This window comes from Zootoca vivipara, chromosome 1, assembly GCF_963506605.1.
Source record: "Zootoca vivipara chromosome 1, rZooViv1.1, whole genome shotgun sequence".
NCBI lineage: Eukaryota > Metazoa > Chordata > Lepidosauria > Squamata > Lacertidae > Zootoca > Zootoca vivipara.
In genome coordinates this window covers 89631173-89775351 of record NC_083276.1, presented here as the reverse complement: position 1 = coordinate 89775351, position 144179 = coordinate 89631173, and the positions used below count along the sequence as shown (strand labels likewise).

General features: G+C 43.2%; 4 protein-coding genes across 8 annotated transcripts; 1 reads left to right on the top strand and 3 right to left on the bottom strand.

Annotated features, from left to right (window-relative positions):
* Positions 1 to 17859: 17859 nt before the first annotated feature.
* Positions 17860 to 25580, bottom strand: INHBB (inhibin subunit beta B). The gene is made up of 2 exons (XM_035129578.2): positions 24742 to 25580; positions 17860 to 19818 (listed from the first exon to the last, which is right to left on the bottom strand). The coding sequence occupies exons 1-2, from the start codon at positions 25154 to 25156 to the stop codon at positions 19043 to 19045; spliced, it is 1191 nt and encodes a 396-aa protein (XP_034985469.1). The 5' UTR covers positions 25157 to 25580; the 3' UTR covers positions 17860 to 19042.
* Positions 25581 to 57585: 32005 nt separating this feature from the next.
* RALB (RAS like proto-oncogene B) lies at positions 57586 to 88737 on the bottom strand. Of its 2 annotated transcripts, none has more exons than XM_035128723.2 (5): positions 88569 to 88737; positions 62490 to 62646; positions 60975 to 61183; positions 59712 to 59889; positions 57586 to 59171 (listed from the first exon to the last, which is right to left on the bottom strand). In XM_035128723.2, exons 2-5 carry the CDS (start codon positions 62601 to 62603, stop codon positions 59052 to 59054), a joined length of 621 nt encoding a protein of 206 aa, XP_034984614.1. In that variant the 5' UTR covers positions 62604 to 62646; positions 88569 to 88737; the 3' UTR covers positions 57586 to 59051. The 2 variants fall into 2 exon arrangements, with proteins under 2 accessions (XP_034984614.1, XP_034984623.1); XM_035128732.2 differs by lacking the exon at positions 88569 to 88737 and adding an exon at positions 72034 to 72310.
* Positions 88738 to 103931: 15194 nt separating this feature from the next.
* LOC118091588 (ras guanine nucleotide exchange factor F) lies at positions 103932 to 122112 on the top strand. 4 transcript variants are annotated; one of them, XM_035128712.2, is made up of 8 exons: positions 103932 to 104107; positions 109708 to 109934; positions 111409 to 111488; positions 113716 to 113794; positions 115658 to 115704; positions 118215 to 118335; positions 119514 to 119694; positions 120756 to 122112. In XM_035128712.2, exons 2-8 carry the CDS (start codon positions 109772 to 109774, stop codon positions 121465 to 121467), a joined length of 1383 nt encoding a protein of 460 aa, XP_034984603.1. In that variant the 5' UTR covers positions 103932 to 104107; positions 109708 to 109771; the 3' UTR covers positions 121468 to 122112. The 4 variants fall into 4 exon arrangements, with proteins under 4 accessions (XP_034984603.1, XP_034984604.1, XP_034984598.1 ...); XM_035128713.2 differs by having other exon boundaries at positions 103932 to 104116; XM_035128707.2 differs by lacking the exon at positions 103932 to 104107 and adding an exon at positions 105829 to 106095.
* Positions 122113 to 126181: 4069 nt separating this feature from the next.
* Positions 126182 to 143444, bottom strand: LOC118091615 (band 4.1-like protein 5). Its single transcript, XM_035128714.2, has 11 exons — positions 143431 to 143444; positions 141446 to 141618; positions 140970 to 141058; positions 137034 to 137162; positions 135501 to 135562; positions 133878 to 133991; positions 132181 to 132274; positions 131039 to 131116; positions 130119 to 130160; positions 129207 to 129340; positions 126182 to 128283 (listed from the first exon to the last, which is right to left on the bottom strand). Exons 1-11 carry the CDS (start codon positions 143442 to 143444, stop codon positions 128226 to 128228), a joined length of 987 nt encoding a protein of 328 aa, XP_034984605.2. The 3' UTR covers positions 126182 to 128225.
* Between the last annotated feature and the right edge of the window lie 735 nt (positions 143445 to 144179).

The following is a 144179-nucleotide window of genomic DNA, read 5'->3' as shown; positions in this document are numbered from 1 at the left end:
TCCATTTTATGATGACTCCTTTAGCTACTGTACAGGTGTGTGTGTGTGTGTGTGTGTGTGTGTGCCCACCATTTATGCTTCTTTGTTGATCCCTGACTGCTATCAACAGGGCATAAGCATGTGCACCTGGTAATCCCTGAAGAAAATATGTACAGTATGCAATGTTATTCATTCCCACCCCACCCCCGGGGGGAGTGGGGAGCTGCGTCGAGCTCTTGCGGCAGACACAATCAAAGATTCTTATGGAATCTTAAAGACTAACTAATTTATTGTGTCATAAGCTTTCATTCACTTAAGTCCACTTCATTAGATGCATGAAGTGAACTATTTAGTTTGCAAGCATATAGAAGAGGAAATTAAAGAACCTTTTATAGTGAGGAGGAATTAAAGAACCTTTTAATGAGGGTGAAAGAGGAGAGCGCAAAATATGGTCTGAAGCTGAACATAAAAAAAAAACCAAGATCATGGCCACTGGTCCCATCACCTCCTGGCAAATAGAAGGGGGGAAAATGGAGGCAGTGAGAGATTTTACTTTCTTGGGTTCCATGATCACTGCAGATGGTGACAGCAGTCACAAAATTAAAAGACGCCTGCTTCTTGGGAGAAAAGCAATGACAAACCTAGACAGCATCTTAAAAAGCAGAGACATCACCTTGCCAACAAAGGTCCGTATAGTTAAAGCTATGGTTTTCCCAGTAGTGATGTATGGAAGTGAGAGCTGGACAATAAAGAAGGCTGATCGCCGAAGAGTTGAGGCTTTCAAATTATGGTGCTGGGGGAGACTCTTGAGAGTCCCATGGACTGCAAGAAGATCAAACCTATCCATTCTTAAGGAATTCAGCCCTGAGTGCTCACTGGAAGGACAGATCCTGAAGCGGAGGCTCCAATACTTTCGCCACCTCATGAGAAGAGAAGACTCCCTGGAAATGTCCCTGATGCTAGGAAAGATGGAGGGCACAAGGAGAAGGGGATGACAGAGGATGAGATGGTTGGACAGTGTTCTCGAAGCCACCAACATGAGTCTGACCAAACTGCGGGAGGCAGTGGAAGACAGGAGTGCCTGGCATGCTCTGGTCCGTGGGGTCACGAAGAGTCGGACACGATTAAGCGACTAAACTACAAAGAAGAGGAAATTATAATGTAGGAGCTAAATGGCAACGAGATATGGAAATCACAGTCAGTGATAACTGGAGCCGAGATCTATGGGTATAGGATGGCAAACAATTTTAATAAAAAATAATAAAGGCACACCTTTAACATTTAACAGTAACAGACAGGTGATGTATTCACAGCTGCAGAAGAGCTGGGAACTATTCACAAGAAACAGAGAGCACAGGTATCCTGCCATTGGTAACACTTGCAGTGTGATTTTAAAAATCTGTTTTGTTGCTGTTGCTGCTGCTGTTCTTGCTGTGGTATACAGATCTTAGGAAGCCTGTGTTCCACAGTGAAATGAGCATTCAGCTGTACCTCACAAGTGCCTGCATACATGCATAAAACAATCCCCTGTGAAAGGTTACAGTCTAAAAGAAAACCTAAGCAGCTATGAGCAGAAAACCCCATCAAGAAAATAAAATCCAGCCCACTAGTGATGTTACTGAAACACCAGATGGTACTTTGCCACCCACTTTGGCACATGTTAAACGCAGATGCCTGAAAATGCTCTTACTAAATTCAGTTCGTCTGCAGCACCAATCCTACCAGGCACCAGAAAGCATAAAGCAGGTCTACAAATAGCAAAGAGAATGGATGGGATCAGGGACAGAGCCACTCTAAGCCACCCACGATGGTGGCCATTGAATTTAACAGAAACAGCCTGTGGAATTGTTCAGCACCTCTGCTCTGGTGTCATTTCAGGGGCTACTTCCGCCTTCTGTCCTTGACTGGGTCAGAGCTGAGGAGGTGGAGAGGCTACAAGCAGGCACTTGGATAGACAGCTCCCTCTTCCTCCAAGGCTTAATGTGGCTTCAGTACTGTAGCTGGAGGAAGAGGAAGGAATTGTATTTGCAATTGCTTGCCCCTCTCAGCTCTCCTGAGTCAAGCAACTTTTTGCATTACTGGTGCAACTCTGCTCTGTGCAGCATTCCCGTATGGTTTTTCATCCACTGAACATAAGTAGGATGACTTTAGGTTTCCCTAAAAATCAATGGGATAGCATCTCACTCCCTTTTATGATGAAGATGTTGCCAGGTGCTTTGCAGAAGCAAGAACAGAAGACCTTGAAATCCGCCTTACCAGCCATGCATGTGATTTATCATAGCCAATGTCACAGGACAGCAACAAATTCAATCATTTCCAATGCCCCAGACATTTCAGGAAGCTTTAAATTTGAGCCAGCTGTTTCATTTGTGCTACACCATTCTGCAAAATCTTGCAGTCAGGCTCCCTGCGTACGGCAATGGCCTTTCTCCAGAACCCGTGTGTTGTAAAGAGTCTGTAGAATAAAATGATAAAGTGGTTCCAGGATTGCATCACTTCAGGCTGTGTGAGCAGGAATAAAATGCTGGAATGTTCCCCATAGGAAAACCCCTCTGTGTGTGCATAGAAAACTTAGTACATAAGGAAGAAAGCTAGGCAAAATTGCGCCGATTCAAGGCAGCTGAGAGGGTAGCAGTGCCAGGAGCTGGTGATACCAGAACGAAGGAACAAATTGTACTCTTGTGTCGGTACAAATCCAATGAACTCTGGAGGTTGAACACCAATATACAGAGTCAGGTTTTAAGATGGATAAGACATTAGGTCATGTAAGTTCATTGTCTTGTTAGTGCTGGTCTGTGTACATTCCTGTTTTCCCAAACTAATACCCCTGATAAAATAATGGAAGCTGGGGGGGGGGGGAGATGACACAAACCATCCCTCTGCCGAGCACACTCTGAGGAGTGGTTTTCAAAGTCAGTTTATGACATGTCCATGAGCCTTTCAAATCCCCTCCAAGAAGTATGTCCTCCACCCATCCTGTCATGTACCCAATGCTAATTCCCGTTTCAGAGCTATTTGGCTTAGCAGAGGCAAGTAGATAAGAGGAATTAGAGGCACACGGAGGGGGCGGGGAATAATAATTTAAAAGGCCTCCTGTCCAGTTGGTACCAGGGATGGAATTGTTCCAGTGGAGGTCCAGCTAATCCACCCAGAAAACACCCTGTAGGCCTGCTCAGAATCAGACTGAAACCCATAAAATCCAGGGAATTCAGAGATAAGCTTGGTTATCTGGACAAATGTCCTGCCCTCAGTTAACCTAATTGTCCTGCAAGCAGCAATTAGGCATACACCCAGGCATCTTCCCTGGATGAGCTATCTCCTTTGGCCAGCAATGGTCGCAATCTGCCATGACATTCTCCATCCAAATGAAGAGAAGCCTCGCAAGAGAACTTTCCCATAGGCTGCCTGCCTTCCATTAAACACATCCACACATACATTTCAAGCACCCATCAGCTGTCATGGCTTCCCTCAACAACAACAAAATGCTGGAAATGTAGTTCGTTAAGGGTTCTGGGAGTTGTTAGGAGACCCCACAGAGAACTCCAGTTCCCAGCACCCTTAATAAATGATAGCTCCCAGTATTCTTGGGAGGGGGGGAGCCAAGACTGTTAAAGTATTATAAAAGTCTTCTAAATGTATGGTAGTGATGTGACTGACTTGGTACACCAAGCTTAGCTGTATGTCCATCTCCTGTCATCTGAAACACAGTTCGGAAGTCAGTTTCAAGGTCGGATCTCATTTTGATGGGAAGCAGAAAAATATGTCAAAATGTGGTTACATTTATAATACCTCTTTTTATCAATTTGGGGGATTTTTGGGGGGAGGAGCAAGGAGTGAGATATGTGTATTTGGAATTTCAACCACGACAGTACTTTAAAAGCTCGTAAGAGAAAACTCAGTGGTCTTCCCTGATTATTGGCCATTATGCACCCAAACACTAGAACTGGGAAATGGAGTGGACAGGCTCATGTACTATTTGACCAGGTGGTGGTGGTGGTATCCCCAATCTAGAAAAGCACAGAAAAGGCGAGATTTCAAGCTGCACCATATCAGAAACTGCTATAGGAGAGCTACACTTCATTACATCCAACCCACCCTTGTATCAAAGAAACAGATATTGTGTTGAGGAATGAACAGCATCAAATTTTATCTTCAGTTCTATCTTAACCAACACAAAATACTTCAGAAAAAAATCACTATATTTAGGTACCATGATATCACTATGTTGACATTTTCATAACCTCTAATTATCTTCTTGCCCACCCCCACCCCCCACCCCGCAAGCTGTGTAGCACCAAGTTGGATAAATATATAATTAGAGAGTGTCTCAACATGTAGGCTGGCTCATGACACTTCTCTATCAGCTCTTTCTCACCTTCCCAAACTGCATTGCTATTTTATTTAATAAATCTTGGCAAATGAGTTTTAATCAAGCACCTTTATTGTGGCCTCTTGGCTTCTTGGAGGATTTATCTAGGAACCATCTCACTTCGTATCATGTGCCAGGGGTACCCATTACAGCACAGCAGGTAGGGTGTTTGCCACAGTCTGAGTATATCTAGCAAATGAAATTGTCTTTTATATGGTCTTCTCAAATGGTTGTTGCTTTCACAATGGCCTGGTTCAGACATAAAGATAAACTATAGTTCAGCAGGATGTGCTCAAGTCTTGGGCTTCTGTCTTCTCCCTTCTGACTCCTCCGATGCCGGAAGGGAAAAGGAAGAGATTGGAAGCTTTCATTTCCCTTTTCACTTAACTGCAGGTTTAGTGTTTACATCCAGTCACCTGAACCTTGAAGTGTGGTTAATCATAACTAAGGTTTAAGGAAACAAGCCAGCTTCATAAACCATGGTTTGAAATTGGCTTGGTTCAATGAACCATAGTTAAGACTAACCACAGTTTGTTCTTATTCAAACATTACCATAATGTTTAGTTAGTTGAAAGTGGAGGTGAAAGCTTTCAATCTTCTCACAGGTGTGCCAGAGGTGGGGGGGGGGATTCTGATGAGCCTGAGAGTCTCATTCAAATAATTCTAAACCATAATAACACTAAACCGTTCTATTTTCATAATCTGTGATGCTGAACTGAAACCCCTGAACTCCCTTCAGACACACACACACCACGTCCAGGGATGGTTCAGAGCTGGGAGTGAGTTGAAAGAGAATCAGCTGTCTCTTCCAAGATGAAGGAGTTTTGACTCACCAAGTTTTCATCTCAAGGTTGCCATTTCTGGTGAATCTTTGCTGCCTTCAAGAGAAAAGACCAATGAATGAGTCAAAGTAGTCAGCAAGGATGTGTGGCTGAAACACCCTAGGACTCTTTGCTCATGTCGACAGCAGTTGTGATCTCAACTCTAGGAAAGCAGTATCCAGTGCTTTCGGGATGGGTGAAAAATGAAGCACTGGTACTCCTATCTTGATAAAAGGACCATGGTTATCCCTACAATATGGCTGCCATGAGAAACAAAACAAAAAAAAAGTGACAGTACTCCATGCTGGTGAGTATTAGCACCAAAAATAGCACTAAAGCACTGGCAGTATCTGAATCTTAATTATATAAAATCACTGAGGCACTCCAGAAATGAGGGTGATGACAAGTCCCATATATCCTGCCAAACCACTCTCATCACAGAATGTGTATGTGTGTGCATATGTATGCATATGCTTGTGTGTACACACAGGTATATGTACATACAAACCAAAAAGCAACAGTACATAAGATATAGCCCACTTTATGAGGACCAGAATGACTGCAATCCTGTGCATAGTTTACTGGGAAAAGACTCATTGAGCTCAGTGATGAATACTTCTGACCACATTGGGTTCAACCTGTAAAAAACACTAAGCCTTAGCTAGTTGAAATGCAACATTTAGCTTTTAATTTGAAACGCTAAGAAGCGTTACCATTTAAAGTACTAATGTGAAGTAGGAACACCATCAAAGAAAAGACTAACCTCTACTTGATTATTTTCTTATCCTCTGACTTCTGTGCTAATCTGTCCCCAACAACAATAACATGTGAAAGCCTTGTTAAAACCTAATTCACTTGCCAGATCAGGGACAGTCCATTAACTGTTTGGGCGTATGACATCACTCCTGCCCTGAATAAATCCTGGAGCCATGCTCTCTTCATCACGTTTCCTCATCAGTTCCACCAACCCAAAGTCGCTTTTACTTGCTCTATGCCAGCTCCTCCCAATGTAGATTATCCTGTCAACCTGGATTCCGAAATGAAATCTCCATGATCAAATGCAGTATATCTCTCAATACAGATGCAGGGAACAAGGGAGCATTTTTCCCACATGGATAGCCCAACATTAATTCCCCCCCCCCCAAAAAAAACCTCTTCCATTTCCCCTTTCCTCAAAATGTTTATTTCCCTCCAGACCCAGTCACGCCCAAAGAAAGGACAAACCTCCTTCTCATTTAAATCCGCCAGGCCACCTCTCCTTCAATCATGATGGTTTGTGGGGCCACAAGTAAGCTAGGAGAGGGAGCCAGGAGTGCCAGTGTGTGTGTGTGTGTGTGCGCGCGCACGCTACAACTGCGGCGAGGACTTTATTAGCCCAAAAATGGAAATTACAAGAGATACCAACGATTGAGGAGTGGCAGACGAAAATGATGGACTATGCAGAACTGGCAAAGTTGACCTGTAGGATCCGAAACCAGGGAGAGACAAAGTTCCAGAAGGAATGGAGTAAATTCATTGACTATATGGAGAAAAACTGTAGAAGTTTAAGGACACTGGCGGGACTGAAATAAATCCTACGAACTTAATCTATAAACGATTGTAAAAAGGAACTGCGGGACAAGAGTGAGAAATAAAGCCGAATGACGGGAGGGAGGGAAGTCACAGCTCGGCAGAGCGTAAGGAACTGAGATAGGGAATCTAAGATGGAATGTAATTGGTTTTTGTTTGGTTGTTTTTTGTCTATTTGGAAAATCTAATAAAAATCATCTTTAATTTTTTTTTTGGAAAAAAATATATTGGGGGGGGCAGGTAAGCCCCACCCCACATAACCGATCACAAGACACACACACCATTTGAATGGCAATGCCCATCAACTTGGGGGGGGGGCATTCCCCTCAAATTTTTTGTTGAGGTGACCAAAGGGACCTTGGCTCTTAGAGTTGGCTCTTATGGAAGGAGCTATGTGCATGGTAAGTCCTATCTGCTCTGAGCACACCACAAGCCCAAAGCTTATCCACCACTCTCCACAGAGGCAAGTCTCAGAATATAAAGATGCACCAATCAACTAGTGCTGCCCAGTCAGCAAGCCAACCTGCTTCCCTCTCTCTCCTCAAGGAAGAATAGTACAGGGCCTATCTATAAGGTACTCCTGTCGGATTTCACAGCAAACCCTGTGAATTCAATTTGTGCAGCTCTACCAATGCACTGGCCCTGGCGAGAGCTTCAAACTTCCTTATTAGAGCTGAAGAGAAGAGCAGAGGTAGTAAGCAAGTCCTTGGAGAATGCATTTATGCAGCCAGATCACGCCAGTGTATCTGACTCTGTAAACATGGTCACCTTATTTATTTTGGTTTACCAGACAATCTACACAGGTTACGCAGTCACTCAGGTCTACTTCCTTTCCCAATGACCCACATTACCTGAGCCAAAATATGTGCAAATGAAGTAATTTCACATTCTTGCCCTCTTCTGTGCTGAACCCCTGGCCTACCTGGCAGCAAGTCAGTATGTCAAGTCCAAAGTTCAAAGTCCGGGGGGGGGGGGGAGTGCCAATCCTCACAAGCAAAGTCCAAAGGTCAGGGAACACAATCCAGGGTCTATCCAAGTAGCCAAGTCTGACATCCAACAGTCAGGAAACAGTCCAGAGTCAAACCCAAAGCACAGCACTTTAGCGGTCCAAGAGCACCAAGGTCCATCAACATGGGCACTTCAGCAGACACGGCCCTTCAGCTCTGCTTCCCTTTTGTACTTTGCCTGCTGATTGCAGCACCTGGGCTTGATGAGACATGTGACCCTCACCTGTTCCAAGCCTGCTCCAGCTGAGGAACCACACGTCTCCTCCCAGAGCTGGGCTGTGGGCCCTTGCCTGCCCATTTTGGCAAACAACTTCCCCTCATATAATGCACCTTTGTATATTATGAATATTATATCAATATGTTCATTTTTTTATGCACACTTTTTGGTCCATGAAACTGCCTCACAAATTGCAGGGAAGTGCAAATTTTGAAGGATGGTTGTGTTTCAGCTTGCGTGTTGTTTTGGATTAGGCAGGTTCACATGCAAATCCACACCAAACCTAATTACTCCCCCCCCCCAATCAAATTGAATAAAATATGGGGGCAGGTAAGCCTCGCCCCACATAATCAATCACAAGATGCGGCGCACAAACACCATTTGAATGGCAATGCCCATCAACTTTGACAGGGCTCAGCACCATCAAATATTTTTATTGGGAGAGGGAAAGGGACCTCAGCCCCTAGGAATTGGCTTCTATGTCACATTAAGCAATGACTTATTATCATTATTTCCTGAAACAGTCTTCCCGTCATGAAAGATTTTAAGAACACTGAAGGCAGAAAGTTAGACAAAAACTTTATTGTAACTCTCCAACAAGAACATAACGTGTGTGGCCCAAACACATTATATTGGTTGAATATTAAATTGTCTTTGTGCTCTGTATTACCTCATAAATCACAAAGCTGCTTGGTGAGAAGCAGGGACTCTGGGCAGTGTGGAAGCAGTTTATATCACTGCCCTTCAGTGGTGCCAACTTGAATAAAATATTGGGGGGGGGCAATATTTCACAACCTACCATAAGCCATTTTTTCCTCTAGTAATCCATTTCCTCCTGTTCAAAGGAACAGCCAAAGCAAAACCTATCAGATAATCAGATGGCAATGGTTGCACACAGATTGTGATATTTTCTTATTTTGGGGAAGGTGGAGGGGAATGTAGGATAATTTTGAAAGTGAGCAGCAGATCTCAGGATACATGCTTGCTTGGCAAGTAGAAAGTTCTCTGCCATGGCGTATTACACACTGTGGTTACGTGATCCCAAATAATTGCCCCAATTATGTAATTTGAGTAATTATACTAATTACATAAACAAAGAATCATTTACTAAGTTATTCCCAAATCTATGCTGGAATGACATTAAAGAAATGGATTGTTGTTGGTGGGTGTGTTTTTTTTGTTTTTTTACTCCTATCTACACTGCTACAAGTCAGGAATGCTGCCATTAAAAACAATGGAATTATCCTAACGTTAAACTGGGACAAAAAGGCAGCCTGTATGAATGGCATCCCCTCTTTACCCAGAAATCTTAGCCATTAAGATAGAATTAAATATCCCATGGTGCTTTGCAGGAAAGAATGGTGCCCACTGTTGAGTAAATGCCTATGTGTAGAAAACAGTGCTGCTCTTCTAAACAGCCAATGCATGTCCGTCCCAATACAGGAAGCATGATTCAAATCATGTACTCAGACATAAAGATTCAATTGCCAGCTTTGCAGCCAGAGCAATTTGTATGTGCTTGTGTTATGTCTGAAAGGGGGGTTGTTGAATCTTGCAGTAGGTGCCCCCCTCCTTTGATACAATACACTTTGTCTTTCTCCTACTGAAATCTGAAATGAGGCCCCTGACCCAAAGCAAGAAAGAAGAAGAAGAAGAAGAAGAAGAAGAAGAAGAAGAAGAAGAAGAAGAAGAAGAAGAAGAAGAAGAAGAAGAAGAAGAAGAGGAAGAAGAGGAAGAAGAAGAGGAAGAAGAAGAGCATTGCTTTCAGCATGTGCCAGACATTTCAGACATTTCGCCCCTTCGATATATTGATTTGAACCTCTCAAAAATAAAATGTCCTATGTTCAAATATTGGTTCTGTGGGAGCAAAGCACGGCTTGAAACAGCATGTTTCTCTCTCCCCACCCCACCCCCCCCCCCACCCCTCCACAAGTCAAGGGCTCAGGCTCACATCAGCCATGCCACCCATTCCACAGCCCAGGGCATGGGAAAAAACCGCCTGCTTTGGTTTGCTTTGGGCTCAGTCATCACATTTAGTTACATTCTTGTTAAAATTCTTTTTAGGAAGTCACAGCCTGACTGACGTTAATGTGAGTTTTCCCATTGATCTCATAAGGGACAAGTATCTTTCTGGCTAGGCTGTATTGCAACAGTGCTGAAACAGAAAGCACTGAAGAAAGGAGAGGCTTCACTGGGTGTTGCTGGGAAGACTGACAACAAATCAGATACACTCCTCAACCCCATTAGCTCTGGAGCTGGGGTGGGGAATCCAGATATTGCTCAACTCCAACTCCCATCTTCTCTGGACCATTGGACTGGGGTTAGGGTGGCAGCCATATCTTTAAGATGCCATAAGACTCTTTGTTGTACTGTATAAGTCTTAGGTATTGTGACACCATTTGTATGTGTTATAGATCTGCCACCTTCAGAAGTGCAGTTAAGAGCTTTGTTTGCTCATGAAATGCCCTTAGGGCAGGGAGAAAGGAGTACTGTATTTTCCTGCGTAAAAGACTACTTTTTAACCCAGGAAAATCTTCTCAAAAGTCGGGGGTCGTCTTATACGCCGGGTCGTATTTCTTCTACGGTGAGCATATCCCAAACTCTATATTTTAACTGGAAAAGTTGGGGGTTGTCTTATACGCCCAGTCGTCTTATACGCCGGAAAATACGGGGCTTTAGGTTCTGCCACTGCCCTGTGCAAGTACCAAGGCCAATAAGCCATGTGCATACAACCAGCCTTGTACACATATTAACTGAATGCACAGAGCCCCAGTTGTACACTTCTGAGAGGGGCTTGACTAGAATCAGATAGATGGCTACTGGCTTTAAATACAGTCATACCTCAGTTTAAGTACGCTTCAGTCTGAGTACTTTCAGTTTAAGTACTCCACGGACCCGGAAGTGTTTACTTCTGGGTTCTGCAGCTCGCGCATGCACAGAAGTGATCTGCACATGTGCAGAAGCGCTCTATCGGTCCTTTGCGAATGTGCACTATCACCGCTTTGATTAAGTACTTTTCAGGGTGTGAATGGCACCCTAGAACCAATTAAGTACTTAACCCAAGGTACCACTGTAATAATTTTATTTTTTATCGTCTACAATATTGTATTATTTTATAGTACAGTACATTGGTTATTACCTTCATTTTATGGAACAATGGTTGACAGTAAAATTTGTGTTAAATTGCTGTTTTAGGGGGTGTTTTTCATTGTCCGGAACAGATTAATCCACTTTCCATTACTTTCAATGGGAAAATTCGCTTCAGTTTAAGTACGCTTCAGTTTAAGTACGGACTTCGGGAACCAATTGAGTACTTAACCCGAGGTCCCACTGTACAGTATATGGATTTATTGAGTTGGGCAAATGGAGGCAAGTGTGAGAACTATTGAAGAAAGTGATGTACGTAGGCAATTTGATGCGTATGCTCCACTTTAATTCCAAACTCTCTCTTTTTAAAAAACAATCTCACATTGTGAATGAAATGGCTCTGGTATGCAGGCATGTCCAACAGGTAGATCGTGATCTACTGGTAGATCATTGGCTCCCCGCCCCCCCAAAAGCTGAACAACTGTGGCTCCCCTAAGAAAAGCTCAACATTTCACCTCCTCCCTGAAAAAACTTAACAACTTTGACCTGAACCCCGCCAAAAATGGGCCTTCCTCCTTCCTAATAAAAGCTCAACAACTTTGACCTGAACCCCAAAAAGGGGGGTAGATCACTGCCAGTTTTTAACTCTGTGAGCAGATCGCAGTCTCTTGGGAGTTGGCCAGCCTGTGGTATAGAATTCATTGTAAGTTATCTGCTGAATTGACTTGGAGAAGCAGTAATATAAATGATGAAAGATAAATAGTGTGTGCCTGGGGCGAAGTGGGGCTGATTTTTTTCTGTGATGGAGACAACAGTATCACCACTTTCCAATTCCATCTGGTATCAAATGGAAAGTAGCTCAGGAGGGGACATGGGCGTAGCCAAGGGAGAGGCAGGGAGGGGCAGCTGCCCCCCCCCAAATAAAGATCAATAAAAATACATAGCAAACTGAGGTTCTTCCCCTCCTCCAACAAAAGGCCTGCTCTCCCTCACAAAAAACCTGGCTACCCCCATGGGAAGGAGCATATCACAGCTCAACCAGACAGTACATCTACATACCCCGAGTTTTATCCCTGGCACCTCTACAAACACCTACAAAATACTCACTCCTGAAACCCTGGGGAGTAGCTGCCAGTCAGTGTAGGCAATACTGAGCTAGATGGCCCAACAGCCTGACTGTGTATAAGGCAGCTTTCCATGTTCCTAACACTACTGGGTCAATCAAAACTTTGGATAGATATTATAACTGTTCTTGTCTGCTGTGCTATCTAATGTTGATCTAAACCAGTGAAAGAAGTGTGACCTGCCAATTTGACTTTTATTTGGCCTTTGACTCGTTTTTGTGTGTGTATGTCTTCCTCTCCCTTCTGTTGCCCCTTCCTCACTTTTAAGGGACCCAAACATGTGCTGAAGCCAGTCTCCTCCTTCACCCAGTCAGGTCTCTTCACTTCCTTTGCCAGGTGCAGGTCAACAGCACAGAAGCCACGTAGTCCAGCCTTCTGTTTGCAACAATGGCCAGTCAGAAGTGTCTGGTAAGCTTATAAGCAGGTCATGAAGATAGCAGCCCTTTACTACTGTTTGTCCCAGCAACTCATATTTAATGAAAATCTCCATGCCCTAAGGCAGTATGTCTTCATGTTGATAGAAATGCACAGAGAGCATTTGAGCAAATTAAAATGCTGGCATGTCTTAGGGAGGTTTCCATGACTGCATGAGCAAGAAACCAGAGTTACTTAAGGTAGCTTCATAAAACAAAAACAATGTGTTTAAATTAAAATATAAGCATTCTATGGAGCATGAGTAGAAGAATTTGCATGACTTTGCATCTCTTTGTTAATTTTTTGAATGGCTATTACAAATGTGTATGCGGGTAGCTCAATTCTGTTATCATTCATTGCTTGTATGCTTTGTACTGTATTTTATTTTCAGCTGATGAAGATGATCACAAAACAGTAATCATTCTGGAAACACTGTCTTCAAGACTTTTGGGACGTCTTCCGTTTGAAAAACGACTGAGAAAACTTTACTTTTGAGACTTTTGAGACATCTTCTGTTGAAACCTTTGAATAACCATTGTGAGACTGACCTTTGACGCCTATCTTGAACACATAGCTTGCCGTTCTGTGTCACTAGTCTGTTACATTGTATATATGAACTCTAATAGATTTATTTCTACTTTTTGAATGATATCGTTATTCTATTATATATGCTTTAAGAGTTATTAGCCTACGTGTTGTGTCTATATTTCTGTGATTGGTTCTCATTGCAACACAGGGGTTTGTTTTTTTTATTACAAATGGGAGGCAAGACCATTCTGATTTCCCCAACCCTCCATGTATCGAGGAGCAGAGGGCTCAGTGTAGAGGGAAAAGTAGCAGAGGAGAAGGAAGGAAAGAAAAAAAAGATTTACCATGAAAACAAAACCTCTCTGCTAGGAACTCAACAGCATATAAGAACGTAAGAAGAGCTGTGGATCAGGCCAATGGCCGGTCTAGACCAGCATCCTATTCTCACAGTGGATAAACAGATGCATGCAGCAAGCAGGATTTGAACAGAACAGCAACTCTCCCCTCCTGTTGTTTTCTGCAACTGGTATTCAGAAGCATTGCTGCCTCCAGCTGTGGAGGCAGAGCATAGCCATCATAGCTAGTAGGCATTGATAGTCCTCTCCTCCGTGAATTTGTCCAATCCCCTTTTAAAGCCGTCTAGGTCAGTGCATCCTGGAGCAGCAACTTCTGTGGTTTAACAATGTGATGCATGAAGTAGTACTTTCTTTTATGTTTCCTGAAAATTCCAACCATGCATCATTTGATGATTTCTATCACAGGCTTCCTCAACCTCGGCCCTCCAGATGTTTTGAGACTACAATTCCCATCATCCCTGACCACTGCACTGGTCCTGCTAGCTAGGGATCATGGGAGTTGTAGGCCAAAAACATCTGGAGGGCCGAGTTTGAGGAAGCCTGCTCTATCATGCCACCTCTTAATTATCCCTTTCCTAATGATCCCTAGCATGGAATTTGATTTATTTATTTTTTCATCGAGCTATTTACTATTACTCCAAGATCTTGTTCTGGGTCCATCACCACCATTTCAGACCCCTTGAATGTATATGTGAAATTAAGATTATTGTTTTTGTCCTCTTCGTGTCCTTAACACTAATTGCCTGTGAATCCCTGCAATATCATATTCTTAAGTTAGAATTCCATCCCTGGGTAACATTGTTGTGCAAGGTCTCAGATCTGAATGCGTGGGCACATCCTATCCCTTGCACATATTCATGTACATTCATGCACATGAACACTAAGGCATCATGCAGTGCTCTTCCTGGCATTTCACACACTGCAGCTGCCAATGTATATTTTGCTAATACACTGCTAATACACTGTAGGACCAGTACGTTTCCTGCTATATTGTCATGGATTGGCCAGATGCAGAGGAGTGGTGGGAGGCAGACCTGCCTTAACTCAATATCTGCCTGCACTAAAAGAGAGTCAGTGTGGTCCAGTGGTCAGACTATGGGACTAGGATCCAGGAGACCAGGGTTCAAATCCCCACTCAGCCATCATGAAGCTCACTGGGTCAATTTGGGCCAGTCTCTGTCCCTCAGCCTAGCCTACCTCACAGGATTGTTGTGGGATTAAATGAGATGGGGAGAATCATTTGTGCCACCTTGAGCAATAAATAAATGGAAATGGAAATTAATAAATAAATAAATGGAAATGGAAATTAAAGGTAGCGGTGCCATCAGGGCAAGATTTGTGGGTTAGAAATCCACAAGTAAGAAGTGAACAAAGTACTATTTCTGACCATCTAAAAATGGGGAGAGGATCCCAAGATCATTAAGTTCAGAGCCTAAAATGGCCTTACTGCACCACTGATTAAAGGGCCTGACGGCACAAACAGTAATATTTAACAATACCACGTACAGTAATAAAACTGCCAGCACATTTGCAAAGCTAAGGAGGCTCTGGGATGGTTTCAAATTGGATGGGGGACCACATGTTGAGATAGGAGATTGGACTAGATGACCCTCAAGTTCTATGATTTTATAATTTTAATGGCCTAAGTAGATGGGACAACAGAGATCTGTCATTGAACTTCCTATCTCTTTAAATTTTAGGAAACAGCTGTTTGGTGGGGTCAAGGAGAGCAGATTCAGCTCCAGGGTAAGTTATTTCCCCAATGAAACTCTCCTACCTCAAGGCTGTTCTTTGTCCCACCAGGAGAAACTCTCAAATACAGTGTAATAGGGATGAAGAATCACTTAGACAAACTGGGGAAGCAATTTTCATTGGGAAAATAGCACTGAAGGGAAGGAATTCCCCCCCCAAAAAAATTGTGATCCCATATACAAATTGAGGGTTTGACTTCTGTAGCTGTTTCCTAAACTGTAAAGAACGGAGAGGTTCGGATTAAGTCCCCATTACCTTGTCCAGTTAGGTCCTAACTCTGCATAGCACCAACAGAATGACCTAGATACTCTGCATCAGAATCAGTTGTTACAATGCAAAACAGGAAAGAACTGCAAGATTACACCCTATTCTGAAGGCCAGACTTCCATGGCTATTGGTATAGTCTGAGGAGAAGCCAAGGGGTCCCACTATCTACACTGTGCAGTGCAGACAGAAACACAGGTCGCATTTTGCTCAGTGATCAAGCCCTAAGTAATAGCGTTCATGTGACTAAGGAGAAAACCCCCAATGCCCTGCATTGGATTGCACCACAGCTACCGGTAGTACTGTACTAGTCTGGAAATGGACACTGTACCTTTCAGCTCTCCCTCTCTCTGTAAGACATGACATGTCTGAACAAATCCTAGCTGCTGTCTCAAGGCTAGGAATTGCATAGGCCACTGATTTTCCAGGGGACCCCAGGCTTGACCTGAATGTGTTCAGGACTAACTCAGGAAGAATAACTGCAATATCACACAACCACCCCTAGAAGACAGTGTGTCCAGTCTTACCAACCTTGACTTGCATCATGGCAGGAGTCTTGGGTGGCCTTGCGTCCCACTTAACAGAATGCTAGCTGGTCTGAGTCAAGCTTCATGGTGAAGAACTGTAAGAAGAGGAGAGCAGATGCCCTAAGGCTGCCCATTGGCAGGTGGGTATCACATTAGGCAGGCATAAAGGTAACCTGGACACAGCCTTCCCTGCTATGGTGAGATGTGCTGCATTTCTGCTCAAATTAGCATAGTTATTTCTATATTTGCAGCTATTGAATTTGGATTTATTTATTTATTTGCAAATCTGGGTGGTGACGATGGTTGTTTTGTCCTCTTTTGAGGGGGGATTCATTTCCCCTTTTTCATCTGTAAGTGACCACCCTAGTCAGGTCACAAAGCATTCACTCAGGCTACACAAGGTGATTGGGAGACCAGTATGCTGAGCTACTGACTGTGCTTTCTAAAACTACACATACACCATCCTCTGGGTGGCACTCATGGGTCCCACAGCAAACAAGCCAAGGTGGAACACATTCCCTTTTCGTAACCAGCTTGAAAACCACCAGCCCAGCTCATATGGGCTGTTCCACCCCCTGCAGGAAAAAAAAAGGAAATCCATTGTCTTGGTACAAGATGCATTTGTAGGAATATTCTGAAAGGGAGGGTGAGAGCAAAAAAGCAAACTCCTTCCCAGTTAATCTTGGTCCCACCTGCCCCCAGATTGTGTGTGCCTAACCTTAATCATGTGTGCAATTGAACAAGGCTTGCACCTGCACTCCTTGGCTTATCCAACCAACAGTTACGCATGCGTGGTCCCATTCAATGGCATGTAAGCATCTTCAGCGATGAGGCTTTGGTCCTCTCCAGCTCTGGATATACTTTGTAACAAAGGTTTCTCAAACAGGCCATGAAAACTGCAAGAAGCTGCCGCAGCTCTCAGACTTTTTCTCTCTCTCTCACTCCATTTTATTTACTTAAACTGTACACAAACTGTAAAATACTCTGACAGCAAAATCTAAGTGAAAGTTGTTTTGTATTTAAATTAATATGGAACAGAACCTATTAGGGACTTTATTAAATAAACAACAATTGGGGTTTTCTTTCTTTCTTCTTCTTCTTTTTTAAAGGATGTACATCTCGTCTGCTATGTGTTGTTGGTATAGAAAAGACACTGACCCAAATGTCACAATCAATTTTGTACCCTGAAAAAAATTGGTAGGCCTCACAGCAGAGTATTCAGTATCATTACATGATATATAGATATATGATGAGCTTGCCATCTGATAAAAATTACAATTAATATGTTGGCCTCTTTGGTTCCAAAATCTTATGTATAATACATTTCACTGTGTTCATCATCATCATCATCATTATTGCTGCTATAAAAATAACCTTTTTTCTTCTTCTTCAAATGGCAGTTTTCTCTTGACTAAGTCGTGCAACTACATCAGTGCAAACATGAAAAGCAATCATTCGCTTTTTAAAAAAAGAAGCAAAAGATTTAATTTCAAGTATAAAAAAAAATATTTAAAAGTCATCTCATTTCAGTCCAGTTTCGTCTAGTATGGGTCAACACTTTTTTAAAAATTGCATAGCTCATGCGGCACTTGTTTTTAACCTAGAGATAAGTGAGCAAAGAGAAGTGCACCATCAAGTCCCAACCATTCAAGGCATTGAAATCTGCAAGTGCTATAATAATGTGCATTCAAGCGGTTTGCAAGTGCTATGCTGTAGCACGGGGTGGGGGTGGGGTTTGAGCTCTGCAGCCATCCTTGACATATTCTGGGAATGGTTTTTCTTTCTAATTTTTTTAAAAAAAACACCTCTCCCCACTCTCGTTCCCCCGCCCGCCCACCCGCAAGTCTTTTCCAATGTTCCTCAACCTTTACAAAACGCCTTGCATTTCCACACCCGCATACACTCCCTCGAAATGTATCCACTGTGTGGCTATAATTCATCACTACTATACATTTCCTCTTCTCCCTGTTACTCCTCCCCAGCCGCTCCAAGCGTGCTCTTGCCGATTCCCCTGACGCGGGACACAAGCTGCAACTTTTGATGTCTCCGATGTTCTGAGAAGGTGAAGACTGTCGAGATGAACAGCGAACAAAAAAATGGGGATAGGGTGGACCCAAGCCCTTTTTGAGATGATGCGGCCAGGATACCGATCCCACATGGGGTGAGGATGTGAGTATCTCATAGCCCATTAAAAGCATGAAATCATGCCAACATACCATTCAGAAGAATACAGCAACTGTGATTATATTAAGCTCATGTACTTGCTTGCTTAAGTATATTTCTCTCGTAGCAATATTCTACTCTGGAAGTGCTATAGGCCATTTGTGATTTCTTTAAAAATATATATATATACACATTATGTTTAACCTCAAGAGGAAGGGCTCGTCATGCTGTAAATCAGGTAGCCTGCTACTCCTTCCCCTTTTTTAGACCTTAGAGGTGAAGATTGGTCATTTGGTCACTTAAATACCTGCGTATGCGAATATATTAGACTGCTTTCTCTTTTTGTGCTTCCCAGTGGTTTCATTCTAAACACATGGCTGGCTGGCTGGCTGGCTGACAGATGAAATGACTATTGGCCCACTGTATTGTGTTTTTAATCACTGGCAGACATTTAACTCCCTTTCTTTTCTTTGTTTAAACTTGCTTCTGTCCTCCAATCTGCATCATGCAACCGTGTGTGTTTGTGTGTATCGCTCTCTCTCTCTCTGTGTGCTTTGTGTCCTTGGGTGTGTGGGTGGGATTAAGGTACTTCATAGCATTAGTCTATAAGTGGTAGCATATTTTAGTGTCCGAGAACCACGAACTGCCACGGCCCTGACAACAGAGTGAAACAAAACACATATCTTTGCTGCTGTTGAAATCTCTGCTCCTTGCTGCTGTTGCCTCTCTGTGGTGATTTTTTCAAAAAAACAACAACATCTATGCCTGGAAGAATATGCAGCAAAAAACCACCCTTCTAATTCCATTTCTGTATGGGAATGTCCTAGGCCTCCTGTCCCTTGTCAAACACACCCCTTTCCCCAAATCAGGCGCAACCACATTCTTCCACAATCATATTGGGAACGTCCCTCTTCACGATGTTGTATTCGTCATCAAAGTACAGCATGGATATCGAGCTAAGTTTGGTCGGGATGCAACAGGAGTTCACGGTGCCTGGGTTCAGCCCTCGCATGCGGTACTGATTCACCACTGCGGTGTGAAAAGAGGAAGCTGAGCCCGGGACACCAGCCAAATAGGCCGGGCAGCTCCCTTCACAGTAATTCCCATTGTAACCATGTGGCGCTATGATCCAGTCATTCCACCCAATGAGTCTGAAGTCAATGAAAAACTGTTGCCTGCAACATAAATTGGTCCTGCCATCACACTCCAGGCCTCTTTTCCGGATTCTGTGCTTGTTGTCAGCCAACCGGGCTTGCACCACTAAAAAAGGCCGGTGAGACTCGTCCCCGGGGTCCACATAAATTGGCAGCACTGAATACTCTTCGCAGCCTTCGCACTGAACATCCAAGTTCAGTCTTCTTTCCCCTTTCTCAAACAGAGCCTGGATTGGTTCTGTCATGGGGAATGTGTGCCAGCCACTTCTTTTGAGATCAACTTTCTTTTCAACCACATTCCACTTGCTGCTAGTGTCCGGGTCTTGGAAATACACTTTGACTCTTACTTTTCGCCTGCTGCCTTTCTCCAAGACATATGGAAGCAGCTTCAAGTAAAGCCACAGGTTGGCTTGAACCACAAACAAGTTCCGATTCCCTTCGTTGGAAATGAAGAAATAGAGGCGCACTCGAGAGGAAGCCAGGTCATCTAAGATGCAAGGGGAAGAAATGCCGTTAAGTTCAAAAGGTGTGCTGCTTTGCTTTGCTTTTAAAGGAAATATCTGCAGCAAATTACTAAATGCCAAAAAAGGTAATAATAATGTAAATAAATAAAATGACCAAAGGTACCGTAAATGGATAAGTGTAAATTGCAAAGTGAGCTTGGCGGCTGAGTCAGTATTTATAAACCCATTGCTAAGTGAGTTCCCAGAGAGAAACTAATCAGGCTATAGGTGAAAAAAACGCCAGATCCTTAGAAATCAGCAATTAAGGTCAGAGAGATTGAGAGCCATGAAAGGAACTCTGTGAGCACCTGGATAAGTGCTAATTAGTGGCGTGTTTTTTAAAGTGTTGGCCTGGCAAAGGCAGCCTTCATGTATAATTTTCCCAGAAAGCACAGGTTGCTAACAATCAGGGAACATTTTGCAGAGAAAGGATTTGGTTACAATTTAGATGTGCTGTAATCTCACCCAGCAGCCCCATGATCCTTGGAAAATACAGGCTCTTAACTAGTCCAGTTAACTAAGGCCAGGTATCCCCAAACTGTGGCCCTCCAGATGTTTTTGGCCTACAACTCCCATGATCCCTAGCTAATAGGACCAGTGGCCAGGGATGATGGGAATTGTAGTCCAAAACATCTGGAGGGCTGAAGTTTGGGGGTGCCTGACTAAGGCCATAACTGAAGTATAAACCAGTGTCTATCTGGACTGCCCTGTGTTGAACTGCAGGTGGAGACATGCTCTACCATACTAACATACTTCATGAACATACATGCAGTAACTAGGTGTCAGGGGACAGGTTCTAGGCACCCACCACCAGCCAGCAGCAGCCAGAAAGTTGACAGGCAATGCCATCCATGGACTGGCAGGCAAGTGGGTGCTGCCTGAGGGCAGATGGAAGCTATTGATGCAGTGCCCCATTCAACTAATGGGTCAGCCTCTACTGCTCCTGGAAAAGTTAATGCCCCCCCCTCTCTCTCTCTGTTTGTGTGTGTGTGTGTGTGTGTGTTAGGGTTGCCAGACTCAATAGAGGACAGGACTTCTGTGCCTTTAATTGCCCTGCTCTCTTTAAGGTTTCCAGACTCAAAAGAGAGCAGGGCAATTAAAGGCACAGAAGTCCTGTCCTCTATTGAGTCTGGCAACCCGTGTGTGTGTGTGTGTGTGTGTGTGTGTGTGTGTGTGTGTGTGTGTGTTTACCACAGATACCAAGGGTACACCCCAAGCATAATGACTTATTACAAATCTCACTAATATTGCTCAGTGAGTAGCTAAGCAATGCTGACTTGTGCTTGGTATTTCTTCATGGAAGAAATAGCTTGGTCAGTAGAGCATGAGACTCTTAATCTCAGGATTGTGGGTTCAAGCCCCACATGGGGTGAAATATTCCTGCATTGCAAGGACTAGATGGCCCTCACAGTCCCTTACAATTATATGATTCTCTGACAAGCCAAAAAACAAATGCTGCAGCATTTGGTTGCTACCTTCTCACTTGTACTTTTATTTTTTTTAATATGAACAATAAATGGGAGGAGCTGTCAAACATGTCACTGACATCTCTTAACCTAAACCTTTCTGACCCCTGTGGTTATAATCCTATGCACACTTACCTAGGAAAGTGCCACTGAACTCAGCAGGACTGACTTCTAAATAGGCATGCACAGGATTGGTCCGATCATGGCTTCACCCAATATTCTTCATTCAATTCCATTTCATCCAGTATACCAAAAATCGAAACCTCAGCACTGCCATTGTCATCTAGAATACTGAATCCTTGTTACAGTGCCATTTAAATCTGGTCCAATTAGCTCAGTGGTTGAGCTTTGCATACAGAAGATCTCAGGTCCAATCCTCGGCATCTCCAGGTGGGGCTGGGAATGTCCCCTGCATAAAGCTCTAGATAGCCACTGCCAGTATCAACAATAGTGAGTAAATGAACCAATAGTCTGACTCAGTATAAGGCAGCTTCAGCTGCTCCTAATCATTGAGTTCTTGTGATCTTCTCATAGTACTTTATCATTTCAAATGAGCATGTATTCTTATGTGCTTTCTGGGACCCTGGCAGAAGGAAAACCTTGTGCAACCATATGCATTATTGTATGTGTATCAGCACCACACTACTGGGCTTCCTACACCCTATAGCAGGGATAGGGAACTACCTAGTGACCTTTCAGGTGTTGTTGGACTCTAACTCCCATCTTCTCGGACTCCTGGCCATGCTGGCTGGAGCAGCTAGGAGTTGGAGCTGAACAGCCTCTGGAAAGCCACATCCCTTGTCTTCTAGTCATCCAAAGCATAGCTCTTGATCTGCATGCAGCTTGGAAACTTGTAAATATAGTAAGCAAGTAATGGACAAGCAAAGCACGCAAGCCAAGTATTTTTGATGATGATAAAGAGAAAGTAATAAATGAAGTGAAAGAGGGAGAAAAAAGAACTAATGGGTTTAATAGAGCCATCCACCATTCACCTATCTATTCTTGCAGCACGTCTCTTCATCCATTCAGCTATCCTCTCCCCTGAACCTTACAGCGGTTTTTGGACTTTCTACCTTAATGGAACCTTTCCCATGTCACGTGGTCTGCTGAAAAGATACCTGGCTATCTGCCATAGATTCCTAGCACATGGAAATGAATTTAGGGGCACATCCCTTGCACAAACTCAGCTTGTGTGGGCACAGTTAGGGATGGGGAATCAGTGACCCTCCTGATGCTGTTTGATACCAACTCTCATCATAAACGATGGAACTTCTGGACTAGCTAAGCTTTCCCAGCCCAACCCTAGACAAACTGAGAGTGTAGCTTAAAACACTGTGGCTGCATTCTGTGAGGAATGAGAGCTTGTTCACCACTGCTGAACTTCACTGATAATTCCCTGATAAGCTTCCAATGAACCCTCCAGTTATACTGGAAAACAGTTCAAAAATGACAATCTGTTGTATGTGTTGGTGGAGGAGCTTAGAGGTAGACAGAGAGAAACTAAACCGTTCTGGTAGACTAGCTAAGAAGCTGTAGTACCTAACTGAAGAAGCATACATTAAAAAGAAAATCTACACTTCTGTAGTTGGGGATAGCAAAGGAGATATGGTATAGGGCAGGTTACTGAGCAACAGCACCTCGCTCTCGTTGATAGGATGGGTGGATAAAGAAGATGGAGAGCAGATACTTATAGCATTTTAGATAGATGAGTGAAAATCAGCCTGAGAATGATGAAATGACTGTTTCAGAACCAAACGTAATAAAAAAATTCCTTCAGTAGCACCTTAAAGACCAACTAAGTTTTTATTTTGGTATGAGCTTTCGTGTGCATGCACACTTCATCAGATACGATGGTTTCGTGCATGCACAGACAAACTTAGTTGGTCTGTAAGGTGCTACTGAAGGAATTTTTTTATTTTGTTTCGACTCAGACCAACACGGCTACCTACCTGTAACTAGAACCAAACTTAGATTGACTAAACCAGGAATGGTGGATGGATGGAAGCAATGCTATAAAGACTAGTTTACCATTAAAGAACCATGGAGAGGCATAGTACCAAAAGTAGCAAAATGGATGTTACAAGAAATTGAGATTAAGTTGAACAGATATTGTTGATGAATGGGTCACATGTGGCAATTATAGTGCATGGGCAAATACAACAGGGGTGACTGTATAAAGTAGATTTGTGGGAAATAAATAAACGGGCTGGTTCAGTACCAGTTCACTACTATGCATGGTTTGAAAGTGTGTGTGAATGGATGAGTAATGAATAAGGAAAAAGAAAACAATAAAGAGGTATGTGATAGGTTCAAGGATAGATGGGTGCATATAAAACTCAACATGATATATAGTGGGATGGATGGATGGACGAATGAATGGGATCCCCAAGTGGGTACTGTATGCATGATCATAAGATTTAGAATACATGGAGAGTGTAGGTCAACAAAAGGGATTAGATGACATGGGTTGGACAGGTATGTGCAGCAGAGGATTTGAATGGCAAGGGGGAAGAGAATGAGGTTGAATGAGATGAGGAAAGAGGTGAATGAATGAGTGGGATGTTGGTAGAAAGGTAAATAGGTGGGTGTACTAAATAGGCATAGAAAATGATGCCTATGTGTGACAGGTACCTGACTGGTATTGAAAGTGAGCATAGGAGATGAATCCATGGGTGAGGTAGGAGGATGGATGGGTGCAAAACGGTATGAGGCTGGAGTACTGGATGAAGAGAAGAAGTCACACAATGTTAAGGATGGAAGGGTAACTATCCCGTAGGACACTAGAAAATGGAGTGTGTGGATAAGGAACAGATAAGGAGGCGGATAAGAAGAGTTGGGTGGCATGAGAGATAGTGAATGGGTCATGGGAAGGATATACCCATGTGAGTATAGGAAAGGTGCCTGAGAGTACTGGGGAAGGAAAGGCTGGATGGGTGATTGAGCTGGCAGAGCAGATGTGCTGGAATAAGGACCAGTAAAGTGACGGAGAGCACAGAATGTAGCAGCTAATGCAGATGAATAAGCAAGGTAAGTGAGAGGGATGCATGCGTCCCTAGTCTAGAAGGGTGCTGTACAAGTCAAAGAGACAATGACTAGATCTGCATGACAAACTAACAAATGAAGGGATTTACATAAAAACCAGTAAGGCAGGAATCTGGCCTGCAGGGCAAACGGATAGGAAAACGGATAGGACAGAATAGATTGGGTGGGTAGACAGGGCTGGATTGGACAGACAAACAGCGTTCAAGGCAGAAACGTTTAACTTTAAGGTTGCAAGGTGCCGGGCGGGGGCATGTCCCTGGGTGGGAGGCCGAGAAGGGTTTGCCGGAGGTCGAGAAACTGCTGGGAGGGAAAGACTGGATGCTTAGGGCATACAGACCGAGGATGGGCGCGGAGGGCAAAGAGGTCAAAGCGGGCTAGGTCGACGCGCGGGCGGCCCACCTGTCTCGGCGAAGCTGATGATCTCAGAGAGCTGCTCGTGCGCCGCGGGGCCGTCGCTCGCCTGGCCGTCCAGGCTGGGGATCTCGACGCGGCCGTCGTCGCGCACCTTCCCGGCGTGCAGCTTGCGCAGCGCCGTGACCATGGCCGCCTTGGGCACGGCGTGGGTGATGTTGGGCCGCTCTCGCATCTGCAGGCGGCTCAGGATGTGCCGCTTGACGGCCTCCAGGAAATCGCCGTCCACGGCCCCGCGCTCCTCGGGAGGCCGCCGGAAGCCGCACGAGGTGCAAGTGTCCTGCTGCGGGGCGGCTCCGGGAGGGGTCGGCGAGGCTCCGGCGCCCAGCACTAGCCAGCAGGCGGCCAGCAGCAGTAGCAGCAGCAGCGCGGCCAGGGCCCCCCTCCGAGCCGCCCCGTCCATGCCGAGCTCCAAGCAGGTTCGGCGCGGCGGCGCGGCGATCCGAGCCGGCGGGCGCCCGAGAAGGGTGCGCGGAGCTCAAGGGGGCGGCCAGGCGCCAGGAGGGGCGCTATGTTTGGGAGGACGGGGGGAGGCCGGCGAGCCGGATCCGGGCGTCCCCCTCGGCGTGCCAGCCAGGGAGCAGGTCGGCGGGAGACAAGGCGGCAAGTTGGGAGCAGGTCCGCAAGAGCGGGGCGGGGGCGGGAGGGAGAGGGTGCGATCCCGGAGAGCCCGAGTCCCCCGGCTGCCTCCCGGCGGTCAGTTACCAGCGGGCATCTCCGAAGCCGACAGCTCCTGCTTCATGGTTTCAGTTTGTTCGCTTCCAGCTCGCGCAGAGTCCAGCCAAAAAGGAAAAAGAGGGGTGGGGGGAATGCGGACACCGGGGGTGGGTGGGGAGGAGGGTGATTTTTAGTCCAGAGTCATCGGAAGGCCAGGGGGGAGGGGAGAGGGGTGGCGCGGAGGATCAACTGGGCAGCTTGAGAGAGTCAATCCAATTTATCGCGGCGAGCTGGGCGCACTCCCGGCAGCGGTGCCTCCCTCTGTCCCTTTGCCACAAGGGTGGGGGGAAGAAGGGGAAGCGGGCCAACTCTCGTCCGCGCGAAGCGAGCGGTCCCTCGTTGCGCTCCGCGGCTGCGTCTCCTTCGGCGCGGGGAACGCGCGCCCTCCCTTGCTCGCTCGCTCTCCCTTCCGCGCCCGCCGCCGCAGCCTCGGTTCTCCCGCCTCTGGCAAAGCGAAGTTAACCTGAAAGCCAAGAGCGGGCAGCGCGCAGGAGGAGGAGGGGAGGGGGCGGCGGCGGCGCGCGCGGGGACGACGACGACTCAGTCCGATCCACAAAGGCGGGTACTCCCTCTCCCCCCACACTTCCCCCTCTTTTGCGGGAGGGGGGTCAGGTTGGGGCTGCAGTCCAGCCGATAGGGGCCCTTTCTGGAGATCCCGCGATCATGCAGCTGTCCGCATTAAAACAGTTAAATAAAAAAACATACAAGTAGTAATGGTGGTAGGAGTAGGAGTAGGAGTAGGAGTAGTAGTAATGTTTAAAGCCCCGGAAGCAAGCAGGCAAGAAAACCTCCAGAAGCGACTGAAAATCGAAGTCAGCAGGTCCTGCTTAAAAGTAGCCGTCCGTTCAGGCTTTCCTTCGCATTCAGCAAATCCCGCCCTTCTTATTTGGTACTGGGCTTCTCGTGAGTAAAAAGGCAGACCCACCGCGCTGCCTTCCTGCCGCGGTTGATCTTTGCCTGTGCCTTCTTGAATTTTATTCTCTCTCTCACTCCAGCTCCTGAACCTGACGTTCCGCCTCCGATCGCCAAGTGGAAGGTCTCGGTTGGAGAAGCGCCTTGTTCTTCCTTGCTTATCTGCCTCTAATCTCCTGGCGACGGGTTTAACTCCCCCCCCCTTTCTCTTCTCTTCTTTTCTTTTCTTTCTTTTTGACCTGCCAAATCACAACATTGGGCCACTTTTCTACAGAAACTTTTATACAGAAGTTAAAACCACGTGGGATCTCCAACCTATAACAGAATAGGCGCCACAGGCTCTGCACTGTTGAGATTAAGCATTTTCGCCTGCAGGCTTCTGCAGCAGCAACTTCCTGATGTGGAAATATTAACTATGCTTGTTCCTTTAACTACGCCCCCCCATCTCACCCCCACCCCCACCCCGCGACAGCCCTTCAATACTGAGAGGGAGAGAACACTCATTGTCCAACACTCATTGCCAACGAAAAGGAGGAATCCGGATAAAGTTAGCAGCAGCGCAATTAAACTAATTAGCCGGTGAATGGCGCGGTGGTTGAGAGCATGAGCTGCGATGTCTCTGGCTGAAACTCCAGCTCAGTCGAAGCGAGGTGGTCTAGGGAAAGCCGCATTCCCCCTCCCCTTTCACGGCCCTCTCTGTGCGATATGGGGAATGGCAACAGCACTAGCCTACCTTGCAGGGCTGTAAGAATCATAGAATCAGAGAGTTGGAAGAGACCCTGAGGGTCAGCTAGTCCAAGAAATCTCAACACGCGGTTTCCCATCCACTTTGAAACCATACCGGACGCTGCTTAGCTTTGCAAATATGCCAGCAGTTTTATTGCTCCGATCGCTGAGATAATGCCCAAAGGGTGGCTAAAACTTGGAAGAGATCCGTGGCACTTTCAGAACCTAAAACAGGTTATTATGGCATACAAGCCCCCTGATCTCGTGGGCCATGCTGCCTTGGGCTTATTGCAGATGTAGTCCAGAAACATCTGGAGGGCATTATCTGGCTGCCCCGTGAGTTTTTCAGGACTGGGACCTCTCAAGCACATCCACGCCCCTCCCCCAATCTCTCTCTCTCTCACTCACTCACTCACACACACACCATACTGATAGGAGATAGGTGCAGTTCCAGCTGAAGCATGTTCAGTATAATGTTTCGGTCTATGGACCCGTGTGTCAGCGGGCATGCTATCAATGGTTACGTGGAGACTGAGACCTGGGTGCAAATCCCATTGCAGCGGGGTGCGCGGGCTGACAGCTTGGGTGGTCTGGAGCAAGTCCTTTCTCCCCATATGTCAAAATAGAAATAACAGTTCCCTACCCTTCTTGACTGGAGATGAGCATTACAAGCCTGGAAAGCTCATCGCCAGTGTCGGAAGAAGGCCTCGCCCATGAGTTGCACGCAGGTGCGCAGAGGCTGCCTATATAGTAGGAAGTGCAACAAGGCGCAACTGCACGTGCGTGGATGCGCTCAGCATGGGATCTATATATACCGCCTCTTTCTTTGGGAAAATAGCAGGGTGGGAATTAATCCTCCGCTACCCAGAGGTCTGGCACTGGGCAAAGGGGTCGCCAAGTTTTGTTTTTCCCTGCAGAGGACCGTTTTTTCTGGTCGCTTTTGCTCACAGAATTGACCTCGAGAATGATGCTGAGGATGGGAGTCCCTACCTAGCCAGATGCAACGAGGAAGCGTGGGGAGGAACCACTGCTAGGCTCCTAAAAGTGGGGAGGAAGACTGGAGAATGGGAGAAGAGAAAGAGAAGGCGAGGGGCTGACTGGTGCCCTGCACGCCTTTTCTGCTTGTTGATATTCTGGGGACATTCTCGCTTCGGTAGCCGCTGTCTCTTGAGCCGCTCCTCTCTCCTCGGGGAAATCCCTGGCTTTTCTCAACTCTCCGCCGTGCTTCCCCCACCTCCTTGGAACCCAGCGCCGGTCCTTTTCTCTCCCTATCTAATGCGGATGGGTTGGCCTGCTTGTCCACCCCACCCCCAGGCTGGCACCGCCTCAGCGCGCTGGGCTGTGCAGCCTTGTGCGTCCCCTTGGCTTGCCTAGCGGAATCCTTAATGGCCAGCCTCGAGTTCCGAGGGGGGCGGCCGAGAAACTCAGGGAACGGGGGTGGGGAGCGGCGCTGCGCTTGCACCTGGCACTGGCAGTGGGAATCTTGCCCTTAGCTCGGGCGACAGCGGGCCAAAAGAAACGAACACCCACCCGGCGAGCGCACGAAGCCAACACGCACAAAACACCGCACAAAGGCGAGCGCTCCCCGAAGGCGAAGAGAGAGCGCTGGCCAGAAACTAGAAAACACACACACACACGGCGCAACGTCACATCCTCAGCACGCTTCCCCCTCCAGTCTACTTTCCCAAACAGGGCTTGCTCTCACCAAGTCCTTCCCGGCAAAGTAGCATTTACGAGCCACAAGAAAGAACAACAAAAAGAGCGCACAGCCTAAGCGCAACATCAGCCCAATTGCACGCACAGGCTCCCCCTCTCCTGCAGTATGCAAAACCTGATCGGTTGGCAACTCTGTGGCTAGTAGAATGGTTGGCAGGACTTCTGTGCCTTTAATTGCCCTGCTCTCTTTTGAGTCTAGAAACCTTAACGAGAAACCAGCAGACCCTTTGCTTGGAAATTAAAGGGTCTGCTGGTTTCTCTTTAAGGTTTCCAGACTCAAAAGAGCAGGGCAATTAAAGGCACAGAAGTCCTGTCCTCTATTGAGTCTGGCAACCCTACATCCGTCTCTTTCGGGGAGTGACGTTGGGTGGCTGATAATGTAATCGCCACATTTAGCACCGGGGGGGCATAGCGGGGGGGGGCAGGGGGCAGCTGCCCCCCGGCCCCCAATAAAAATCAATACAAATTAATACAAACCTGAGGTTCTGCCCCCCCCCTTACAAAAATCCTGGCTAGGCTCATGCCGGAGGAGGCTACCTGTAACTAACCACGCACGTGAGTTAAACCAAAGTGCTGGAACTTTTACGATCGTTCTTTATCATTCGGCTCCGTCCATGCGCCTTTTAGAAATGTTCCCACCATTGTGATTTAAAGCAGACATGCCACGGAGTCCTATAAGGGTCAACGCAGAAGTACGGGCCCACTGAGTGCAATCGGGCTTTCACCGGGGTTCAGTGCCTAGGAACGGAGCCTTGCAGAGCAATCCCTCTCTGCGCGTTTACTCAGAATCAAGCCCCACTGAGTTCGATGGGACTTACTTCCAAGTAAATATGCCTCGGATTGCCTCGAGGCTTTCAGCTGATCCGGAGTAGCTATTTCATTTTGCCGCTTGGATCTGTTTGGCGCGCGCGCCGGTTCTCAGCATCACCAGCAGCGCCTCCCTCGGATAGGCCGCCACAGAACACAACGCGCCAGGAAGGACGCACAGGCAGGGTGACACCGAAGAAATACCACTCTCTCTCTCTCTCTCTCCTCACACGCACATTCACACGTTGCCCATAACTTAAAGGGCATTCTCGGGACAGGCTTGAAAGGGAGGGGCACATATTGTTTCACAGACAGAGCTGCGATCACACCTGCTAAGTGAGAGAGGTAGGGGAGAGAGTTTGCCAAGGCTCTGCTCTTGTAGAAACGGCAGTTTGCTCACCTGCTGTTGTGGGCAGGGCAGGCGCCTTTTCCCTTTGGGGCTCAAGCCTCGGCCCAGGTGGGGTGATTGCTTTACAAAGCAGGTGAAAGCGACGCTGCCGGGCACAGGCAGGCGAGCGATCATCTTCGCGATACCATGTTGGCGGCGGCGGCGGCGGCAGGCAGCCTCTGGCATGGAAACTTTAGGTAAAGGGCTCCGCCTGTCGCTTACAGCTGGAAATGGGCCAGCTGTATGAAGGCGCCTTTTCTCTTTCTCCTCCTTCTAGGGCAGTTTTATGTTAGCACCGGCGCTGCGTCAAGGCGTGTGATGGCAAACAGATATGTTAAATAATAAAGTTGCACGAGCGTGAACACACGTGCGCTCATTGTGCAATCTAATAACCCTCTGGATGACGTAGCCAAGGTGGTGCTCTCCCGACTACAACTCCTATGAGCTGCAAACAATGTGGCCAATGTGTCTGGGATGATGGCAGCTGCTGTAGTGCAACATCTGGATAGATTAGGGTTGCCAGACTCAACAGAGGACAGGACCTCTGTGCCTTTAATTGCCCTGCTCTCTTTTGAGACTGGAAATCTTAATGAGAAACCAGCAGACCCTTTGTTTAATTTCCAAGCAAAGGGTCTGCTGGTTTCTCTTTAAGGTATCCAGACTCAAAAGAGAGCAGGGCAATTAAAGGCACAGAAGTCCTGTCCTCTATTGAGTCTGGCAACCCTAGGAGAGATGTTGGCTACTCCTGATGCAGAGGCAGCCCAGTGCCATTTCCATCCCTCTCCCATGCTTTTCTGTGTCAGTTACTTAAGCCTGTTTATCCTGAACAGGCACCGCTTTGAGGTTTTAAAAGTCCCACGGACTTACTCCTAAAAGTGCTCTCTGATAGCAACCTGCATTAGGAAGCTTCTTGTGATGCATATTATTATTTTTATTGACTTTCTTCAGCAGGAACCCCCCCAGCAAAGTGTAAGGAAGATGAAGAGGTGAAACTGGGTCTTCCCAGCCTCCTTCATGGTCATGGTGCCAGAGGTGGCACCTGCATGAGGTAATTGGGTCAAGTGCTATGACCCTCCTAGCAGGAATCTGGGTTAATCTCCAATCTCCAGATCAGATTTCTACTCACTTGACAGAAACAGATTAAATCACATCTGATCAGAAGCTTCTTAAGACTATATTCCAGCCCACAGCAACATTTCAGCAGACCACCCCTCGTTGCCCCTCCTCACCTTGAAAGCTCAGCACTCTCTTGCTACCCTCTGGTGTACATTGAGGTTTGGGGTCTGAAACTGCAAGAAAGAAACAGATGAAAAATATAAACTCTATTGGGTGTATACACCAAAGGCATTTTTACAGGGGTTAGAGGAGTAACCAATGAAGCCCTGATCGCTGCCATCTTCCTAGAACCTCCAGGCTTGCTTATTCCCTGGCCAGGAGCCAACAGTTTTGTGATGAAAGGGCATAAAAGGTGAGGAATAGTTGCATAATGGCTTGAGTGTACAGGTAAGATGAATAAAGGAGCATAGGAAACATTAATCACTACCCTTCTTTATCTTACATTCAGACATTACCTGAAATATTTCTCTTCAATACGGAAGTGTATTTTATACCCGGTTATTTATTGATCTGCCTTGTACCTGGTCAATCAGTCCATCTAGCTCTGTATTGTCCAGGCCACACTGATTGGCAAAGACTCTCCAGGGCCTCTCTCAATCTTACATGGAGATGCCAGGGATTGAACCTGCAATCTTCTGCATGCAAAGCAGATGCTTATACCACTGGGCTACAACCCTTCCCCTTCAAATATATGTGCTAGTGTTGTATTACTTCTTACTGGCCAGGGTGGGATACAGCATACATACATTTCCTTACTCATTCACAAATAAAAGGGCTACATATTTACTTTTTGTAACATTCTACAACAAAAGTGGACACAGGGCTCCCAAACCTTTAATAACTGTAGCTTGTCATGCTGAGTTTCCCTCTTTTGCAAGATGCAGGTGCCTCCCCTCTTGTGCATATAGCTGGCCTTGTTCCCTATACAGTACTTAGGAAACAAGGACTACACCAGGCATCCCCAAACTTGGGCCTCCAGATGCTTTGGGACTACAACTCCCATCATCCCTAGCTAACAGGATCAGTGGTCAGGGATTATGGGAATTGCAGTCCCAAAACATCTGGAGGTCCGAGTTTGTCGATTCCTGGACTACACAGTCCCTTTGTGACTATGGGTCTACTAATTCCCCACCTGCTCAGCAAAAAGAAGTCACTACAGAACCAGTGTATGTTAGCTGGATATATGTTGTCAGCATTGTGTCCTCTTGCACCAGTTTCAGACACAGCACTAAGTTATGGTTTAAGTAAAAAGGTAAAGGACCCCTGGACAGTTACGTCCAGTCAAAGGCAACTATGGGGTATGGCAATCATCTTGCTTTCAGGCCGAGGGAGCCGGTGTTTGTCCACAGACAGCTTTCTGGGTCATGTGGCCAGCATGACTAAACCGCTTCTGGTGCAACGGAACACAGTGACATAAGCCGGAGCGCACAGAAATGCCGTTTACCTTCCCACCACAGCGGTACCTATTTATCTACTTGCACTGGCATGCTTTCGAACTGTTAGGTAGGCAGGAGCTGGGACAGTCCATTATGCGGATTCGAACCGCCAACCTTCTGATCGGCAAACCCAAGAGGCTCAGTGGTTTAGACCACAGCGCCACCCACATCTCTAAGTTATGGTTTAGCATTAAGTGAACAGGCCCGCACAAGCCTGGAGTCCCTCTCCACTCTTTTCCTCTGGAACAGTCATAAGGAGGAGATTGAAAAGTTTCACTTCAGCTTTAAAACTTATCTGAGTTCCTTGTTACATCTGAACTTGGGGAAACTCTGGCCAGTTTAAACAATCAGCTTAAACAATTATTAAACAATTAGTGAGTCTGGATCAAACCATGGTTTGTTGTCTTGGCTTGTTCACTAAACCTAGTTTAAAATCTAAATTAACCAGAGTTCACATGTAATAGAGAACATAAAAGCTGAGGCCAGTGTTTCTGAACTCTTCTTTGCAGTTACACCAGAGGAGAAATAAGAAATGCATGAGCCCAAGGTTTATATAAGTACTGTAGTTTAGTGGTGTTGAAACTGGTCCATTGCTTGGTAGAGCTTGATACTCTTAATCTCAGGGCCATGGGTTGGAGGCCCATGTTGGGCAAAAGATTCCTGCATTGCAGGGGGTTGGACTAGATGACTTTGGTCGTCCCTTCCAACTGTACCATTCTATGACTTCCTGTATAACTTCCATTCCTTGCTATGCTGCGCACAGAGGTAAAAGTTCCGGATCCTTCACAGCATGATGCCATCCCACACTCAAGACAGATTAGCCAACTAGGCTAACACTTTGGTCCTCAATATATTTACTTGGAAAAAACGAACTAATGCACACCATGTTAATGGACAGTGCCCCCTGGCCAGTGTGTGCAAAGGTTCAGTGCTTTTAGCAAACAAGATGATCCACTGATTGCAAGCAGGCAGAAACCATGGGCACAGAAATAGAGATATTGCTCTAAGGAGGAACTTCTATGTATACTCTCTCAGGCACTGAAGAATTCAGTGGCTTACCTCTGAGTAAACATGCTTAGGCTTGCAGTGCGCATCACATGCATCTCAATAGAATCACAATGGAAACCAATATGTTTAGGACTGGTTGAAACAGAGCAAGGGTAGTCAGGTTTACTATGCAAGACTCAAAATATATTATCATAAGAAAATTTTCCCCTCCTGAAACCTGCCAACTTCTCATTTTCCTATAACATCAGCATACATTGCACCTGATTTGTCAGGAACAAATGAGGCTGCCTTGTTGTGCTGCTGTTACATATTGATACACTTAGGAAATTATCACTTCTGCTGCAGGTTCTAATTTCATTCAATATGATTTCATTTTGTAGTCTAGTTGAGGACTTGCCATCTTCACCCCCACCCATTTTTTTCCTTTTGACGCCCCATTTGCAAGTATTAACAGCTTCTGCAGATACACACCTGTAATCTAATTTACAGCTCATATAGCAAATACAAAAGCTGGCATTTTATATCCCAACATGAAAATCCAAATAAATCAATGTCATGATACTTTTTTACATGTTGATCAGATGGATGAGTCATTGTGGTTGAAAGTGACCAGTAGGCTCAGGTTTTGGTTTTTAATATTGTGTACTCTTGAAATCTAACTTGAGTCTTCATAAATACTAGTGTATGGAATGGCTTTAAGCCTATCCACACTCATTTCGGAGTAATCCTTATGGAACTCTGGAAGATTTACCTCTGAATTATGGTCTGTGTTTATGAACAGGATTCCGGTCCTGTATTTATGTGAGAACACTTAATAATATTATCCAGAGGACTCTGGAATTTTTGTCCTTTAAAATTCATCTCTGAGAGATGAACTGCTCTTCTTTGTTTCCAAAATCCAAGTTAGAATAACAGAATCATAGCGTTGAAAGGGATCCCCAAGGGTCATCTAGTCCAACCCCCTGCAGTAGAAATTTCAACTAAAGCATCCATGACAGATGGCCATCCCAACCTCTGCTTTAGCATCTTCATTGAAGGAGAATCCACCACATTCTGAAAGGGAGACTGTTTCACAGTAGAACGGCTCTTAAGTTGCTTCCTTGCTTTGAATTCATTCTCTCAGACATGGAGTCTGATCTGGGTTAGGCATAGGAAAAGACGAATCTGTCCATTTTGGTTTCTCATTGTTTCTCATTTTTCCAATGAAAAATGAGGATTATGTTTAGTCCTCCACATTTCTGCATCTGTTTGCGTCTCTCTCTCTCTATTAGTCTTCATGAAAATTTGTCAGCATTTTGGTGCATAGTTCTCCTAATACAGAATTTTTTTTGTATGCAATTGTGCCCAACACACACACATATACATTTTTGCTAGCAATTCCCACTGTATAATGCATGTTTGTATTTCATTTTCACCAATATTAGCATTTTTATGCAGTCTTTCTCCAACACTGTATATGCATCTATGCATTTTTGCAGGATATATTTGGAGAGAGAACTGCATTGCAAAATTCAACGAAGTACAAACTTTGAGGAATTGGACAGGTTCACATCAAAATGCAGCCCAAACCAAATATCTGTCCCATCTTTAGTTAGGTAACAGCTAGATTGCACGTTCCGACTTCCGGTCTGTCGCGGCGGAGAGAAGGACGCAGGGACTTCGCATGCCGAAGTCCCTGGCTTCGCGGAGGGGGGGGAAGTCCGCAGAGCGAGCGGACTCCCCGTAAAAGCACCGGGTAGAGAGTCCCGGTGATTCACGCGCCCAGCGGCTGCTCCGTTTTGCGGATCCCCCGCTGCCCGAGAGCTCAGTAGAGCGATCGAGAGCCGGCGGGGTGGAACCGCGGGAGCCATTTTGGGCTATATCTTACCTCCAAGAAGCGAAGCTCCGAGTCCTGACCCGGCAAGCGGCGGATTCTTCCAAACAAAATTAAAGGTTTCCATAAAGTAAGTGGAATTTTTATTTGGACTTTAAAATCATCAATTGGAAAAATAGGAGAGACTTTAAAGAAACGGAAGTCGGTCTCTTCCTAATGGCAAACCGGGAGGCGTTTTAAATAAACCTAAGCCGAAGGATGAAAAAGTTTCTGGGACGGTGGACCCGAGAGAAAGAAAGACTTTTTTGAACCCTCTCAGCTCCCGAGTCCGGCACCCCTTGAGGTACAGCATTATTAAGGGGAAGAGCGCTTTGACAGCTGTCAAAAGCTGTCAAACTGTCAAAAGATCGGGTGGATTTATTGCATTGCTGTGAACAGTAAAAATTGACTGAAAATGTGGTAGAACTATTTAAATTGGAATTAAGAATGGATTTGTGATTGAGTTAAAGATAAAGGAAAAGAATAGCCAAAATGGAGTCGATCGTCTAACAGGAAGGAATTTTCCAGCACCCTTTGCTCCCTATCTCCTGTTTGTCTGCGGTTAAGAGAAGTATGAAAACAAAGTATTCTCGAGCCTTCCATGAGGCTGTACTGAACTATCTACAAACATGGGAGGACATTTACAAGGAACGGCAACATCCCAATTTACCATCAGTTGAGGCTGAAGTCCAAGTTCAGGACTTAGAGGATAATTTGGATTTGGAGACTGTTGAGTTTGAGACTGTGTGTGAGGAGAAACAACCTGATGAGAATCTTGAAGGGGACTTGGACTATAAAAAATATGTTTGGGATGAAGCAAAGCATGAATTTCAAAAGGAAGAAAAACAAGCAGAGCAAAAAAATGAGAAGCAAAGGAACATGAAGATCAATGGAACTGAAGACCCTGGAGGGGCTAAAATGTGGGGTGGTGTTATTGAGGGATGGGAAGGACAGGGGCAGGGGGGGACAAAGGCCTGGAGATGGAACTGGGAAAGAACTGGTGTGGGGTGAAAATTTTAGTTAAAAGGTTTTGTTTTGGTTTCTGAAAGACGGTTTTCGAAATCTTGGCCTGCTAACGGAAATGCTGATCCAATTGGGGGAAAGGACTTAGGGAGAGGGGATGGAGGGTAAAAAAGGAAAAAAAGCTGTGTTTTCTGGAGGGAGTTAGAAGAATGGCTGAGGAAAGAATTTTTAGGTCAATACTAATTTTTGTGAGTTTAGATAGGTGTCTGGGCAGAGAGCTGCTTATCCTCCTCTCCTTACTCTGAGGCACCCAGTGGCAGGGGGTGCTCAGAGGGGTGAGGAGGGGGTGGAAAGAAACCCAGACACAATAATGGAACCTTGGAAGTGCTGTGCCCTACGGGTTCCTCTTGTGGCAGGAGGGGGCCTGTGGGAGGGCAGCATGGAAAAGGAGGAGGATTAAGTTAATATTATAAGAAAAGGATATTGAATTGGAATAGAAAACCCGCCATAAGTAATTAGAGATTGTCAGGAAAACCAGGAGGAAGAGTATCGAGGAAGTCACAATTATAATGTTAAGATAATAAGAATTGGGAAATTATATTTTTTCCCTATTGTTGTTGTGTTTGTATTTGTTTAAGTATGTTTATGAAAGAGCTGGGGGAAACCAATCCTCAGAGCTCCTCCATTCCTGTTCTTTCAGTGGCAGGGGGGGATGTGGGGGGAGGAGGGAGGGGGGAGGCCAAACCCAACTTATAATGGACCCCTTTGATTCTTAACGCACACGGGTACTACCGGTGGCAGAGGTGGACCGGTGGGTGGAGGGAAAACGAAGGGACAGTGCTATATTGTATGTTTTGTTTGTCTTGTCTGTATAAAATTAATAAAAATTATTATAAAAAAAAATAGATTGCACGTTCCTTCTTCCCAGCATCCCTTGGTGCAATGTGAAACCTGCATAGCACCTAACAGAGCCTCATTTGAACTTCTGCTACTTCCTCCCCTATTCCATCTTGGAACCATGACCAGATGCATGCAGCTCCCATGACTTTGCCATTTGCTGCCTTTCCCCCTCCCTGCCCTTGCTTTGTCTACCATCTAGCCATTGGTGGATCAACGGATATGTCCAATAAGCTACATTCCAGTCATGCAAAAGTCAGAGGTTCCTCCCTCCCTCTCTCTCTCTCTCTCTCTCTCTCCATCCAGCAAGTTAGAGACATTGTCACAGTTCAAGGACACAATCCAGCCAGGCAAGAGCACTCAAGGAGAATGTGTAGGAGGTAGGTGGTGGGTGCAGCCTGGAGAGAGTTCTGAGGACCAGTCAGAGAAGACTTGAGGGCCGCATCTGACCCCTGGTCCTGAGGTTCCCTCAGCCTGATGAAGAGTGCTGGAGAACTCAAAAGCTTTCACACTATTTTGTGGTATTTTGAGTGGCCCAAGGATGGATCTTGATATGGCTACAGAATTGAATATAGCTGGTTCTTCTTCCTGCTTTTCTGAATCATCTGTGGAAGATTCACACCCTCATATGTAGCAAGTCCCCTATCCACAGACAATGCTGTTGAGTTAAACAGCAAGTTTATGAGTAATCAAGCAGCAGCATATCCTCGGAATACCAGCTACTGGGACTCACAAGTGGGGAGAGCGCTGTTGCACTCAAGTTCTCGTTGTGGTGGGTTTCCCACAGGCATCTGGTTGGCCACTGGATGCTAGACTAGATGGGCCATTCAGCTGACCCAGCAAGGCTCTTCTTATGGTCTCTCTGCACCTTATTCTTGAGTCTAGATTGGGAATCTGAGTGCAATACCCTTAGGGTTCCTACTTTCTTATTAACTTGGCCAAGGAAGAAGTTGAGAAGAAGAAGTAGATAGGCATCTATGGCCATAAATTCATGAAGAGGATGGGAAAGCAAACATAAGCAATTAAATAAATTAGACACATTATTAACAGCGCTAGATTTTTTGCACATCTTTTTCCTGTTAGAGCACATGATTTACACATTCATCAAATTATGTTGCCAGAGGGCAGGGTGTCTATAATATCTCTAGATACAGGAAGTGTTTGCTTATATCATTGGAGCAAGCCAAGAAGGAACACTACCGATGTTCCTGTGAAAAAAGAAATGGGTTCATTCTAAAAGGACTGGAATTCTAGTCCTGTCTTTGCTTAATTAAAATAATAATAATCCTGGGCCACCTTGGTCAGTCTGATGACTGGGGAAGGGGAGATTTCATCCCCATCAGGATGTTGGACTGAGAGTTCGAACTTCTCTGCCCACCCTAACACTGCATCAGTTCTTTTTCTTTGTTCTTTTTGCCACTGCCTCCACAATTTGTGGACTGCAACAGGAGAGATAAAATTGCTTGGGTTCCCTGATCCACCACCAGAGCTGGAAGCTTGTCACTCCTGGCACACCATTTAGATATAACTGTCAAGACAACCTAATGATATCATCATTGTGTTCAGACATATACATGTAACTCATGAGTTTTAAGCGTACAATCCAGTGCATGCCTACTCCCATTGACCTCCATAAGACCTTTTCTCACATAAGGATAACAGGATCACAACCTCAGATGCATGGATGTTTTACAATTAAAAAAATGTTGATTGGAAACAGAATAAGGAGATTTGGTACACACCTGTAGGATGCAGTGCAAACAGGGTTATGAAAAATGATTTCTTAATAGGTGATAGCAGAAACTTGTTTATGTGAACTAGTTTTCTCTAGATTACTAGGGGGTGGAATATAGATGACCTGATGCTTCCATTACATCCCATTGTGGCTCCTCACAGGTTGTCATTCAGCTCATTAAGCAACAAGGCCAAGAGGTGATTCAAACAAATATACAGCAAAAAATAAATAAATCTGAGGAATTCTGGAGCCTGCTATAGAAGTGGTGGATATATTCTGATTAGAATAAATGTGTAAAAATAAACTGATTTTCTTAATAGGTCTTTGTTGTATGTTTACATATTACAAGTAATTGGTTAAATACCGAGCCCCCCCAAGATGATAATAACTAAGGCCAGATCCCACCCCTGTTATGCTTTCCATAAGAACATAGGAAGTTGCTTTATACTGAATCAGACTCATCTAGCTCAATACAACCTACACAGACTGACAGCATCTCTCCAGGGTTTCAGGCAGAGGACATTCCCAAGCTTAAGGGGAGATGCTGAACTTGGGGCCATTTTCGTGCAAGCTTGTCCTCTGGCTCTGAGCTTCCACCACACACACTCACATTCACACTCTCCTGCAGATCTCAAACAATATCCTCCATTAATCTGGAAATGAATTATTCTCTGATTCCCCCCACACCCAAAAAAGGCAAAGATTATGGAACCCTTCACACACACACACACATTTTCTAATTTGGCAGCAGCACCCAATTCTCCCAGGTATGAAATGGCCCAACTTGGTCTTTTGAGATGTGAAAGTGCCCTTTAAAAGAAGACTAATTTGAAGCCTCCTCTGAATTTTCAACACTTTCCCTCAGGGGAAAATCTCCTGCATATGCACAGAAGCCGAACTATTAGCAGGATGATTTCTTTGCACTCTTGGTGTTTCCTCTCTCCTCGCCTCCTCCCCAACACCCTTTCACTTTCCTAGGTTGCTCACTGTGCTATACTAATCTGAGAAAGTATGGATTTTTCCCCCTTCTTCGCACATACGATCTCAAGCTGCCTGGTGTTCAGTTTATTCAGGGTCATGCTTGCCTGATTCATTAGATGCAGACTGATACGCTAAAAGACTTAAAAAAATTAAATCGGAAATAGAGAAAGATCAGATTCGTGACCAATGGGGAAATGTATTTATAGTTAATTAGGGAAGCATGCTTCAAGAGAAGGTGGAAATGTGTTGCTGCAATGAATGATAAGGACTTTGAGAGAAGGGAAATGGTCAATGTCTGGACAGATGTCTCCTGAAGGTTCACATTTCAGCTTCAGGGATTTCTTACACTGGAAGGCAAGTGCCTGAAGGCTTCTTACCTGATTATGGGTGTGATTTCAGATGTGGTATAAAAAGCATTTCTCTCCCCATATTTTAGAGCAGGGATGGGGAACCTGTGACCGTCCTGATGCTGCTGCAACACTACAATTCCCATCATCCATGGCCATCTTCCTTGCTATTGGAATCAAACATCTGGAAGGCACCAGGTTTTCTTTACTATAAAAGCTGGCAATATGCAAATAGGCCCTGTCCCATGGCAGCCTGCCAGATGAAGGCCTCCAAATTAACTTCCCTGCTCAGTGGGTCCATAAGAGCTGATGCATCTAACCAAGGGCCCAGGAGTGCGAGAGGCAATTTGGAAGCTAACTCCGAAAAGACCTTCTAGCCTGGTGTGAAGCAGGAAACCAGATTGATTAGAGCAGCATTTGCTGAACATGGCCATGAAGGTAATACGATGCCTTTGATACCTATATTGTGAGAGAGGCAGGGAGAGTGCAGCCCTCTTACTTCTGCTAGATCTCTCAGTGGCTTTTGATACAATCGACCAAGGTAGGTCCAGGAGAATACCTTAGTCGATTGTAACAAAAGCCACGGAGAGATCTAGCAGGGCACAGGGCTGCACTCTCCCTGCCTCTCTCACAATATAGGTCACCCACCAGGTTGAGTTGTAAAAATGAGTCAGAACCAAGATTGTAGTGGATCCCCTTTTATCCAGGAATACCCATTCCACACCCACCCTCTCTCCCACCTTTGCCAAGAAAAGGCAGTTCATTACTGGTCTGTAGTTACTACACTCCATTGGGCCCAGACTGGGCTTCTCAAGAAGTGGGTGCACCACTGCATGTTTAAGTTGGCACTGATAGAAGCCGTACATCCAGAGAGGACATCCAGAGGGCACCAAGTTGGCAAAGGCTGTTCTATCCTGACTTTCTTTCAAACCAGCCCCCATCGTCTCAGTGACTACCCTCTAAGTATCACCAAAGTCAGCCCAAACATGTGAACTTCACCAGTTAACTTCCATCACAAAGTTTTTACTTTATCATCATAAATTTTTGGCTGATATATTGAGCCACTTCTCATTTCATGTTTTATTTTATTTTATCCAAAGTTGCCAGCAGCAAGTTTCCTTACTGACATTCCAATACTACTACCTCATGGAAGATAGGTTATTAATAAAGTGGCTTGAAATATGATTTATTCATCCAATGTTCCCGCAGATGAGAGATTTATTAGTATGCATGGCGAGTTCAAACCTTAATTGCAGATGGCATGCAGTTGGGTCTGCCATACATTCCTCAACACCTAAGATACCTCAACACATTACACACCCTCTTGGATCCCCTTCTTCATGAGCAGGGGAATCTTCAAAGAACTTTTTTTTAAGAGCAGGTATTAGTTTTATAATAACCAAAATGGCTGGTGGTTGCTCTCATTCTGTAATTTGCAGCTGATACTCGATGGATGGATTAATACTGGATATCCTCTGTGCAGAAGATTTTGTTTTTTAAAAGTTCACTGATCCTTCTTTGGTATTCATCTTTGTTATTGCAAATGGATTTGATTACGAGAACCAAGCTGTAGACATTGCTTTTCTGTATGTGTTTGAGATGGCAAGATTTCCAATATAGGTAGCTGTGGGCATCAGTGGATTTCTTATAGAGGTCAGTGGCTATTTTGCTGTTCTCAGTGGTGAGGAGGACATCAAGAAGAAGGATGTGTATATTATCAGTGAGCCTAAGCATTGCTTAGCATCAGTGAATGAAGCCCTTCTGAGCACCCCCTCCTCAGAGTTTTAGAACTGCCACCTTGGAAACAGCATCATTTCGTTTTTACCAGAACAGCTGATGGAAACAGAAGCTGAAATGTTCTGCCACATAAATAAAGCAACAACAATTCTGTTTTGTTAATCACAGCAACACGTACAGTATATTTTATTTTTGTGTTCAACTGAATCCTAAAAGCGATTCAGAGCAAGGTTCTGTAAAGTCCTGTTTGCTGTTTTTACACACAGAGTGCTTTTTAGGGTAAAAATAATAAAAGTGTTGTGGGTGCCAACAAAAAATGGCTGCCATAGGCAGCAAAAAGAAGGGGGAGATACTCCATACTGTTGAGTATTGTCACAAAAAAGCTAGTATTACTGTGTTACAGTAGAATGGGAAAATCTAACATCAGACAATTAAAAAAGAAAAAAGCCCTATTGTTTGTAGAATTGCGGAAGAAATGACACCAAACAATGGGTGATATCTACCATCTCCTGCACACCATTTTCTCACCAGCATTCAGCCAGGTGCATAGAGGGTGCACTGCATCAGCCATTACCTTTTATGCTTCTCATAAAGAGAAATTCAGTCATCTTCTAACTTGTGCCTAGAGATGCACACAAAGGCTATTTGTGTCCTGTGCAGGAATAATTTATATGTTTGACCCTTGTGAAGAACAGAACTGCTGGAACTACACACCTGGGAGGCACACCTGGGCCTCCCAAAGCAGACGGTGGTCTGTATGTAGGTGTTGCACTTGTTCATGTGTCCAGTCAATGACAGGCAGGAAATGTGCAACTCACTGGGTATTCTTCCCACCCACCAAGCCCAGCTGAAGCACTAGTTCCATTCAGTGGGAGAGATTTTCATACATGGTCTATTCCACTGAAATTGGACAAAATCAAAAGGCCTTCATTTTAAGTGGATCCTGCAGCACATTTGGATGCAACTACAGGTATCTATAGGTTAATTCATTTGCCTCAGAGTGAAAATTGGAAAATTGGCATTGGAAAAGGAACCACTGAAACCACCCAAACTGGCTTCTTCAGAGACATTTTGCCAAAATGTAAATGCTGCAGGGTTTATATACGGTTCCAATTAAAACAAAAATGCAGTCATTAGCTAGCATTGATGTTAAGAAATGAACTGTGCTGAATTGCGAAGTCTCTTGTTTACCTTGGAGAAGCATGGGTGTCTCTTGTTTACCTTGGAGAAGCATGGGTGCTAAATGACTGCCAAGCATTCCGAATTTATATCTCTCACTAGCTGACCCAGCCACGCGTTGCTGTGGTTCTTTCCTGTGATCCCCCCCCATGTCCCGATTCATGACGTATCCTGCCCCTCCTCCCTCCACCCCGGCTCATCCCTGTGTTTCAGTAGGATACCCTTCCCTCTGTTGTCCCTGGGGAGTGTTGGCCCCTCCCCCTGTATCTCCATACCTTGGCCCCCACCCTCGAAAAGGAACTGTCAGCTTCTAGGTTCTATTTCCCAGCATGCACTTTTGTCTGAGCTTTCTGTTGTCCCTGGGGAGTGTTGGCCCCTACCCCCGGTATCTTCCTACATTGGCCCCCACCCTTGGAGAAGGAATTGTCAGTTTCTGGGTTCCATTTCCCAGTATTTACTTTGTCTGAGCCCTCTGTTGTCCCCTCCCCCCTGTATCTCCATACATTGGCCCCTGCGCACGCATCATGAACATTTCTATATATTTAGATTAAGGATCAGGGGTGATGTGCCCTGGGATGCAGAGAACTACTTTAAAAATCCCAACGGGGGGGGGGGGTCAAATAGCGAAGCCCAACAGACAGGCCCAGACAGAAGGAGGGGGGTCATACGGGCCACTTGGCACGGGCCTCCGAATCTAAAGGGGGCCTCGGTCAGCATATTCACAATCAGTAAAATGAAAAAAGTAACAAAAGGGTTAAAAACAGGCCACATTATCTTATCTACCTGGCCCAGGCCTCTGTCTGGCCCTGCAAGGGCCTGGCAACAGAAGGCGCGTTCTGAAGCACCCGAGTTGTTCAGTTCCATTAAAAACCCAGGAAGTGGCAAGGGGAAGGTAGGGGATTATAAATGGGGTGGGGGGTGGCCACTGCAAATATCTGAGGACTTAAACTGAGGAGAGAAAGTGCATGGTTGTTGTTTTTTTAAAAAAGACACAGAGGCTTACAATCAGTTGTAGTATATACCCTGTTTCTCCTAAAATAAGACATACCCATAAAATAAGCCATAGCAGGATTTCTAAGCATTTGCGCAATATAAGCCATACCCCGAAAATAAGACATAGTGATAGGCACAGTTCTGGAGGGCCCCAAGGAAGAGGCAAGGCTGGACGCGTAATAAAAAAATAATACATCCCCTGAAAATAAGCCACTGTGGTGGTTTTTTAAGGAAAAATAAATATAAGATGGTGTCTTATTTTCGGAGAAACACGGTAAAGCCTAGGTTAAAGGGGGCACAACTGCCCTTACTTAAAATGGCCACTGGAGCCTCGCATGTGACACAACACCCACTAAATTATAAAGCGAAAACCCCTTGCTGTGCCCCCAAGTGCGTGTTAGGAGAAATGATGAACGACTGCCTAATGCTGCCAGGCGTTTATTAATGCAGCCGCTGGGAGAGGCTTTGGGCTTGGGCTTTGGGGGTGGAATCGCTGTTTTGGTGGTTGTTGGACAGTTGCTCCCCCCACCCTACGTCAGCCCATGACCTATTTGGGCTCCTCCTCCCCCCACCTCCCACCCAGGGCTCCATTCGGGGTAGTATTTAAAGGGCTGTAGAGCTGAGGCCTAGTCTGTAAAATGGAGCCAAGGCCTAGTCTTTAGGCTGTAAAGTAGAGGCGAGGCCTTGGCTTGGGCTAGTATTTAAATGTGACCCGAGGCCTCCGCCCTGTATCTCCATTTCTTGGCCCTGGCCTGACTCTGTGGGTTGTCTGGTAATAGGCCCCCTTCAGATCCCCCGAGCCTCAGAGTCCCCCTGTTTTACAGGATCTCGTGGCAGAGGCGGGGTTTGTGGGTGTGGCGCGTTCTTGTGGCTAATAAGGATGGTATTTATTTTTGTCTTGTGGTTATTTGGTGGGGGTTTGGGGTGGTGGTGGTGCTAAATTGTAAAGTAAAAACCCCTTGCCGTGCCCCCAACTGCGTTGCTGTGCGTTATCCCCCCCGGGGCCTAGTGGGGGCCTGGCAGGGGCCTACATAAAACAAAGGCCTAGGGGTCTGATAATGGCCACCGTGGTGTGTCGTTGTGTCAAAATTTCAGGACGATCAGTCAAGCGGTTACGGAGAAAAGTGTGGCCGACACTTTCATGATTTTTACATTTTTATATATATAGATGATAAGCACAAGCAAAATTAGGCATGATTTGTGGCATGTATGCTCGCTTCGGCAAAATAACAAGACTGCATCTCATCAAGACTGATGCAGTAGCAGGCTTAGAGCAGCAGTCGCCAACCTTTTGGAGTCAGTGGGCACATTTGGAATTTAGAGAAAGTGCTGTGGGTGCCTGTCACAATATGGCTGCCATGGTGTGACATTAAAAAAATGGCTGCCACAAGGACGTGTTAGAGAGGCTGAGCCAGTGCTGACTGGTACTGAGCAGAAAGATTGAATCGTCTCTCATACAATGTGAACTTTTGAGCCGTTATTTACTGAGGGTACATTCAAACGTCATAAAAATTGTGTTACTTTTCCTGATTATAATGCTAGTGCTTCTGTCCCATTTTCTAATCTTCCTTTCACACTGTGGTACTCATTGTGTTATGGAACGGTGGGTTTTTGACTGATATACTAGTGTGTCGTGGTAAATTTCATTGACACCAATGGGTGTGTTGTAACACAACAACATGAGACTCTTAATCTCAGGGTTGTGGGTTCAAACCCCACATTGGGCAAAAGATTCCTGCATTGCTAGGGGTTGGATTAGATGACTCTCATGGTCCCATCCAACTCTACAATTCTATGATTCTATTAAACATCATTGGGCAAGGTTGCTACTCCCCCATGCTTCTGTTAATGGGGCTGCAAACTGATTATTTTTTTCTGGAATTAGGTAAAAAAGAGATGGGTGCTAAATATATACTATATTTCAATAGTTTTCCAGAAGTGGCATTTGCAGTTAGGGAACATCAGGGAAATTGAATGAACTGCTGTTCAAATGCAGCCAGACCTTTCAGGGGAGCCATAGGAGATACTTTGAATCAAGGCGAGCCCATAATGTGATTTAGAGAAACATCCCCTCCCACCAGCGCCATAGGTATTAAAATACATAATACCTATGGCTAGCCAAGTTGTTTTAGCACCTCAAGAAGATAATCCCACAAATACCCTCATTTCTCCCTAGCAGTAAAACTACAATAATAATAAATGAAACAATTACCAGTCTGCTACCCTTTCACAGCACCCATGATAGGGTCAGCCCCTCTTTGAGCTACACTGCATGTAGATAATACGTATTTGCATGTGGAGACCCTTTAACCTGGCCTAGAAATAAATTCAGACAGGACTCAAATTTTGGTTTGGTTTTTGGCAGAATTTAGGCCACAACTTTATTGATTAGAACAGTGGTTCCCAACAGGTGGTCCGGGGACCCCCAGGGGTCTGCGAGCTATGCCAGAGGGGTCCGCAAGATGCTATTAGAATACAAAATATATTAAATATATTTCGTATGATAACAGATTTTTTGTTTTGGCCGCTTCCTGCATGAGCAGAGTCTAGCGCAAAACTAGAATTAGATAGAGGCAGTAGTTCTGCTGTATGCCGTTAGGTGGTGCTTTACAAACACTACTGTTTTGCAAAGAGGCAGCGCGCGCATTCTACTAACACTCACCTCCCCAAGATGCTTTGCGCACGTCAGCTTCATTTGTGCGCTACTGCGCAGGTACCCTGCCTTCTCCATTCCCCTCCCTCCTCCCTGGTGCGCACTGCCTCTTTGCAAAACAGTAGTGTTTGTAAACAAAGCGTTGTTTTTCGCAGAAGCTACAGTTCGCGTAGTTAAAAATGGACCGTTGGTTAAAAAGTGGTTCGTTAAAACGACAAAGGCCTACAGATGAAGAGGAAGAACTGTAAAAAACGTATAAATATATAATATAAAAAGACTCTTAATTTGGCTCTCACTTTTTAATTTTAGGATTAGGAATTAATGGGGGTCCTTGTCACAATAGCGGCTCGATGAGGGGTCCTCGAGAAAATTTTGTTGGGAACCCCTGGATTAGAAATCAAGTGAGTGGTTGCATAGACTCTGGTTCGGCTAGCTTCCTGCAGCATTGCAGGCAGCGCTGACTCTGGGCACCAAGCATAAGTCAGCCTTGGGTGAACACCTGGGACAGAGGCAGGCACGGGTGTCTGCCACGCCTCCACCCAGATGAGCCCTGAACTCAGGCTCAGGGCACAACCCCTCACAGGGAAGACCAACCATGAGCCCTTGGATTCCTTCTTAAAGGACACATAGGGATGGCTAGGCATCCTGCCACCCCTATCAACAAGAACCAGAGCCTATCTGCAACTTTACAAGTTGTGACGATTTGCTACACGGCAGGCGAAACCCAAATGGCACCAGCCAATCAGCCAAGTGGGGAAAATTACTGCCGTTTCCCTGTCCCAATGACAGGCGACACACAACGGCATAGCAAGGTCAAGCACAAGCTCTAAATATAGGGAGAGGTGGGCGGGTGTTCCGATGCACTGAAGCCCAAAAGAGAAGCTCTGGGCCATGTGCAGTGCTTAAGTAGTGGTCCCTCGAACTGCTTTGACTGGCATCCCGCTAGCCCAATTGCTCCCTGGTTCGAGGGACCACCCGTAGGGTGTTGTGGCTGCTCCAATGATCCCACCCACAACACAAGGCCTGATTGCTGGGTCCCACCGCAACAAGTGCCCTCTGTTTAGGGAGGACCCAATTTATCACATTTGGGGCTTGCAACAAAATGTTGTAGTAAATAGTGCTCCTGTTTAGGACTGCAGTCAACCAGCCACAGGGTCATAAGAGTTGGAAGGAACCATGAGGGCCATCTAGTCCAACTCCCTGCAATGCAGGAATCTTTTTGCTCAATATGATGCTCGAACCCATGACCCCAAGATTAAAAGTCTCTTGCTCTACTGACCGAGCTATGCAGGTATCTTCTCATCTTCCAGGGTATTCAGAGTTATATTTATGGGAGGGCAAAGAGGGCACTTGCCCGTGACGGCAAATTTGAGGCAGTGGGGCTTCTGTTGACGGGGCTTGTTAGGTGAATCCCATCCTCTTTGAGGATGCACCAAGTGTAAAAGTAGTAAGACTGCAGACTCCTACGAAGTTTAGCAGCTTCTCATTTTCTATACTGCAGAGTCAAGCATGCACATCTGGTCAGCCTTTGACAACAATTTCATTTGCAAAACCAAGTGTTTCACATGCAGAAATTGTGACGAAATAAAAATGAAAGGTGGGCGGGGTATGCTTAAAACTGTGATTACACAGAAAACCAAGTGATTGTTACAGAACTTGTACCACCTGTTTTCAAACTCTTCAGGTTATAATAACCTTTCCAGATATCAAGTTCAGTATTATTCATCCCATGTGGTAAGAATTCACCCTTTTTGGTGTTGTGTCTCAAGGATTACATCAGGCATATGATTTATCCACAGGGGGTCACTAGAGAACAATAAAATCTCAGCCAAGTGTAGCTAACTCTAGCCTGATGATTCTTTCAGCATTCTGAAAACTATGCTGATACCAGCTGTGAGCTGCCTGCAGACTGGCAGGGAGATCACTTCATCCTTGTTGTCAAGCTGCATGGAAGACACGCCTTGCCCATCAGCTGAGAAAGTTTAAATTCTCTCACCCCCTCTCTCTTTCTCCCACCTTTCATTTATATTTATATTTGCATTCACTTTCAAGGGGCACTTTCAGACTGTTGTTATTTTTTGTGAGGGGGATATCAAACACACACGGGAAAATTCAAGTTGAACAATTATAGTTGATAGAGGTGACATGGGGACTTCCGAAAAGAGCTGTCTCTGAGCTTTAACTAGTTGATAAATAACCGTTGTTGTTTCCTGCTAGCTAACATGTTGGCGTTGTAACCTTAGATCAAGTGACAAAGGTATTGAGTTGCAAAATGGCCATCTTGAAAGGGTGGTGGCTGTTAGTCTTTCTTTGAGCGCCACAGGGAACAAAGTGAAGTAAATGGTTCTCCAACAGCTGCATAGCCTAAGGCCAATAGGGCTGGAATGCAGGTTCTGAAAGAGAGACACAGTTTAGATTTTTGGAATTATCTTTTATTTCTAAGATACTGAGCCTGTGTTAGACAGCAGAAGCACTGCATGGATGTTTTGAATGTATCTTTGATGTTTCTGTTACATTTCAATAGAAAGCTCCGCAAGGAAAATCGGAATGATACTTTTTATAGGTCTGGACAATGCTTTATATCCAAAAGGAGTCAGTTTTTATGCATCCAGTCACTTCATGCTGTGCAATATTAACACCTGCAATAGAATCATGGGGGAACAGAAGCATGTGTGCACATAAAAGTGGCAAAATGTCCAATGATGTACGCTGTTGCGCCACACCACATCCACTCGTGTGAATGAATCTTAGTGTGACACGGTGATCAAAAAGCCACAGTTTCATAATGCAACAGGTACTGCACTGTGAAAGGAACATTAGAAAACAGGACAGGAGCACTAGCATTATAATCTGGGGAGGCAATGCAATTAACTCAATGTCTGAACACACCCTCTACACAAAATTTCAGAATGCATGCTTGTTAAACAGCCAACATTGTCAAATAAGGATGAATGCTCAACATAGCTGCCAAGTTTTCCCTTTTCTCGCGAGGAAGCCTATTCAGCATAAGGGAAAATCCCTTAAAAAAAGGGATAACTTGGCAGCTATGATGCTCAACCAACAGGTCATCTGGAAATGCTCAGGGAAGTGAGGCTGCTTGTGGCACTGTGAATGGTGTTGAATATTGCATCAATAGTCTCCTCCAACCTCCTGCAACCATTCATGTTCTCTAAAGACCTTCTACAGAAGCATCCCTGAAGAATGTAGAATGGAATGCCAGAGACTGCGGGGAGAAGGAAGCTATGAGAGCCTTTCCTTCTATGAACTACCTTAAGCTAACTTATCTTGGGGTTCAAGGCCATGCAATGCAAAGCACCAAGATTAAAGTAACAGACAATGAATGTTGAGAATGTAAGAACAAAACAAATGACTAGACGAAATATGCAAGGCCCATCTCATCAGGGCTTTCAGGGAATGGAGATATTTTTCCAATATGCTTTGTCCCATATCTATAACCAAAACTCTGAAGGAGTTTCTACAAGATGTTTCAGTTGCTCAGTGAAAATACATTGTGGTTAAACTACCATTACCCATGTGACCATTCTGCCATCTAGCTTCCAAAGACATGAACAGAAAGCAATGGAGTAGTTCATATGAAAGCATTGCTCATTTAGTTAGAATCTAAACATGCACCTAGTTTCCTGCTCAAGATTACTGGTCCTAACTTCTTCTTCTTTTAATTGACCTATCAGCCCAGTTACAAGCAGTGTTGAGGACAAAGTATTTCAACTATAGTCACACAAGTAAATACACCCATGCACCCGCAAATGGTATCTCTCAAATTTTGTACCAATCCATTGCCTCTTATCACGGCCATGTGCAAGATTATCAGTACAGTACCTACAGCCCACTACACAACTATTCAGGCACAGAAACTGCAAACTAATGTGCAAGACCAGGATGCAGGTTCTTAACCCTTTTGGCTCGTGAAATTGCGCTGCAGAAAGAGGAAGATTCCCCCTTCTCAGTGCTCTTTGCCCATAAGGGTAAAAGATACAGGTATGGTTTTTTTCTTAATGTAAGATTTAAGAGCAACAAAAGCAAAAAGTGGGAAAGGTTAGGAATCCCCTCCCCCGCCGCACATCTTTTGCTTTAGTTTACAGCCTCTGCAGCTGCACTTTGTAAAGCAGATAGCGTCACACATAGTTTGCCCCAGATAAGCAGCTGCTTACTCAAAAGCCTGCATAGTGAACAACTGGCCCCACTTCAGATAAAAACCCCTATTCATATTTGCCTTGGCTTTCCCCCATTTTTGTAGCACTTAGGCAGCTATGTGTCCTGCTCCTCTGAGGATTAGTGAAAGCAGCAGCATAATATAATTAATTATAACAGTTAAAACATGATTGCTAATCAATATACTGAGATGCTCTGGAGGGGGAAACAATTATTTATGTCTCGTATTTACAGATCGCCATTCCACTGTGATGAGTGCCCACTTAAACAACTATGCTTGAAAGGAACCTGTATGCAAAAGGCAATAATTTCAATATGTAAGATATGGAACAAAGGAAGCTCAATATTGTCTACACTGACTTGCAGCCACTCTCCAAGGTACTCTCGGACTAGGTACGTACTCTCCAAGCCCTACTTGGAAATGCCAGAGATTGAACAGGGGATATTCTGCATGCAAATCAGGTGCTTTAACACTGAGCCTCTGCTGAAATGAAAAGGCCAATATGAATGCAGACATACCGAAGTCAGAAATGGTATAGCTATTACCTCGACACCCAACTGTGTGATAGCACAAGCAAAACAAACACACACCATTCAGGGCTATAGGCAAACAATGTGGTGGCTGATGGGGGATAGGAGACAAAGTGATAGATATTGCTCATCATTTCAGTGTGTGTGTGTCCGTCATATTTCCAAGCACATACCCAACAATTAATGGGTATCTCATTAATTTTGTTGTTGTTCCACCTAAACTGCTTATTATACACGTCAAAGATTTTGGACGTGGCTGAAGATCTTTGATAGAGCACACAAACCCTCCTCCCGCCATGCTTCAGTTCCATTTATATGTAAATGACTAACAACACAGAGTACTTTATTTTGCTTTTCCAAAGACTCTTTGATGCAGCTGGGATCACATCAGGAACATGAAACAATGTCAAACATTGTGCTAAGATCTTTCAGCTATACTGAAGGGCTTTAAAAAACAACAACTCCTCATGTGCAATTTTTGGGAACCTCTCACCATCATTCTACAGGGCCCTTGTGATATGCAGCAATAGTAACTCCACATTCCTTTAAATGAATAAATTGTATGATGACAACACCTGAAAATGTTTGAAAGAGCTCATGTGAGCCGATTTTAATTACCAGGGAGATTCATCCAAACCATTGAATGGAACTGGTCTATGTCTACATTTATCAGCCAATGCAGCTTCTGTAATAGGCATACTACTCAGCACATAGCTTGATGGGCCTGCTGAAAAAACCCACCTATTCAGGATTTCTGAGAGACATGTTCTGTAGGAGATTCGATCCATGCACAACTAAGTTATATTTCAGTTATTTAATACAATTGCATCCTGTCTTTCCACCTCTCTCACAGTAAGACCGTAACACCTTATTTTTGTTCCTTATCCTAAAACTAATCACTAGACAGATCTTGACTAAGACTAGGGTCTTCTGTGTGTTGTGGAGGGTGGGGGTGATTAAAGAAAACAATCCTTCTGTCAGACTGGGAATATCTCCTCACTCACCCAGTTTAGGATATTCCACCATTCTTCAGCAGAGTTTCTTTTCTTTCAGCTAATAGGCATCTTACGTATACTGTATGTCAAACAAAACTTTAACAGTACAGAAAATTGTAACGCAATTACATACTGAGAGAAACTAAAAACAACACCACGAGGCAAGAATGGCTGAATTTAACTGAACACCCGAAGGGAGGGGCCGATTCCAGAGCACAGCACAAAAGCCCCGCCCACCAGATGCCATACATTTTACTAATCAAATTAGGCCCCAGTCATGGCAAGCAACATGTATTTGGTCAGCTTGTACACAATTTAGGGCTTATTCAGAAAAATCAGCTTACCATGCATCTTTGATGACTTTTCAAAGTAATCTCTGTAAGCATAAAGTCTAGAAATGGAAATGTTCATCTGTGAAGCCATGCAACAGGGGTGGGGGGTGGGCAAGAAAGGCTTTGCACTGATAGTTGCAAGCACCACTGATGTGGCAACAGAGTGCTGTTCAAATAGCATTTAAAGGGTGTAGTTATTAAAGTGGATTTAGCTCCAAGACAAGGAATGTAGGGAGAGGTTTGGAAGCACTTTGGAGGAGCAAACAGATGAGTCCTGCCTTCACTTCTGCAGCAAGGCTAGGGCTTAGAATAGGTCTCAAAACTGTAAAGTTCCAAACTGGCCTATGTTCATACTGAAGAACATGCAATATTTTATATTTAAAGAATCAAAAAAGAGCTTTGTTGGTACTTAATTTTAAAAAAACCCAAAATCCAGTTGGGCAAAGCTTTATTGGAACCAACCAAAATGTCACAGAAGTGGGATAAGCTATAGAGTTCTCTTGAAATCTTTCATTAGGCAAGGTAGTACATGAATGAGAGGATGATGAGGAAAAATAAAATACCAAAATCAGATCGATGTGTGTGGTCTACACAAATAAATACCTGGTGCTTGGCCTTTTTAAAAGGAACAGCTAAAACCCAGGAGGTCGGCTCCTGGAGATGTGTGGCCTGACTGGAGAAGTTAGTTACTCAGGCCTTGTCAAGAATAAAGTTTGATATATTTTTTAAACACACATTATGATGAATTCATGTGTGAACAGAAGAAGACAATACAGTGTAGTAACAATGAAGTCAGCTTGTTTAAATTAAAGACTGTCACATTTATCCTCACTCTGCTCTGTGTTTACCCCAGAAATTTGCTTTGTTTCAGTCTGGGAGAGATCTGGCTACAAAATTTTTTTTACCTGATATGGGGAGGAGCCATTGCTTCTTTATCCCAGAATCCTGCAGTCTCCATCTGGGGACTGAGTCTCCAGGAACTGAGCTCTTTCACAGTCTGCATCTCTACAGGAATTCTATTTGACGTTTGTATTGTTTTATCATTTGTTGCTTGCCAACTTAGGTACCTTTTGAAGGAAGGGCAAGATATAAATTAAACAATTTTCTGTACTACTTTATTTTTTTCCATGTGGGACACCTTGCCAGATAAAGAATTCTGAAGAATTTGGAGGCTTGCCATGCTCCAATGATATTGTGGTATTGATGGGGACTGTAACTCTGCGAGGGGCAAACTACAGTGCCCAGAATTCTCTGTGGGGAGGAATGTGCTTCAAATGTGCTTTAAACAGGGGGTATATATACAGCCACACACCATTCCACATAGAGGCCAATGGAATTGGCAAGTGCATCTTACTTCAACACGGACAACAGGTCAGTTTCCTTCACTGCATCTGAGGACGGCAGGCTAGTTTAGGGGGCAGACTATGGGGCGCAAACAACTGAGATCTGCGAGTATAGGGCAGTATAGAAATTCAATAAATAATAATAACAACTCTGTCCTCCAATGGATGGGAACCCACCACATGCTCAGCCCAAGGCACTCACTTCACTCTGCCTAATGGTAGGGCCTGACCTGTCGGCATTTTATAGTGACAGTGGTACCTCAGTTTAAGTACACAATTGGTTCCGGAAGTCTGTACTTAACCTGAAGCTTACTTAACCTGAAGCGAACTTTCCCATTGGAAGTAATGGAAAGTGGATCAATCCATTCCAGACGGGTCCGCGGAGTACTCAACCTGAAGCGTACTTAACCCGAAGTGTGAGTGTAATTGGTTCTGGAAGTCCGTACTTAACCTGAAGCGAACTTTCCCATTGAAAGTAATGGAAAGTGGATTAATCCATTCCAGACAGGTCTGCAGAGTACTTAAACTGAAAGTACTCAAACTGAAGCGTACTTAAACTGAGGTATGACTGTAATCTTTAAGAAAAGCTTTTATCTGATTTGTATCACTGTTATAAAAATCAGCTTCTGAGATTTTAAGCTTTTAAATATATACATAACTAGCAAAGGACACAGACAACTAGTATGTGTGTGACTACAAAAGAAAACCAACAGCATCTAGTTAAATAGTAATTTCCTGTCGCTACTGGGACTGGAAAAGACTTTCAGTACTGCATAGAGAAATCGGTTCCTTTGTATAGCAAGAGATTACACTTTCCCATTTATGCAAATTTTAGTTATTGATACTTTGGTGGTTACTTTACACACACACAAACACACACACACACACACTTACATTTAAACTGGATTAGCACCCTCGGTCACTAGTAAATGTTACATACAAGCTCCTCTGCCCAGACCGTGCAAAAACACAAGTCATTTTGTGTCTTTCTGCTCAACTGGAAGCCACCCTTTGGGTTAGATCTATGTGACAGATGTTACATCCAAAATGTGCACATACAGATGTGTATGTGGGTGCAACTGCACAATACTGAAAGATGGCAGATTCTGTGATGCACCACATTGCTAAGTGTGCATACATTGGCAAAATGAAGCTATTAGGTGACTGGCCTTTAAGAAAAGGAAACGTTGGTGCTGGGCTTTGGGAAGAGAAGGTACAAGGCTCTGGCTTCCCAAAGCTTGAAAAGTGCTAACAAGGGATTGGGAAGGAGGCAGGATCCTGTCAAGAGCCCTCACACCTCCTTCCCCAAGCCCAGCACCTTGCTTAGTTGGCTTTGGGAAGGCAGTGCAAGGACTGGGGGGGGTGTCAAAAAAACACCCCAAGGGCTGCATGTGGCCCTTGGGATGCATTTTGGACCGCCTTGAACTAACCTAACAATCGAGAGATCAAAAGGTCCATCTCTAGATAAGAATCTTTACTTAGAGCCTGGCTTTCATTCCTGATTAATGAGATGCTGGAAGGAAGAGACAAATCTTCAGCAATATCAGAACCACTTGCCCTTTATTGACACTGATGGGTTACTATGCCTTATTGGTCTTGCTTGATATTTTCATTGTTATTGATTTGATCTGCCCTGACAATTTGTTTTGTAACATTGTTTCTTGCCTCCTACTAAAAGCATATGTAATTGTTTCAATACAACTGCTATTGTAGTTATTTTACTTATATGAAAAAAACTTTCCCCCAATAACATTAAGAAGCACTGTGACCCAAGCACATTATCATGTCATCGCTTACCCTCTTACTGCCCTTTCTGCAATGAGACCAATCAATTTTTCAATTTAAGGCCCATACTGTATTCCTTCTAAACCACAGCACTGTTAACTATAGAACCCTCCCGTGAATGTGATTTAAGGAAATGCTAACCATTTAAAAAAATAGTCTTACCATTCCATCGCTTTTATTTGGAGAAAGAGTGGCTGTAAATCCAGACGGATATGACACAACTAATTAATGAAACAGTTACTTGCTGCTGGTGATTTTATGAGAGATTAAAAACAAAGTCATCCACAGAAGTCTCACATCCAAGACTCATTGCACAGTCAACGTCCTGTTTCTTTTAAAAGACTTGGGTAGATTCACTAGAGAACATGGTTGAATTATCTTTCCATCAATGACTGGGACGTGCTTGCCCAAGTAAATTGGCTGTTTCTCTGCATAGGTGGTCAGTCAACACTGGATTGTAGAACTGGACCTGGTAAACAACTCTGGAGAGTCCTTACATAAGACTGGGGAAACATCATTGATTTCAGGCAGGGAACAATCAGAGCTGATGAAACCTAGGGATGTATTAACTCATTCCCACTCTGAGAAACAGAATCTGCCCAAGAAATAGGATCTGCTGGGTGAAAAAGCTGTCCTTCCCTACAGGTAAGCTGGAATGGGGATTTCTCCCTCAAGTTCTAGATATGCTCTTAAGATCACCCCAATGAACCATTTCTAACCCAACTGTGGTGATGGTGGGGGAAACAGGTTTCTGTCTCCCCAATCAACACTCCTGATCTGCAATCAAATCAACTGTTCTGGCAGTATTTGGTCCTCTTGCTGCAAGAGTGAGAGAAATGGTACAATGATGAGGCACAGAGAGGTGAAGCTATGACATGTTGGCAAATCAGACTTGCTGCATGAGCAGGACTTAACCCTGATGACACCAGCAGCCAAAATGTAGTTCTCAGCCACTGTACAGAGGCTAGGTTGAACAGGTTTTGCCATCACGCAGGAAAAGAAGCATACAGAGATACCAGTGGCTTGAAAACCTTATCTCAACTATAGGAAGAATGCAGCTAAACATGTTCATTTATCACTTTAATACTGCTTCATTTGCATGCAAATGTATGCAGCTTTAAATTGAGATTTCTTTACTTTGGCAGCTCTCTCATAGTCCTATTTGGTAACTAAACTCTGCCCGTAAGCAAGAGAAACACTAACTGCATTTTGTAAACATCCAGACACACTTACTCTTAGTTGCAGTTTCCAGACTGCTGCCCCCTCTTCTCATATTTATCAGCAGCAGCTGATTTTACAAAGCTGCTGCTGTATCAGAGCACCCATGCACAACTCTCTCCCAGGTGGATTCTGAACTTATTTTGTGGTAAGATGAAATAATGATCACCTGTGTGACCACACCCAACTTGTTCACCTATTGTGCCTGCAAAACAATAATTTCAAAAACTCATCTGCTCACCTTCACATGCTTTTCCATCCACAACATTAAACATGAAGTAGTGACAAAATCAGGAAAAAAAGCTTTTAGTGCGTATATTTAGCTGCCTTTATAATACAGAGTTCTCCCCATGATTTATTGAGTAATTATATAAAAAGTTTTGCAGCAGCAGAATTAATACAACCTGTGCAACAACAGTAAGGGTCAGGCTTTTTGGCAACTTCACATAATTAGCTCAGATGTCACTTTAAAGGGGCAACTGTAAAGATGTGAAAAGATCACTCACTTCCCTTGCTTTAATCCCACTCTTAGCAAAATAGTATTGAGTGTTTGAATGCAACTCTTCAAATTACAAAGACAGCAATAACTCATTATAGAAAGGGAAGGAAAACCCAGCATAGTTAAATAGCAAAGTGCTTCTGTATGGCACAACCCCCAGGACTCTGCTGCACAAGGGCCTTAGATTTGCAAAATTACAATTAATTTCAATTGAGCATGCGCAGAGTTAGTTACTCATGGATGGTCCTCTCAGAATTTAAATGAGACTGAATGGAAGCTCACTAGATTTCAGTGTGGGACTTCACAATTATTATTTTTTAAAAAAGAAACAAATTCCTTTGTTAAACACTGAAAGAGTAAAAATGCACCAATTTCTACAGCTTCAATACATGTTTACAAACTCACTGCAATGCCACAAATAGAATGTTCAAGTTTTTTTTGGGGGGGGGGAGCAAGTCTAGTATTGGGCAGACAGTATGGAATTACTTGACAGAGAAACCTATGAATTTCTCAACATTAGAAAGATGCCTTGTCCATTTACCCCTGAATAAGCTGTTGGAATGAAGGAGGAAATAAATTGGAAATACAGCGTGCCAGAATATAACCACTAATGCTCCGAAATTATAGGCTCAATTCAGGAATACTGCAGCAATGACTCAAACACCAACTCACTACTGAGTCTTTGTTTCTGAATGGCTAAGTCCTTATATAGCGTCCATCCAATATGTTGGCAAAATGGTAGCATTGACAGCATCATAACCTTCTTTAATAAAGTTGTGTGCAAATTTCAGAGACCAGAGAGATCTCAGTATGTCTTAACTTTCCCTTTTAAAAGAATGGCTAAAGGCTTGTTCCTTTATTAGGAGCACCAAAACTGAAGTCACATGGGAGAGGCAGGTAACTTTGGTTGAACTTCAATGAGAATTAGCCACTGCATAAGACTGAGGAAGAGTCCGTAGAGGGAGTGCCAACATTGGGAGCAACATCAGGAGAGCAATTCAGGGTGATCATACTACTGATAAGAAGATTTGCTGGCAATATTTTTAGCACGGACTGTTGCTTTCAAGAACTGTCCCTTTCGGTATACATGGATTTGTTGAACTTCATAATTTTTCAAACCAGGTTTTGCACTTTCAAAAAGGCTATTATGTGAGTGGAAAAGCTTATTGGATCAAGGTGTCTTCTCATTCATCCAGTCCTCTACCCTTAGTGGTAAATGTCTTGCTAATTCCGCAGCCTGTATGTACAGTTCCTAAAGATCACAATAAGCAGCATCGTTCTTTAAAGCTCTTCTTGTTCTTGCTGCTCTTCTTGCCATTCTTGTCTTTGTTTTCCGACATCTTCTTGGCTCTAACCTCTCTCATTAGATCAAAGAATACCTAAAATGAAAAACTGCACATTAATAACAGAATTTTTTTTAGCATATAGGGATTCAGCCTATAATAATATACAATATGTTGTTTGCTTTAGAAGACCAATTAAAATTACCATAGGAATAGACCTTTTTACTGTTGTTTTAGATAGATACAACAGATATCTACAGAATATTACGTTTTGTCCATAATGAAGCATTTTAATGACTAGCAAATCAACGCTCTTTTTTATTACTTTTACATAAAAATCCAAATTTAGTGCAGAATGCATGGATTACAGTGGAATCTAGAAGAATTCTATAGGAACCTTTTCCTATGGACACATGAAAAGTTTAAATGGAGACACATGAAATTGTATTCTCACACAAAAGTAGCAAGTTTCCTTGCTATCCGAGTGAGAGCCCTACAGTTCTTAAAGGCGACTCCCCTCAAATTCTCCATAATAAAAGGAGTCCTCAAAGGGCAGAAGTTTCTTGCTTTGTATTTATCCACAACTGCAAGTCAGGAACCACATTTAGAAGGCTGCTGCCCCCAAACCAACTTTACCTTATCTACATTTGCTCTGGTTTTTGCTGATGTCTCTACATACTGCACTCCCCACTCTTCTGCTTTACTTCTAGCCGCTTCTACAGGCACTTGGCGACGGTCTTCCAAGTCAGATTTATTTCCCACCACAAGTAAAGGTATCTTGTCCTCTTCAGCTTTTACACGCAGGATCTGCTCCCTAGTAAAAAATATTAAACACAAGCAACTGAGGTGGCTATCATAGCTATTTCCCGGTAGTCTAAAACGTGCAATGGAAAACGCACACCAATTTATTATTTCACATGCCAAGAAATGATGGGAGCATTTCTGAAGTAAATAGAGGTTTAAAGTTCTTCGCTCAACGAAAACTACAAAAAAAAAGTGTCTCAAGGAAGTTGACAGAGATAGTGTGGGCCTGGAGACAAAAGCCAAGAAAAGTTGAAGGAGTTTGGTAAGTTTAGCCAAAATAGATGTCTTCAACTATATGAAGAGCTGCCACACACAGATGAAGAAAATTGCTTTTGTTTGCTCTAGAGCAGGCTTCCTCAACTTTGACCCTCCAGATATTTTGGGTCTACAACTCCCATGATCCTTAGCTAGCAGGGATGATGGGAATTGTAGTCTCAAAACATCTGGAGGGCCGAGGTTGAGGAAGCCTGCTTCAGAGAGTAGTACATGAACCAATGGGTTCAAATGACAAATGAAAGGGATAAAGACTAAACATTAGGAATAACCTATTGATGGTACAAGCTGTTCAACAGTGGAACAGACTTCCGCTGTTCTCTTCATTAGACATTTTTAAGAAGATGTTTGATAGCCAACAAACAGGGATACTGTAATAGTGTGTTTCCTGCATTGGCAGAGGTTGGACTGGATGACCTCTGAGGTCCCTTCCAAAACTAAGATTCTGCTGCAAACATTCACCCCAAGAAACAGCTAAACATACTTAACACAAATATTGCTAAAGTTCATCCGTAGCCTTTATACCTTCAGGTGGGCTCAATATTTTCAAGTTCTTAAAATGTGGTCCCTGGGAGGCAGGGCAGGGCAGGGCAAAGAAGATTATTTTACCCTTCTCAGTGGCAAAAAGTAAGGAAACTTCTGTGTTACCTGGGTCAAATGAATTCCACCCAGGTAACCTCATCAATTTCACTATTAGTTACACTTGTAAAACGATGTTCACTTTGGCATATTATTCAACTCATTGGACCATACTCCTTTTTTGGCACACAGTATATGCACCACATACAAAGCTATAGATAATGTCTAGAGATCACTACTTACCTAAACTCTGCTGTTGCTGTAAAGGATTCATGCTCAGTTATGGAGAAAACTAGGAGAAAACCCTCTCCACTACGGAAGTAATTGTCTCGAATAGCTGCGTAATCTTCTTGTCCAGCTGTATCCAAAATATCGATCTGTACCTCCTCACCATCCAAAACTACTTTCTTTCTGTAACTATCAGCCTTCGTAGGTTCATAGTCTTCAACAAACTAAGAGTTATAAAAGGAGTAATTAACTGTAGAGCACCCATACTCTACTCCAGATACCCGATTTTTGTCAACTTCGGCCCGTATGCCACAATAAGGATTCCTAAATGTTGAGAAGACTAGACATCAAAGACCAATATGGATGGGTTATCAAATTATCAGTAGTAACTTCTGGGAACAATGTAGCAAAATAGTTTACCTTACAAGTCACCTTATATTGGTGTTCTTCAACCTTGGGTGCCCCGATGTTTTTGGACTACAATTCCCATCATCCCTGATTACTGGCTAAGGTGACTGGGGATTATGAGAACTGCAGTCCAGCATACTTTAGTTGAGATTCCTGCATTGCAGGGGGTTGGACTAAATGCCCCTCAGGGCCCCTTCCAACTCTACAATTCTATGAACATCTGAGGACCCACATGAACTGTGACCAACATGTAGGTCTCAAGCGAAAGACAAGATACTATTTATAAGTCCTCTTAGCAAAATATGTTGGAAACCAACTATCGAATCTTATCATGCTTCTTGGATACAAAGTATTTTCTTTCGTTGTGCTATTTTAAGGCTGCGGTTTTGACTCTGAAGAGCACAGGACACAAGGCTAAAAATGCTTCCTTCACTATGGAATTAGAGTTGTGCAGTAAGACATTAAAGGTTTATATGGGTGGGGCTGGAATATGAGATTCTTAGCAAAAAGAAATACAACGTTTAAAAAATATTTGTTTCTTTTTGTGATGGGAAAAGCCAACATCATTCCCTGCAAGCTCTCACCCCAGCTTCTGAGATTTCACATTGTTCAAACAATGCCATCGTCATTTCTATAGATAGAAGTTTTCTTGAGGTGCCAACCCAATGTCAGATTCTGTGCTTCTGCAGCACAAGCATGGAACCACAGAACACACACAGCTCTAAGTGACATTTGATAGACTATTGTTATCATAAAGTATTTATATATAGCACACCAAATTCTCTGGAGTGCTTCAGACAGATAAGAGCAGAACAGCCTACTTGAACCTCCCAAGTTTTTGTGAAAGAGGAACTTGATCTCTGAACTAAGCTGTAACTGCAAGAATTCAACAATATAAAATCAGCTGTTTTATTGGCCCTGCTATAGTTAATGGAGTTATAACTCTTTTAGGAAGAAATTTCGGTTTTGAAGAATAACTGTTTTTGTGTGTGTTTCTGAACCAATCTATGGTTGTGTTTAGTTATTTCATATTAAGGAGGCAAAGTAAGGCAGCTCAGTGCAGATCCAATAACGGTCCACTTCACTGTAATTTAAAATGTACACATAGATCACAAATCTTACCTCATCATACATAAACTGAAGTGTAAGTGCTGATTTGCCCACACCTCCACTGCCAACCATGATTACTTTGTGGAGGGCCAGAGAGCTCTGGTTTTTTGTCTTGTTCGCAGCCATTTTTCTGCACTGTTGTCAAGCACCACCAAAGCAGGCTGATGAGCTAAAAGGTAAGAAACAGGAAATGTGTTTGGTATGTAAATCAAGTATTTAAAATTTAGAATCAGTCTAGAGATTTATCACAATGCCCCTTGATTAATGTTTTTGCTCTACAGTATTAATAGTGCACACCTTGGTAAGCTACAGTCAGGGAGAAACGAAGGCTTGCAATGAATGAGCAGTATTGCTGGACACACTGCTCAACTGCCCATGCTCTATTTAGCCCTGCCTACAACTGCAACAAACAGGTCATGAGGCTTGGCACGCTATGCAAACCAGCATTCCTATCCCCCAAACAAACCATGAGTGGGAAGCAACAAGCTCTGGTTTCTGCTTCTGGTTTGTTTGGAGAAAAACAAGTCACAGGTAATGGATCACATGACATGTGATGCTAATTCAGCCCTGTGGTTTGTGTCTCTTTGCTGCAGCCAAGGCAGAATGAAGCAAGCAAAATTTGAGCAACTCCAACACACAGCTCAACACACAACCTGCAACTGTTAAGTGAAGAGACCAAAGGAGCATTTATGAACTATCTCCAATTTTACTGGCCAGAACATGACACCGAACTAGAGTGCCACATGAACTAGTCTCAGGCTTGTGTGTTCCCCATTCTCTCTCTCCTTTTGGCTCATCTACCAGGTGGAGACTGGAAGCATCCACTTGTTTTCAACCAACTACAGTTGGTGGCGGGGTCCAATGAAGTAGTACAAGGACTTCTGGCTGTGCAATGGACCTTCTTCCTCTTTTTGCGTGCCGCCAAATCTCTTCTGGGCTATCTCCAACCCTCTGCAGCAGATATGGGGAGGGGCACACAGAGAGAGGGTAGGGAATTTCTGTTGTACAAATGGAAATCCTTGGACCATTGGTACTACTACATTGGATACCACCAATGTATTTTTCCTAAACAGGGACATATGTTTTGGTCTAAAATATCATTTGTCCAAACTAGAGCTGTAAAGGTCTGTCAAAAAATAAAACAACCCAGTGGAGGACTAAAAGGACACGGTTTGGTAGGGTACAGCTACTGCATGCTCTCCTTTCTTCATGCACTGACTTATGCCCAATTCAGAATGCCTGAATAGGGCTACTGTAGGCTGTGTTTCAGAATGGACCAGAAACTGTCCAACTCATTTTACACCAAACTTAGCTATATTGCATGGTATAACCATCTCAGGAAAACAAACCACTAGAGTAAAGCACCCTCTGTGTTGCCCCCACATATCTATAGACCCTTCCCTCATATCCAGTTTATAGGAACATAGGATAAGCGAGACACCTTTGAGATGATTTCTTATCAGTGCTTAAGAAGCATTAACTCTGCATTCACCTACACCACACATTTCCCTTAACCCAGGCACTTCCAACAGGTAGAGCGTCATCTACTGGTAGATCACTGGACGTCTGTGGTAGATCACTGGCTCCCCCAAAGAAGCTCAACAACTTTGACCTGAGCCCCTAAAAAACAGGGGTAGATCACTGACAGTTTTTAACTCTGTGAGTAAAACAGTGAGTAGATCACACTCTCTTGGGAGTTGGCCACCCCTGTAACCTATGAACAGGAATTTCCTTGAGACACCTTACATTTTTAGAAGCTGCTTTGTAGTATGAGGCTCTTTATGTAGGCAATGTTTATGTAAATACACCCAAAGAGATGAATATTACATTATTTCAGTACAACTTAAATCAATTTTAAAACAATCAAATGGCTTCAAGAGTCCATTGCTTTCCATTTCATTACTTAGTATCTTAAAATGGAATCTGTGAAGTAGGAAGCAAACTACAGTTAAGCAAGCATGCTCAATCATTCTCATTTTACTTGCCATGCAGCTGGCGTTTACAGACTTTCTCCAGCTACAATGCAACTGAAAGCAGCCATTCTTCAGAGGGCCTTTAGTTTATACAAAAAGAAACAGAACTCCTTTGTGAAACCCTTCCAGTAACCAACTACTAAATTATTGGTTGAAATTTTAAACTAAATATATTCTGTATAAATTGCAATACTGTACGGTGTTGAATTTTTTATCTTCATAGTTCATGTATGGCACAGAAAGATATGGACACTATGAAGTCACAAGGTTCAAGTTACATACATTATGGAGATCCAGAGTTAACAATATGTTTAGCAGTTTTACCAAAATATAATAATGTTCTTAAAAGTAATTGTCGCGGTCACTATGACCTGCACATCACCCCCGGACGTTTGACGGTCTATTGGTGATGTGCCAACGACAAACAAATACTTTCAATCACTCACACACCTCAGACCAGGATATAGTAAAATAAAACAAGATGGTTTATTGAATGTTCTTATGCGTATTGGTTACTGTACAAAGCTTAAACGGTTTCAAAATCACAGATGGTTCCTATACCGGCCTAATACCTCTAAATATGAATTACCGGCCTATTACCTCTAAATATAACTAATAATAATTATCACTAAACTCATAACACTGAATCCTGTCTATCTCACTATTTAACAGCCACCACAATAATAACCAGCTCTTATCTTCACACCAACTCCTCTCATCTAACTCACTCTCCCCTCATCTAACTCTCTCTCTCAACTCTCTGACTCTCCTGCCTGCCTGCTTCTCCCTATATACACCCTGCTTCTGGCTGGAGAGCTCCCATTGGTCGTTTCCCTCCCTGGCAACTTAACCCCTTCTAGGCCCTCTAGAGGTGAAACGCCACAGTAATTAAAGACCACTTAAAAATGAACACCTGGAGGATCGAGGACTCTAGGTGTTCCAGTGGCAACTTCGACTGTCTGGTAACCCCCTGACCCTGGTGGATCAGCACAAAACAAATCCATGTATCAAAGAGAGCTTGTATAGGCAAGCCTAATTGTTCTAATGTTTCACAATGTCAGTGAATAAGAGGTCTCCCAATAAGCATGTATAGGAGCTCTCCCACCACCAGATCACCATACAATTTTCATATATACATTGTTAGAGAATGTGTGCGCATGTTATGCCAGGGTAGGTGACAGTACTAATTGTCTACTGTGACTAACTACCGGTAGCAGAAAAGCTGAAGAACTAAACATGTACTAACAAGCGATCGGTGTAGTTAGTCACCATGTATTTAAGAACACTGTGTTTGCCACATGAAAGTGAGAGATACAGAGGTGGCCTAGCAGTCTTTAATCATTCAAAAGTACATTTATTCAAGTGAATCATTCAAAGGCAAGCTATAAAACTTGGGCCAGGCTGTAAGTACTGTACTATTAAGTTTAAGTCAAGGGATTGCCATTTATATTATGATTTATATTACGAAGAGATACTTCAGCTGCTCAAATGATTACCTTTTGCTGCTCTTTATATCTAAATAAATTAGACGGCTATTTTTGCTTCTCTCCCCACATCACTTAGCCTTGAACAATAGGTCAGAACATTCAGAAAGCCCAAAGGGTAATGCTTTATATGCCAGAAGTGTATTGATAGATTAAATTAGAACAAAGCTAGGCACTTTTTTTGTCTATTCTTATCTCTCGATGTTTAGCAGAAAGAATATTTTGCCTTTTGGTATTGGGACTCCAAGCCTGAAGCTACTTGTTTAATTGAAACCTGTGTAGAAGATAGCCTTCTATTACAAGCCAAGTCCTTAAAAAAAATAATGTATGCATTCTGAGCAAGAGTGCATACATTTCCCAAGCTGATTTTGTTTTAAAATGCAAATTTCTTCCTTAACCTAGATAAAAAATGCTGAGCAATAACCAAGGATACCTGAATCCTCCTACATTAAAAAGCCCACACACAAAATGTTGTTGCCATGGCTACATGCCATCATTCTGCTTTCTTTCTTGGGACCATAATATTATTCACTGAATCTAAAGGAACATTCTGCCCTTCTTGTCGACATAAACAGTCAAGCTTGCTCAGTGACCAAATATAAAAGTTTAGGGAAATACATGCTCTGGGCTCATTAGTGATGCAATCAAAACTGGCATATCAAAGAGGAAAAACTAGTTTATATCAAGTCACCATCAACTCCACAGAGCTCTGATCTTGAAGCAGTGAGTCAAGCATAGGGAAATGCAGTCCGGGCCAAAATAGCCATGCAATGTTGTGTGGCAGGCATTCATTTTCCCCTGTTTTCATTAACCTGAGTAACTATTCTGGAAATTTCACAATATTGCTCGGCCACTGACTGGGACAGCCTATTTCTGAGTCTCAAATACTATGAGTATATATCCCATGAAGCCTCAAAAAGGTACAACTCCTATGAACTAAATAAACAAGCAAAATGTTTATTATACCTTGGCAGGTTGTATGTAATCATCAGGAAGCTGTTAAGTGTTTTGTTGTTGTTTAAACATTTGTTTTAGCAGTATGATAGCAAGTCTAAAATACTTTATTATGTAAATAGTTTAAATATTTATTTAAAACAGTCACCTTTGTTAATCTGATTTCATCCAGGAATTTGTCATTTCCCCTCAAAGCATCAGGGAAGGGAGAAACAGCAGCAAAAGAATTGGCAAATCCAAAGCCCTCTCTCTCTCATGTTTGTCAATATAGACAATGGCTGGAGGAAAAATAAGTATACCTGCTCCAGGACAACATTCTCCTCACCCTGCCCCCTACAATATTCTGGCATCATGTTAGGGGAACAGGAAGGTTTGGATATTCCCACCAGCAGAGGAGCAAGAACAGAGGTTTCCATGCTTCAGACAGGGAAACCTGCAAGAGTAACCCTCCCTCTGCTGTCCTGGGATGCCACTCCAGAGACTATAGCAGGAGTTGCAAACATGGCACTCTCAGGTACACCTGCAGAGGCCTTTCCTGGAACAGACAGAATCCCATCTCCTCACTGAAATAAGACCTGAAAGGATGCAGTCTGTAACTGGTTAGGGTGCCTGTGTGGTGCACACCAACTGTGTCTCTGGGTTGCAAACATGCACAAGTCCCACAAAAGCTTGGCGAACTCTGGACCATAGAATTCTGTTCTTTTGTTAATTTTATCTGTACTGTTATACCCAGTTTAGTTTCCGAAGCAGTTATTTATGGAAAAGCCTCAGTAGCTATCTTCACATATATACATAATTGTACATTGTCTTCCACCAGTACATTCAAATTTTGCCTTGGGCAGAAGCCTGCGTATTTTATCAAAATAAGAGATTAAAAGTTGTCATATTTGTGTCTGCTTAAGAAAGAATTTATTCAGACTGACAAGGCTGACTGTTTACGTCAAGTTGACATATACAGCTGAGACAACTAAGCTTTTTTAAAAAACAAAAATCAAATCAAAACCCTTGTTTCTAGTTGCAGCCAGGCTAGCAAATATTCGTGAGACTTCAAAAATAACACAAGAAACGTAACATATATTTAAAACATTTCCTTACAGTCACCAAATGTGATTCCAGGCTTCTAATCCAAGCTTGTGCACTGGTTGTTTACTCCAGTAACCTACTAACCTGAATCTCAATCATGTCATGAACCCGCAATATGCATCACAGTGAAGGGAAGTATAGTTCAGATCAAAACACTCCTCTGCATTGGATTGCACATTTATTGTAAGACTAGTGTCATTCAGCCCATTTAGTAAATGGGTGCTAGCCGGGCGGGAACGGAGGGGAAGCCCTGGGACACAAAGCTTCCCGGGCTGTTGCCGTCTCCCTGCCTGCTTCCCCAAGCCAAAGCGTGCGGGGGACGGAGCCAAATTGCGGCGTGGCAGGGGCTTTTCACCGTTTGCCTTCCCCAAGCCAAGGGGGAGGCAAATGGCAAAAAGCCCCCACCGCGCCACAATTTGGCTCGGGGACTGGCTTGGCGGCGGTGGGAAGAAAGGGAGGAATTCCTTCCTTCTTCCCGCCGCCGCCAAGCCAAAGTCGGCTTCCCTCGGCGCCCATTGCCGCTTCGGCTTCCTTGGCGAAGGCAAGCAGGCGGGCTGTCTGCCTGCTTGCCATCGCCGAGGAAGCGCTGCTGCTGCCGAGCCGGAGCGGCAGCGGGCACTTCCTCGGCGAAGGCAAGTGGGCAGACAGCCCGCCTGCTTGCCTTCGCCGAGGAAGCGCCGTCCCATGATGGAGGTGCACGGCAAGGCAGCGGGGGGGGGAGGAGAGCTTCTCTCCCCCGCCGCCTTGCCGCGCACCTCCAGCATGAGACGGGGCTTCGGAGACCGAAAGGTCAAAGCGGAGCGGCCGGGGTGGGGGGGAGAGTGCGTACGTGTGTGTGCGCGACACCCGCTGGCTGCTGGTCGCCGGGGGTAGCAGCCGGAAGTGGCGGTTGGCGGCCGCAGGTAAACTGTAGGCAGAGGGGTGGGGGTGGGGAGAGTGTGCGTGTGTGTGTGCGTGCAGTCTCTGCGTCCAATCCCTGTGTCCGTGGGGCACAGGCGCAGTAGCATGGACACAGGGAATCTGGACGCAGAGACACTTGCACTTTATTATATAGGATACAATGCAAGAACCTATCAGCAGACAAAACAATCCACTCCAGGCCTTATAACTGTAGGCCAGTTTGGTTCAATGTTCAGTTCAGATTCTCTCTCATTGGCTTAGATTGAGAGTTTACATCAGGAAGATCCGTAGGAAAGGCCACAGCTGTGATGGATGAAGGAGGAAAGGATGTGTTCAGTTTAAAATTAGTAATACGGTATGTACTGTATTAACCAACCAACATGGGAATTTACTTTCCATCTAATTGGAAAACATGCCCAGTAACTGCCAATCCATCCTGCACAGTTCTATCAGTTTTACGGTACATGACACTGTCATCATACTTTGTAGGCAAAGCTACAGTCAAGGCTACAATATACAAGGGATTGTAAATAACACACATATATCACACAGCCCACCTGATAGAACAGTAGACACAAGCTTGCCATTCGAAAAACGTTTACATTAGCAATTAATTGAATAATTCCTCTACAAGTTGAAACTGTAAATCATTTAAACTTTCGAATTTACTACCAGTAGAAAGGTTGGCACCGAAAGAGATGGTTGACAAGAGATTTGAATTTGTTCTTTTCTTCTACCATGATGTATTCATCAGCTAAATTGAGCAGCAACCTTACAGAAAATAACTTCAACTACAATCTCCTTTGCAGCTTTTTACAGTGATTTAAAGAAGTGAATTTTCTTAAGGCTGTCAGCTTCAGATATTTTTTCAGAAAAGGAAACTCCACAAATTAGCAAGTATTTAATTTAAAAAATAATCAGTATGTAGTTAATAACCGCTGTCTTTCTGTGCAGCTGCAGAAAGAGTAAGTATTAAGTTTCCAATTAACAATGACTCAATGCTTGGCTCCTATCACATGCTTGGTTAAAATCTGCATACACATGCCTTCCTGGAGAAGGGCTTTAAATCAGTACAGCAAGCCTCAGATTTACAGGCAATCTGTGACAGCTCCTACTCCAGTGGGAAAGGAAAGTCTACTCAAGCAGAAGTTTTCACTGGCATCACAAGCACCCTAACTCAAGCCTGTCTATCCCTTCCTTTACATAGCATCTCTTGTGCTGCTGTCTTCCCCACATAGCTCAAAATCAACATTGTGCATCCGTACAGCCCCAGCTGGGATGCCACAGCAAAAATGTGCCCATTGAAAGGACTCGCACTAAAGACAGAAAACTACCTTTCCATCACACATACTTATGGATCTGGCAATTTGACCAAAACCATAAAAGCAGACCAGTCTTCTCCACCCAACATTTCAACTTATATTCCATACAAGATTTGTCAGCAAGTATTGTTAGGGCTCTGGAAAAAAATAGCCAGGGCAAAAAGAGCTGCATCTATAAGCAGCAGCTTCTCAATGTCTTTCACCACATATTCTTATCATTTTTGTCCAACCAAGAGTTTCATGGGACTAAAAATATATATGTACCCAATATGCTTGTTTACAGTATTTCTTAAGAACCCTTACCACAAGTTCCCGGAGCATGTTACAGCAATATGAAAATATAGCATTAACATTGGTTAGAACAATTTAAATGGAAAATAAGGTGGGTCCATATAACAGGTGTCAAAAGCCAGGATAGAGCAATAGCAATTCAAGTATTGCCATATCCATGTTACAGCACCCCAATCCATATTTGAAGAACCGGACAAGCCCAAACAATTGAATCAGCTATACTTACAATTGGCAGCATCATGTTTCGATCGATGTATACAATTATAACCTGGCCAGAGAGGAGGAATTTCAAGTACTCCTGCCCAATTCTATAAATACCCTGCACTCATAAACTCATTAGAACAACCCTGCAGTTCCAAAGTCTGCTCCTGCCTACAGACCTCCCCCAATAACTGAAAGGGGAAATCCTCCTTTCTCACAATTTGTAATCCAGACATAATGGTTAACGACCCCTCTTCCCTACACTCTTTACTTTGTCTCAAAGCGTTCCCAGCTCTACCCCATGGCAACTATACAAAGAGCCCTGCTAGCCAACCTTACCGTTTCAAGAAGAAGGGTGCACACACAGGAAGTAGATAATATTTACAATTCCTATAGTATTCTATGCAATGTGTGTGTCACAAAATGCAGGTGGCGGAGACCTGACAGTGACCCTGTGATTTCCCAGTTCATTGCACCCCTAACCACGTCTACACAGGAGTTAGTCTCAGTGAATCCAACTGGATCAATTGAGGACAGCAGCCTTAGCCTTTCAGACACTAAACCAGTGAACTTGTGGCCCTCCAACTGCCCTTGACCATTAACCAGGTTCTCTGGGTTTGATGGGAATCGCGTCCAAAAGGCAACTGAAAAGTCAAAGGCCTCCCATCTCTGCATTACACCAACTCTCCACAACGAAGCCATGAAGCTTCCACCTGTTGTTTGCCCCCAAATAGCACATGCTATTTTGAAGGTACCCTGCCTCGAGTCTGAACAGACCCCAAGGCATCGTCTCGCTTGAGGTCGAGAAGCCGCACAATCCCGCCCCTTTGCTTCAGCCCAGGCGGACACCATTTCGGTAGCGCCACCAAGGAAAACAATCGGAACTCCACAGAAAAAGGGAAATGCTTAAAAGCAGCAGCAGCACCTCCATCTCTCCGCCAGAAGCAATCCCCAAAACCTCACGGAGAGCTATGCAAAGAGATTGCAAAAGTCTCTCCCGCTGGGGTAGCTCCCTTCCCCCACCCCCACCCCGCGGCGCACACACAACTTTCCCAGGTCAACAGCTGAGTTTCTCTTCCCGCTGCCACACACCCCACACCCTGGAAACAAGTGCACTTAATGAAAAAGAAGCTCAATTCCCCCTCCCACCCACTCTTTCCTTTCGCAATTTGCAGCAGCAGGAGCAGCCCAGCCACCCGCCCCTACTTTCTACAACGCCACGAACCATCGCTTGCCCCATCCTCCCTGCCTGGGAAGAAAGAGGGGATCCCTTTGAAATATATGTATATAATAATTAAACGACGCGCTCGCTTTCCTTTTTTGGAGTGTCCCACCCCCCACCCCTCACCTTGCTGCTGCTTTTCTTTTTCTTTTTTCCACCTCCGGAGCAAACGAATCTCCCCTCACCTCCCCGGGCTGACCACCTCGAGCGCCGCCGCCGCCGCCTTCGTTTTCTAGTGGGGCGGGTGCCGCTACCGAGCTGCGCGCGTTCCACACACGCACGCCCTCGCGCGCTCCCTCTTCCCAGTAAGACCGCCCCAATCAATGAAAGCGCGGCCCCGTGCTAGCCACACACGCCCACACACCAGCGAGCGAGCGCGCGAGCCTGACCTTCCTGAACGCGCGCGCGATTCCACCACCCACCCCCCCGCCATTGCCACCACGGAGCACGCAAATCGACTTCAAGCGAACGCTGCATCTCTAGCGTGTGGGTGTTCCTTTAAAAAAAAAAAGTGGGGGGGGGAATCCCGCCCCGCCCCCTATCCTCGCGTTCACGCCCACGTCCTTCCCACGCGCATCCTCATTTCACCTCCAGGATCCGTCCGTACAAGGGACGGGGCGGAACGTTGGTGGCGGTCACGTGCCACTCCCGGTCCAATCGGAGGCGGAAGAGGACGTTTTCACACTCACGTGATTCGTTTAAAACGAGGAGAACGTAGTGGGAGAGGAAGAAGTCAGGGAAGGTTTTTAACCCCGCCCCCCCGTCATTAAGTTGGAGCATTCCCTCAACTCACCCTTCTAACTTATTTATTGTAAGAAATAAAAGGGAATAAATGGGCATGGCAACTTCTATTAATAAGTGCCGATCGAGTTTGAATTAATTCAATGGGTTTCACTCTTATCTCAAGCCCTTAAGGCGACATGTCCTAAGACGTGCTTCCTGGGCGCCTTGAAAAGGGATGTAAGGCTGAGTCTCTAGTCCATTGTTTCTCAGAGTTTGACCCCCAGCTGTTGTTGGCCTACAACTCATGTGATCCCTGACCATTGGTCCGGCTAGCTAGGGATGATGGGAGTTGCCTGAATGAAAATGCTGCATTCCTGAATGTGCATTTCCAACGCCCCTCCCCCACCCGCAGGGTTCAAGGGAGATAACGCTATGTGTTATATTTTGCTTTTTTTCCTATCTGGGGAAGGGCCATATCTCAGTAGAGTGCGTCTACTTTGTTTGTAGGTGGCCCCATGTTCAGTTTGCGGCATCTCTGTAGAGCTGGGAGAGTCCTCTGAAACGCTGGAGAGCAGCTGCCAGTCAGTGTAGACAATACTAAGCTAGATGGACCAGTGGTCTTACCCAGTACAAGGCAGCTTTCTATGTTCCCATCCCACCTCACCACCTTTAAAAATGGTTGTAGGCTAGACCAAACTGCGGGAGGCAGTGGAAGACAGGAGTGCCTGGCGTGCTCTGGTCCATGGGGTCACGAAGAGTCAGACACGACTAAACGACTAAACAACAACAGTTTTTAAATGCAAAGGTAAGAATGAACTTCTGATATGTGCACTGAATTTTATCTTTCCTTCTCAATATTTAACAGCTTTACTTCATTACAAATAAAATGTAATGATAAATGGGTGAGTTAAATTCAAGGGCCCATAAAAGGGGGTTGGGGCTTAAACTTCTACCGCTGCCCTGCAGTCCCAACAAAAACCCATTGGCCTACTAAAACTGTTCCTTGCACCAGTGACAGTTTACCTTACAATGCAAGTAGCAGTTTAAGAGAGGGGCTTTCATCAGGACAGCGGCCTGGGGACAAAAGCTTAAAACAAAAACAAACAAAAAACCTAGCTGTGGTCTCCTATCTTAATCAAGCTGTCCTGCAGCTGCCATTTAAAGTTTTGAAAATGCAATGCCAAATTATGCTTAACTTGTATGGTTTGGCTTTTTTAGGGTTGCCAGACTCAGTAGAGGACAGGACTTCTGTGCCTTTAATTGCCCTGCTCTCTTTTGAGTCTGGCAACCTTAAAGAGAAACCAGCAGACCCTTTGCTTGGAAATTAAACAAAGGGTCTGCTGGTTTCTCTTTAAGGTTTCCAGTCTCAAAAGAGAGCAGGGCAATTAAAGGCACAGAAGTCCTGTCCTCTATTGAGTCTAGCAACCCTAGGCTTTTTCAGTCTCATTTATCGTTTGTAGAGCTTGGCAGAAACACTGGCATTCACCAGCATTTAAACAGACCCAAGTTAGTTACCAGCAGAACTTTGTGGTGTGATACAGTCTGGTGAGCACCTCCTAAAAATGGGAACAAAAAGACTTTTTAGCATAATTGTGTTTAGTGCAATTAATACGGAATTGTTACTCATTTGCTGTGCAAAATCCAGACTTCTTTAATCCAAGAGCCAATATCTATTTCATCCAACAATATTTTCTGGTTAAATAACATGAGCTTCCATGCACTCGCATTCCACTTTCACAAGCCATGTACTTCCCAATGAAGACTGCTGTTGGCCACATTATGCACATATATTACAGGAATATCGTATCTCACAGCACTGAAAACTGCCAATATGCCAACTGCAAATTGTAGCAGAAGATAAACATGTCAAAGAAAAACTCAATTACTATAGCTACTATAAGCTTGGTGGGTAACATTTCTTTCCAGCCTCAAATATAGAAATCAGATTCAGACTGTAAAGCAGGGATGGAGAATCTGGTTTACCAGATGTTGCTAGACTACAGTTCCCATCTTCCCTGACCATTGGCATTGCTGGCTGGGGTTGATAGGTGTTGAACAACTGGAGTATCACAGATTCCCCATCCCTGCTGTAAGGTAAAAATTACATTGTACAAAGAGTAGATTATATTGACCCCCAATACTGCCAACTCCAGTGAGTTTCCAGATTAATTTGGAAGTATTCAGCAGAAAGATTGCTAAGTTTTCAGTTTTCCCCTGCAGCTGTCCCTGTGTTTTTGTCAGCAGAAGTTAGCAGGTAAAGCCTTTTGTTGCATGTAGATAAAAATTGTTACCATTTACTGTAATCACCTCAGATCTTTATTAAAGGTGCAACCAGGTATTCAAAAATTGTAATCCAATTTAATAAGGAAAATACGTTAAACCCAACTCGAAACTGCAATATGTGAAAAGAGAAAGAAAGAAGTCATCTTCATAGCAAGGAAATTCCTTTTTCCAAGTGAAAATGTTAATGGGTAACTGGTTATGATAAGCACCAGTAGCAAGAGGGTACTGGTATTTTAGAAAAAAGATTCCCCACCAAAAAATACATGCACATTTTTAGATCACCTTTTCTTAGTTTTCAACTAGATGTGCAAGTTTCTGTGAACACTTCTGCATGTACTGTATAGTTAGGAAATCTGAACGCTTGTTACATTATATAATATATTGCTATGGGCTGGAGTTATCCCCTCCAAACTTATGATTCTACAGGGTGTTCAAAAAGTAACTATACACCTACTATGTATTACATTGTCCAACGGTGTATACTGGTAGTTACTTTTCGAACACCCTGTATACATTGTAAGATTGGGGTCTGCAGAAGAGGTCTGCTAAAATGTCTCTTTTCTTCAGTAAATAGCCTTGGCCTGTGCCACAGAAACTGAATTGCTGGACACACTTCTGGAAGATGACAGGCAGTGTAGTAAAACCTCAGCACGCATGTCTTTCTTCCTCCCTGGCTGGAAGATGGGAATTGTAGTCCAAAACATCTGGAGGGCCAAAGTTTGGGGGTGCCTGACTTAGAGGGTCAGTTGGGGGTGCTTGGTGGAATGGAGTGTCCCCAAAGTTTAGGTAGACTCTGATGGAGTACTCATGTTAGGAGGTGAGGATATACTGCATTTTTTGCTCTCTATTGCTGACAAATATCATGTCCTGTGATTTATTTTAAGGTTTCCTGTACAGTTAATGTGTTAAATAAAATGAAAAGAAAAAGGCAGGTGGAGGAAGTAGGCACCTAGAAAACTCTTAGAACATATGAAAATAATTTCCAACTTTTTCCAAACAGGCTTAAACCAAACTCTTCCCAGACAGGTCCCATTGCTCTTAATGTGAAAACTTCAGAACATACGAAAGAACTCTATACTGTCTTGACTGTTGTGATTTTATCACCCTGAATATGAAGGAAGAATATAGCTGTGTTGTTTTTGTTATCATTACATTTTATTATATACATGTATGTTGTATATTTACCTCTTACAGGCATATCCATATTTTAAAAGTAAATAAATAAATAATGGGCATGTGGTGGAACTCTTCAGTTATTGCAACAAAGACATATTGAAGGTGATTCCACCCAATCCGATATGCAGCTTTGGCTTCCTTCACATATTAAAATGCTAGAGCTACATTTTTTTTTCCTGCTTTAGGGCAGAAAAAGGGAGAGCGTGCTTTAAAAGAAAACACGTTCTGTGTTAGACAAATATTGTAGATCAGCTCTGCTATCTTCTTAATCAGTTACAGTTTTGGGGTTTTTTTTTATTGTCAGCAGCAGTTGAAATTATATTTTCATTAGAAGCCAAACTACCACCAGCTAATTATGTCAGTGGTAAATCACTAGCACACACTGTCTATAATGGTCTCACTCAGGCATTCAATTAACTCTACTGCTTAATGAGCCATTTATGTATCTCAAGGCTTATAACACTTATCTTGTGAGTAGGGTAGGCTGATACTGAAATTCACCACCTAACCTTGTTGAATGCCTTGTTTTGCATTGGCTCTCAGTTCCAAATCAATAAAGGTAGGCCTTTAAGGCTCTAGTTCTGTTGTTAACACTTGCTTGGAAGTTAACCTCTTTTAGCAAATAGGCTTGGGGTTTGAGTCAAATAAGTACCACTGAACTCAGTGGGACTTCTGAGTAAACATGGAAAGTATTGTGTTGCGAAAAGTCAAGGTGTGGTGTGTGCACAGCACAGCTTTTAAGGGAATATTGTATTAACAAAGCATTAGCAAAAATAACTTCCCATCTATCTAATGTGATGCATTAATATAAAGCCAGAAGGAAGATAAGTGGAGAAAGCAGGAAAAGTGTTTCCTGGGCACTGTTGTATTATGAGGATGCACCTCAGGAGTGATTTGTTAACAAGGTGCTTGGGATATTTCCTGCAGACACAGGACCAGGTCAGCTGCAATGGTGTGCTCTAGACAAGTCCCTGCTAGGCTGCCACTTTTTTCACTCAGGGCTGGCAGCAAATCCTCTCATCAGGCTTGTCCAACATTTATTTATTTCCTACCTTGCTTCCCCCCCCCCAAAAAAGGTCCAGTTTGTGTGCTTCCCACAGGTATTTGGTCAGCCACTGTGAGAACAGGATGCTGGACTAAATGGGTCCATCAGTCCTTTCAGAATAAGTCATCTACTTAATTCCTGGACTCTAAGCATAGCATTTGGAGATAGGGGAACAGATAGGGGGAGATAGGGGAGCATTTGGAGATAGGGGAACAGACTGGAAAGAGAAGTTGCTGAATTGGAACTCATTACCAAGCTTAAAACCATGAAGCCACCTGGGATGAATAAAGACATCAGATTCTTATCTCATTAGGCATGATCAAGCTTTCTTTAGTGCCTCAGCCCTTGCTTCCCCCCCCCAGGACTAATTGCAGTCATCAGCAGTCGTTAACAGCCATCTACAGGTTTACCACTCCCATCAGCCCATCACCCATTCCCCACCACCCTCTGTATATATATATATATATATATATATATATATATATATATATATGGGACTGACTTCTGTTTCAAGTGTATCTGAAGAAGTGTGCATGCACATGAAAGCTCATACCAAAATAAAAACTTAGTTGGTCTTTAAGGTGCTACTGAAGGAATTTTTTTATTAGAATGTAACCTACTGACCACAACTGAGGTCTGGAGTCTTTTCAGCTCCTGTGTAAACAGGCACAAGCACAATTGAGAAGTAATTAATCTGTGTGTAACATCAAAGCCTCTCTTTGGGTCAGCAAAACATTTTCCATTTGGTTTTGCTTTCCATCCTCTGTTCTCACGCTTTGTTCCAATGTGCTAACTTCTTCTGACAAGTACATCGGCATTCATTTTCTGATCAAAAAGTGAATGAAAAGGTCAGTTATGCCCAACAGTGAAATAGCATACTGAAAAATTGATAGGTCAGGAATCCAGACTGACTTGTTTCTACAATTTTGACACTGGCCAATGTCAACTGAGAATTCTGAGTGTGAGTGCTTGGGGGGACCGGCAGAATACAGGGGTTTTTGGGCGGGGTTTTGTTTTGTTTTTTGCCCTTTTGCAATTGGGAGGAACTTTGCTCGTTATGATTTACGGGGAAGGGAAGATAAGCTGGATCAAGGTTGCCATTTTTATATATATACTTTTTTAGTGTCCTGCTTTAACAGGAATTTGAAATGCAGAAAATTAAGCAGAATGAAACTGTGTTCCTGGAATGAAGCTAAGTGCGAGTGAGCTTCACTTCCTAAATTCTCTGTCAGGTTCCTGGTGGGGAACTATCTGCCCCTTTCTGGACGTTTTCTGTGTTTCCAATGTAGCGCAACAGTGCTGCACTGGGGCCACTTCCAGCCTGTCACTCTTTTGGGGTAGGATTCAATCACAAACTGGCAAATTCAGCTTGTGAAATCGGAGTTGATTTGGAGGTCTTGCCAGTGGAACCGGGGGCGGGGCTCACCACCCAAAGGGGTGTGGCATGCATTCTGGGGTGTGGCTTGCATTCTTGGGGCGGGACGCCCAGTGGGGGGGGCAGCCACGATGGCACCCCACTGGGATGATCGGGATCGTGCTGCTAGGGGTAGTGCACTCCCATCGCCCCCCTCTTCCTACACCCCTGGGTCTTGCACAGTGAACATCAAAAGATCAGACTTTTTGCAAAAAGGAAATTGACAGGAAAACGTCCATGAAAGTACTGTATGGGATAACATTTGCTTGGCTCAATGCCATCTAACCTTGCTGCAAACAAATCAGAACGAATGCTCAATAGATAACCAACACCATCTAAACTTCCCACAAATAAATTAGCATGACTGTTCAATAAACAGATCTGGAAGCGACCTGAGATCAGATGCAGAGATAGACTTCAAATGTATCAGTGGTTAAAATGCCTAGGAAAATTTCCAGCAAGCTCAGTTGAAACAGGAAGTGATGGTTTGGGGCTAAGTGAAAGTGCCTGTTCAAACTTCAGGTGAACATCCTCTCTGCCCGCATTTTGTGCATCAAATGCAGAGATAGAAAGCATCCACTTTTGTTTTTGTAACTAACAGGTGATTCAAGGTGGGAGTTTAGTTTGGAATTGGTGCTGTTCATGCACATGTTTTCTACAGCATCCACACAATGTCGCCATAGTTCAATCTGGGATTTGTGTTGGAAAACATTGGGGTTGGCTCTGCTCCAACCAGTATTTTCTTGGTTCCCCCACATTATATGTTTCCTTCAGATTGTAAACATTTTAGTATTTAGTTACTTTTTTGTGTTCAATGCCTTCCCCACATTAACTAAAAGCCTGCAGCCTAAGAAGAGTGCAGCCTAAGGAGAGAGTAGACAGGCTGTCATTCCTCCTCTTTCCCCTCCCCCACCTGTGCCGGGTTTTTTACATGGCCTTTCATAAATGAAGTATCTCTTGATTGCTTTTTTTGTGGGGTGAGGCACCCAGGCAGGTGCTGATTGCAGTAATCATGGCTTGTACGTGTCGGATTCAGCAGTTGTGCTTTACCTTTCCCAAAGGCTCTGAACATGCTGTTGCATCTTTTATTAGCAAGTGAGAGGATGCTTTTCTGGCATCAGCCATAATCCACTGAGTCTCTCTGGGCAGGTTTATAGCTGCTACTTTCCCACAAATTCCCCCAGAGATTTCCCATTCATCACAGGGCTGGGCAGCGGTGGGAGTTGCTGTTTGAACTTTCAGTTCACAGGAAAGTGGATTTTATAAAAACCAGCTCTGCTGTTGTTGCTCTTAGTTTATTAGGCTATATTTCAGTCATCCAATTAGTCTACAGCAGCCAATAGGGGCCCAAATTACCCATTCTCAAATTAAATTCATGAAATTTAATCAGATCCACATGTCCAGCCCACGTTCTAATCCGAGGGAAAGGCATCACAGCCACTTATAGATTATGGGTTGGAGTCTTTGCTGTTTTCATATGCATGCTAGAGAGATGCTTTCGTTCCAACCTTACCTGCCAATGGATACTTAATTCAAAGAATCATAGAGTTGGGAGAGACCACAAGGGCCATCCAGTCCAACCCCCTGCCAAGCAGGAAACACCATCAAAGCATTCTTGACATATGCCTATCAAGCCTCTGCTTAAAGACCTCCAAAGAAGGAGATTCAACCACACTCCTTGGCAGCAAATTCCACTGTCGAACAGCTCTTACTGTCAGGAAGTTCTTCCTAATGTTTAGGTGGGATCTTCTTTCTTGTACTGTAGTTTGAATCCATTGCTCCATGTCCGCTTCTCTGGAGCAGCAGAAAACAATCTTTCACCCTCCTCCATATGACATCCTTTCATATATTTGAACATGGCTATCATATCACCCCTTAACCTTCTCTTCTCCAGGCTAAACATACCCAGCTCCCTAAGCCGTTCCTCATAAGGCATTGTTTCCAGGCCTTTGACCATTTTGGTTGCCCTCTTCTGGACACATTCCAGCTTGTCAGTATCCTCCTTGAACTGTGGTGCCCAGAACTGGACACAGTACTCCAGGTGAGGTGTGACCAGAGCAGAATACAGTGGTACTATTACTTCCCTTGATCTAGATGCTATACTCTGATTGATGCAGCCCAGAATTGCATTGGCTTTTTTAGCTGCTGCATCACACTGTTGACTCAATCCAATTAATTGGATTGTGGGTGTTAAAGGTAGTTGGGCCCATAGGATCTTTGTGCGCAATGGAAAATGATAAGGGCATGTCTGCATTGGATTTGTATGGAGATCAGACATGTTCATGCAGCTCATACAGCCTTTACAAACTGCATGTACAATTGGCTGTGCGCAGATGGTGCTGTGTGCCCAACCCAGTTCATGCCACAATATATCTAAGCCTTTCTGTCTCTCACACACTTTCACTTTGTGTGATATTTCTTAAGACTGCTCAGCTTGACATTACCTTTTTATTTTATTTTATTTTTCAGTGCAAAAGTAATTGTTACTTGTAAATTCAGTCCACCAAATACAATCTGTATTCACTGTCATTTCCCTCATTTGATAAGAAATTGATTACATCACACATCCCATTTTCAATGTGTGTGTGTATGTAGTTTTGGGGTGGAATAACATACTGACTACATAATTTACATGATTACTTACATAATTTTGCTGCAGTGGAAAGTGAAACGAGTAACTTAGTTCTTTGGCAGAAAGTGAACTGTAGCAGAGCACAAATAATGCTGTGTGTGATGAATACAGGGGGGAACAGGGGAACAGGGATCCCTTCTTGTGTCCTTGCATGCAAGTCACAATTTCCAACTCTATGAAAGATGGTGCTACAGGGGTAATTTCTGGCAGGAGAAGCAATACGTGAGCTCTTTTCCTGAGTCTCAGATCTCCAAGGTGACCCAGATTTTTATCTTCTGATACCCTGCTGCCTCCATTGTCCAGGCTTCCTACAGACAAGTCAGCGCCGCCCCAGCTGTTGATCATGCAAGTCAGTGGCATGCAACCTGTGCCCTCAACCCAGTTTCAAAAGTTCTCTGCAAGTGATCTTACAAGAGAAATTTGTCTCTCCCTTGTCGGCCTACTAGGAAAAGATGGGGAGAGGGAAGGGAATAATAGAGAGAGTGTGGGGACAGATAGACAGAAAGAGGTGGCAGAGAGAGAAAGAAAAAGCAACAAACCTATCTCATTTGGGCTTTAGTCCTGGCTGTCATTTATCTATAGAAGTATTTCTGCACCACCATATCATAAAATATCAAAGCAGTGTACATTGTAAAACATCATTAAAAAAAATTAAAATGCAGATAACCGTTTAAGTGACTGGCTAATCAAAAATTAAACAGCTGTGAAGGCCTGTCAGTGCAAAAAAGTTTTGAAGAGATGCTTGAAAGTCAAAAGCAGGGATGCCTACCACCAGCATGTGACCCCCACCCCACCCCACAGATAGCCCTGGAGGGTATGAGGTCTTCAATTGGAAAAGGGTTGCCCACTTCTGATTTAGGTGTTGCCCGTGTATACACATATCTGCATGATGTGGTAATCAAACAAAAGGAACTGCAGCCTGTCAAGGAAACAGGAAACAGAAAGAGAGGAACCACTTTTTCCCCCAACTTTCCTGAGGCCAAATTTCTTTTACTGACCCTGACACGCTTCTTCCAAAACTATTGTTATCAAACTGATACGGAAGTTGGCAGGAAGTCCAGCTATCTCTTATGCAGATATGTTCAAGTCCGCTACACCAGTGTTTTTCAACCTTTTTTGGGCAAAGGCACACTTGTTTCATGAAAAAAATCACGAGGCACACCACCATTAGAAAATGTTAAAAAAATTAACTCTGTGCCTATATTGACTATATATAAATCGAATTTTTCAATTTTTCCCACGGCACACCAGGCAACATCTCGCGGCACACTAGTGTGCCGCGGAACAGTGGTTGAAAAACACTGCGCTACACACCCATGTAAAGCAGCAAAAATGGAAATGGAGGCTCATTGTCTGATCTGATAAATTGTAGAAAAAAATATAACTGGGTAAGACATCTGTCCCTCCACCCGAGCTGCCTTTTCCCATTCCCCAAAATGTTTCTGGGCAGCAGGGCATCTTTTGGAATGAAGCTTGAAAAGTGTATTACTGGACTTGATTTGAGGCTGCATTTACAGGATTCACCCCTGGAAACTGTTCTGAATGCCAGGACTTTGGTTGGCAAGATGGGAAGTTCTAATAAAGAAGGGAGCTTCTGAAGGCCTGATTCCCTTGCTACAGACCAATCACAGTCTGGCCCAGTTCAGACATTGCTACAAATAATAGTTTATCGTGATGGGAAGGAACTGCAGTGAGCTTTGGGCGTGTATATTTCCTCTCTCCTCCTCTGGAACAACCTCAAGGAGAAATCACTTCTGCTTTTCACGAATTGCAGTTCAGTGTTTAATCTTAACCATGGTTTATTGAAAGAAACCAGCTTCACAACCCCATGGCCTGAGGACGGCTTGTTTCAAACAAACCACAATTAAGTTTAACTGATTAGTTGGGTTCAGATAAAATAATACACCACAATTAATTAAAAAAAATAAAGCAAATGTCCATGATTCCCTTGTGGCTGTCCTGGAACAGGAAGCTTGTAAACCCAAGGCCCGCTGCAGTTTGTGCGTATGACAATGAACCACGAGTTGCTCAGACATCCAAATAATCTCTCCACCCCACTCCCGCTCTCTCATTTCATGCATATTCTCTTTATTTAGAAATTAACCCATGACATACATTTCATAACCTCCACCCCGTATTGAAAGTTGTGCTAGAAACTTGCTAGGATTGCTGTTTTAAGCAGCTGGTTTCTAGACACACCACCCTTTTCCCTTTACAGAAGCTCTGCGTACATAGAAATGCAGACCTGTACCTGCTGAATCTCTGCCTGTTACTCAGCAGATACAGGCCTGCCTTTTACGTACACCAGATGGGAATAGTGCATTAATGATTCCCAGCTGAACTTTTAACAGCTGGGTGGAATTCTCACCTATCATACTACAGTATATGCCCCAAACGGCATCTATTCAAGATGAGAAAAAAATGCATTGTGATGATATCAGGACACGGGGTTAGTTTATTAAGGTGTGAGCAGAGAATGCTATATTGCAATGTGTCTGCTACCACGACGCATGAGAAACCAGAGTAACTGCAAAACCAGGAATTCCATGTTCACGTAGGTAAGAAAATCAAAATCCCAAGATAAACAAAGTTGTATCAGAATGGACAATCTGGGTAGCCATTCTGGAATTACTATGTGCAAAGAAGGCTTTGGTACAGTTTGGGGTTTATTTTTCTCTTTTAGACATACCTTAAAGGAAATTACAATCATTTCCCTTCCATCAAGAGTTAACTCAGCTCTGTTGATGGATTAAGCAAGCTTTCTCAGCAATTGCCACTGAGCAACAGGAAATGTACTCTCCCTGGGTTTATTAACCATTCCTTGCTTAGCTCTACTGGAATGGTGTCTGCAGAATGAATGATTACGTTCTTTGTTCCTAACAGAGTATTTGGACTTAGATGGGTAGATAGTTTTAGGCTTGCTATTCCCTGGAAGACTCCACTGTGGCTGTTTGTGTAAATATTTTAAAGGGCATATATTATATAACAGAAAAGCTGGAATTTTCCTCCTCTATTTGTGGGCAAAACTGGGTGTCTACTGAGGAAAGAAGTCTGTCTCAGATCCACATAAGGGCAGTGTTAAATCCATGAATCAGCATGCAGTATCCCTAAGTTGTTCCTTAGGGAACAACAGAGACACATCGGGTATCAAAGAATCAGCTTGTTATTTTACCATTTTAAAGGCATAAACGCTCCAAACTGTACAGATGACTTTAGTCCTACCAATGCAAATTAATTCTGTGTATGAAACATTACAGGGTCAGGGAAGCATGGAAAACAGGAACATTCCAGCTGATGAAAGGGTGTCTCCCCTCCTGATTTCGCAGAGGGGAGAAAAGGAACTCATGTGGGTGCTCTGCTCTGAAGAAATCCCATCTGCATGAACAGAAGAGTGCTCAAATTGTGTTAAAGTGTTACTTCTGCATGAAGTAACATTTGCACCTACATCCTTGGATTTAAAGAGGAATCACACTCAAATACAGGGTTCTCTCCCTACCCCACATCGAGATCTTTTTTTAAATTATTGACTTCCCACCCCTTTTTCCATGGAGTTGTTGTCTCTCCCATTCTGCTGCACCCTATCTTCTATCTATTAAATCATAATCACAGTATTATTCAAAGTCAGAGTTCTCATGGGCGGGAAGGAATTTCAGGAAGTATAGCATTTTCATCTGCCAAGATCCATACGCAACTATTTAAAGGACAGGAGACTGCTTTCCTTTGGATCTGGTGACTCAGCAACAAGGTAAGTTTCTCCTTATGGAGTGCTTACTATCCCACTTATAAGTCATGCAAGATATTTAATATTTCATAGGCCATGAGTGGAGAAAGTTCTTTAAAAACAGAAAAGAGTGCTTGTTTCTGCAACATTAAGTGGTTTTGTTTTGTTTTTGGTGTTTTTTAAAGGAAGATCCAGGATGAGTAAAACAGATTGATGAGTTCTTTCCAGGAAAGGCGGGTTCTTTCCAAGGGTGACAGGAAGAAAGCAAAATTGCTTACTGTATTATGTGCTATCAGAAAAGCAAATTCTCTCCACCCTTCCCTTGTATTTGACTTTTTATGCACAGTGCCAGAAGTGCCTTTATTTGCAGTAGGCTACCTAGTCCAAGCACAACAATCTATTTGCTACCCTAAAAATAGTTCCTTGTTCTCACTGGGGAGGCAAAACTGCAACATTACAGTATAAATGCAGGTGCAGCATGACGTAATCAAAGGGTTCACTATACCCCTCCCACAAACCCTTCCACACAGTAAACCAACACGCCAAACAAAGGATCCAATCTAGCATTCTCCCCAGTGTACTAGTTTGCAATTTTCTTTGTATTGCTTTTCCTGTGGGGCAGCATTCAGTCACACTAGCCTATCCCCACAGGGGTGCAGTTGGGTAATTTCACACTATGGACTTACAGTGGTGGTGGTGGTTTCTATCTGCATTACTTTCTGCATTTTCCATTCCGCCTTGGTGAAACCCCACCTGCAATACTGAGTCCAGTTCTGGGCACCACAATTTGAGAAGGATATTGACAAAGGATGTGCAAAGGATGACAAAGGGTCTGGAAACCAGGACTTGCAAAGAATGGTTGAGGGAATCGGGTACGGTATGTTGAGCCTGGATAAGGGATGACAGAAAGTTGATATGATAGCCATCTTCAACTATCTGAATGGCTGTCACATGGAAGATGGAGGAAGACTATTTTCTGCTGTTCCACATGGTAGGACCCAAACCAATGGACTCAAGTTACAAGAATGGAGATTCTGACTAAACATTGGGAAGAATGTCCTGGTGGTTAAGAGCTATTTTATAGTGGAATGAACCATCTTGGGAAGTGGTAGAATCTTCTTCGCTGGAGGTTTTTAAACAGAGGTTGGATGGCCATCCTTTGGGTATTCTTTAGCTGTGATTCCTGCATTGCAGGAGGTTGGACTAGATGACCCTTGATGTACCTTCTAAATTTACACTTCTATGGTAAGCCAGTCCTGCAGCATTTGGGGACCATTCTGCTCATCCTGGCTGGGTGGGGTCATCGCCTTCTGCCCCAAAGTCCTGCCCTGACAGCATCTCTCCCCCCCCCACTTAAGTCTGTTGAATTATGTACTTAGAATGTGCCACACATACAACCTGGCAGCTACCTAGTTATTCTTAGATTAGAGTACAATATTATACCCACCCTCACTCCACACAGCTCCCCAAACCAGAACTTTTTTGTCCTTGTGCCAAGGCGTGTCAGCAATTCACAACTGAGGCATTTACTCGGCCTCTGTGCTTTAAAGATGAGTTGAGACTGACAGAAAACCATTTTGAATAACGTGTTTTGTTTCGCTCTGGTAAGCTTAGTTGACTTATCAGTTCCACGAAAGATGCTATGTGAGAAGAGGGACCCATCAGAGCACTTTAGTCATGTTCTCATTGGAATCCTTAATCACTTAGCATGAAACGGTTTGTTCCTGAATCAGCAGAAAGAGCAGTGTGTTGACACAACTGCTGATAGGAAACTCCACTAATGATTATGAGCACCAGACAGCACACTAAATCATCTGGCACAGTTCCTTTGGCTGGAGCTGTACAATGAAACTAGGAGATATTTAGCACCATCATTGGAATGTACATCCCATTTATTTCAGTAGGTGAAATCCAATGTAGCATGAGAGAGTTTCTGCTCATAGAATGGGGCTTCTCCTTCCCTTACACCCCTGTGTGTCCCTTCAAAATTTGCTCCAGAGGTTTGGGGGACCCTCCAGGTTTGGGTGGGCATGGGGAGCATGGGGGGGGGAAGACAAACCAGAAATCCTGTTGTGTAAGCAGATTCCTGTTGAGAAAGCAGGCAGTCTAAATTCAGCTCTCAGTATTTTGCAGAAATTTGTAATTTTAAAAAATTCTCATGAAAATTCAGCAGCATGTTTGTGTAATTTTCTCCTAATAAACACATTTTATTTACATTTTATTGACCAATGTACACATTTTTGTAAGCAATTTCTCCTATCATAATGCATTTTTTGTATGTTATTTTCACCAATGCCTTCATTTTTATACACAATTTCTCCTGATAGGTGCAATTTTGCAAACACTGGATAGAGAACTGCATTGCAAAATTCAGATAAGTGCAATTTTTAGGAGCACAGCTGTGTTTTGGTTCACATATTGTTTCAAAAAGTGCAGATTTGATACATTCAGCTTTAAATATGAACTGAATGAAATATATCCTCCATCTTTACTCCTAAGTAGAAGAATCCTGTCCATGGTTACTTGGAAGTAAATTCCACAATGTTCAATGGAATTTACTCCCATATAAGTGTGCACAGAATAGAACAGGCATCCCCAAACTTTGGCCCTCCAGATGTTTTGGACTACAATTCCCATCATCCCTGACCACTAGTCCTGTTAGCTAGGGATCATGGGAGTTGTAGGCCAAAACATCTGGAGGGCCGCAGTTTGGGGATGCCTGGAATAGAAGCATTGAGCCAATACATACATAGAGATAGTTCCAGAGTAATCATGCAGTTATGTACATATTTCTTCAGAGATAAGTCACATTGAGTTCCATGGGGCTTACCCTCAGATAAACGGGTATAGGATTGCAGCAATAGTTAGTTGCACTAAGACCACAATGCTTACATGGGAGCAAGTCCTATTTAACATAGTTGAATTTCCTTCTGATTTAATATGCCTAGGATTGCATTGTAAGTTCCTTTTGGAATTAATGGAATCTAAGCCATGATTAACATGTCAGGCTGATATCTTTGGGATGCAATCACAATTAGATTAGATCAAACCCACTGTGTTTACTGCACTAATGAAAGAAAGTCTAGTACACAGATGGGAATGTTGGGTCCTGAGCATTAGTGGTTTCATTGATCCTACAAAATGAAAAACGTGCCATTTTACTGAACCAACTAATTTTTTGAAATACTTGCAACCAAATGTGTAACAAGCTCTTTAGAATGCTGTCTCGAAATCTAGGCGCTGACGCTGAATTACATTGTGGATATTTGTGAGGATTTTTTGAATTTGTGTCAAAGCCATATTGCACAATCTTAGGTTGTGTTCATTTTCCCCCAATATGTGATAGAGCTTTTCTGAGTGAAAATTTCTGACTTCTAGTCTACTTTGCTAGATATTTTCAACGAGGATCCCCCCCCTGCAAACAACAACCCAGAGAGACAGAGACCGTGAGAGACAGAGACACACAGAGAGAGCACTGAACACATCTTAAGGGATCCAAGATTTAGAACTATACATGTGTGTGTTTTAATTAAAAATGATGTTTTCAGCATACCGAACAACCTTCTTGAGTTCACAATTGAGACAATATTCCATGTTTGCAACACACATTTGAATTTCTAAACTCCTTCCTTATGGACTCAAAGCATACTACGTTGGCTGTACTCACCGTGCTTGGGATTCTTCCTTCCTTTGAACTGTGGTGAATTCAGATTCCTTGAATCAAATTCTTCAGGACTGAATGAAACAGGCAAAAGCCACACTTAAATTGTCTTATGTTCAGAACAGAGCAGTTCACTTGTTTAGTATGGCTAGGCTTTCGGTAAGAGTTTCAAAGACAGGCAGGGAATGGGGAGGGCACAGGATATTACATCATGCACCCTGGGTGTGTGTGTGTGGGGGGGTTGTTGTTTGTTTTTAAAGGAAACTAGCAGAGATAACGAAAGGTTAGTTTTTGAGAATCAGGGAGTGGATCTTATCACAAACATTCTCCACATTGTTCCATCTGCCATAGAAATAGGAGAGAGGTCATTCAACATTTGTTGGAGGCAATAATTTGGAAGTAATTTTAAATATAAGGGAAGTCCATAAGGGTACGTCATTGCCCCCAAGAGTCGTGCTTTTGTTGCTGAAACCTTTGGATCGTGTGTTGACTTCCTCTTTCCCAGAAAGCTGGATAATTATGATCATAGGAGAAAGTCTCCAAGAAAAAGCTGCTGAGTATGTGAACATGCTTAAGAACACAAAACTGAGAGATGCAATTTGCTCCACTGAACTGAAAACAAGAGCTCCCCCTGCCCGCCCCATCCTCAACTGTTCAGAGTCAAATGATCTGGTGTGCCATTTTGGGGAGCCATTTACCAAGGTTTGTCTAGCTATTCAAAGTGGGGCTTTAATGGAAAGTGGCTTCAGTGTTAGCTGTGAATGGAGATTAACCTCAACTAATGCAAACCTTGCCTAACCTCAATACCCATGGGTGGGTGGGTGGGTGGGTGGGTGAGGAGAACTCCTAAACTGCATCACCATAGCTGTCAAGTTTTCCCTTTTCTCGCGAGGAAGCCTATTCAGCCTAATGGAATTTCCCTTTTTAAAAAGGGAGAACTTGACAGCTATGAGCATCACGCTTGGTTACTGCTGTTGATGCAGCTTGATCAATGGGCACCCCAAATCCCAGCTATGTTCCTAGAGCAGCTTTCTCCAACTTAGTACCACCCAGATGTTGGACTACCATTCCCATAAAACCTGAGCACTGGCCATGCCTGAGTGCTGCTTCCTCTTCCTCTGATGGCCTCAGCAGGGGCAGCTGGTAGCCAGAGGGAGGGGAGCTCTGTATAGGCATGTTGAAGGGATGCCTGAGACTGCCTCTGTGCTCTCTCTCTCTCTCTTCTCTCTCTCTCTCTCTGCCTTTCCCATCCTTGGGTCCCCAGATGTTCTTGAACTACAGTTTCCACAATCCCTGACCACTGGCCACAATGGGATTTGTAGTCCAACAACATCTAGGAACCCAAGGTTGAGAAAAGATGCTCGGAACAAATTCACTTTAATAAAAACAAACTCGAAAACAGACTTCTTGCATTTTGGGAAGTGTCGGTGTCATGGGCTGAAAAGTGTGAGATAAATATTACTGGGAAGACGTGTGAACACCTCACAAGCGAATCAGAATGGATGCAGGCGAATGTCCATTGTCATATAACCACACTGTAAACAACTCAAAACACATACCCAAGACAGTCCATATTCTAACCACCATGTCAGCTTTGTGCAAGCAAATCAGGATGAATCCTCAGTAAACAGGTTATCCGGTGGAGCTCTGAGTTCTGCTTCCTCTTGCTCCCGTTACCTCAGCAATGACTGTTGTTTTCTTGCCAATGCCAAAGTACACTGCATCTCCTACAGCTGGGGGACGTTGACTTAAATGGCATTAGTATGACTCACCTCACCACCCATTGGGCATGCTGAATCAGCCATTTATTGTGCAGAAAAATTCCAAAGCATTGAATATAAACCAGAATAACCATGGAAAATGACAAATCCCACACACAGACAGCAAACATTAGTTACCTCTGCAGCTCATGCCTGCTGGAGAGGCCACATCACTGAGAAGGGAATCTATTTTGCACACTGTGATCTGCCCAAACATACACTTGATGTACAAAAGTACCGTTCTTGCTTACAAGGAGGACCAAGTTCAATGAAGTTCTCCTCTCCTTTCCAGAGGAGAAGTCACTCTTCCTATAGTAGAAAGAGGATTTGTGAACAGCAGCAAATGACTTTCATGCAACTGGAAACATTCATATTAATAAAAACAGTTCAGGAGCACATAATTCTCTTTAAACAAGAATCTTGTTTCTTAAAACCCTTTTTTCCTGCTCAAATAGTACAGGAGTTTAAATGCCTCAAAGGTTTGTTAAACAGTCATGGGAATGTGGCCTGGGGCACTGCAGGATCTCAGCAAGGTAGAAATTGGGCATGTGGCAAACCCTTACTGAGTCTGACACAAAGTCTGCAAACATATCATGCATTTAAAGCACAGGACTTCCCCTGGGAATCCTGGGAGCTGTAGTTTGTTGAAGGTTCTGGGATTCTTTGGGGGAAGCTATGTGTACAGTCATACCTCAGGTTACAGACGCTTTGGGTTGTGCATTTTCGGGTTGCACACTGCGCCGAACCCCGGAAGTACCCGAACAGGTTACTTCTGGGTCTTGGCGCTCACACATGCGCAAAAGCACTAAATCGTGCTTTGCGCAGAAGTGCCGAATTTTGGCCCGCACGTGCACAGACGCAGTGCTGCGGGTTGCGAACGCTGTGGGTTGCGAACGTGCCTCCTGCACGGATCATGTTCGCAACCCGAGCGTCCACTGTATAGTGCATACACAATCCAAGTCTTAGTTCAAATGTTGCGTAGTAAACTCTGCATAGTAGAAATAAAATGTGAGTGCCCTTTCCTGCTGTCAAACACTTAAAGTAACATGATGTGGAAATCTGCTCTGTATACCCAGCTACCCACCTCGTCCCTCCCTTACAAAAATAAAGGTGGCACGAGATTGTACAAATTGGCTGGCCAAGCGTACTGCCCTTTTGTGTGGAGCATTTCATTGTACATCACTTTGATTGTGGGGTGAAAAAGTGCCACTGGGACAATCCTATATCACAGGAAGACGGAGCTGTCCCAAGACCTTTTGACACTTGAGTTGTATAAAAAATGGCGCCTCCGCTCCTTTCCCCTCCCCATCATGGAAGAAGCAGTGGGGGAAGATCTACATCAGGAACAAGGGGGCGAGCAGAAAGATCAACACTGCAATCTGCTGACCTGGTGAATTCTGCTGCCTGAGGCAGTTGCCTCACCTTGCCTCTTGGGTTTTCTGCTCCTGTAGGAAGAGGACTCTTATCATGATAATGAATAGGTAATCATCATTTTAGTGGGCCCTAAACTTCACAGTGAAAAGTAAAATTTCATGTGTGGGAAGAGGCTGCTCAAGTTGTGGAGAGTAGGATTTTTAACCATATGGGGTTAAAAATGGAGAACCATATGTAGGAGTAGGATTTTTACAGCAGATCTTTTCCACTATCTCTTTTTACTGGTTTTTAGAAGTCTGGGATTGATTGATTGATTTTATATACCACCCTATACCCGCAGGTCTCAGGGCAGTTTATAGAATACTCATCACCTACTTGCATAGTATATTTAAGCAGGAACTGCACGTACACTAAGAAAAACTATTTATACTTTAAAAGAGAGTGTCTTGTGTGGTTTTTATAAGAGGGGAAAAGAGAAGTAATTAAAGAGTCAAACGACCCAGGGCTGTCCTCTGCATACTCTGCAAATGGGAACTAAAGTCTAATTCCCACAATTTGACCAATAATATTTTAAGCATTAAGGCCAGGAATCACCAGTGTGGTGCCCTCCCAGATGTTGGACTCCGAATCCCATCAGCTCCAGCCAGCATGGCCAATGGTTAGGGGTGCTGGGAGTTGGAGTTCAATGAGATCTAAAAGGCCACAGATTTCCTATCCCTGTTTTCCAGTTGATTCAAGTCCCCATCTCCGGGATTCATATAAGTACTGTAGCTTGCTATGCTGACATTCACCTCATGCAATTCCGCTACCCCAAATCCATCACTTCTTCCCAGCAATGCTTTTTTGTAGAAACTCACATCAACCTCTCACTCCAGTTTCCGATGCTGATTCAGCAGACTCTAGCATTGTGGCCTCAAGCTTCCTGAAAGCCATTTAAAACACACTGTGAACTGTGGCGAATTAAACACAATGAGAGGGGGATGATTTTTTTTTTAAGGTTCAGTTTATGCTTATCAGAGTTTGTTCATATGCTGGCAAATTATTTTTATCTCCTACTGCACAGTAATACCCAGGACTTTATAACATGACAGAAATCCCTGTTGCCAGGGAACATTAACTGTGATCAAAATAACTTGCATCTGAGTAGCATGATAAGTTCCCCAAATAACTTTGAAGCTGAATACTGCTAATATATGTACCTGACTACCTACATAAAAGGGTGGGCACTTTTGAACGCTCTTACTGCAGCACAGATCCATCACCTTGGACACTTGAAAACCCCAATTCCAATTTTGCCCACCGTCTAGTTCATCTGAAGTAGCAGGTGTAGCATAGTGCTTAATGTTTTATGTGGTACTAGCGGGACCCAACCACACATTGCTGTGGCCCAGTCAGGGCCCCCGTACCCCAGTGGAGGACGGTAGGATACCCCTCCCTCTGTTGTCCCCGGGGAGTGTTGGCCCCTCCCCCTGTATCTCCATACCTTGGCCCCCACCCTTGGAAAAGGAACTGTCTGAGTCATGTATTATAGTCATTGGCCAATAGATGGTGCTTTGTGGAGCTCCTTAAAATTGGCTTTTACCTGCCTCAGGTGTGACATCCGTCTAAGCAAACTGTATAAGATCCTTCGCGTATTCGCATGTGATGTTGTGTTAAAATTTCAATGCAATTGGTCAAGCGGTTTCGGTGAAAAATGGAGACATGCAAACATGGTCGGTTTACATTTTTATGGATTTATAGATGATAGATAGATAGATAGATAGATTTTTTTACAATTGTGACATACAAGCAGATATAACAATGTGATGGGTAATGTCAAGGCAAGGAAAGCATCTCAGCATGTCTTGAATTGGAGTTCACAACCACCAAATAGCATTGACCTCCCACTTCATACAGATCAGCTTACCAGCATCTGCTGGGTAAGGGTGCTGTGATTAAAGATTCCTTCCACTGTGGTGATTTGTTTCTTCTGTCACTGGATTTTGGAACAGCTAGAAATAGCATAAAACTTTTAGTTGGGGACAGGGAGCAAGAGTCAGGAAGTTCCTTTGCAGCTGGCCCCATCCAATCAAGCTCTCTTCTGTTCCGCCAATCTATCTGCCTGCAGCAAACTTCCTCTCTGAGTCAAGGTCTGACCTCTTTAGGACTCCCTAGCACAGGGCTCAGTGGAGCAAAGAGCTGTTTCTGTGTTTTCTTCTCCAAAATAATTGCCCAGCATAGGCTCGTTTCCTTTATGGCACACAGACACAAGTGGATTAGGAAGGAAATAAGCTGGACAAAAGCTGCTTCCTCATTATTAGAGCCCTCTAGGCAACATTTCAAGGAACTTGTTGCAAAGAAAAGTGGACATTTTTCTGGAAAAGGTTGAGAGAAGCGTTTCTGCCTCATGATGGGGAACTAGGGACTAGAAAGTGATTATTGGAATTAGCCACTTGTAATTGTTATATTTAAAAAACCCACTAAGATCATGGCCACTGGTCCCATCACCTCCTGGCAAACAGAAAGGGAAGAAATGGAGGCAGTGAGAGATTTTACTTTCTTGGGTTCTATGATCACTGCAGATGGTGACAGCAGTCACGAAATTAAAAGATGCCTGCTTCTTGGAAGAAAAGCTATGACAAACCTAGACAGCATCTTAAAAAGCAGAGATATCACCTTGCCAACAAAGGTCCATATAGTTAAAGCTATGGTTTTCCCAGTAGTGATGTATGGAAGTGAGAGCTGGACCATAAAGAAGGCTGATCACCGAAGAATTGGTGCTTTTGAATTATGGTGCTGGAGGAGACTCTTGAGAGTCCCATGGACTGCAAGAAGATCAAACCTATCCATTCTGAAGGAAATCAGCCCTGAGTGCTCACTGGAAGGACAGATCGTGAAGCTGAGGCTCCAGTACTTTGGCCACCTCATGAGAAGAGAAGAATCCTTGGAAAAGACCCTGATGTTGGGAAAGATGGAGGGCACAAGGAGATGGGGACAACAGAGGACGAGATGTTTGGACAGTGTTCTCGAAGCTACGAACATGAGTTTGACCAAACTGTGGGAGGCAGTGGAAGACAGGAGTGCCTGGCGTGCTATGGCCCATGGGGTCACGAAGAGTCAGACACGACTAAACAACAACAACAACAACAACTGTTATATTACACAGGGTTCAGTGGGAAGTAGGACAATAAATGGGGGTGGGGTATCAGTGCTGGATTACCAAATAGGCAGAGTAGGCACTGGCCTATGGGCCTCATGCCTTTTAGGGACCCCGTGACAACGGATCAAAATAATATTGATTTGATCTTGAAATAAAATTACAATAAATCTTTTTTTAGTTCAGTGTTATTGCACTAGAGTGTGCACATGAGAAACATCCAAATAAGAAGCTATCTATGAGTGTGTCATAAGTTCCCACTGACTCCAGATCCTAGTAGAATATTCACGAGTAGCTGAGTAAAAGCTTTGAGATAATTTGCAAGGGGGAGGCCAAGATTTTGACTGCCTAGGGGTCTCCACAGGGTTTAACCCAGCACTGTGGGGTATGCTTGCTCACTTGAGTGCACCCTGATGTACATGTGCACGAATGCTTTTCCTGGTTACCAAACATTTAACCAGTGCATGAGTGTGGTGGGGCTGGTTGTGTTGGCAGGGTGGCCGGCTGATCCAAAGCAGGCCTGCGGCCACCTCACTCATGCCTTTTCAGCGTACAGAGGCACATCTGATCCTATCTCACTGCGGCTCAAAATGTATATATTATTGTTGTTTGTTGTTCAGTTGTCTTAGTCGTGCTCGACTCTCCGTGACCCCATGAACCAGAGCATGCCTTGGAAACGCTCACTTTCTTCTCAAAGCTTCTCCTTTTTTATGTCCATGGAGTTTTCTTGGCAAAATACTGGAGTGGTTTGCCAGTTCCTTCTCCAGTTATATATCATTTGCCACTGTGTATTTCAGATATACAAATATTTAAACCAGGGGTGTGAAATCAGAGGCCTGTGGGCCACATGTTCCCCTCGAGGCATCTCTTTGGCACTCAGGACCCTCCTGAACCTTACACCTTACACCCTCCTGGCATGTTTTTGCCTGGAATAGAATAATGTTCTGAACTTCAGTTAATAGCTCTGTACACACTTCTGAGGTATCATAAGCCTAAATAGAAATTAGTGATCTAATCCCAGAGTTTAATGGGTTGCCATCCATCTAGAATTACCTGGACATATATGGAATACTCCGGCTGCAAGCAGTGTCCAGGCGGAAATTGGCTAGATGTCTGGGAAAATCCAGATGTATGGCAACCCATGTAGGCAGTGTTGTTGTTGTTGTTGTTGTTGTTGTTGTTGTTGTTGTTTTAGATCCTCCATCCCAACCCCCTATGGTTAACAACAGGATACTACTACCAGGTGGTGTGACAACTGGGCATGCTGTGTGTTGTTGGACGGGCTGACAGCAGGGAGCTTGCAGGCCCTCTGCTGGAAGTTGAAAATACAGGTTTCAGATGTTTCATAAACATCATCAAAGCTGTGGCACAAGTGCTATGATTTTTGTTCTTGATAGCATCAGCTGCTCACTGTCACTTTCAAGTTGTCCCTGATTATCATATGCACATTGATTCTCAAGCTTTTAAAAATCAGGCCCCTCTTGTAAACTTACTCCATCTAGGCCCCACAAACTGGCACCAAACATTTGTTCTCTATGCAAGCCTAGGAATTGGAGGTCCTTGCACATAATAGTGTGCATGAAGGCTGCTAAAGCCTGCAAGAATCCTAAGATTAAGGCACTGGTTTTAGAAGTTGAAGGAACTGAACATCTGTGTCTTCTAGCACAGAAAAACATAATTTCAATAAAACAGCTGTTTCCATGAACTCTTCCCCCCACTCCCCTAATAAGCTGGGATAATAGGACAGTGAGGAAAGAGCACATACCCTACCCTCAAATTCAGTGTTAATCATTGAGGTAATCTGAGTTACTATGAGGCTTCAAATACGAAGCCATTAAGAGAAGGTCTCCTTACATGATCGGTGAGCTTCTAGTAATGGTACTATTGAAGGGGCTTCCTGAAGAAACCTTTGTCTACATGACCAGGAATGAGAACTAACTCAGGGGTGAGGAGCCTGGAAGCCTGCAGGTGTTGTTGGACTTCCATCTTCCATCAACTTCCATCAACTCCATACTGTATGGCCAATGGTCAGGGATGATGGAAATTGTAGTTCATAACCTTGGGGTATCTTGGGTTCTCCACCCTGATCTAAATGATCCAAATGTGAGTGAGGCTGATTGTGTGCACCTTTTCCGCTAAGTGGTCCTCACTAGAATAATGTTTGAAGGCAGCACAGAGATTCATAAACACTGGGTCAATATTGCCCCCAGTGTGGTCATAAAATGCTTGTTGTAGGTATACTGCCAGGAGCAATTGTTTGGAACAAAATTTATAGCAGGTTAAGGTGAGAATGTGATTCCCAACATCAAGAAGTAAGATAGATAAGTGCATTTCAATTGTAAAATTCTAGTGTTGTATATTTTGCTTCAGTATAATATTTGAGAGACCCTATTCTAGTGAGAGGGACGCGGGTGGCGCCGTGGGTTAAACCTAGGTCTTGCCGATCAGAAGATCGGCGGTTCGATCCCCGCGACGGGGTGAGCTCCCGTTGCTCGGTCCCAGCTCCTGCCAACCTAGCAGTTCGAAAGCTTGCCAAAGTGCAAATAGATAAATAGGTACCACTACAGCGGGAAGGTAAACGGCATTTCCGTGTGCTGTTCTGGTTCGCCAGAAGCGGCTTTGTCATGCTGGCCACATGACCTGGAAGCTGTATGCCGGCTCCCTCGGCCAATAACGCGAGATGAGCAGCGCAACCCCAGAGTCGGTCACGACTGGACCTAATGGTCAGGGGTCCCTTTACCTATTCTAGTGAGAAAAGGGGTAAGAAGCCATTCACAGCCATTGGAAATAATAAATATGAATGGTATAAATCTGTGCCATAATAAAAACAAAAAATTAGGTGGCAGTAATCATTTATTCCTTTTTTAAAACAGCCTTCTATGTTGTTGTTGCTGACTTTAATCTGCTTTAATTTCAGCCCCACATGGTGTCAGTAGTGTTTCCCTTTGTAGTTACGTATAGAAGCATGTAAACACAAGAGTGATTAATGGATTAGTTCGGCTTGATTGCTTACAGATTAAATAATTTCATGCAGCGATCTCATTTTAGTCTTCCACATTCATTTTACTTCAGAGCTGAAATTCAATTACTCAGAGCTCTAAGGCCACAGCTACAAGATAATCCTTGCAGAGCTGAGAGATGCCTCACAGCATTCCAGTAGAAGCAACAACAATATTTTTTTAAAAGGGTGAGTGGGTGGGTCTAAGTAAATCCACTCAGAAATCCAAGTAAATCTGAAACCACTCAGCCTTGCTTGGGAGAATCAGATTTATAACATGTAAACAACTGATGTTAGTTTACTGCTAAATTTCAGAGCAATCCAAATTTTGGAAATCAGCCATCATTATAAACTTCCCTTTGTTTTGAAATGGGAGAATTAAGTGGAATGCATTTTCAAGAGTAGGATAATGGAAAAAAAATAGAGAGAAAGAATGAGAAATGGGGAAAGGGTGTGGGGCAGACAGAACATGCATAGGCCTCTGTGCTTAAACATATTTCTGCTAAATTAAATTGTAGGTATCAGAAACCTCACATTTGTTGCAACTTCTTTTCCACTGAGTTACAACCTGTCCTCTTAAGAATTGATCAATATGAGAAAAGCAAGAGGACTGCCAATGCTGAAATACTATCTTCTTCAATATGGAAAAACTGAAAGTTCATATTTAGAAAGCTCCTAAATTGCCCTTCAGGGAATTTGTGTCCCTCCAGGACTTGGACTCCAACTGCCATCAGCCACAGCCGGTATGGCCAATGGCCAGAGATGATGAGTGTTACATACCCTGCAACATTTCTCCAATGAAATAGGGACATCCTAAGGAAAAAGCGGGACATTCCGGGATCAAATCAGAAACTGGGATGGCTTCTCTAAATCAGGGACGTCCCTGGAAAATAGGGGCACTTGGAGGGTTTGGTGTTAAGAGTCCAACAACATCTGTCAGAGCCACATATTCCCAAACCTAGGATATCTGTGGTTCATATGGACCAGGTTTTCCTGAATGTCTTCAGACCACACCTGAAAAAAATGAGCAGGGGACTTCAGGACATGATTCAGAATTCAAGCAACACTGCAATTGTAAATATTGCCTTAGCATATTAGGAGGCAAATTCAATTCTGCTTGAAGCAGCTCTTAAGATTATATGATCCAATAAGCAGAGATACCAATCGAGCCTATACAGCTGACATGCTTCAAATACAAATCTCTTGAGTTTTTCAAGAGTTGCCGGACTGGCACGCAACAACATTAAACCATAGGCTGTGGTTTAATGATCGTGAGCACTTTACTCTTCCTAGAAGCTTGACTGTTCAACCAGGAAGCAAGCCAGAGTCTGGCTTGTCTTAACATGTGAATCAGGGCTTGTGGTTTTCTTCTCTCCAAACAAACAACGAGGGGAACCCAAGGTTTGTTCTTACCATATTACTCATGGTTTGTTTGGAGGAAGCAGATCATAAGCCTAGATTCACATGTCATGACTAGCTTATTTCTGGCTTGTTTTCTCCCTCATGTGGTAGCACAGTCAGGCCTGGGGGAGAAGCAAAGTCCTTGTGAGTGTTAAAGCATTGCTGATTTTAAATAAGGATTTAATGTTGCATGCGATGGGCCAATGTCAGATCCATGTGGGGAAAGGGGCTGCTTCTAAGGAAATATTAATTGATTTCCAGGCCAACCCAGAAGCCATTAGGTTTGGGGTCTTAGGGAAATTCAGATAAAGTAATGCTAACTTTTCCAAATAAGTTAATTGTGACATTTCTATCTTTGCCCATTCAGTCACCTCCATCAGAAGAAAAGCATGAAAAAGCATTATGGTACTTGATAATTATGAAGGCAAGAGCTTCCAGGTTCCACTGGGAATTGTATATTTTAAAATGAATGTGTAGCGTTCTTTCAGGTCCCCAAAAGGATTTATGAAACAGGACATCAATTTTCTTAAAATAAAATTGAGGGACATGGGCAGGGAGATCTCTAAGAATATAAATGACCCATTCATTTTCAAGATACCAATTCTACTCTATAAACTCAGGGCAAGTGCAGATAGATCTTTTCCAAATCTGTTCTTATATGGAAATGTACTATATGATTAACAGCCTTGGGAGCTTTCCTTTGTAAGTGTTTTACATAGTCATTTGAAATGTTAAACACTTTTTCACCCAAATGCAAAATAAAACTGAATTTGCTAACCAGAGAAGCAGCAGATGTATCCCAGTTTATTTTACAGCCAGTGAGATTCTCAGCATCTCATATTGCATTTAATCAGGGCTGGGAGAGATATTTAAAGATATGAAAGCAACAAAAAAGCATCATTACATAAAACAGGAACTTGAACATATGGGTTGACATCCAGCCACTTGACGTTGCTCAACTGTCATGGAGGGGCTTTATTACTGTCACCCCTTTAAGCAATAGAGGACCACCTTTTGAAACACTGAAGATTGGGGGGCCATTCCAGGGTGGTCCTTTGTAAGGAATGAGGGAGTGCTATTGGAAGGAACTTTTCCATGTTTCTGCTCAGTGTGAATGTGAGTGTTTTTCATTCATGCATGGCAGGGTTTGAATCTTCCAAATCTTAACTCCTTCAGTATCTGCTGTATGCCAGATTGCACATACTAGAAGATCTGGAATCAGAAGAAATGATTGGCAGCCTTGGCTTATGTCCCCAGCCAACTTAATAAGATCCAAAATAGATTCCATGCTGACAGTTTTGGAACTGGATGGAAATACCGTAACTAAATCCATTATGTTAAGTCCAGAGATAGCATGTATGCTGAGAATGTGTGATACATCCCAAGCAGTCAAATGCGTTCTCTGCAGGGGAAGTGTCAGCACCTTATCACTACAGCAAAGACCTCAATAAACTGCCTTAAATTGTCAAGTTCCTGCCTTGAAGGACAAAATCCACTGGGCTGGGTATAGCAGACCTAGGATTCCTAGGGTTTGAAAAGTTCTCTTTTAGTTGAAATATACATTCTAGGTCCAGTACGGTATTTGCTTCAGGATCAATTAATGTGAACTTTTATTCATGTGTTTATTTACAATAATTTATAAATGGCTCAATGGTTAGAAAAACACACAACTCTACATACTATAAAATTCAAAAATAATAAACAATATAATTAAAACAATAATACAACACTAACCTGGTAAAATTACAGTATAAAAGCATGTAAAAACCAAAAAACAGGATTAATTCAAACAAATAAAAGCAGTGTTTGGTATTATGGATCAGGGAAGGCCGGGAGGGAAAGAAGTCTTTACAAGAAAAACTTCTGGTACAATGAAGGGGCTCAATGATGAGTCACAAAGGCCTGGAATTGGATCTCATTTCTGCCTATCTAACTCAAGAGAATGCCTTGGCGGTTCTGTTCTCTGTTCTGCTCCTTCTTCCCTGCCCCACATATGTAGGGTACAGTTCCCAACCCTATTCCAGTGTTTTTCCCCTCTTCCACTTCTAGGCCAGGTGCCCCCACCCCACCCTCAATGTAATCCAGTTGGGAACTCTAGCAAGGGCATAAGAAATCACTTTGGACATGGAAATGAATGGAGTGCTGGAAGGGTGAGAAGTGTGTTTAGGAAAAAGGAAACGCTTTCCCAGCTAAAATCTGGATTGAAGACAGAACTTGACAAATAAATTGTGTGTAAAATAAAAGGTTGGAAAGGTCTGTTCTTGATGTGAAGAGGATCCTGTGAGGAGTCAAACAAGCAAGACTCGTGTGGAACTCTTCTGCACATATTGGTATTCAGACTTACTGCCTCTGATAGTGGAGGCAATATAATAACCACTGTGAAAACCTTAAATGGCTAAAGAAAAGATGCCTCCCTACAACAATCAGGTAGAGAGACTGCAGTAAGGAGCCTACCGTAACAGCTGCTAACATTTTCCTTACAGGAGTCATTTCTTAGCAAGCTGGCTATTGATTGCTCCACAGTCTCCAGAACCTTGTACTTTGCTGTCTTCCTGCTTTCGATGCCCTTTGTTCTTTAGATCTCAGCCTGGAAGCTGTTAACCATCAGCGCTTACTGTCAGGCTACAGCACACCCTGATTATAAATCTGTAAGTTATCCCTCTTCTTCCTTTTCTTGCTTGTTTTCTGACCCTCATCCTTTCCCTGCTATTTATAGGACTAATCTTCCACACATTGGAAACTGCTATTGGAAACTGACAATAGCTACCCCACCTTCAAAAACTGAATACTTTTTTTAAAAAGAGGGGTGCTAATTGGGAGATATGCATCATCCCTCTTTCACCTGTGGGAAACATATTTTGTAAGGATATGTCTTTTAAAATTATGTATTTGCATACAGCCTGGGAAGTAAAATCAGTCTCATACCACTTAGTTTTCGTATTTTGGAATTCATTTGACTATTCCCTTGCTGCTTGTGCTATGTTTTGTTTGTCTTTTCTTTTATGATTGATCCTTTAAGGCAGTGATTTTCAACCAGTGTGCTGTGGCACCATGGGGTGCCTTGAATGATAGTTGGGGTGCCGTGGGCAACACTGGTCTCTGTCCCTCTTTCTTTCTTTCTTTCCCTCCCTCCCTCCCTCTGATGCCCTCTTGCGTCTCTGCCTCCCAAAGGCTTGCACAGCTGTTTATTGCAGCAACCCTGGCTATGAACTCCAGAAGCTAATGTTGCCTCTGGGAAGCACCTCTCTTTGGGATTGGGCAGCTCAGAGACCAGGGGTGGCAGTAGCAGCTGCAGGGCCAGCCCTACGGCCAGGCTGGGTGGCTCACGGCACCACGGCGCCGGCCCGCCAGGAGAGCACCACGAGCTACACCCGTCCGCTGGCCGGCCGGTCCGCCGCGCAGTTGCGCCCACGGCAACCGCGCTGTGCCTGCCCACCCACCATGCTGGGAAACGGGGCAGGGGGCGCCGGAGGGATCCGTCGCTCCACAGCGCCAGGGGTGCTTAAGACGGCCCTGAGCAGCTGCCCAGAGGACAGGGGTGCCACAGAAAGAGTGTAGTTTGTTAAGCGAGCTGTGGACTCAAAAGGGTTGAAAACCTCTGTTTTAAGGGATTGTAATTGTATTGCTACATGCCCCTCCAATCTCTGCTGAGCTGAGCTGCTGAGCTGAGCTGTAGCAAAACAGCTACAGGGTCGTGTTTCCATTGTGAATTCAGGGCATGGCAGAGGCTGTAGTGTTTTAAGATGTATGGTTTATTTTACACCTATTTAAACCTGAATCTACACAGAGAGAAAGAAAATCCACAGCATTACATCTCCAGAGAGTCTCTTTTTGCTTCTCCCACAGCTTCAGCCAGCTTGAGTCCAGAGCAGCCAGCCATGTTTCCCAGTCTCTGGGTTACAGCCTCTCCAGTCAGCACCCAAGATAGTTCTAACCTTTGTTCTCCTCCTCCTTCCCAGTACACCTCTTGCCAAAATCCCAAGCCTCCTGTAAAGACACTTTTCTCCGCCATCCCTCCATCACTTTGGTAACCTGCCAATTCTCCTGCTCTTCCAACTCCTCATGAGCTGGGGTGGGGAGGGCGGCTCTTTTGCATTGCCAATGGCCCTTAATGGCCCAGTACTGTCTTTAAGGCTCTGCACTGGCCAGGCTGGTTTGCATGAGCCTCCTTGTCTGGAGCAGTTAATTTCTTAGGTTTAGGTGTGCCCCCCCTTATGACAGTACATTTAAATTTCTAGTTTTCTCCTAGCGGCCTGTTTCTCTGGCAGGAAGGCAGGATACAATACAATAAAAAAAATGTCTTTTTTAAATACAGTATAAAAAATCCAGCCCCAATTAACAGTCTCCACCTATGTCACTTACACTATGTACTCAGAAGTTCAATAGGACACACACTTGCCCCGATTGCAATTTCTCCCCAGAAAAGGAAATTCCACCCCCCCCCGTGTGTTTTAAAGGAGCCAACCCTCCTTTAACGTTTAGACACCCTGAGCAGTAAGGGCTGATGGCGCAAGGGGGGGGGGGGTCTGGAAGCGCGACCCTCAAGCAGGCTCTCTCTCGTCTTATTAATGGCCCATGATATTCCCCACGAAGTGTGCTTTCCTTCTCCCCCTTCAAATTTCATGCCCCGAAATATCTCTCTGTGTCTGTGTGTATAAAAGAGAGAGAGAGAACACCGCAACATCAATCCGCGCTAAGTCAACTTGAGCCGGAGTATCTCTCTCCGCCCCGGTTCCTTCAAGCACAAGCTGCTGAGGGGCCCGAAGGAGGCGGCTGAGGCGACGCCTTTCCTCCTGACCTCGGGCCAACAGTTGCTCGCGGGGGCGCGCCCTCCCTGACGGGCACGCGCCTTCCTGAACGCCCAAGGCGAGCGTGGGCAAGTACCGTAAGCTATAACGGGGAAAGCGTGCGAAGGATGAGGGGGTGTCTTGTTAGGGGAGGGGGCTGCGGGCCTTGCCGGCAAAAGGGGCAGGAGCAGAGCATGTTGGTCTCTTAGGGGCAGAGGAAAGGGCGCGGGGCGGGCGGGCGGGGTAGGGAGAGCAGAGCTTGGTTGGACTTCCTCGCCTGCGCTTATTTATACATGACTGCAGCTAGTGATACTTTGGTTTGATACTGCAGCTCCTCGAAGTTAAAAATAATAATAATAATGCATTGTTGTGTGGTGGTGAACTGTTCCCTTTTAACAGCCCCCTCCCCACCTTCACTCCAGCCCCGGTGTGTCTAATAATATTGGTTTGTGGTGAGGAATGTTTGTCTCCTATGTCCTCCTTTCAGTCTGTGGGGCTTTCCGCCTCTCCCTCAGCTCGTTTTTGAGGAGGTAGTTAAAGGGAGGAATGAAAGAATTGGAGGCGGGGAGAGAGCTGCGTGCAACTTTGATTTCTCTTATAAAGAGCTCTGTTCTGTAGTCCCAATGACCGTCTCCTTCCTGTTCCCTCCAGCTTATTGTGTTTATTATATGGGGTGAGGGGAAGGGGGGGGGAGATGGGATGGGAACTGTGGCGTCCTCCAATTCCCCCCCCCCCTTCACTTCCAGCCTTCTCTCCGTTTGCATATCTTTGTAAGGATGGGTTTCAGGTTCAACCATCTGGGACTTGTCTTTTAAGGCTGCAAGGAAAAGGCAGTGCTCAGTTTCTCACTAAGGAGGCACAACTCCTGGCTGTCAAGATCTGCTCCTCCTCCCCAATCCTACTTGCTTGGCAGCTGCTGACAGTTGTTTATTGGTGAGGGAAGGCACTCCCTTCTCTGTTGTTGCCATCTTTTGCTCCACAGCTGAGCCCTGGCATGGGGGGAGAGAGAGAGAGAGAGAGAGGAAAAAGCTTCAGGACTGTACTACGGGGGTGTAGTGCAGTCACTGGGTTTTAGTTTATGTTACTGGGACATTAGGAGGGTTAACAGGCCGGGCCCTTTTAACACACTTTCTACAGCCACCCCTCTTCCCCTTAATGGAAAGGAGGGGAGAGCGGAGGAGCAACACTGTTGGTTTTGAAACAGGCGTTTTTTGTGTCCTGCTTGCCTCTCTGTTGAGAAACAGGCAGTGACATCCTATTAATCGGAAGGAAATCTGAGACCACCACAGCCAGGAGTACAAAAATAAAGTGTCATAAGAGTAGACTTGCAAACTGTGACTGACACTTTCTGTTAACTAATGCAGAACAGTTGTCTGCTTTTAAATCTGCCAGGACCGTAGCCTGTGCTTTGTAATATATTCTGTAGAACTTTATAGTGGTATAGCATGCTTTCCAGTTATCTAAATAAGCCTGTGAAGCTGAGAAACAGTACTTGCCCAAGACCATTAGGGGATTATTAATAGCTAAACGGGCATGCAACACCTTCCAAACTTAAAAGCCTGCCTGCTACCCTGTTTCTCATATTTTAAGACATACCCATAAAATAAGCCATAGCAGGATTTTTAAGCATTCAATGAATATAAGCCATACCCCGAAAATAAGACATAGTGATAGGCGCAGCAGCAATGCCGGCCGCGGCAGGAGGAGGAGGAAAAAAATAAGACATCCCTTGAAAATAAGCCATAGTGTGTTTTTTTGAGGAAAAAATAAATATAAGACATGTCTTATAATATGAGAAACACGGTATTTCACACCGGCTGTTGGTGCTCACTTGTGTAGAAGTCAGTGGGCCAGGAAGAGTATGCTTTCTTGAAATAGCTAGGGTTCTTTCACAACTTTCCTTTGCTCATGGGCTTCCAAGGTAACTGGGATTTCAGGAGAGTCTGATCAAACTCAGGTGACATTTGGGTATGCAGTGCAGTATTAAAGGGCATATAATTTCTTAGCTGAACTGTATTTTTGAAATGCCACATACCTTTGACACACAGAAACAATGCAGAAAGGAACAGCAAAGCAGGTAAGTGATTAAATCTGATTATATTGGCTTTCCAGCTACTCACTGGTTGGTCTAATGCAGGCATCCCCAAACTTCGGCCCTCCAGATGTTTTGGACTACAATTCCCATCTTCCTCGACCACTGGTCCTGTTAGCTAGGGATCATGGGAGTTGTAGGCCAAAACATCTGGAGGGCCGCAGTTTGGGGATGCCTGGTCTAATGCTTAGAGCAGAGGTGGATACCTTTTTCAGTATTCCCTCATGGGCAGCCACCTGGGGGCTGCATGTAGGGGCCAGAGACAAATGGGGGTGTAGCCCCAGTAAACTTCACAAAGTGGTTCCAATCTCTCTAGGAGCCAATTCTCTCAGAAAGGAAAGCATACTTATTGATTATTTGTGTATGCTAACATAAGAAATCCACCGTGGATGGATGCCATGTTAAAAATGGTGACAAATGGCATGTCTAGAGAGTTTGACTACTAACTAGAAGTTTCAGTTCCAATTTTGGCAGCGAACCTAACCACATGTTAACACATCTGACTAGGTATATAGCCAAACCCACAGTGCCCAGGGGATGGTAAGAGATCCAGCATACAGTGACTAATTTTTATAGCAAAGAACCTGAAATTATCCAAAGGTTTATGTGATTAGAACATTCTTGGCCACTGTTGCTTTGCCAAAATGGAAGCCAAAAACTGGTTTTACAGGATGATTTTGTGCAATGTATTATCCTTTGAGCAAACAGTGTAAGGTTTTGTTTGTTTTTCAAATCAGAAAAGTAGTACCAGTAATTCTTGATGAATTCAAACTATTTATTTCTTGACTACTGTATATATTTATCTGCTCTGTCTCTACTGAGTCACAGTGCTTTCCCTCCTAATCTAGGATGCAGTCCTGACCCTGCTTACCTGGAAATAAGCCCCATTTAATTCAGTTGGACTTACTTCTGAGTTAGATTTTGTTAGGACTGGACTGTCCTTGCACCTTGTCGTTTCAATATTTATTCATTCTGTTCCCTCTTTTAGTCCCCTTTCGCACATTTGTTGATTACTGCGTTGATCTTTCACTGTCAAAATCTTCTCTATTTCTTTTTCTTTCTGAAAATTTTTGTTGTTGTTGTTGTGGCAATAAACTATAATAATATTTAACAAACTTTGGAGTGCTGCTGTTCTTGTCACATTATCCATTTTCCTCTTTGAGTTTGTACTTCTGTTGCAAATAATAGAATCATCATCAAAAACATTAATGAATCTGTGGAGACATGTCTCCGTAGCATCCCATGCACCAAAGGTAGGATCAGTGCTGGAGTAACTTTCCCATTAATAAGGGGTCCAAGTATCTGCAAATTTGTCCTTCACTTTAGACCAGGCATCCCTAAACTTCGGCCCTCCAGATGTTTTGGCTTACAACTCCCATGATCCCTAGCTAACAGGACCAGTGGTCGGGGAAGATGGGAATTGTAGTCCAAAACATCTGGAGGGCCAAAGTTTGGGGATGCCTGCTTTAGACCCTCTGCTAGCTCTGTGGTGTTGTGTTACCTTCTTATGTAAAGCAAACTGTCAATTGGCAATTCTGCCCTAAAAATCTGCGCTCTTCCAGTGACATGCTCTTTCTGTCCCAACAGCTACCAACATGAATGTTTATGTTGTGAACAGCCCTAAGATCTGTGCATAACGGGTGATCTACAGCCAGGGGCGCCTTACCCATATACCCATAGAGGCTAGTGGTGTGGGGCGCTGGGGCACCAAGTTCTGGAGGGCACCAGGGAAGAGGCGGAGGCTGCCTCCTGGCATCAGCTTGCAGCCCTTGCCCGCCTCTGGCATGCCGCGTCAAAGCAGCGCCACACCCGGAGCCTCCGTCTGCCGCGGCCACCACGGCACAAAGCGGCCAGCTGAGCCGGGAGGCACTGTGTCCAGCCTCTGCCTCTTCTCTGCCAGAGGAGCAGCTCTCCAGCCGCTGCCCGCCTCCTCCAGCCCCGCCAGCAGTGCTGCTGTCCTCCCTAAAAAAAACTCTGGGAAATGGGAGGGGGGCGCCGGAGGGAGCTTTGCACCACGGTGCCGGATATACTTAAGACGGCCCTGTCTACAGCTTAAATAAATAAAAAACACAACCAGCTATTTATGCACTTGTTCCCTTCTTGCTGTTTTCCAAAGTGACAACAGAGCCAGTGCCGGAACAACCATTCACCCAGTTATTGGGGAAGTGATGCTAAATGCTATTATCCAGAAGCTGTGGGCAGTTCCACCACAAGTAATAATAATAATAATAATAATAATAATAATAATAATAATAATATAATAATATAATGTCATTATACAAAAAAGTGCATTTAAAAATCTCCACCAAACCTTCATTTGTTTGGGACAGCCACTTACATTTCTCATTTTCCTGTTATTACATCATCTCACTGTTGCTTCCTATGCTTTGTGTTCTTACTTTTTCTGCATAGTATTTGATAATAAGTTCTCATTTCTCCTTATTTAGACTGTAAATCTGTAGCGGCCCCTGATTTAATTTTTCTGGACAGTAGCAAGCATGGGCAATAGCCAGAATTGTTCTTGGTGGGGGCAGGCTTTTGTTAACAGGGGGAGGCTTGGGTGGGGTGGGCAGAACTTCAAATGCCCCCTGCCCCCACCGGCTACACCCATGGTAGCAAGTGCACATTTAGATGGAGCATCTGTGACTCTTCCAAACATTATTGGGTTCCTGCTGGGAGTTGTAATCCAACAAAATCTTGAAGGCTCCAGGTTCCCCAACTCTGCTTTAGGCAGTTTTAGAAATACAGTGCTAAACAATGTCTTGCATGTTTAATCCCAGAACAGGATATTGTTTTCCCCTTTCAATGCCAAAATGAGATACTGTTGTCAGATTTTTACACAGGAAGATCCTTTTCCCTGTGTGGTGTACCCTTCCTTCACAGTTCTCCGCACTAAATTATTGGATATCTGAGTAGACATCCAGACAGAGTAACTTATCTACTTAAAAAGGTAAAGTGACCCCTGACCATTAGGTCCAGTCGTGACCGACTCTGGGGCTGCGCGCTCATCTCGCATTATTGGCCGAGGGAGCCGGCGTATAGCTTCCAGGTCATGTGGCCAGCATGACAAAGCCGCTTCTGGCAAACCAGAGCAGCACATGGAAACGCCGTTTACCTTCCTGCTGTAGCGGTTCCTATTTATCTACTTGCACTTTGATGTGCTTTCGAACTGCTAGGTTGGCAGGAGCTGGGACCAAGCAACGGAAGCTCACCCCGTCACAGGGATTCGAACCGCCGACCTTCTGATCAGCAAGCCCTAGGCTCAGTGGTTTAACCACAGCGCCACCTGGGTCCCCAACTTATCTACTTAAGCAGGCTCAAATAATAAGAATTGTTTCCATTGTTGTAGAACTGTCTTTAATGTTTGGCTCCTGGACAGTGTTGTTTTTATTTTATTTAATCAATGAGAGAAGTTTCAGTAAAGCCAGTGTAAGTCTACAGATCTGAGACTCATGGTGCATGAGTTAACTTATATAATAAAACCCTTAGATAGCCAATTTGAACCTAGCAACATTTTGGTCATTTCTGGAGGTTCTAGCATTCTAGTATGTTCCATCAACCATCTTTGTTGTCTTGACTTTCTCTTCCTGTTTTCAGGTTAGGACTGTGACACTCTGGAGAAATTATCTTGACATGGGTATGCCTTCCAGCTAACCCAGGGATGAAAAGAAAAACAGCAGAGTATTCATGGAAGCCAGTACTACAGAGCAAATCTTCTCCACGTGACCGATTCAAACATGCCTGCTGCATCTGCAGGGGGTTCCTTTATGTTTATGGTGGACGGCAAAATACTATCTTGAATGATTTCTGGCGATACAAGATAGGTAAGTTTTCCTGTTCACTAAGTAGTAGTAGTAGTAGTAGTAGTAGTAAACAACGTTTTATTTGTATCCTACCCATCCAACAAATTATAAAAACACAGTAAAACATCAAGCATTAAAAAACTTTCCTATAGAGAGCTGCCTTCAGATGTTGTCTAAAAGTCATATATTGTAGTTACATGTATCATTATGCCACTGACTAAACCAAATCTACATGATGTATTCAAACAAACCTGTTTTTTCTTCTGGTGGTAACAATTATCCCGAGACAACCTGATGAAATTTCCACCAGTTTCTTTCTATAGCAGATCCCCTCCCCTAATCCAAGTAAGCAAAGTAAGATGAATGAATTAACTTTATCACCCTAATAAGGTAACGATAATAATGATCGTTATGTGGATTCTTCATTCAAGCCCACCTTTACGGAAAGCTAACACAAACCTTTCCCACCTATGGAAATAAAAACAATGCAGAAGTATTATGATGACTACCTGTGGCACTTGCAGGCAAATGTTTTTTGTTTTTCTGGTAAACCATACCCTTGGTTTCCTGTGTTGACAAGGAAAAGTGAACATACCTGTTCAGAGACCATTGCTATTTCTCTTGAGTGATCCAGTGCAACAGCTTTTATGTCTTTACCATTTCAGAAACTAGGAGAATGCTGAGTTTATATCTGAAAGTTTGTGAATTTGGAGGTGGGGTTTAATTCTCAGTGGCAACTATCCAAAATGGATTTTGAAGAACATTGTTGTGTTCTGTGTATCTGTGGATATTAATCCTAGGACAGTTGCAGGGTACTAGGCCATGGGATAAATACAGGGTTTAATTACACATTATACATTATCAAAAATTGGGCTGCTGCCAAAATGTCATATGTCCAGTCCCCGCTGCCTCTATAACATATAGTAAAATACATGCATTTCCTTGCTGCTGTTCTACATCAGCTGACACTGGAGGGGCAGGAAGTCTCACTGCATTCTCATGCTAAGTACCGTAAGGTGAACTATGGTTATGGAGGGAAAGGATGAAACTTGGTAAGAGGTGACTGTTTTTGGTGGCAGCCCATATTTCTGATGTGCATTTTCTGCCTCTGCCATGTGTTTTATCTGTGGCCAGCAACTGTTTGAGAGAGACTCAATAAAATGCAAACCGAGACTGCATTCGTCCAATAACATGCAGTCTTGTTGGAGACTAGTGCAAGCAGATGGAGCCAGTATTCTCCAGCGCTGCAGACTGGCCATTGTGAAACTTGTCCACACAGCTGAAGTTCTTGCCTTGTTTTCTAATACACAAGGATCCAGAGGTATCCACTTCAATGCATCACAGAGGATGACAGTCCATGTTTTACTTACTTAATCTCTGTGGAACTTTAACAGTGCTTGATATAAATAACTGCTCCATGTTGGGAGAAACACAGGTTAGGTGATTTCATGGGTCCCTTTCACACCTTAACAATTTTAATCAAAATACTTTCTAGAGAATAATGAATGGGAGAGGCTGGAAAACTCAGAAGATGGCCCTGAAGAACTGGAGGAGCACACAATGGTGGATTATCAGGCAAGTTTGAATTGATTTAGTCCTCTATAATACTGTAGCTAGATCTTCTTTGCTACTGTGGACTCAGCTATACAGCTGCAAATATGTTTGTGTGTATTTTAAGTGCATTATACAAATGTGACACTAGATGGTGAGCTTATGGCAAATTCAATATATTTTTCAAAACACTTCTTTAAAAAGCATTTCCACATTTTTTTTAATGTGTCTAGATTCCACCTGTCATTTCCCCATTATAGTCTGTGTGGCTGGTGCTGTTCTGTAGTTTAGTTTCCCAATAGGCTCAGACTTCTGCTTCAGGGAAAGAATCTCTATTCTCTTCTTCCAGAGCCAGTGTGGTGTAGTGGTTAAGAGCGGTAGACTCGTGATCTGGGGAACCGGGTTCGCTCCGCTCTTCCACATGCAGCTGCTGGTCACACTTCTCTCAGCCCCACCCACCTCACAGGGTGTCTGTTGTGGGTGGGGAGGGGAAAGGAGGTTGTTAGCCGCTTTGAGACTCCTTTGGGTAGTGATAAAGCAGGATATCAAATCCAAACTACTCTTCTTCTTCTTCTTCTTCTTCTTCTTCTTCTTCTTCTTCTTCTTCTTCTTCTTCTTCTTCTTCTTCTTCTTCTTCTTCTTCCTTCAGCAGCAAAACTCCCCCCACCCCCCGGAACCTGCTAGGTATGTGTATTCCTACAGGTCAAGTAACTGTTGTTAGCAGAAAGAACTCTAGAAGGGAAGGGAACAGCCCTTCTTTCCTAGAGAAGTTCAGCTACTGTGTTCTTTGAGGGCCTCCTTTCACTGATCACATTTTTGATACATAAACCTATAAATACAAAGCGTTGTTGAACAAACACACACTTGCAAACATATGTATGGTTGTTGTTGTTTTTTAACTGAATTAGTGAGTGGGTAGTGTTGTTAATACAGTAAGATGATAGTTTGCTGTTCTTTTGGTTGAAATAAGGAACAGAGTACCATGGGGTTATTTTGCAGGTGGCGTTTTTGGGCATATTGTTCTCAGTTAGTGACAAGGTTGTTTCGTTGAGAGGGAATGGCAGTGAAACAGCCAGTCAGCTATAGGAGGACATTCCTTTCAGTAACATTCAATTTATTTTTTCCTACTAGGGCTGATTTAAATATTAGAAAACTTACAGCTGGCCTATGTGGAAGCTGTCAAAAAGCACATCTATGTGGGGCTCTGGCTGGCAAACAGACACTTAAAAAAGATCTTATCTTGTGTGTCAGCTTAGTATGTGCAGCATCTGCCATGCCTGTTCCTCAGTAATATTTGTGACTGCTGACACTACCCATTTTAAATGTTATACCTGATGCGTTTCTGTAGCCTCTGTGGAGGTAACATAACATTTTAAACCAGCCCCAAGTATACACCCCACAAATCAATTTGCACAGCCCCCTTAAAACTATTGTTTGTTCAGTAGACATTCTAGATACCCCCCCACAATAGTGTATTAATTTTTTTTGTCATTCCTATAGGCCAAGCATGAGGAAACACATTTGGGAGCCAGATGTGGCCCTCTAGGCCACCCTACCTGGCACTTAAGCTCTCTTAGGCCTCCCCTCTCACTGGTACTGCTCCATGCCCTCTCCCCCCCCCTGGTGATAATGTCTCTGGCTTGCCTGGCATTTTGCATTACAGGAATGTAGCCCTCCTGTCAAATCCATTGCCCCACTGGCTTTGCCCTCTCATCACCACTGGCACGTAGTCCCCAAAAGTTGCTCACGAGGGAATGTGGCCTCGGGCTGAAAAGGGCTCTTCACTCCAGCTGTAGGCTTTAACACCTTGCAGAAAGGTTCATTGCCAACAAATATTGTAATAAATGTTCTGTGACCACAGTACTATCCACCTGAAGTGGCTATAGGGGTCTGCACTTAGTAAGCAAGTCTTTTGGATTTAATTCCTGTGTGTTCAATATTTAAGTGTGCTTGCAGTCACAAAAGTTGGCACAGTGAAGGGTGCCACGTCCATTCTGTGCCTCCCTCCATTGAAACATGCAACATTCACTTCTGAGGATTCATTGCAGGCCAGACTGGAGTATGGTTTGGCTTCTTTTGGGGGGGGGTATGTATGTGTAGAGCATGGTGCATGGGATCATTACTTCTTCCATGTCTGTTGCTGGAGTGCAGCTTAGATTGTGATTTGAAATTTACAATGAATTCACTTGATTGCATTTGACTTCAGAAGATACAAGTATGTTTTACAAGAAAATCATTATTTTACTTTCAGGGTATCCTCTATATCTTTGGTGGAATGGTGGATTCTGCTTTCACACTGAGAAAGAATCCTCTTTGGATGTATGACACTGGTATGGAACTAGACAAGCAACATCTTTAAACAGGATTGCATATAGATTTGATAAATACGTAGGTAGGGCAGCCTGTTTGGGTGGAGTAGACAGGTGAGAATCTTTTGACATGCCTTGTTTGCTATTATATCTGCCTGAGCTTGCTTGAAGCATCAGATTTCCAGTAAGGTCAATAGTCAATCCATTTGAACTAAAGAATGTTTTAACATTTCAGGTAAACATATCTATAGAAAAAGAAACACCAGGCTATTTAACAAGAAGCTTCCCCGTGTCTCATTCACTATAGATTTATTCACAGCAAATCTACCCAGCAAAAATACATGAGTAGGAGGAGGCTGAGAAATCCACTTAACTACCTTTGTGTTGGAATCAATGTTTCACTAAACACAAATTTAGTACTGTAATTCCGCTATATATTTGTGACAGAACACTTGAGTATTAGGGTCAGGACTGTCCTAGCATTCTTCCATTTGTTGATCATGTCTTTTCTGTATAGTTGGCACGGATCACTGCACATCTGATCAGTTCCTGGGAACCATGAATTGCAGCCAGAAGCCTCAAGCCAATTTAATGGCATACTAATACCTTTCAAACATTACAGAAGAGATATAGTTGGCTTGTGGCTGAGAACCAGGGGTCTGCTCTTTTGCTATAGTGTATGCAAAACATTTCTTAGGTCCAGGCCTCATGAGAAAGCAAAACGAGATCTTCTGCATATATATATTCCCAAGGATGGTGGGTGGGGACACAAAGCCTTACCAGCCAATACTACAACATCATAACAACAGTACATTCATCATCTTCTATTCTCACTTCTTTGGATTGGGGACAATAAATATATGGTTGTATTTTTTGACCATAGGAAGCTGAGTCTAATCAGTGTAACCGGCTGCTTTAATCAAACACTAATTTATAAACATATAACGCAGAATAACTTCAATCACTAATTAATAAACTTATAACACAGAATAACTTAAATAACACCACCATAAATGTCATATCACTCATGATTCAATCCAACATCAGTTCAATTTATTCAGTCATATGTTGTAGTTCATACTGGGTATCCATATGACATATAAATTAGTTCAAAAGTACTTCCAAATGTATGTGTAATACTTAAGATTTTTTTTCTTGTTCACTGCTATCAGGAATATATATAGTTAGGAATATACTGTGCCTGACGATGTCAGTTAGCGGTTTATTCCATAGCGGTAGCGGTGAACAACAAGAAAATATTAAGTATTACACATCCATTTGGAAGTACTTTTGAACCAATTTATATGTCATATGGATACCCAATATGAACTACAACATATGACTGCATACATTGAACTGATGTTGGATTGAATCACGAGTGATATGATGTTTATGGTTGTGTTATTTAAGTTATTCTGTGTTATATGTTTATAAATTAGTGTTTGATTACAGCAGCCGGTTACGCTTTTTGTGTAATTGATACTTGCTACTCGTAACCTAGGTTTGTGTTGTGTGAGTCTAATCAGTGGTCTGTCTCATCCAATTTTGTCTATCCTGGTTCAAAGTGGCTCCCCCAGGTCGCTTTTTGCCATTATATCATTTTTAAAAGAAAAATAACTGAATATACCTAGGATTGAACCTGTAGCATTAAATATGCAAAACACTGAGCCATGGGCACTTATTTTTTGCCACAGTGTCACTTCTGACAAAACACTGTGTTGAGATGCCACTTTTGGACGATATTCATGACAGATGAAAACTACCTTAGTTGCTGTTAAGGAGAGCTGAACAACTTTCCATCTCCAAAGTTCAATGACATTAAAAGTAGAGCAGGAGTACCCTCTTGTGGTTAGTATTGTAACTGATATTTTATTGGAACTGCAGATTCAGCTAAGTGGATGGAGCGCCAACTCACAGCAGGGGAGAGTGAGGTAAGAAATTTGGAAAACAGAAATGTGTGAATCATACATGAAACATGTTGCTTTGTTGATCCAACAGCTTGCTTAGGAATATGTTCTGAAAACTGTTCCAGACTGGGTTCATCCAGGGAAACGCAGCAGCAGAGTAATTTTATGCTGTTGGTATCACTTTTTCACTGTAAGAGGAGGGATACTTATTACCTCTATATTCCTAAATAGTCTATATAGCATGTATATTTTTGGATCTTAGAATAGGAGTGTTGTATCGCTTGGCCTTTGTCAATACGGAGAGGGAAGCAATTTCCAGCAGCTTTCATTCCCTGCAGCCTCTGGCACCCTTCAAAATCTTCTTTGAAAGGTCCCCCAGCACACTGGAGCATATTACTAGGGTTGGGGGGGGGGCTGAAAATGGCTTCCTTCCCCATTCTACTGACTTTACTGCCAGCTTAGCAACACAGTTGGATGCAACCCACAAGTGTTTCTTTGGTTATATGTAGCACATTTATAACTGCTCTCTACACCAAATTACTTACGGTTTACTAATTACAGATTATGAGCTTCCCAGATAATGTTAAAGGGTAGCTATAGGATTTTTCATTAATAAATACCAGGGTTTCTTCATGTATATTTTGGTGAAAACCAGGTATACCATTTGGAAGCATGTGACACTAGGGAAGTGCAGGCTGTCACACTTCAAGACAAGCACACACACAACCAAGAGCTTAGGTTCAGGCAGCTCTTAGCATCAAGGATCAAGGTCTTGTGTAGTGGGGGCAGCCTGTACTTGTTCCTTCAAGTTTTGAACTGCCTCCCCTCCTAAGCAGCAGTAGTAGTGATGCAAGGGGCTTAGTCAAAGGGTGAACAGAGGCAGCCTTGCCTTTCCAACTTTTTCTCCTGTGAAACTGTACCAGAGCTTTATTTCTATGTTGTAAAGAACTTCCAAGCTGCTTTCATCCTCCATCAGACACACTTTGTCCTAACCAGCTTTGCAAACAGTGTTGTATTATCACTTTTTTCAGGGGGAAAGCACTTTGAAGACTCAATACTCAAATAAACCTGAAGGAAACATGCAACTGTTTCTGAGGGTTGTTGCTTCTGGTGAATTATCTGAGGCACAGCCTCAACTATGATGTAATTGCCACTTTTAACATGCAGGTCCCCCCCCCTTTCTCTCTCCCTCCCTCCCCCCATCAACTATTTGCTAATCCATCCATTTCCGAGAGGGGTTTATTTTCCTAGATGATGCCTTTCTCTATGGTTAGAATGCTGTACTGTTTTTAATATGCTGTACTGTTTTTAATATTTGGTTGGAAGCCGCCCAGAGTGGTTGGGGAAACCGAGCCAGATGGGTGGGGTATAAATAATAAATTATTATTATAATTAGGATGATTTCTTTTGGTGGAAAAATTGCATGGACACAATACATTTCTTGCACTTCATTGCACTAGCTATTTATTATTAGAAGTGCTCCTACTGCTAATTCTGGACTTGATTTTTCTGTTACCTAATTTTTATAGCAGTAGGTGATTCTGGAGTAGAGTGACCATGTAACTAACTCTGCCTTCCTGGGTAGAAATGTTTGGAAAGTATGCCCTTTCCAGAGGCACCACTATGCTTGCTTATGCAGTGCAATGGAATATGAGTAACTCTCATGGCTGTTCATTGCTTTTTCTCTACTCCTTCAACTGAGAACAAGCCCCTGTCCCATACCCATCAAGTGGTTGTACGAATAGAAATGCTTTACTGATGTTAATAAAGGTGTCGGTTACTGGTGTTTTACAAGGCCAGTGTGAATGCATTCTTTTCCCCCCTTCATTTTTCTTCAATTTTCATTTAATAATACATATATCTACATTTTCCATAATCCAAAATACAGATACAGCATTCATATATATTAATTTCTTATTATTTCTTATTGAATAATATCTTCCTATGACATAAACCCTTGATATATCACAACATTTGTTAAATAAAATCAAGAGGGGGGGGGGAGAGAAAAAATACGAAGACAAAATTGAGAAAAAAGAAAAGAGACTTCCTGTCAATGCCTTGTGCAATATACTTCTGACCACGAATGTACATAAATCAATACAACGCACATTCGTAAGTCGAAAAAAATTGTAAGTCGAATCCCATAGGAATGCATTGGGGGAAAAATTCGTAAGTAGAAGCAACCCTATCTAAACCGCATCCAAGATGGCGGACGGAGCTCCATTCGTAAGTAGAAACATTCATAAGTAGAGGTACCACTGTACTCTTTTTTCATATTACTTATCTATTACACTCTGACATCATTTGACATCCTTAATTTTCCCAACTCCTTTTCTTTCTTTATCACTCGAAAGCTGGCATAGTTGTTAGTATGTTACAGTATTTTTGAACATACTTCTTATATCCTCCCCATTTTTCATTGAATTGTTGAATGCATTCTTAAGTGGAAGCTGTAAGGGGGCGGGGTCTGCTTGGATAGATGTGATGGCAACAACCGTTAATGGTAGTTGTTTCATTACTATCCTCTGCAGGGAATGGCTCCAGTTAATCGGAAGGGCCACAGTGCTGTCGTCTACAAAGGCATCATGTACATGTATGGCGGATACGTTGACCTTAAGGGTGCTTCTCAAGAATTCTGGACTTTATGTCTAAGTAAGTAACTTGAGCTTTCTCTGTAGGCATGTTACTGCAACCCAGCAGTGGGGAACCTCTGGCCTGTGCTCCTAATTAAGCTTATCAGGCTGCCTCCTTGGGCTGTGGTGTGATTTGGCCCAAACTGCACCCATCACTTCGTGTCATACGGCATCAGTCATGGGACAGGTAAACCTGCAGGGCCATCTTGAAAATGAATAATTGGTAGTACACTCTATGTGCACTTCCAATTCTTCCTTTCCAGCTGCTGGTAGAATTTTGCACTTTTTCTGTCACCCTACCCACCTGTCAAAGTGGTATTGTGTGTGTGTGTGTTTCAAATTTAGCAACCACCCAATTAGTTAGAAAGGAAACAGCTAGAAATTCCTTTGATTCTTTGCAGCCACAGCTTGAATTTAAGAGTGTACTTCGGGTTCTTACTTTGAAACGGAATCCCCTGGTGTCATGTGACTGGCAGGTGGACAGTTCTGTCAAAGTAGCCAGCAGTGGGTAGGGGAATTTTGTATCCTGCTCCGCATCCCTACTGAAGTGTCTGGTGGTTAATGATACAAAACCCATTTGAAACATCTAGAATGAAAATGCAATCCTGTAGCTGACTTCGGCTCTATGTTTATCTGGGTATTGAATTAAACCAGGGATGGGGGAACTTCAAGCTTATGGACCAAAAATGACCTTTCAAGCCTCTCTACCTGGTCCTCTAGATTGTTCCCAGGCCACACCTCTAAGAGCCCTGCTCCATGCCCTCCTCAAGTGCTTATGACTGTCTGGAATGTGTAATGGCAACAGGATGTCATTTGCATGCCTTGAAGGATTGTGTATATGTAGAAACCTCTAACTTTGTATTCCTGTAGTAAAGGCACTTGTGAGGGAGTACTCTGCAGGATTGAACCCTCTTGCTCTGCATTGAGAAAGGGGACAAGACACAGCTTCTCCCCCTGCTCTCCTCCCAACCATATGTTTAGCTAGGTTTTTGCAAACCCTTATTAAACATCACCTAACCACCTGAAATGATTTGGATCTGGGGAACTGTGCACAGCCTGAAGTCACATCTGTTGATTTTTGTCTCTGGTCCTACCTCACTGGCATGCAAGCCCCAGAAGGGAATGTAGATGTTGGTCTGAAAAAGGTTCCCTGCCCCTATGTTGAAACAGAAATGGACTGCAATCTTCTTCCTTCAGATAAAAAACAGTGGACACCAGCTGTATCTTACGGTGGTAGCCCAGGCCCTCGACATGGCCACTCAGCTGTGGTTCATGGCAACAACATGTACTTGTTTGGAGGGCTGATGGGTCTGAGTGAACAAAAAGACTTCTGGAAGTGGGATTTCATGGCTGCCAACTGGTCTAATATCAGAACGAGGTAAAATCTTTTGAGAGCTATTAACCAGCAGTTTCAGCAAGCTGCAATTTGAGAATGGAGTAGATAAAACTACCCAAAATTAGAAAGGTTAAAAATATGTGTCTTGAGGAACTAGGCAGCTATGACGGCTGCCTCTGAGGGATGTGGATTAAGCTGCATTTGTACTTTGTGGAACAGCAAGTTGGTTCCCTTTCTAAGGGAATGTTGTGAGACTCCCAACCTCCACCAGCCCCATCTAGTGTGTCCAGTTCATTGGGTATGGTGGGAGTTGTAGTCTAGCAACATCCAGAGTGCCAAAAGTCCCCCACCTCTGCTTTATAAGCTGTTGAACTCATGCTTTAATAATCCACATGTTCCCATCATTCTAGTCACATTCTCTGTGATCCAAAGAGCGCTGTTGAAAAGCAGAAGGCATTTCTAATGCGTTTCTGGGGCAAGGTCTCCTGTTCTGGAAGATGCGCTAGTGGGTTGCCGTGGGAAGTCAGGCCCTGATATGCAAAATTGCTGGTACAATGCTGTGATAAGGGAGGATTACATTTACATACTGAGACACACATTTCTGTCAGAATCAGGCCGAGACTTTTTGAGGAGGTACCTTTTTAAAATTAGGGCAGTTTCACAAATGTTTGTACTTTTTAAAAGAAAGTACAGTAGTACCTCCAGTTACATAACCCTCTGGTTACATAAACTTCGGGATGCGAAAGCGGCAAACCCGGAAGTATTTTACCAGGTTCTGCCAAGTGCACATGTGCAGAAGCGGTCCTCTGGTTGTGAAAACCTTGAGATCTGGCCGGACCTCCGGAATGGATCCTGTCTGCAACCGGAGGTACCACTGTACATTCAACTTGGGCTGACCAAGAATTATTGCATAATGATCCGTAACAGCCAATTTAGGGAGCGTTATACATTCAGATACTCTCATTCAGTGCAGTTCCCTCTATATTATGTAATTATTGATGCTATATAGTGCTGACCAAACAGAAACTAAAATCCAACCTCATTTTCATCAGCACAAACATTACTGATCTGTGTTCCTTGTTCTATGTTGTGCTTGTGTTTAGTCACGGGCCTCCTAAAGTGGTGGGACACTCAGCTTTAATATTTGAAGATTCCATGCTGCTCTTTGGCGGAGGAATTTCTAATACCAGGCCAAGCTGTATTCTGTGGAAATACCATTTTCCATCTCAGATGTGGAAACAACTGGCTAGGACAACAGAACCTTCATCCAAAGCTTTTCACTGCATGTTGGGGATTGGATATGGCTTCCAAGGGATTGCTGGTTCTTCAAGGAAATCACTCAGCTATTTGCATCAAAAGGAAATGGGCTGTTCAAAGCTACTGGCAATCTCTAAGCAGCATGCCTGTTTTTGTGAGTATATTCACCAGGAGCCCTCATACCAAACATTCAGCAATGACGGTAGCACTGAAATTGAAATGAAAACCTTTTACCTGTCTCGGGAGGAGCCAGGATTTTGCTCACGCCAAACCACTTCCAGTTCAGAACTGAGTGCAGATGAGAAAGCATGCATATTGTCTGAGAGAGAGAGAACATCCTACCTTAACCTACCAAGAGAACAGGAGTTTGCCACTCTTGACTTTACAGAGGAAAATGCAAGCTTCATTGATCTGACACCTGCCTCTGTGGACATTTGTGAGTCTTCTGCCTCCATGGACATTTGTGAGTCTTCTGCTGTGCTGCTGCTTATTGGAGGTAAACCTTTGTCAAGTTTCTCTTCAATTTCATTTTGGCAAATGGAGCTAGACAAAATTTAAATGGCACATATACACATACTAAAGAGGGAGAACAAAAATACACCTGGTCTTGTGGTAGTGATAATCCATACTGTTGTATTTTACCCATTTTCTCATGAAACCAAAATGTCATGTGAATATGAAGTATTTAAGGATTTGAGAATGGCAGCGTTACCACTTCATGGAGCCAGTCACTCAGGGAAACAAACCATGCTGCTATTTTTAATGAATTGGTTTAGGTCTGCATGCTTGGATTGAGCAGCTTCAGTATGAATGCAGAAAAAGCATCCAGTAAGCCTGCTGCTTGTTCCTACAGTTAATTATTTTATTTATATAGAGCAGAGCTGCTCAAATTATGGCCCATGGTGGTCTGCAGCATGGCTCTGGATCTGTAGTTGGAGATGGAACATCAATAGTCGTGTTGATTTTTAGTGGTTTTTTTATGCCTTATATTGTATTCTTACTGAATTATAATTTGCAATCTATGGCATATGAATTGGAATACAATATATAGAAAACAAAAGGAACAATAAAAATACAATTAAAAATCATACTGCAGCCAGCCTAGCACATTATAGTTGCTACAACAGGCAAAAATCCTTAATCAGTCTACTCTCAGCAACCTTCAAGTGGTCCATGAGAAAATGTTTTGGAAGCACTGCTTTAGAGTGTTTAAAGCCCCTCTTAGGTTACCTTCTTAATCCTTACAGCAACCCTGTAACGTAGGATCAGAGTTGTTATCCCAAAGTTGCAGATAGGAGTGCTGGTAAAAGATGCTGTCTTACCTAGGAGTACATAAGGGTATGTTTAAACCAGTGGACAACTTAGCTGCTTTGCCATACCATTTGAATCTACATCATCCCACCATCTCTATACAAAGTGGCCCTGCTAATTAATTCTAGACTCCTAGAAAAAGAACCAACATTAACTTAATTCCCCTGTAGTTAAGATATGTTAAGGCAAGCAAGCTTCTCCCTCAGCCAGGGAAGGGTTAATGGGCACAGTGCACAGATGTGCATAAACTCACTCCATACTTCCCCAGTAGCTAGGCTTTGGGTGGGGGGAGGGTGCCCCCCCTTCTGCCAGTCTATTGGAAGATGTGATCTACCTGGAGTTTAGATGGGGAAACGAGATAATCTCCCCCTAGCTTTTTTCAAAACCAATTGCAGAAGGTATGTGCATGCCACAGCTGGGGTTGCATGTGACTCTTAATCTCAGGGTCAAGGGTTTGAGCTCCACATTGGGGAATATATTCCTGCACTGCAAGAGGTTGGACTGCATGACCCTTGTGATCCCTTCCAACTCTACAATTCTATGATTCTATAGTAACTGAATATTATGCTGAAAACCAATTCTGGTGCTTGTTTGGGACTAACACAGTACTTTGCTGGTCCCCAACGAAGGATATTTTTGGTGTTTGGCCATTCCCACCAGTGAGTCTTGAAATCTGCTGTGCTCAGTCAGAGATGGAAAACGATCCCTTGAAGTTAACCTTTCCTGACATTTGCCAGAAAAAAAGATTACAAAGTACACAGCTATTGTAAAAGCCTGCCATATGCCTTGTCAGTTTCAGAAGTGCTGCTCTCCAAATTGTCTTTAAAAGTTTTGCTGCCACTAAACAGCACATGGTGAGCTTTATAAGTGATCTTATTTTTATATTTTTAGACTTTGACATTTATTTTTTGTGATAAAACTACATAACATTATATTACTATGTTTTTGTGATTAAACTATATAAGCATCATTTTTGTATGTATGTTGTTTGTATCTGAGAAGCAATGCATGTTTGATGAAAGATTTAAAGTTGGACAATAATGACAAAAGTATATATTGTTAAATTGTTGGAAATATGGCTGGTTATTAGTCACCATTTGAGTTAGACCTAATGTGGCACCTTGCCTGTAGCAACTGTGTAAAACACTTTTAAGAATCGGTGTATGAAGTGGAGGTTAAATTTGTTGAGTTAAGAAGCAATTTGGATCCTGGAATAAAATTTACTGCCTAGGCAGGACTTGCAGACAGTCCAGAATTTTGCTTGCATGCACATGTAGTACAGGATTCTAATGTAACTCGACTAGCCCAAAGGCTCACTTAGAAGAGAATTATTACATGAGAAACCAGCTTAGACAAGTATCAACTGGAACTACAGATGCCTTGTGTGCAAATGATGGAAGCATAAATCAATCATGTTTTCCTTTTAAAATTATCAACAGCACAATGAAATCATTTGAGTTCCATTTAATTTCCACTCTTACCCGAGGCATGGCTTCTGTAAAGTCAATTAGATTCTCTGCCTGTGATGTTAACAAAATCTCCAAGTCCTCTGGAGAGTTCTGCAAAACGCAAGTTAATTAAATTACAATCTGTCACTGGGTGCAACTGCTGGTCCCCCCCCCCCACTATCTCATCCACTTTTGAAAAAGCTGCAAGTTGTGAGGTTGAAATTTGTGAATCTTTTCCTCTTATATGTTGATTTGGTATAAAAGAATACGCTTTTCATTAAGCTTTATAAGTGATCTTATTTTTATATTTTTAGACTTTGACATTTATTTTTTGTGATAAAACTACATAACATTATATTACTATGTTTTTGTGATTAAACTATATAAGCATCATTTTTGTATGTATGTTGTTTGTATCTGAGAAGCAATGCATGTTTGATGAAAGATTTAAAGTTGGACAATAATGACAAAAGTATATATTGTTAAATTGTTGGAAATATGGCTGGTTATTAGTCACCATTTGAGTTAGACCTAATGTGGCACCTTGCCTGTAGCAACTGTGTAAAACACTTTTAAGAATCGGTGTATGAAGTGGAGGTTAAATTTGTTGAGTTAAGAAGCAATTTGGATCCTGGAATAAAATTTAAGGCCTAATTCTATGTCAGCAAGTCAATTAATTCACTTTCCAGACAAAATTGTGGGTAGAAATCTTAAGCCTGAGCTTCTCTCCTTGGGTGCAACTATTACTTGCTGTCATACACATGAGAGGTCAGCAGAAAATAGTGTGTTGTAAGTTCTGTATGAGAAACACAGAACTTCACCCAAGATAAGGGGGCTGCCAGCGACAGGCAAAAATGCAGGAATGAAGCAGATTGCACATTGCAAAATTATTATAAAAGAAAAAACAGGTAAGAGGCAGTCATTTTGCACAGTTGTGTTATATTTAGAAATAAACTACAACAGTTTGTGACTGATTCCAAGAGGACTACAAATCAAAGTTCCCATATACAGATGTTCAGTTCAGTGCAGTTACTGTAGCACAGTTTATATATGTTACCATGAAACATAGTGTTCCTTATATATAATACTTAAAAAAAATAAGTTATACTCAGAGCTAGTGTCAAGCTCTACATCGTTTAAAAAGAATTACAAATACAGCAGTTAGTGGGTGTGATTTCTTTAAAACAAACAAAATACTCTAACTCAAAATAATAAATCTTACATACTTTAAAGTAAGTTTGTCCAGTTGAGGGAAGTAAGAGGATAAACAAATCAGTCACCAAACCTTTCTGCTGGGGGTGCTGCAGTAGAATGCTCCCTATTCTCTGATGCATGTGGAATGCCATACCTCCCCCAGGGCCATCAATTTCACAGTTAGAAAAAAGTTGAACATTTTGCTCCAGGATGACTGTTGATATTCAGTGCACCAGAGAACAAAACAGCTATAATCACTAGTGAAACACAGGTCTAGCTCACCAGATAGATAGACAGAGCCTCCTTACAAACTCTAGTGTACATGTACTGTAACATACAAGATATGTGGTCTACAGACTCTACACAGAGGCATGATTCTCCATTGGCTTTACACATGTATAGAATTCCATCTAAAGCTGTTGCTTCACACATTACTGGTTTGGGGAGCGGGAGGCCAAGGCTTTTTCCTTTAGCATGTAGATAGGATTGTCATTTGGTAAATGTATGAACTCTGTCTAAGCACGGTCAGCCCATGAATTAGTTTATGATCAGTTGCTGTAAACAAAAGTACAACTCTGCATGCATTGGGCCAGGGTTAGGGAATTTGTGGCTCTTCAGATGTCTCCCGACTCCAGTTATAGTCCAGCAACATCTAAAGGGCACCAGGTTCCACACCCCTGTAATAGGCAGATCAAAAGCTACTTTCCAAGCATTTCTCAATATGGTGGTTGCTCTCAACCAGCACAATCCTTCCAACATCAGGTAACTGTAATCTGCAAATATGCAGTCAACCTTAATTAACCCCTAAAGCCATTGTCTTCTAGACACATGCTCAGGTGAGCAACCTTACTGCTCAGCTCCACTGACACATATTGCATTTATGAAAGACTGAGTTCCGTCTGTGATAACTGCACCTTTCATATGACAGTGTTTGCACAACGCAACCATTGAATACTGATGACATCCCATCATGAACTGCATGGCAATAACAAGGGCTATGTACCACACCCAGTTTCTTACTGTGAACAGGAATAGGCATTTGTTTCTAGGAAAGAGACTGTCTACTTTGCAAATTATGTAGGTTCACCATTAAATAAAATATAAATATAGATCATGAGAGCTGTGTCTTGCACAGTATTCCTCCATCAGTCAAATGAATAATCAATTTTGGCTATATATTTTTTAAAATACATTTGATAGCTATAGTGGTCAGCAATATTGTAGTCTAAGACTTCCTAGTAATTCAGAATTTTACAATAGTGGAGATGAGAACAATTTCTTACATCTGAACATCTGCCCGTTTTTCTTTTGTTTTTGGCTTGGCTTGCATAGGACTCTAAATCACAAAGACCATCTTTTTTGTTAAGTAGTCATTCTCTAACAACCCTAGCATGCAACATTTTAGAAACTAGCTATACCTGCAATCTAGGAAACTCAAGGAAGGTTCATTAACATTCTAGATAGCAAACCGTTGATTAACCTTTCTTCTACTTCCACTCTCTTGTAATCGGGGGTATATTAAAAATAATTACTGTAGCATCTAAAATACACTCTTCTGTTAAAATGACTGATAAAACTCATGAGGTGGTTTGGATTTTACCTCCAGATCGTTTGAAATGGTTTAAGCAGTTTCCTCTCCAGTTTGCTGATAGTAATGAGGGATATCTCAAAGACAAATGCTAATCTGATGCATCTTCCACATAGGAGTTCAGCTACTGGTAAAGGTGAAGTGTTCAGCTCTACACTCAGAGCCTACTTTAAAAATGAAACTTGCTCCTCACAATGCTACTCATAAAAAGCATTGCAACTGCTCTTAATTCAAAAGCAGCAATTACCAAGTAAGGAATGGGCGAAGGGAAGGCAAGGGTGATCAAACTGTTCATAGTGAATTGGTTCATTAGCCTATGACTATGTCAACCCACCCCCACCCCCCCAAAACAAGGAAGGTTTCTTGCACCATAAAATGGCTTCTTGAAACAGATACAATGCTAAATAAATCAAGTTTAAGAGAACTTGCTCCAATTCTTTTAACCTATCCTTCCAACTGGTCAGCGAGTTGAGAGCCATTTTTGAAAGATAAAGATGATCACATTTCTACATTTTTTCTGTCTTTTTTGAAAACCAAAAGGATAGTTATGACAATAGAATCGTGTCCTAACCAGTAACTCTGTCCTACCAAGTTTTATTGTTCACTCTCAATGCCCATGGAGAAATTGGTCCACAAACAAAAAAATGCTAAGCATGAGTTAAACTTGGGATTCACGTTGTTCCACCAATGAACAGCAATTTCCCTGAGTTTGTAGTAGAAAAAGATTTCCCCACTGGTCCAAAACTATTAGCACTTCAATATACTGAAGGAGACTCTTTCACTAAATGTCTAGTCACTGGTCTAATTTGAAGAAGATAGGTGAACTACTGGTATGTGTCTGAACAAGACTCGAAAATCAAGATGTAAAACTTGCCATTTGCAATGACATTTGAAGAAAAAAAATTGTAGTGGAACATAGGAAAAAGGCAGTAATTCTAATTGGTCTGTACAGATATCAGCTATTGACAAGTTCACAGAACATACCTTAAAACAATTTTCAGTTTTGTTGGAAGGAACTTTCCAAACAGAAGCCAGTGAAAAGCCGCAAGGGAACATGCCTTTCCATTCGGAAGCTCTTCTGCAGCAGAAGTTTATGCACTAGCAGTATTTTAGACACGTGTTATAGAGAATGGGACAAAATGTGGAACAGTTACACTCACACACTATAGTAGCCTAAAAGTGTTTGGTAGAAAATTGCTTTGCCTCTTTGACTAGAGAGAGCAGAACCTGCCAGCTGGGTAACCTATCGAGGTGCTGCATATTTAGTTTCTTTCATACATGGTGAGCAAAAGTGCAAAGTCTAGAAAGTGGATTAAGGCCAAGAACATTTGACAGATATCAGTACAAAAGAGGAGTCAAAGGAGATGTTAAGAAAGAAGAGCTTGCTCTATAAAAACACCATTAGCACTACTTGCTTTTTATAGCAACAACCAGCAGGTGGCCTTAGAAGTTCCTATCCTCCCCAATACTAACTCGTTCATCACAGTGATGACTTTATTTACACCCCTAAAGCAGCAAGGAGCTTTATAGACAAAAGCACTGCTATGGATGGAAACCTTGCAGATTTCATTACATGTCAGAATGTGTTCCAGTGTACTTTACAAAAGGTGCTCAGGCTTCCCAGCAGCTCTTCACACAAGATTTCCAGTTGCATGAATCCACAGTAAAACTGCCGGCATTTTGTTTTAACCATGGTCTGAGCATGGGTCAATTCCAGGTTAAGTCCATTCCAGGAGCACGTTGCAGCTGCTAGGAAGATCAGACTTTGTCAAAGCTCAGAGTTCAGTGGTAAGTAAACATTTCGGCCTTGTTGTAACATCTTCTGCAGCAGGACTGAAATGAAAGCAACACACAATCTGTGTGGGAGATTTAAGGGGAGGGTCCTCCTCAGAAGAGGGGTCCTGCAACTGAATGAACTCAATCAATTCAATAACCTGATGGGAGAGCAAACAATTCCAAACGAGGTAAGGTAATTCATATCAGAGCCAATGCAGTGTTATTTTACATGGGAAACACCAAGGGTAAATATTGTAATGATCAAATTAAGAGATGCCCGCTATTAGTAGAATCATCTTTGCCACATACAGCCAACAATGATAAAACTTTACTAGTACATGCATTTCTTTTAAATGCAGCAGAAGCTACGTAGACTGACAAATTTGAGCCCCAAAGACTGACAGAAAGCCACTGGTAAAAGCCACTTGGTAAAAGAATAGCAAATTGCAAAATATTATTGTGCTTCCCCGTGTTTAATAGGAGAACTGGACTAGTAAAAACAAAAACAAAAAACCCCACATGGAATAAAATAAGTTTCAAATTAGAATTCAAGTAGCATAGCATTCCCTTAACCCAATGTAGGTAAAGGTAGAGGACCCCTGACAGTTAAGTCCAGTCGTGAACGACTCTGGGGTTGCGGCGCTCATCTAGCTTTACTGGCGGAGGGAGCCGATGTTTGTCCGCAGACAGTTTTTCTGGGTCATGTGGACAGCATGACTAAGCCGCTTCTGGTGAAACCAGAGCAGTGCACGGAAATGCTGTTTACCGTCCTGCCAGAGTGGTACCTATTTATCCACTTGCACTTTGACATGCTTTTGAACTGCTAGGTTGGCAGGAGCTGGGACCAAGTAATGGGAGCTTACCCTGTTGTGGGGATTCGAACCGCCGACCTTCTGATTAGCAAGCCCTAGGCTCAGTGGTTTAGACCACAGCGCCACCCGCGTCCCAATCCAATGTAGGAGCAAGGAGAAAAGACTTACCTGGGCATGATTTCGGGTGAGTAAAGTGGAGGTGGGGAGCCAGCAGAGATGGTCAGTGCCTCAGTGCTGCCTTTCACTGCCTTAAGAGCTAAGGCAACATCATTCCCTAAAGGCCCATTGGAAACCAGTCCACTCTACAAAACGAAAACCAAAGGAAGGTCAGGAAGGTCACACAAAGCAACCTGGTTCATGTAATGCATTTCCCTCAAGTACATGGTCCCAAAAATGTGTTTGTCAAGATACTGCAGTTACAGAGAGATGCTTACAGAGGTGGACCGATGGGTTGGAAGAAGACTAAGTGCTCCAACCTTGTTTTTGTTTTCCCAGCTGGGCTTATTTCCAACTCCAAACTCTGGATGGCAAAAATCATGGAGGCAATTTACAAGGGTGGAGGGCAGGGGAAGGAAACACTGGACTTGCCAGGAAGGGTTCTTTCTGGTCACTGAAGAAGACAGCATCATGAAATGAGTAAGAGCTGCCAATATCATCAGATGTTGTCCTCTCATGATGATGAAATGTCACTGTCTCTTGCCTGCCACTGCCCTACCATCTACTTTAGAAGGAAAACCCTGAATATAGAGACAGCACAGCTGCTTTGGAGTAGAGCTAGGCTCCCAAGGCACCATAGCTGTCACAAACACTAAAAGGAAACACTGGTGAAACGAGAATGGCAAAAGCAGTTTTTACTCTTCAGTGCTATGCAATATAAGTGATGGGTTTTGAGAAATTTATTGCACAGAACCATAGTAAAGCCTTTTTTTTTAAAGGGACTTCCATGATTCAGGTTAAAATATACTGTTCATTTACTGTTACTATTGGTTAGACATGAGTTATTTTTAAAACAATCACCTGAATGCATGCTTAAAAATAAAAGCATATATACCACTCTTAAGAATTAGTGAATATACTTACTGGCACCAACCACCTGGGCAAAACTGTTGGTGGTGAAGACACCTAAAACCCAGAAGCAAAAATGATCTTAGAAACACAGAAAGACATAGGAAGTGTTTGGCTATTGCTCTCCTAAGGCTCTCCACTGCTCTCCCCTCTCTTATATAATCTCATTACATCAAAGAGATCACATAGCTAAACAGGTGGTATCACTGGTACCCCCTCCTCACAACGCCTAGGGCTAGAAGAAAGGCTATCCCAAGAGGTAGCTGTGTTCTCTATACATCACTGAGGTTGAAGAGACTAACCATGACCTTAAATCCCTGGCGGAAAAGGAAATGAATGAATGGTGGCACCCTATTCGCCAAAGGAGCCTAGGGAAGCCAAGAGAGCAGACATACCTTGTTTCTTCATTCACAGAGAATGAGGAGAGTGGGCTCTAGTCTAAGTACTGATCACAGAATAGTTGCATCAGAATTCTTAAAATGAAGCAAGCTCATATCAGAAAATTATTCCAAAACCACCTAGCTGCAGTGGGACTCATTCCTTCCATTGGTTTGCATGGCTCTCATAACATTCACCACATGTAGACATTTTGTTCTGTCAGATACTTGTTTGGCACAAAGGAAGGTTTTAAAGATACCAGTAAGAAAGGAGGGTCATGAGCTGGCAGAAAAAAATTACTGCCTAGGCAGGACTTGCAGACAGTCCAGAATTTTGCTTGCATGCACATGTAGTACAGGATTCTAATGTAACTCGACTAGCCCAAAGGCTCACTTAGAAGAGAATTATTACATGAGAAACCAGCTTAGACAAGTATCAACTGGAACTACAGATGCCTTGTGTGCAAATGATGGAAGCATAAATCAATCATGTTTTCCTTTTAAAATTATCAACAGCACAATGAAATCATTTGAGTTCCATTTAATTTCCACTCTTACCCGAGGCATGGCTTCTGTAAAGTCAATTAGATTCTCTGCCTGTGATGTTAACAAAATCTCCAAGTCCTCTGGAGAGTTCTGCAAAACGCAAGTTAATTAAATTACAATCTGTCACTGGGTGCAACTGCTGGTCCCCCCCCCCCACTATCTCATCCACTTTTGAAAAAGCTGCAAGTTGTGAGGTTGAAATTTGTGAATCTTTTCCTCTTATATGTTGATTTGGTATAAAAGAATACGCTTTTCATTAAGCCATTGAAACAATAAAATACAGTAGCAAAGAATCCCACTGCTGCTACCCTAAACTGCATGCAATGGGATGCTCAAACCACATGTAAAGAAGGTTTCCTATACACAAGCTCTTCAATTTGAGAGAATAGTGACTTTTGTGGAAGGCTTTCAAAATCCTAGTTTGTATATAATTTTAAACATCACGCAGTGCACAGCTCAACTATGGAATCTGCTCCCACAAGAGGAAGAGATGGCCACCAACTTGGATGGCCTAAAACGATTCAGCAAATCAATGTAGGATGAAGGTATCAATGGCTAATGACCACAATAGCTATTGTTTCTACCTCCACGGTCAGAATACAATATGCCTCTCTTTGCTGGAGATTGCAAGTGTGGAGAGTGCCATTGTGCTTGGTTCCTGCTTGTGGGCTGCTGATACACATATGGGTGGCCACTGTAAGAACAGAATGCTGGACTAGATGGGACTTTGGTCTGATCCAGCAGGCTCTTATTATGTTCTTATGAGTTTCTTGCATGAGCCTTGGGCTTGCACCCTCTTCCCTTGGCATAGCCAAGAGGAGGAAATTGGAAGTTTGATGATTAGCGCTAACTGTGGTTTACTGAAACAAGTAAGTCAAAATTGCTACAATCTGAAGTTTACTTGTTTCAATAAACCATAGATAACACTAACCACGGTTTCATTCCAGGAGTTCATACATAATAAACTGCAGTTAGCTGGAAACGGAAGTAGACGCATCTGGGTAAATCAAGAAATGCTGCAGTTAGAAAAGGAATGTTGCTGCATGTTTCAATGCACAACTAAGTGTTTTGTATGCAGCACCTACTCTTCTGTGCTGCAACTGTAACTGACTCATACAGGAAAACCCACTAGTCCCCACAAAGATACAACATACCTTTACAATAGCAGCTGCCTCTGTGGGAGCCAGATTAGGAGGACTCAAAGAATCCTCAGGGCTAGAGGCAGCATTATCCTCATTTAATTCATTCCTGCAAGATGAAAACACGTCCACCATCATGCACAGCATGTGCAAAATAACCAGTGTTGCTCTTCACAAACAATATGAAGACATGACAAATGATCACTGTGCCTCATGGCAAAGAAAAGATTATTGCCTGGGAGCAAAGGCTGCCTTTGAAGTCTTTTGTCATGTGAACGTCAGCATCTTAGCACCTGCTGCCTCAGGCAAGCCCTCTAAAATGCATTGTGCTGTGGACAGATGGCTGCAAAAAGACATTATTCCAGAGTATTCAACAAACACTCCTTTACAGGAATCCATGGCCCCAAGTAATGGCCAGATAAGAGGATGCAAAAAGCTCTGTCCACTCTTAGGCACATGCAAAAAGGACAATCTATATGGCAACAATGCTTTCAGAGATCTATTTAACATATGAAGTCATGAGAAGACTGATAATCATCGTGGTTTCATACAACTGTCTTAACTGATACTGTATTTTCAGGATACTTGCATTCAATCATTTCATTCCTTCTTATGCGCAAATAATTCTTTGATCCTATTCCTCCCAGCAGTGAAACCTCAGATGTGACCTTTCTTTGGGTTTACAGGGTATAAAAATTTGTATCAATCAGTAAAAAGGCAGGAGGAAGGGGAAGAGAGAGAGGAACCCTTTGCCTTTTGCAAACTCAGCAAGGACCATGTTATTAAATAAAGGACTAATAGTTTAGAAACAAAACAAAACAAAATGAGCAAATTAAGGGCACAGCAGAGTTAGTTATACTTCCAACCATGAGCCATGAGAAGAGTATTCAGTATGTATGAGAGAACTCAATTAGTAATGATACGAAGACTCTTCATTAGCATATTGGTTTCCATGGAAGTTAGCAATGATGCAGCTAGAATGAAGCAATTCTAATATGCCCTGAAGCACACCACCACAATCTTTTATCTTTAGATATTGCCCTTTACTAAGTATAGTACAGGGCTACAGCTGAAACAACACTGGTCCTCTTCAGAAAGCTAAGGGAGCGTAAGATTTTATTTTATTCCTAAGGCTTTTTATACCTTTATGCATAGTGGCTAATAAACAAAAATCTAGGAGCAGCTACAATCAAATTTCAAAGCAGTAGATATGGTGGAATCCATGAAAAAGAACAATTACCCAGAAAAAGCTCACAGAAATAAAACAAGTTTCATTGCTTTTCTTAAAGCATACAGTGGTGGGAGGGTGCTCCAAATTCTGGGTGCCACAACTAAAAAGGCTGTGAAGAAATGCAAAACCTAATTTATAATGCCTTTAAAAATTATTTCTCGTATTGATTTTGTGTTATAAATAGGATGGTAACACTTTTACGGGGCTGGATAGACAGCAACAGTGTCCAAGAGGAAGCACTCCACTAAGAGGTTGGGTTCTGTTCCTCTGGTATTGATTGTTTAGACTGTGAATAAACCATACTAATTGTTCCTGGGTTTCCGACAGACAAGCAAAATGACTAACCTGACTAGAAATTGCTAGGATTAACTGAGTGAGCCACTCAAATGCTCAGCTACTTTATTTTTTTCCTAGACTTAATCTCTATGCAATCTTCCTGCTGTTTCCCTGCCTTAAGAATATTCCCTCCCAGAGGACTTACGGAATGAAGACATTGGAGATAGGAATCGCTTTCAGCCTCTCTCTCGACTCCTGGAACACGGGGCTCTGGGCTCTCAGAGGGCTGTTCTGAACTTTTCCAGACAGAAGAATGCTCCTGAACAAACCAGACGCAAAAGTTTGACTATGAGCATGCTACAGGAATTCTAAGGTCTCATATATATAAATCATATCATCTTTGCCACTATTCTCCAGTGAACAAACCTTTGCATTAGCAATAAAAAGCCAAGGCGTAGGCCAGTGCTTCTCAAACTTGGGTCTCCAGCTGTTGTTGGGACTACAACTCCCAACATCTCTAGCTAGGCAGGACCAGTGGTTGGGGATGATGGGAGTAGTAGTCTAAAAGCAGCTGGAGACCCAAGTTTGGGAAACACTGCTTTAGGCTATTTTCAACCATGCGCCTAAGGCTTTAGTGCAATGTAGATTTCAATAAAGCATAATTCTGCTAGAAGTAGGGAGAAGTAAGTCTGGGCAAATGAAATAAAGTTGACTGCATATAGATAGATATACCAGGAACAAATTTATTTTCCGTACTTTTTACGCTTCTGCTACAGAGAGAAAGAGTACACATTTGAGAGAGCTATACATACAGCAGAGTTGATTATGACCATGGAAAACCAAGCTCACGTCTCCGCTTAGTGACGAAGCTTCCTGTGTGGCCCTGGGCCAGTAACACGTGCTTGGCCTAGCCTGCCTCAGAGGATTGTTCTGACAATAAAGGTAGCACTGCACTGAACATCTTGGAAACTACAGCTCAGTGTGGGAGCACATACAGGTGATTTCTGGTTGAAATCCTGACATCTCCAGCTAGAAGAATTCAATAGCAGGGGAGGTATCTCAGCCTGAGACCCTGGACAGCTGCTGTTAAATCACAGTAGTTAATACCAGGCTAGACAGGAAAACACTGTGTTTTGGTAGAAGACAGCTTTCCATGCAAGATGGAATAAAAATAGAAACAGAGTATTTTAAAATTAAAGCGAACATTCTCAGGATACTGAATTCTGCATTGGAGCTAGGCATGATTAGAGAATTGCAGAATTCCGCCTCTCTTTCCATCTTATGCACCCAATTTAGTACCAATTTACAGACAAAAATCTTTACAAATCCTTAGCCTGCGGGAAGCCAAGAGTTGCTGGTGCCAGGACTTCCCAAGGCATTTACATCACATACCAGTGCACTGAAACTAATTCCTTTTCTGCCTCTCTCAGAAGGGCAGCCAAGAAGTGACCCTAAGCCATGGGAATTCCTCTACCCTCCATATACTTGCATTTGATCTGCAGGCCAGGTGGCGATATCCTCCCTCTCTCAGGTTTCCAATCCAGTAATGAGGAAAAGTAATCTCTCTCTCTTTTTAAAAGGGCTAAGCACTTTCGTTGGGTTCACGAATTCAAGGGACAAACAGTCAAGCCTACTTGTAAATTAAGGATTCATGATAACAACAGAAATAGTAGTCTTTCTAAACTACCAGCTAATTCCAATTTTATGGGAACCTTTCCCATGTGGCTTCTTGATTCACAGAGTAACTGAAGCAAACTGCCTGCACTGCCATGAGTGTAGTTACCGTATACCTGAACCCCTCAGCACAATTCACCCTCAGTGCCTATACCTGCCAGCAACATCTTGAAGGTTGGTGTTCTTATTGCCAGACATGCTGTCCTCCCTCATGACCTGAAAGAAAAGAGACATAACACAACAGGTCAAGGACAGGCTACATGCTTACTGTGAAAAGGAAACAGAATAGAGTTCTAATCAGAACTGAAACAGTCCCATTTTACATGGGCAACGTATCCCAATACATCTTTATTTTAAAATTTAAACACCACATTTGCATCTTATTAGGGTTTCTAAAGTGGTTTACAATTGTTGTTTGTTTAGTCATTTAGTCATGTCCGACTCTTCGTGACCCCATGGACCATAGCATGCCAGGCACTCCTGTCTTCCACCGCCTCCCACAGTTTGGTCAAACTCATGTTAATACAAAATAAGTATAATACTAAGCTCCACAATAAAAGTAAGAAAGACAAAAAACAAAACACCAACCACACAGCAAGGTCAAAATAGTTGCATCAAAAACAGGCAGATGCAAACCACTCACTCCCCATGCTTTCTCCAAATGCCCTGATTAATAAAATTATTACTATTACACTTCCAAAACCAGCAGGGAGCCAGGCTGCACAGAATGGATACCGAGATAGAAAACCATACTGTATCTCGTAGCCTGCTTAGCATCCAGAGATATCTCACTTTGATGTTTCTGTATAGCATGAGCACATCAAATATTACCCCGAGTACTTATTCGTATTCAATCACTTGTGATCTGAATGTCAAGTTGGGCTCTGAATCCTACAATGCGCCTGTTTAATATAATTTCCTGAGTAATATTAAACTGACAGCTCTGGAAATGAGAATTTGAGAATGCAGCAACTTTTTTATGTGGGAGCACCTGTGACATATAAGGTCCAATTATGACAAGGGGACAGAGAGCTTGAACCATCAGATTTTCAGGAAACTTATTTTAACATTTAACATTGTAACTACAGCAAATGTACATTGTCAACTCCAGTCAAAATGTTTATTTAATAAAGAAAGAAAGATATTCCACAGCTCTATTATTATCAGTAATTACATCTTTCTGCCCCAAAGCAAAGGACGGTAAGGTAAAGGCCATAGATCGGATGGACATTTTATTTTGCAAGGATATTTTTTTATCAAGAGGGAAAACAATAAGATGCAAAAGAATAAGCAAGAACAAATTTTCCAGCCTGCAGATTTTGCAAGACTTTTAGAATGGAGGGGAGCAGCAAAGAAGAAAAATACTACACTACCATGTGGGAAGGTGTGAGGGGGCCAAAGGATGGTTCTCTCACGCTAAATTAAAAAAAGTCACCACTTGCTGAGAAAAAGGTCTGCATGCCATCTACAATGGAAAGCTTTACTCATCAATATTCTATGAGAGCCACAGACAGAAAGTGGGAGGGTGCAAGATGACAGAGATTAGTTTCACCCTCAGGATTTTGTTAGCCTGGAGCCACAAAAAATATCTACATACGAGGCACAAGAACTAAGTCACTCAAAGAAAATACTGCAGAAATGTGCATTTACTGATCCCAATGGCAAACACTTGGATTACAGCACTTACCTTGTTCACTGCCTCGGCCTGGGCCTTCAGAATGTTGCTCTTGATGTCTGGAGGCAGCCGTACAGAGGCACTCACTGGGCTCTCAATGGCATTGTTGAGACATTTCTCCGTCAGCTTCACCACCTCCTGCTACAAAGTAACAGAGGTGCACTAATTAGCAGCATCTCTCTAGGGGGAATCTAGGTAGATTAATAGCCACCGGGAGCAGTATAGCGGACACACAAACAGAGGTCACAAAACCAGAACCTGTAAATAATTATGCTTCAAACAGATAAGCAGGACTGAATACATAGTGTACTGGAGAAAAGCCTGTGCAATCAGAGATGTGTGGTTTCAACAGCAATATATACAATTTGGAGCATTTTGCAAAAGCTCCGACTAGGAAGAAGGTCTGCTTGCTAATGTTTTGGAACACACACTGTATTAAGAAACCAGAGCCAAATCGGAGATGCACATGCTCATTAACACATGCTTATCAGTGCAGGTATACAGCTGGGATAAAAAGGGAAACACAGAGAGTGAGTGTGGTATAGGGGTTAAGAGTGCTGAACCTGGGAGACCAGGGTTAAATCCTTTCGCAGCCATGAAACACCTTGGGCCAGTCACAGTCTCTCAGGCTAACCTACCTCAAAGGGTTGTTGTGAGGATAAAATAGGGAGCTCCTTGGGAGTAAAGGTGGGATATAATTGTGATAAACAAAATAAAAGGTATTGGGGCTAGGATGGGTGGGGAAATCTTAGATTCCCATGAACTTTGTAAATACTTGTAGCAAAAAGTAATTTCCCAGTTTTACCTCCTCAATAAAAATTCATTTCCTGTTAAGCTGCTATTTTATCAAAATTAGCTCCCTCCTCTCCTCCCAGCTCCTCCTTCTTATTGATGTCCAAGTGGGGAGAGGCAATATTCTTTTTGCCTCTCTGGTTTCTTTCTGCCTTCCAACCAGAATTATAGCGATTTGTAGACACAATGGTTGCTGAGTGAAGTCCAGATTATTTAATCTGTCTGTTGTTGTATTTAATCATCCAAGAGTTGGATTTCAATACCGGTAGAACCGCCCCCCCCCCCCAGTAGAATGCCCTTAAAGGTGAACTCAACCACAAAGGGTTCCAGAGAGAAAGCAGGACTCAGAAGAGCTGATTTGGTCCCAGGAGCAGCAGAGTCGTTCTGAGGTGCAGCTGTGGGTGTGCTTATGGAGTTTAGTCATGTTTTCAAGCTATTTTTTTCCACCTATTGCTCAGTAACTATCTTACAAAATACCATTTTTTTTAAAAAAAAATCACTAATGAAGTTTTACTTGCATTGTTCCCTACATTCCAGAAACTCAAGAAACTGGAATGCCTGTGCATTTAGAAATTAATTGCTCCCTTCAGTGCCAGCGTGATTGTCTAGATCTTGGCACTGCCAACATTGCAAGCTTCCAGTCTAGCAAGCTGCCAAAAACAACAGCAACTCTCTTGTAAGAAAAGGGCCATTCATACTACAGTTTCAAACATGAAACAGGGAGATTATTTTCCAACAAAATATTTCACTGAAGAAAATAAATGCTGGCAAAGCAAACTGAATTTTAAACTATTTGCATCATCTGTTTATGAAAGAAATCTGAAGGTATTTCAGAATGCCATTTGGGGGGAAGTTATCTGACCCACTGCAGTGAGATAAAACCTCCACAGCTAAATAGAGAGCCAATGATTTGTGGTTTTCATCTTGTTGCAGAGCTTGTTGGAAGGTCTGTCCTCCCACAAGACTTCTGCATTATCCCTACCTTATGCTATCATAAGTAATAGTAAAATACTAAACCATTTTGAGAAGTCCAGAAAATTAGCAAGTTTTAGCCCTCGGGTATAATTGCTTATTTGCTATATGTATATTTTGCACATAAGGAGGGTAAGGGTTAGTGTGGGAAGGAAATAAATTGAGCAGTGAGGGACAGAAGCTACAAATGGCTGTGGAGCCACCCCCAGCCTATAGAAAAAGGTACAAAATGAAATAAAACATACAAGCATTTCTGAAAATTTTTTTCTAAAAAGTTTAAAAGCTACAATTAAGTTAGGCCACATCTGCGTTCTTGTATACGAGCATTAAATTCACAATTTGTAAGCATTTGAAAGGGCAGCGAATAACACAGGGTTCCTGTGTTACTTTGCACTTCTGGGCACAAAGGAAATGATGATTTTATAAAGCTTACATGAGCTGCACCTTCACTGAGGAAAAGAAAACATAACTTGGCATTCTTAAAAGAATCAATTTAATGGTAACAAAACTGGTTAAGTACTTGGTTCTGGATTTAAGGGTTCCCTGCATAGGATAGTCTGATATTGAAAAATCCACACATCAGTTATGCAAAGGCAGCCATGACCCTCCACACTTTTTAATTACAGTGAAAGACTTCCTAACACAGAACCTAGTTTATGCAGGTTAGCAATGTGCACAAAATCATTAGTTCTATTCATATGGCATTTGTTTGTTAATATAAACTGAATATATAAGTTGAACAAATAACCTATACTCATGGGGGTCCGTGTATTTTTAGTTTAATTATCGTTTGAGACACCTTCATTTCCTTAATCACTTGAGGTCTTGTTTTCATCTTTTAAAGCTGAAGCACAATAAAAAACAGACGTAGACAATGATCAGGATTGAGTGTGTTTACTTCTGTTTATGAGGAAGAGCCATCAGAAAAGAACCCCAAGGCTAATCTTCTTACAGACTGTGTAATCTTTATAATACACTAGCCATGAACTGTGCACAAGGCAGATGAAAGCCATTGAGGAAAACGTGAGCATTCAGAAGTAACTACTTTTTCCTCATGAGGTGCTTCAACAAAAACCAGAAAACAGAAACAACCATGAGGACCTGCATGTTCCTCAATACTCTCAGTAAGCTACAATGCTCTGCTACTCCTGCCAACTAAATGCGAGCAAAAAAGACCCATTCTTAATTAGCTCATTGCCTTTTCATCCTGCTTTTCAACCAAAAATTGGCTCCCACTGTGGTCTCACAGCAATTAAATGATTAGAAGGCAATGCAGAATTCTGTCTGCTGTTGTGAGTTTTAGCTAGATCTGGGAAAAATGGAGGAGTAACTAGTCGCAGGCTTCCCTTCATTATCACTGCTAGCTAGAGGAAAGAAGATTCTGTGCTGGAGTTGATTCCAAGAACAGTGGAGGAGGAATATGATGTTAGTTTCCCTTTCCCCCATTGATAAAATCTGTTTGTTGGTTGCAGAAGGTATGCATGCTGCTGGATGACAAGGGTCACACTAACATGCTTGTTTGTAGACTTAAAGCACCGAAATCCCCACCAAACAAGGCAAAATAAAAAAGTATGTTGTGAATTGCTGAAGCCCCAAAAGTTTCTGATGATGACTTGCATGAGTACAGGGAACTAAAAAAAATCTCCTGCGTTCCCATGAATTGCTGGCATCTAGTGGACCTTGTCAGTGCATACAGTATTTCCTCGATGCTGCTAAGACCATAGGATTGTTCCATGTGAATTATTATAGAAAACATGATCTGGGCCTCAGAGTGGGAGCAGACATTCAGCTCCACATCACTCATGGAAATGCACTTGGTTCTTCTGTTTGGTCAGGGAGCCAGTAACCTGGAATGTTTCTCATGCGCTAGCATGGAGACTCCTTGGGGCTGAAGTTGTCCTGCAAGAAGCTGTCTGTCTTAGGAGGAAATCTGTTCTCAAGTAAAGGAGCTGTATTCCTAACAAGATATGGTGCCAACTGCTACCTCTCAGACTGTAAACCAGTCTAGGTTATTCAGGAAGATCCCAGAGAATTTCTATCAGATTCACAAGTGCATCTATTCAGCTTTTACAGGGGTTTCCCAAAAGCAGAATATATGCAGGGCTAAATAGCAAGAAAGTAACAAATTTCACTGAAACCTAAACTTTACACTCAGTAACTTTGGGAGGAATGCACACTCAGTACCTGTTTGTTGATGTTTATGTTGGACTGGGAAACCAGCAAAGGGTTGAGTTCTGCTTCCAGCCGCTTGAGTTTCAACAATGCATCTTCACCTGCTCAAATAGAGATAGGATATAAGTCAACCTAAGACTGGAATGGTGCTCTGAAAATCTTTTGTCATTTCTGTCAATTATTAAAACCAGGATTACACTTTCCTGTAATTTAACTGTTTTTTTTAACATCGTCTGTGCAGCCATACTTATGAGCATTGCATATGCACCAGCTGGAAGCATCTGGAAATCCTACTATTTTGTTAAGAACTGTGGTCTGTTGCAGATAAACCCACGTTGGTAGGTTAAGAAGGATCACAATTCTTGCTGAACGTTAAAGCGTTCCAGATACTTTCCAGATACACACATCAGATCCTTTCAGTATCACAGACAAGTAAGCAGGTATTTTAAATGTCCCAATAATTCCAATTCTACCAGGCATTTCCTTACCAACAGGATCCGCCTTGTCATAGGGTTGTTCCTTTGTGCCAAGAGAAGTGAAGCCAAGACCCGTTTCTTCCAAAGCTTCAGCTGACCCTCCGGCAGGAGGAAAATCAGTAGTATTGTCAATACAAGTTTCCAACAATTCCTTGTTATCCAGTAAATCAACAATCAGGGGCATGCTACATGGGATATGAAAAGGAAACAAGGTTTTAGGCACAAACCATTCAAAGCAAGCTTCTGCAGCAAGGGTGGGGAACTTTAGGCCTAGGAGCCTCTTGATGCAGCCCTCTTTTTGCTCTAGGCCCTCCCTAAGCCCTTTTGCTTTGCTGGAATGAAGTCCTTGAACTTAGACAATGCCTCTTACTTGCCTGGATAGAGAGATGAGTGCTCAGAAACCTCTGACTTTGCATGACTAGAAAAGATAAGGGTCATATCTATGGCTCTGCCCCATCCACCATGCAGCCCCCCCAAAGTTGCCAACAAGGAAATGTGGTGTTCAAGCTGAAAAAGGCTCCCTCCTTCTGCTGTGTGCTATGCAACTACAACTGCAGGGCTCCTTAAGCTCCTACCCAGGATTAACTTTTTTTAAAAAAAAATCACAGTGTGTGTGGATTGGTCAAGCATTTGCATGTGCTTTTAAAGATTTCTGTAAGCTACCTCGAGAGGGCTTTTTGCTCAAGGCAGAGTATAATCCTTTAAATAAATATCATAACACCGTGCTATCTATGATTGAGGCCCTCTCAGATATTACACAATTATTTTCTAGAATGTGAACATTCTTGTGGTACCCACCTTTTCCTGTTAGGCAAACCACGAACACCTAAGCAAGTGATTATTTGCATTTTTAAACAAAGCACACAAATTTGGCAACCACTGATGTGTGCCTTTCCTGATCTGCAATGAAGCTGGCATGCTAATGATGCAGATGCTTTTTCACAGTTGCTTTTAAAAGAAGATCTGGGTACGGATGGCAATCTTATATAATTAATGTCCATACACACTGCCCAGGCTTGAGCCCTGGAGAGGTAACTTTGGTGCTGCTAACACAGCAAAAACAATGCGGGAGGCAGTAGTTACGAGTTACTGCAGCCACAGCGACAGCTGTGATTCTCTGGCGATTCTCTGGCGGTTTGGTTTCGCCCCCGGAGGCGTGCTCCATTGTCTTTCAAGATAGACGGATGCCAACAACAACAATTCTGAGAAATAGAATGGAAGTGTTCTGTTCACTCTGTTCATCCTCCTTACAACCTTTAGTACACAGCACTTCTCTTTTACTCTTCATGTCACAATAATTATTATGGTAACATCTTTCACTTCCATTTTCCTGCAGCACCCTTCCCAAATACACACGATAAAGCACCCCCCCCCTGCTATAATACCCTCCCCAACCTAGACTGGGGAAAACTGCAACCTTTGATTACATTTCATGATGATCATCTCATGAAGTTACCATGTATCAAAGAAAAGCCTTCTTCATTGACTCTACAGTATTTGGCTGTTCAGTTTCTTCATATGACAAACACCTAGGGAGAGCAAGGGAAGGCTCAAATCTCTACCCCCTGGTGTGGGGAACCTTTGGCTCTTCAGATGTTCCCACCACCTGTGGTCATTGGTCACACTTGCAGTTCAGCAATGACTGGAGGGCCAAAGGTTCCCTACCATCTGCCTCTATGCCCTCTGGTGTATGAGGGCAAACTTTTAAAGCAGGGAGATCCTGTACTCATAGGGTCGCTGGTCCCCCCCCCCCCAGCCATGACTTAGAACCTTGATTATCCAGGGTTCTAAATCTTATGGGAAGCCCAATAGTACAGAAGGTTCCCTGTTTCAGAAGCTCATTCTCCAACCTGCAGAAGGTGGGCAAAGAAAAAGGATGTGGTTATGCACTGGAAGGGGTGGGCATCCCTGCCATCTTAACTTTTATTTTTAATGGTTGCTTCACTCAGTTTACCTGAGCGTGTTGCAGTGCAGCAGCAAATGTCAGATCCACTCACCCGCTGTAGATCATTACGCATAATTCATCTGTATGTCCCACCCACCCAATTTCTCCACTTTTTTTTTTATAGCACAGAGACTATACATGACCTACAATCTGTGGGCAAAGGACTTTCAAAAATCAGTAATTGCTGGTATACAAACTAAAGCTGATAAAAAGTACTCCCGCCACTTGGGACATCCAGAAGCAAATGCAACTTGTGAACCTGATCTCTAAGAGACTGGAACGTTATCCAGAGCAGCTTACTCTCATACTTCCAGACCCTCCAAGCAACAGGACTGCTATCATGTCTGGTTTAAGTTTGGTTGCCCCCACCCACTCCAGTTTTGATACTAATCACTATTTTCAGAGACGCCACTGCTCTGGAACCAAAACATGTACACGAAGGATACAGCCAAGTGTCATCAGAATATTGATGACATCCCAACCCAAATCTCTAGTGCAATTCTCACAAAAGCTTTGTGCAATTCTGGGGTGGATAACTTGCAGATCTTAGCCACATTTTATGTAGGTGGGGAGTAGGGAGGGAGGAGACCCAGAGGGTGGAATGGGAAAGAAGTTATCTTCTGTGATGAAGAGAACTGCTGCTCTCCCATAGAAAACAATCGAAGAAGTTAGGCTGCTTTATTGATTTCACTGGTTCTCAACTTCATTTCATTGGTTGATTTTCGCAAAATGGAGATTAATACATTACCTTGTAGTGCTGTGGTTCCCAAACTATAGTGCACTCTCCCCACAAGAGAATGC

Excerpts from the sequence above, each read along its gene's own strand:
- LOC118091588 (XM_035128712.2), top strand. The coding sequence starts at position 109,772 with ATGAAAAGAAAAACAGCAGAGTATTCATGGAAGCCAGTACTACAGAGC. Across the intron at positions 113,795-115,657 it reads TCTTTGGATGTATGACACTG|ATTCAGCTAAGTGGATGGAG; the intron begins GTATGGAACTAG and ends TTGGAACTGCAG. Across the intron at positions 115,705-118,214 it reads TCACAGCAGGGGAGAGTGAG|GGAATGGCTCCAGTTAATCG; the intron begins GTAAGAAATTTG and ends TATCCTCTGCAG.
- RALB (XM_035128723.2), bottom strand. The coding sequence starts at position 62,603 with ATGGCTGCGAACAAGACAAAAAACCAGAGCTCTCTGGCCCTCCACAAA. Across the intron at positions 59,890-60,974 it reads ACAGCAACAGCAGAGTTTAG|GGAGCAGATCCTGCGTGTAA; the intron begins GTAAGTAGTGAT and ends ATTTTTTACTAG. Across the intron at positions 59,172-59,711 it reads CCAGAGCAAATGTAGATAAG|GTATTCTTTGATCTAATGAG; the intron begins GTAAAGTTGGTT and ends TTTTCATTTTAG.
- INHBB (XM_035129578.2), bottom strand. The coding sequence starts at position 25,156 with ATGGACGGGGCGGCTCGGAGGGGGGCCCTGGCCGCGCTGCTGCTGCTA. Across the intron at positions 19,819-24,741 it reads CATCAGCTTCGCCGAGACAG|ATGACCTGGCTTCCTCTCGA; the intron begins GTGGGCCGCCCG and ends CTTGCATCTTAG.
- LOC118091615 (XM_035128714.2), bottom strand. Across the intron at positions 137,163-140,969 it reads ACATAAACATCAACAAACAG|CAGGAGGTGGTGAAGCTGAC; the intron begins GTACTGAGTGTG and ends GTTACTTTGTAG. Across the intron at positions 128,284-129,206 it reads TCACCCGAAATCATGCCCAG|TCCTGCTGCAGAAGATGTTA; the intron begins GTAAGTCTTTTC and ends CTTTCATTTCAG.